The sequence below is a fragment of the Pongo pygmaeus genome, chromosome 1, assembly GCF_028885625.2.
Source record: "Pongo pygmaeus isolate AG05252 chromosome 1, NHGRI_mPonPyg2-v2.0_pri, whole genome shotgun sequence".
Taxonomy (NCBI): Eukaryota; Metazoa; Chordata; class Mammalia; order Primates; family Hominidae; genus Pongo; species Pongo pygmaeus.
Window position 1 is genome coordinate 23,198,994 of NC_072373.2, and position 144,179 is coordinate 23,343,172.

Below are 144,179 nucleotides of genomic sequence, written 5' to 3' on the forward strand. Positions count from 1 at the left end.
CCCATCTCTACAAAAAATTAAAAATTAGCCAGGCATAGTGGCATGCACCTGTGATCCCAGCACTTAGGGAGGCTGAGGCAGTGGATCACTTGAGCCCAGGAGTTCAAGACCAGCCAGGGCAACATGATGAAACCCCATCTCTACAAAAAATAGTCAGTGTGGTGGCAGTTGCCTGTAGTCCCAGCTACTTGGGATGCTGAAGAGGGAGGATCACTCGAGCCCAGGAGGTTGAGGCTGCAGTGAGCCATGATTGCGTCACTGCACTCCAGCCTGGGTGACAGAACAAGACCCTGTCTCAAAAAAAAAAAAAAAAAAGCCAGGCGTGGTGGTGTGAGCACTCTTGGAGGCTGAGGCAGGTGGATCACTTGAGGTCAGGAGTTCAAGACCAGCCTGGCCAACATGGTGAAACCCCGTCTCTACTAAAAATACAAAATTTAGCCAGACATGGTGGCATGCACCTGTAATCCCAGCTATTCAAGAGGCTGAGGCACAAGAATCACTTGAGCCTGGGAGGCAGAGGTTGCAGTGAGCCTAGATCATCCCACTGCACTCCAGCCTGGGTGACAGAGCAAGACTCTGTCTCAAAAAAAAAGGGCCAAGCAAGGTGGCTCACGCCTGTAATCCCAGCACTTTGGGAGGCCAACGTGGGCGGATCATGAGGTCAGGAGATCAAGACCATCCTGGCCAACATGGTGAAACCCATCTCTACTAAAAATACAAAAATTAGCTGGGCATGGTGAGGCGTGCCTGTAATCCCAGCTACTCAGGAGGCTGAGGCAGGACAATTGCTTGAACCCGGGAGATGGAGGTTGCAGTGAGCCGAGATCACACCACTGCACTCCAGCCTGGGTGACAGAGCAAGACTCTGTCTCAGAAGAAAAAAAAAAAGAATTCCCTACTGGAGGGAGGCCTCAGTGAGTGTGTATGTGTGTCAGTTTTCTCCCTAAAGGAACAGGAGCGGGAATGTATGAGGAGCAAATGAAGCAAAACGTGAGGGGAAGGGAGGGGGAGGGGATTAGAAAAACCAAGAGCTAAATATAGAGAAAAATCCATATAGTTTGAGAGGAAATTACGCTTTAGAAGTGGAATGAGAATGATACAGGAACAAATTAAGAGGAGGTACTAAATAACTGAGAACTTAAGGGCACTGATGGTTAATGGAGATGTAATATGGTTTCCTCAACACAGAGGCCGAGGGGAAGGATTAGAATTAAAGAACTAAGGTAGCAGGAGAAAGAACAAGTTCCAGGACTAGGGGTGGGAGTCAGTGAATGCACAGATAGTTACTAAATACCTAGTCTGTGTTTGCTCATGCAGGTGACACAATAAATTTAAGAACACTTGCAACCAAAGTACAAGATTTGCTTTCAAAACAGAAAAAAAAAACAACAAAAACCAACAACCGGAGAGTACTTATTCTGCATGCAAGATGCATGCAATAAATATTTCTTGAATCAACTAGGGACAGAGGATTTATCTGGGCATATGAAATGCAATGAGACTTAAAGACAACATAGTGGGTGAATTCCTAATTGTAGATCCCTGGCAGCCGTGGCAGGCCAAATAATTCCTAGTATTATGCTCGTGAGACATGTGTATTAGTGATGCAGTAGAATTTGATGTGTGACTAATTGTTTTCCATTTCAAAAAATGCAAATTATTCCATTCAAACAGAAAAATGTATGAAAAAGCTCGAGAGTGACTAATACAATTCTTATATCACTCATTTCAATGTTAGGGACTTTTACATTTTTTAATTAATAAACGGGCACCATGTAGAAGCTTCGCTGAAGGAGAGAGCCTTTGTAAAGCTTGGTGCCCATGTTGTAGAGACAGTGGAGCTGTCACAGCCATGCCGTGGTGAGGAACATGAGCCACCTGACTGCTGCTTGCTGGCCGTATGACCCTGGAAAGTTGTTTCAACTCTTGGTACATTTGTAAAATGGAGATAATAAGGCTGGCCCTCTCAAAAGGTTGTGAGGATAACTGAGAAACATGTAGGTAAAGTGTTAACTAGTGACTGGTGTGTGGTGGGTAGTCTGTAAATGTTAACTACTACTATTATCGTCTTCATCCGTCTGGACTGCTATAACAGAATACCGTGGACTTGGTAGCTGATAAACAACAGACCTTTATTTCTCACAGTTCTGGAGCTGGGAAGACCAAGATTAAGATGCAGCGGGTTCAGTATCTAGTGAGGGCCTGTCTCCTGGTTCATAGACGCCACCTTCTTGTTATGTCCTCAAACGGTGGAAGGGGATGGGGTCTATCTCAATCTTAAGTCTGTCTTTTATTTTATTTTATTTTTTTGAGACAGGCTGTAGCTGTCACCCAGCCTGGAGTGCAGTGGCATGATCATGGCTCAACGCAGCCCCCACCTCCTGGGCTCAAGTGATCTTCCCAGTTCAGCGTCCCAAGCAGCTGGGACTACAGGTACAAACATCACCCCTGGCTAATTTTTGTAGAGACAAAGTCTCACTTTGTTGCCCAGGCTGGTCTCAAACTCCTGGATGCGAGTGATCCTCTTGCCTCAGCCTCCTAAAGTGCTGGGATTACAGGCAAGAGCCATCACACCTGGCTAATCATTTTCCTGCCCATCATTTTCCCATATAAATGAACAGAGGACCATTCTGCTTACCTCTAATTTGAAATGCAAGTGTATCTGCCTTGGGTACAGCGAATAATGGATATGGTCAGTATTTACCCAAGGATGAATGTGATTGCCCAAAAGCAAAATAGAGATCTGACGTATTTTAGAAAAGGTAATCTCAAAGAAAACAAAGTAGCATTTACTCGAAATGTCTTTCTTGGCCTACTCAGTAATTATGTGTTTAGAAAAGACAAGTAGTAAAGAGTGACAGGAAGGAAGACCAACATCAACAGGGCATGTTTGTAGATGAAATGTTTAAAAATGTGATTATTGAGGGAGACTTCTGTTTCCAGCCCTGACAGAGTAACAAGTACCAAACATGCCCTCCTGATATAAGGAAACTGGGCAAAGTATATGAAACAAATGTTCATACACGTACTATAAATGTTCATACATGTACTATAGGCAATTCAAGACTGTGAGAAGGAAAATAAATGGAATGAGTCCAAAAATGACCTAGCCTGTCTGCCTGGAGATACTTCCCAGACTGCTGTGGTGCAAGAAGAGGGAACCTAAACAGAATATAGTCGTTTCACCAAGTTGAAGGACAGAGATTGGTTTCAGGAGGCTAAGGTGGCTGGAATTTGCAAGGAAAAGTAACACAGAGAAAAGAGTCCAGAGAAAGAGCCCAGGAAATCTGCATAACAGTGCCCTGGAGTCTTGTGCTAAATATTAAGCTGTATCTCTAACAGGAAACTCCACAAAGCCAAGCAAAAAATCACCATGGGGAAATGTAAGTTGGACAGTTCCCAGAGCCCACACACTACTGGGGTATGTTTGAGTTTCAACTGAGTGAAGAGACCTGATTCAACACTCAGGATATGTGGTAAAGATCCATGAAGGGTTACACCTTAGGAGTAGAACTAAAATAGACCTAGAACAGCAGTTCTCAACCAGGGGTGAGTTTACTCCCCAGAGGATATTTTGCTATATCTGGAGACAATTTATATTGTCATGACTGGGAAGATGCTACCATTGTCTAGAAGGTAGAGGCCAGGTGTCTTAGTCCATTTGTGTGGCTATAACAAAACACTGGGTGGTTTATAAATAACAGAAATGTATTTCTCACAGTTCTGGAGGCTGGGAGGACCTAGATCAAGGCACTGGCAGATTTGGTGTCTGATGAGAGCCCGCTTCCTGATTTAGAGAATGTGTCCTCACTGCTTTCTCACATGGCGAAAGGGGACAAGGCAGCTCTCTGGGGCCTCTTTCATAAGGACACCAATCCCAAATGCCCCACCTCCTCTAATCCTATTAGGGTTAGACTTCAACATATTAATTTGGGAGAGACACAAACATTCAGACCATAGCAGCAGGGATGCTGTTAAACATCCTACAGTGCACAGGAAAGGCCTCCACAACAAAGACATGTCAACAAGTGCAAAGTGCCAAGTGCCAAGCCTTTGTCACTCCAAATGTCAAAAGTTGTGACCTGAATGTGAAGAAAAAAAAAATGACAAATATCAAAAGTACCAATGTTGTGGCCAGGTGCAGTGGCTCACGCCTGTAATCCCAGCACTTTGGGAGGCCAAGGTGGGCGGATTGCTTGAAGTCAGGAGTTTGAGACCAGCCTGGCCAACAATGGTGAAACCCGGTCTCTACTAAAAATACAAAAATTAGCCAGGCATGGTGGCATGCGCCTGTAATCCCAGCTACTGGGGAGGCTGAGGCAGGAGAATAGAATCATTTGAACCTGAGAGGCAGAGGTTGCGGTGAGTCGAGATCATGCCTCTGCACTCCAGCCTGGATGACAGAGCAAGACTCCATCTCAAAAAAAAAAAAAAAAAAAAAAGAAGAAAAGAAAAGAAAGACCTTTTCAGATAAATAAAAGCTGTGAGGTCATTTCCAGAGAACTGCATTATAAGAAATATTTTTTTGGCTGGGCATGGTGGCTCATGCATGTAATCCCAGCACTTTGGGCTTTTTGTTGTTGCCTTGTTTTTTCAATATTTTTTATATTAATAGAGATGGGGTTTCACCATGTTGGCCAGGCTGGTCTTGAACTCCTGACCTCAAGTGATCTGCCCCCGTCGGCCTTCCAAAGTGCTGGGATTACAGGCGTGAGCCACTGCGCCCCGCCAATCCCAGCATTTTGGGAGGCAGTAGGGAGAGGACTGCCTCAGGCCAAAAGTTCAAGACAAGCCTGGGCAACTAGCGAGACACAATCTCTACCAAAAATACAGAAAAATTAGCTGGGTATGGTGGCACACACCTTTAGTCCCAGCTACTCAGGAGGCTAAAGATAGAGGGATTGCTTGAGCCCAGGAGTTTGGGGTTTCAGTGAGCCATGATTGTGTCACTGCACTCCAGCCTGGGTGACATATAGAAAAATGAGATCTACACAAAGAAATAACAAGATGTGGCCTGGCGCGGTGGCTCACGACTGTAATCCCAGCACTTTGGGAGGCCAAAGCAGGCGGATCATGAGATCAGGAGATCGAGACCATCCTGGCTAACACGGTGAAACCCCGTCTCTACTAAAAATACAAAAAATTAGCCGGGTGTGGTGGCAGGCGCCTGTAGTCCCAGCTACCCGGGAGGCTGAGGCAGGAGAATGGCATGAACCCAGGAGGCAGAGCTTGCAGTGAGCCGAGACTGTGCCACTGCACCCCAGCCTGGGTGACAGAGCAAGACTCCATCTCAAAAAAAAAAAGAAAGAAAGAAAGAAAGAGATGTAAACACATGGTAAATATAAAATACTTTCTTCATTTAAAAAAATTTCTCTAAAAAGATAATTGACCATTTAAAGCAAATATAAAAATATATTTTGGACTTTCTAATGGAAATGGAAATGAAATGTCTTAAAACAATAGCACAAAGGTTCCAAAGGGAAAATGGAGTTGCATTATTAGAAGGTTCTCACATGATATGTAAAGTAGCATAACAATATTTAAAGATACGTGATACACTCCTGAAACAGGAGCCCAAGCGTGCATGTGGACACAGGGTCGTGGGAGATGAACGCGGTGGTGTCGCAGGTGAACTCTCTGCCGCTTCTCAGCCTGATGGTGGCGCTCATATTTAGCTGCTTTCACCATCACCACTGCCTTCAAAGACGGAAGCATCCCGGTGTGGGGATGCTTTCAGCCTATCAAGCTGAAAAATGTAGATGACTTCAACGGACCGAGAGAAAGAAGTGGTTTGGGATTCATTACATTTGATGTAACTGCTGATTAACTCAGCTCGTTTCCCAGTAGTGGCACCAGTCTTGTAGTTAATTGTGAGAATACATTTGATTGGAATGTTAAGCAGTTGTTTATTTATCAGCAGAATATTCAACAAAAGATAATCTATGATTAGAGACCTAATGGCAATATATTTGCAACAAAATTTGAGACCTGTGATTAAAATTATCATTATGAAGATACGTAATCAAAAGCTGTAAAGATTATTAATAATTTTTCTATTTTCTGAGATTATTTTAAAATCTATCTCAGTACAACTTTTCTTTCTCATATTTTTTTTTCTGTTTTTAAGAGATAGTGTCTCACTCTGTCACCCAGGCTGGGGCAATCACAGCTCACTGCAGCCTCAATCTCCTTGCCTCAGGCATGTTTTGGTTTTGTTTTTGTTTTTGTTTCTAAATACATGGCATGAGCTGTTTTAGTAGTCTTAGTAAGCCATGTATCTGCAATTAATTATATCTCTGCCTATTGAAAGTAATTTTCCTTTGTTTTGGCGTTGTATGGGATTCATCAACCTAAGTACTTGAACTAGTCTTTTTAATTGTAAATTACATGCCAGGTGCGGTGGCTAATGCCCATAACACCAGCACTTTGGGAGACTGAGGTGTGAGGATCACTTGAGCCCAGAAGTTCAAGGCCACCCTGGGCAACATAGTGAGACCTTGTCTCTACAAAAAAATTTTAAAAATTAGTCAGGTATGATGACATACAGTTGTAGTCTCAGCTACTGGCGAGGCTGAGGTAGGAGAATTGATTGAGCCCAGGAGGTTGAGGCTGCAGTAAGTTGTGATGGTGCCATTGCACTCCAACCTGGGTGACAGAGCAAGACCCTGTCTCAAAAAAAAAATTAAAAAAATTATAAATTATAATTGAGAATAAGTTTTATAATTAAAAGCTGTTAAACTATTAGATTAAAAATCTATTAAAGTTATCAGTTATTATAATTGAAAGCGAATTAATCTAGTCTGATTGCAAGTAGGGTAGAGGTAGAGATATTTATATAGAACGTTGCTCAAACAGAAATCTTCTTAGGTTCTATTTTAATGTTGATACTGAAGGTATAAAGTGATAGACTTAAAATATGAAAGTGAAATCCGTGGAACTGAAATGTGCCTGTATGTTTTTTACCTGTGTTACCCTTATGTTGGTTGTCAGTGTCGCCTGGAAATTATTTGCAGTTAAAGGCTTTAAACCAAGTTGGCCTTTAGGACAAGATTGTTCTGAGAGGTATTAGTCTGAAGCTACTCTTGAAATATATGAAAACAAAATTTTTTTTGACAATGGAAATGGTTGCAAGAGGAACGTCATTTTGACTCCATCTGGGAACCATGTACCAGTTGCTGGAATGCTGCCTCAGGACAGGATGAGAACATGTATCTATTCTATTTCCAGATACATATGAAATAATAAAGAGAATATTAAATTATTCTAAGTTTGAAACAATGTATTTTTATTGATTATTATTATTTTTTTTTATTGGGACAGAATCTCGCTCTGTCTCCCAGGCTGGATGCAGTGCCCTCTTGGCTCTCTGCAGCCTCTACTTCCCAGGTTGGAGCAATTCTCCTGCCTCAGCCTCTCGAGTAGCTGGGATTACAGGCACAGGCCACCACACTGGCTAATTTTTTTTTTTTTTTTTTTTTTTGAAACAGAGTCTTGCTGTGTCACCCAGGCTGGAGTGCAGTGGCGCAATCTCGACTCACTGCAACCTCCGCCTCCCAGGCTTAAGCGATTCTCGTGCCTCAGCCTCCCAAGTAGCTGGGACTACAGGCATGCACCACCACACCCAGCTAATTTTTGTATTTTTAGTAGAGATGGGGTTTCCCCATGTTGGGCAGGCTGGTCTCAAACTCCTGGATTCAAATGATGCACCACCTCGGCCTCCCAAAGTGCCAAGATTACAGGCATGAGCCACTGCACCTGGCGAAACAATATATTTTTATTCTTAACGAATTGTATCTCATTGACCTTTAAAAAAAAAAAATGAGGCCGGGCACGGTGGCTAACGCCTGTAATCCCACCACTTTGGGAGGCTGAGGCAGGCGTATCACGAGGTCAAGAGATTGAGACCATCCTGACCAACACGGTGAAACCCATCTCTACTAAAAATACAAAAATTAGTTGGGTGTGGTGGCACATGCCTGTAATCCCAGCTACTCGGGAGGCTGAGGCATGAGAATCACTTGAACCTGGGAGGCGGAGGGTGCAGTGAGCAAAAATCACATCACTGCACTCCAGCCTGGGTGACAGAGGAAGACCCTAAAAAAAAAAAAAAAAAAGAGTGAAACCAAACTATATACTCTATAAAGAAATCTAATTTGAATATAAAGACAATGGATTAAGAATAAATGGGCCAGGCAAGGTGACTCACGCCTGTAATCCCAGCACTTTGGGAGGCCGAGGCAGGCGGATCACCAGAAGTCGGGAGTTCGAGACCAGCCTGACCAACATGGAGAAACCCCATCTCTACTAAAAATACAAAATTAGCCGGACATGGTGGCGCATGCCTGTTATCTCAGCTACTTAGGATGCTTAGGCAGGAGCATTGCTTAAACCCAGGAGGCAGAGGTTGCGGTGAGCCGAGGTGGCACCATTGCACTCCAGCCTGGGCAACAAGAGCAAAACTCCTTCTCAAAAAAAAAAAAAAAAAAAAGAATAAATGGATGGAAGCCTGGGCAACATGGAGAAACCCCATCTCTACAAAACAAAACAAAAACAAAAAATTAGCCAAGTGTGGCAGCACATGCCGTAGTCCCAGCTACTCAGGAAGCTGAGGCACGAGAATCACTTGAACCTGGGAGGCAGAGGTTGCATTGAGCCGAGATCGTGCCACTGCACTCCAGCCTGGGCGACAGAGTGAGAATCCGTCTCAAAAAAAAAATCAAAAACACGTTTTTTTTTCAGGTGCAAATGTAACATTCACCAAGACAGTCCATGTCCTGGGTATGAAACAAATCTTACAGTGAAAAAGACTGTCACAATATAGAGTTTTGTTTTGTTTTGGTTTTGGTTTTTGAGACGGAGTCTTGCTCTGTTGCCTAGGCTGGAATGCAGTGGCGCGATCTCAGCTCACTGCAACCTTAGCCTCCCGGCTCAAGCAATTCTCCCGCCTCAGACTCCCAAGTAGTTGGGACTACAGGCATGCACCACGACCCCCGGCTAATTTCTTTGTATTTTCAGTAGAGAGGAAGTTTCACCATGTTGGTCAGGCTGGTCTCAAACTCCTGACCTCAAATCATCTGCCCGCCTCAGCCTCGCAAAGTGCTGGGATTATAGGCGTGAGCCACTCCTCCTGGCCCACAATATAGAATATTTTATTTGACCACAAAAGAATCTAGAAATCAATATCATTACATACCTATCAGAAGGGCGCACACATTTAAAAAAGTCAAAAATCTGACATTACCAACTGCTGAAGAGAATATAGAGCGGCCAGAATTGATAGGGATGTCAAATGGCACAGCCACCTTGGAAATCCATTTGGCAGATTCTTATAAAGTTAAATATGTACCCACCATATGACCCAACCATTCCATTCCTAGGTACTTACCCAAGAGAATGAAATCCCATGAGCCCCAAAAGACTTGTACATGCATATTCATGGCAGCTTTGTTAATAATAGTTTTATTAATAATAGCTGCCATGAATATTTGTGGATGAGTATTAAAATCAAATACACATCTAGCCGGGCAAGGTGGCTCATGCTTGTAATTCCAGCACTTTGGGAAGCTAAGGTGGGTGGATCACCTGAGGTTGGGAGTTTGAGACCAGACTGGCCAACATGGTGAAACCCCATCTCTACTAAAAGTACAAAAATTAGCTGGGCGTGGTGGTGGGCACCTGTAATGTCAGCTACTTGGGAGGCTGAGGCAGGAGAATCCCTTGAACCTTGGAGGCAGAGGTTGCAGTGAGCCAAGATCATGCCAATGCACTCCAGCCTGGGCGACAAGAATGAAACTCCATCTCAAAAAATATATATCCATATAGGCAAATAGATAAGCAAATTGGTTTGTCCATACAAGGAATACTACTCAGCAATAAAAAGGAGCAAATTTCTGACAGACACCGCACACAACAACATGAATGGATCTTGAAAACTTTATTGATGAGCTAAAGAATCCAGATCCAAAAAAGTGTGTGTGTGTGTGTGTGTGTGTGTGTGTGTGTATAATACATATGTATATAGTAGGAGTTTTTTATATAAAGTCCTAGAAAAGGAAAAACTACTATATAGTGACAAAAAGCAGACCAGTGTTTGCCTAGTACTGGGAGGGGTAGGACTGACTACAAAGGAGTATGAGGGAAATTTTGTTGGTGATGGAAATGTTATATATCTTAATTATGATGATATATACATAGATGTCAAAATTCATCAAACCATACACTAAAAATAGGTACATTTTATTATATATAACCTTTATCTCAATAATAGTTGATTTTAAAAAGAAACAAGTTGTCAAGATGTTATACACTAAAGACTTGTGCACTTTACTCAATGTATGTTTCAATTTTTTTGTTTGTTTGTTTGTTTTTGAGACCGAGTCTCTGTCTCCCAGGCTGGAGTGCAGTGGCGCAATCTCGGCTCACTTCAAGCTCCGCCTCCCGGGTTCACGCCATTCTCCTGCCTCAGCCTCCCGAATAGCTGGGACTACAGCCGCCCACCCCCACACCTGGCTAATTTTTTGTATTTTTGGTAGAGATGGGGTTTCACCGTGATAGCCAGGATGGTCTCGATCTCCTGACCTCATGATCTGCCCGCCTCGGCCTCCCAAAGTGCTGGGATTACAGGCGTGAGCCACCGCGCCCAGCCTCAATTTTTAAAAATTAGGTTTTTTGTTTTTTTATTTGAGATGGAGTCCCGCTTTGTTGCCCAGGCTGGAGTGCAATGGCGGGGTCTCAGCTCACTGCAAACTCCGCCTTCCGGGTTCAAGTGATTCTCCTGTCTCAGCCCCCTGAGTAGCTGGAATTACAGGCGCCCACCACTACACCTGGCTAATTTTTGTATTTTTAGTAGAGACCGGGTTTAACCGTGTTAGTCAGGCTGGTCTTGAACTGCTGACGTCAGGTGATCTGCCCGCCTTGGCCTCCCAAAGTGCTGGGATTACAGGTGTGAGCCACCGTGTCAGGCCTAAAAATTAGTTTTAGTGCAAACTATTTTTAGATATAAAAAGAATATCCGGCCGAGCCGAGATTGTGCCACTGCCCTCCAGCCTGGGCAATGGAAGAAAAATCCGTCTCAAAAAAAAAAAAAAAAGAATATGCCTCCCCTGGTAGGAGCATGCCTGTAATCTCGGCTACTCAGGAGGCTGGTGTGGGTGGATCCCTTGAACCTAAGGAGTTTGAGACTAGCCTGGGGAACATAGCAAGATCCTGTCTCTAAAAAACTAACAATAATAATAATAATAAAGACAAATATTCATCCATGATCACACTCCCTAAGAAGTTAAGCTGTTTTCATTTTTCTACTTTACTTGCCATCCTTTGCACATATGCATAGTTTAGTTTGATGTCAGCATAGAAATATAGGTTAGTGAGGCCTTGGGTTGCAAATAACCCCAGGGTGAGGGTGCAGCCAGGCTTAAGGAAAGAGAGATGGAACCAGGGCAGAAAGCACTGCTGCAGCTTTTCCCTCTTCGCTCTTGGAGGCTCCTGAGAGCTCACTACCTATTCTTTGTGGACTGGCATTTTCTGCTGCTTCTAGCCACTTGGTGAAAAATATAGCCAAACGAAAGGACAGGTTTGTGTGTTTTGGTGTAGCCACTTGGAAAGTGATTAAATCCACTTTTCTGGATCCATTTCCCAGTCCCTATTCAACAGACTCATTGATTTAGGTTCCTATCCTTGAATCAGCAAGTGTGGCAAGGCATAGGAAAGAAAATCTTTGGTAGGAGTTGCTTATGAACCATTCTACTGCGGGCCTGAAGGAGACACATTTAAGCCTTCGGGAATGTATTTGGTTCTTGCTGTCTGATTCAGCCATGGGACCCTCTGCTGTAGCTGGAGCAAGGATACTGAGGACAGAACAGACATATTTTAATCATGTCTGAAATAAATATTGACAATTTTGATGAGCAAAATTTTCCAATTCTGGAAGTGATGTATATTCTTTTTTTTTTTTTTTTGAGACAGCGTCTCGTTCTGTTGCCCAGGCTGGAGTGTAGGGGCATGATCTCAGCTCACTGTAACCTCTGCCTCTCAGGTTCAAGCGATTCCTTCCTCAGCCTCCTGAGTAGCTGGGATTACAGATGCATGCCACCACGGCCAGCTAATGTCTCTAATTTTTAGTAGAAATGGGGTTTCACCATGTTGGCCAGGCTGGTTTCGAACTCCTGACCTCAAATAATCCACCCGCCTTGGCCTCCCAAAGTGCTGGGATTACAGGCGTGAGCCACTGTACCCAGCCTAGTCGTGTATATTTTGAGTGATGCCAATGACAATAAAACTGGACATGGAACCAAAACAAATTGTTTCATTCACCTGAATGAAAACATTGAAAAAGGACTATTGCATTGCACCTTAAGTGACTTTTTTTTCATTTTTATTTTATTTTATTTTTTTTTTTGAGACAGGGTCTCACTCTGTCACTCAGGCTGGAATCCAGTGTCTCAATCACAGTTCACTGCAGCCTCAGCCTCCCTGGGCTCAGGTGATCCTCCTACTTCAGCCTCCGGAGTAACTGGGACCACAGGTGCGAATTCTATGTAGAGATGGGTTTTTGCCATATTCCCCAGACTGCTCTCAAACTCCTGGACTCAAGCAATCTTCCCACCTCAGCCTCCCAAAATGCTGGCATTACCAGCATGAGCCATCTCACCTGGCCTCTTATTAAACACAGAAAATAAGCTACTACTACAGCGAGATCATACACTAAAATGACCTTTCCAGGTTGTTTATCAATACTTGTAGTCATCCATCCAAGAGCCCTTGAAAAAAATGATGCAATCAGAGCAAAAAGGGCAGCACAGGGGCCTCTAAAAGCTGAATTAGGAATTCCAATGGAACAAGTTTCCCCAGAAGATGTTAATTATTTAAGATAAATTCACAAGGCTCAGTATGATGATATATGGGTGAACACAAAATTGATTACATTTTGTGAGGAAGAATGTGAGTTTGGATCCAGATCCCAGTGAGATTAAGAGGTATTGCTATCTTAATGATGAAATTAAGATAACTTCAAGGTTTAAAGTGATTGCACAGACTTTTCTCTTTAAGTGGTGGAATAACTTCATTTAAATCTGTTGAACATGGGAAAATATTTAGAACATGCAAGTGTGGCTGAATGATTTTACAAATGCTAAAAAAACTTATCTATATTAAATTTAGGATGATTTTTTTAAAAAGTCAAACAGCAGACCTGACATCCTTTAGATCTTTCTTGAGACAGGGTCTTGCTCTGTCGCCCAGGCTACAGTGCAATGGCACGCCACCATGCCTAGTTAATTTTTTTATTTTTTGTAGAGATGGAGTCTTGCTATGTTGTCCAGGCTGGTCCCAAACTCCTGGGCTCAAGTGATCCTCCCACCTCATCCTCCCAAAGTGCTGAGATTACAGGCATGAGCCACTGCACCCAGTCCCTTTAGATCTTTGATGGTGCATCTTGATCTTCACCATCCTCACCCCAGGATTTAATTCTTTTTTTTGAGATGGAGTCTCACTCTGTTGCCCAGGATCTCCGCTCACTGCAACCTCTGCCTCCTAGGTTCAAGTGATTCTCCTGCCTCAGCCTCTCAACTACCTGGGATTACAGGCACACGCCACCATGCCCAGCTGATTTTTGTATTTTTAGTAGAGACGGGGTTTTACCACGTTAGCCAGGCTGGTCTCGAACTCCGGAGCTCAAGTGATCCACCCACCTCGGCCTCTGAAAGTGCTGAGATTACAGGCGTGAGCCACCATGCCTGGCCTAATTTTTTTTTTTTTGAGACGGAGTCTTGCTCTGTCACCCAGGCTGGAGTGCAGTGGCATGATCTCGGCTCACTGCAAGCTCCGCCTGCCAGGTTCACACCATTCTCCTGCCTTAGCCTCCTGAGTAGCTGGGACTACAGGTGCCCGCCACTACGCCTGGCTAATTTTTTGTATTTTTCATAGAGCCGGGGCTTCACCGTGTTAGCCAGGATGGTCTCGATCTCCTGACCTTGTGATCCACCTGCCTCGGCCTCCCGAAGTGCTGGGATTACAGCTGTGAGCCACTGCACCGGGCCGGGAAGTGTTATCTTTTAATGGAGGAGGTTGAATACCTCTGTAACCTTTGAGTCTGCAGAGCCAAATCCTTTAGGGCACATCCCCAGATGTCCCCATCCTGTGTGTCAGGGTCCCAGGTTTTCTCAACCAGGGCTCTGAGGTTGTGTAAACAACTTGTCTTGGCTAAGCATTTATTTTTTATTCTTATTTACTTATTTTTTTGAGATGGAATCTCGCTCTGTTGCCCAGGCTGGAGTGCAGTGGTGTGATCTCAGCTCAGTGCAACTTCTGCCTCCCTGGTTTAAGTGATTCTCGTGCCTCAGCCTCCCAGGAGCTAGGATTACAGGCACACACCACCACGCCCAGCTAATTTTTGTATTTTTTGTAGAGACTGGGTTTTACCATGTTGGCCAGGCTGGTCTCAAACTCGTGACCTCAAGTGATCTGCCTGCCTTGGCCTCCCAAAGTGCTGGGATTACAGGCATGAGCCACCGTGCCCAGCCTTGGCTGACCATTTAAATGCCTCTGGAACTCAATGACTTTATTAATGAGAGGGAGCAGGGACCCCCCCCCCCTTTTTGAGCCTTCAGGCACCCCGAGCATGGAAATAAAGGAAAATCCTGAATTCCTTCAAGGGAAATTCCAGGCTCCTAGCTACTCCTGAGAAGTAAATAAGCAACTTGATAAGCAAGAAGGTAATGGTAGTTTAAAACAGTAGTTAGAATCACAGGATGTTTGGTTCCCCTACAGAAACTAAAGATAACATCTTAACATATGTCACTGAGTGATTTTTCAGGAACTCAAACCCCTGTCAAATGGATCTGCTGGCACTTTAGACCTCAGAGAACAGGGAGCTGAGGACTGGACTTCTTTGTTCTCAATTTCTTCCTGAGGGGCCTGGAGGAGGTCATGCCCAAAGCCAGAGCTAACATTGTTTGCTGCTGACCCCAAATTTTTAAACAAAACTTCTCTTCCTCAACCAACTGCAAATCAGAAAATCTTGAGTCTATCAGTGACCTATAAGCCCCCACACTTCAAGATATCCCACCCTTTTAGGCCAAAACAGTATATAATCTCCATGTATTGATTTATGATTTTGCCTGTAACTTCTGCTTTCCTAAAATCTACCCCTGCCTTTAAAAATTCTTTCTTTCAGGCCAGGCGCAGTGGCTCATGTCTGTAATCCCAGCACCTTGGGAGGCTGAGGCAGGAGGATTTCTTGAGGCCAAGTGTTCGAGACCAGCCTGGGCAAAATAGCAAGACCCCACCCCCCTACACACCTGCCCCAGATCTCCACAAAAAATTTTAAACTAGCCAGGTATGGTGGCACATGCCTATAGCCCTAGCTACTTGGGAAGCTGAGATGGGAGGATCGCTTGACCCCAGGAGTTTGAGGTTGCAGTGAGCTATGATTGCACCACCACACTCCAGCGTGGGTGACAGAGCGAGATCCTGTCTCAAAGAACAAAACAAAACGTCCTTACTTTCAAGCCATCGGGGAGGTCAAAATTTAAGCAAGAGCTGCTTGATTCTCACTTGGCACCCTGCAAATAAACTCCCTCCTTTCTCCTGCTGCAAACCTCCGTGTGGTTGTTTTGGCCTTATTGCACCAGGCAAGCGGACCCCAATTCTGTTCAGTAACATTAAGACCTGAGTTTGCTCCTCAGCTGTGTTCACTCTTCGTAAAGGCAATGATGGCCTTTTTGTAAGCTACCAATGAGGGCTCTGGCTCTCCACTTAGCTGGTATGTGTTTAACTCTTGCTTTTCATTATTCCTATACAGGGCACTAATAACCAGCCAACTCCACTGTGTTTTTAAGCAGTGTCTTTCCCCTGTCTTTCAATGCCTGAATCATCTCACCAGCAAAGGTGTTCCCCTCCACTCAGATATTTTGGGCCACCTTGAATCAGGCATTATCCATGCCCCACATTCCTCTTGGGATGGGATACTCCTTGCCAGCCAGGTGAGAAATTAGTCAATCCTAAACTGTGTGCTTTTTCAGCCACTCTTGATACCCTGTTCCTGTTCAAGTTTTCTGAGAAACAGAGGCTAGGACACAATCAGATATGCAGATTCATTTATTTATTTGGGGAAATGCTTTTGAGGGATAAAGCAGAGAGACAGCTAGGCCAATGGGAGGCTGTGTTCCTCATGCTCTGATTACCTTCCATGTTTGCTTGCTGAAAGGACTCACAGGACTCCAACAGTTCCTATACTCATACAGACCAGTTTTGTTTTGTTTTGTTTTTTGAGACAGTCTCGCTCTGTCACCCGGGCTGGAGTGCAGTGACAGATGTCTACTCACCCCAACCTCTACCTCTCAGGTTCAAGCAATTCTCCCACCTTAGCCTCTCGAGTAGCTGGGATTACAGGTGTGCACCACTATGCCCAGCTAATTTTTGTATTTTTAGTAGAGACAGTGTTTCACCATCTTGGCCAGGCTGGTCTTGAACTCCAGACTTCACATGATCCACCTTCCTCAGCCTCCCAAAGTGCTGGGATTACAGGCGTGAGCCACCCAGCCTGGCCCTCACATATCAGTTTTTAACAGGCAAAGGATACAGTATGGTAACAGCAGGCAACGTTATGCAAAGAAGGGGCTAGAGATCTCAGGCACAGGCTTCTTTGTTCTGTCTCTGCTGACTCCCACTGCATGTGCTACATGTTCAGGTCTTGAACCATCATGTGTGTACATACCAGGAAGTCCAAAGCTCACTCATGGTGGGATCTCTTAGAGTGAACTGGTCACGTAGGCATGTTTTAGCTCCCTGACCAGCCTTAATATTGAAATTCTGCAGGCTCCATCAAAGAAACAATTATTAAACAGTGCTGAAGGCTGGTATGTCCTGTTCCCCAAACAATCCACAGACCGATGGTTACAGAACATCATTTGATATATTCCATAGTGTTGGCCAAGGGTCACCATCAGGCTCCAGGCAGCTCTACAGGTAAGTGTGCAGCCTATCCTGACCAGACCACGCAGGAGCCCCCACAGCCAAGACAGCCCATTAGAGGAGGCATGGAATGGCCTGGTTTGAGCAGCTCTGCCATGTGCAGTTATTGGCTAGGAGCAGCCTGGGGAGAGCATGGTGCTGATATGAATACTGTGGCAGAGCTTAGGGGCAGCAGTTGGAGGCTGGAGATCTCAGTGGCTGTGATGGTTAAGGTTAGGTGTCAGCTGGACTGCATTAAGGAACACCTAGAGAGATGGTAAAACATTCCTTCTGGGTGTTTCTGTCCGGGTTTCCAGAGCAGACTGGCGTGTGAGTCAGTGGACTAAGAGGGGAAGATCTTCCCTCAATGTGGCTGGGCATCAACCAATTGGCTGGGGGCCAAGATAGAACAAAAAAAGGAGAGAAAAGGATTTCCTCTCTCTCCTGGAGCTGGGACGTACTCTTCTCCTCCTGTCCTTGGATATCAGGACCCCAGGCTCTCCAGCCTTGAGACTCTAGGGCTTACATGAGCATCACCCACCCCGCCAGGTTCTCAGGCTTTGGGGCTTGGACTGAGAATTACACCATTGGCATCCCTGGTTCTAAGACTTTTTGACTTGGATTGAGCCACAATACCAGCATCCCAGGGTCTCCAGCTTGCAGATGGCCTGTCATGGGACTTCTCAGCTTCCAGAATCATGTGAGCCAGTTCCCTAATAAATCCCTTCTCCTCTGTCTGTATATGTATCTATCTAGGTATCTATCTATCTATCTATCTATCTATCTATCTAATCATCCCCTATTTGTTCTCTCTCTCTAGAGAACCCTAACAGTGGTGCACCTCCATAGGTATCAAAACCCACTTCAGGAAAGGTTTCAAAAGCCCTCTATACTTGTGAGGCCCCTGTTTATCTCTTGAGTCTTACCTTTTGCCACATCTAATTTTAAACTCTTCAACTATCCTCAAATACTTAAAGTTCCTGGGATAAAAGCTATGTTCTTTCTTTCCCCTGGGCCTTTGCACATGACTTTCTGCCAGTCATAGTACTTTCTTTTTCCACTTCCTCTCTCTAACTTCTACTCAGCCTTCAGGTCTCAGTTCAAAGACTGGGAAACATTTCTTACCTCACCCCCTACCAATCTCTGATTAAGTTCAGGACATGCTACCCACAAATACGGCACTTTGGTATTTGAGAAAACAGCAGAAGCAAGTAGGTCATTCTCATCTTCCTCTCAATCTTCTCCCTTGAAGCAGGTCATGAGACCTCATTGGAGAGGTCCTTCCCTATACCTAGAGGAAAGGGACATCCTTATCTCTGAATACACAGAGACACAAAGAAAAATCTGAACAAATAGGTCTTGCTAAGTGGTCCCCTCACACTTTATTAACATTATATCATACTTTTTATCCAATTATATTTTTCCATGACCATCCATTTCTCCATCAAACCTAGTATAAAATATACACAGATTTACCTGTTTCTTTGGTCCATTTCCTTTTTTTATTTTTTTTGAGATGGAGGTTTGCTCTGTCGCCTGGGCTGGAGTGCAGTGGCTTGATCTTGAATCACTGCAAGCTCTGCCTCCCGGGTTCAAGCGATTCTCCTGCCTCAGCCTCCCAAGTAGCTGGGATTACAGGTGCACGCCACCACACCCGGCTAATTTTTGTATTTTTAGTAGAGACTGGGTTTTGCCATCTTGGCCAGGCTGGTCTCAAACTCCTGGCCTCAGGTGATCAGCCCGCCTCGGTCTCCCGAGGTATTACAGGTGCGAACCACTGCACCGGCCCGTTTCCTTTTAAGGTCTTCCGTGTCACATGAAACTTAAATAAATAAATGTGTATACTTTTCTTGTTAAACTATCTTTTGTTATAGGGGCTTCAGCCACAAACCCAGTGATGATCAAGGAAAAAATATTTCTTTTCCTCCCCTACATCCTGCACTCCACTATGCTCCTACAGTATCTTGACCTCAGCCCTAGGGTAGCTCTTGTCAAACTATTGCAATTGCTTATGGAATGTATCTGTATCTTCCCTTAGACTGAAAGCTCTGCAAGGCACTATGTCACATTGAATTTTGCAACCTTAGTTTCTGCCACATAGTAGGTGCTTAATAAGTATTTGCTGGCTAATTACTGGATAATTGTACACTATTAAATTGCCTAGAATACTAGGGGTTATGAAGATAAAGCAGAATTGATGACTATAAACCTTTTTTTTTTTTTTTTTTGAGACAGGGTCTTGCTCTGTTTCCCAGGCTGGACTGCAGTGGTGCAATCATAGCTCACCGCAGCTTCAACCTCCCCAGCCCAAATGATTGTCACACGTAAGCCTCCTGCATAGCTGGGACTACAGGCACACACCACCTCGCCCAGCTAATTTTTGTGGAGACAGAGTTTGACTATGTTGCCCCAGCTATTAAACTCTTAATGTTTCCTTGGACACATGGAAATGTGTCCATTTCCTTGGACATGTTTCCAGGACACATGTCCTGAAGGGGTAATCTTTCTGGGTTAGAATTCACAAATCTGCACTGGGTTGAGTCATCCAATCTTTCTGGTTTGGGCAGTTCTGATGACAAGGTATTCCTCCTTGGGTAGCCTAGGCTGGTGGGCTCCTCTAGCTTATATGTGCTAATTCATTTAAGAAATTCTGAACAGGCCAAGCGCCTGTAATCCCATCACTTTGGTACACTGAGGGCGGATTGCTTGAGCTCAGGAGTTCTAGACCAGCCTGAGCAACATGGCAAAACCCTATCTCTACAAAAAATAATAGTGTGCCCCTGTAGTAGCATGCCCCTGTAGTCCCAGCTATTTGGCAGTCTGAGGTGGGAGGATATGGCTTGAGCCTGGGAGGTTGAGGCTGCAGGAGCTGTGATTGCGCCACTGCAGTCCAGCCTGAGCAACAGAATGAGACTCCGTCTCAATAAAGAAAGAAAGAAAGAAAGAAAATTGCCTAGTAGAGTGCCTCTTTGACTTCACATCTTCATTAAGTGCCTAGGAATGGGTCTAGCACAAAACGACTACCAAAGATTTTAAGATTGGGATAAAACCTAGTCTGAAAACAAGATTTTCCTTGTAACACATTTATTGAGTTATACTTCACAGACCACAATTCACCTATTTAAAATACACAATTCAATAGTTTTTAGTATATACTAGTTCACACTTAACCCTGGGGGATACATTCCAGGACCCCCATTGGATGCCTGAAACTGACGATAGTACTGAATCCTATATATACTGTTTTCTCTATACATACATACGATAAAGTTTAATTTGTAAATTAGCAGAGTAACAGATTAACAACAATAATAATAAAATAGAACAGGCTGGGCACAGTGGCTCACGCATGTAACCCCAGCACTTTGGGAGGCCAGGGCATGCGGACTGCTTGAGCCCAGGAGCTCAAGACCAGCCTCAGCAAGATGGCAAAATCCCATCTCTATAAAATATACAAAAATTGCTGGGTGTGGTGATGCAAGCCTGTGGTCCCAGCTACTATGGAGGCTGAGGTAGCAAAATCACCCGAGCCTGGGGAGGTCCAGGCTATGGTGAGCCGTGATTGCACCCCTGCACTCCAGCCTGGATGACAGACCTTGTCTCAAAAATAATAAAACAGAACAATCACAGCAATACACTGTAACAAATGTATACTGTAATAAAAGTTTATTGTAACTGTGTCTCTAAATATCTTATACTGTACTCACCTCTTTTCAGACCTCAGTTGTTCATGGTTAACTGAAACCATGGCAAAACAAACTCTGGAGAAGTGGGGACTACTGTATGCACAGAGTTGTGCAACCACCACGGTTGATTTCAGGACCTTTTTTTTTTGAAACGGAGTCTTGCTGTCACCCAGGCTGGAATGCAGTGGCACGATCTCAACTCACTGAGCCTCTGCCTCCCAGGTTCAAGTTATTCTCCAGCCTCAGCCTTCCGAGTATCTGAATTACAGCTGCCCACCACCACGCCCAGTTAATTTTTGTATTTTTAAAAGAGAGTTTCACCATATTGGCCAGGCTGGTCTTTAACTCCTCTCCCCAAGTGATCTACCTCCTCAGCCTCCCAGAGTGCTTGGATAACATGCGTGAGCCACCGCACCCGGTCAGTGTCAGGACATTTTCATCACCCCAAAATGAAACCCTCTACAGTGGACTGAACACAGCGGCTCCAGCACTTTGGGAGACTGTGGCAGGAGGATCGCTTGAGACCAGTGGGTCCGGAGTCAGTTCTTTCCGGTGGGTTCTTGGTCTCACTGACTTCAAGAATGAAGCTGCGGACCTTGGTGTTGAGTGTTAAGATGTCTTAAAAATGGTGTGTCCAGAGTTTGTTCCTTTAGATATATCCGCAGTGTCTTCCTTCTGGTGGGTTCGTGGTCTTGCCAACTTCAAGAATGAACCCACAGACCTCTGTAGCGAATGTTACAGCGCTTAAAAGTAGCACAGACCCAAGGAGTAATCAGCAACAAGAATCATTGTGAAGAGCAAAATCACAAGGCAGAAAAGCAACCAAACATGTTCCCACTGCTGACTCGGGTGGCTAGCTTTTATTCCCTTATTTGGCCCCGCCCATGTCCCGTTGATTGGTCTATTTCACAGAGTGCTGATTGGTCCATTTTACAGAGTGCTGATTGGTCCATTTTACAGAGTGCTGATTGGTCAATTTTTATGGAATGTTGATTGGTGCATTTACAATCCTCTAGCTAGACACAGAGTGCTGATTGGTGCATTTACAATCCCCTAGCTAGATAGAAAAGTTCTCCAAGTGCCCACCCCATCCAGAAGCCGCACTGGCTTCACCTCTCGCCAGGAGTTTAAGACCAGCATAAGCAACATGATGAGATCCCTGTCGCTACAAAAAAAAAATTTAGCCAGGCATGGTGGCACACACTAGTCCCAGCCACTCCAGAGGCTGAGGCAGGAGGATTTCTTGAGCCCCAAGAGTTTTAGGCTGCAGTGAGCTATGATAAGGCCACTATACTTAGCTTGGGCAACAGCAAGGAAGACCTTGTCTCTAAAAAAGAAAGAAGAAGAGAGAAAGAAACCCTGTACTCATTAGTAGTCACTCCCCATCCCCCACCGCTGCCCCTGTTCCCATCAGCCCTAAGCAATCACTAATCTGTCCTTTATCTCCATGGATTTGCCTATTCTGCACATTTCACATGAGTGGAATCCTACTATATGTGATCTTCTATGACTGGCTTCTTTCACTTAGCATATGATGTTTTCAAGGTTCATTCATGTTGTAACATTTACCAGTACTTCATTCCTTTTTATGGCTGAATAATATTTCATTGTATGGTATACCACTTTTTTCTTTTTGTTTAACTTTTATTTTAGGTTCAGGGGTACACGTGCAGGTTGTTATATAGGTAAACTCATGTCATGGGGGTTTGTTGCACGGATTATTTCATCACCCTGTTACTAAGCCTAATAGCCAACAGTTATTTTTTCTGATCTGCTCCCTCCTCCCACTCTCCACCCTCAAATGTCTGTTGTTTCCCTCTTCTACCACATTTTTCAATGCCTGCTTTTATTATAAAAGTAATACAAGGCTAGGCACGGTGGCTCACACCTGTAATACCAGTACTTTGGGAGGCCAAGGTGAGCGGATCACCTGAGGTCAGGAGTTGGAGACCAGCCTGGACAACATGGCGAAACCCTATCTCTACCAAAAATATAAAAATTAGCCAGTGTGGTGGCGGGTGCCTATAATCCCAGCTACTCGGGAGGCTGAGGTGAAATTGCTTGAACCTTGAATCTGGGAGGCAGAGGTTGCAGTGAGCCAAGATCGTGCCATTGCAATACAGCCTGGGTGACAAGACAGAAACTCTGTCTCAAAAAAAAAAAAGATAATACAAAATATTTTGGACTTGCAGTACTAGCAAAAGTAATAAAAAAATTTTACTGCTCATAATTTTATATAATTTACTACTTATAATTTCTCTATTATAAATACAGATTCAGAGAAAATTAAAAGCACCCATAACCCTATCACTCAGAGATAGCCACCATAAACATTGGATATCTTTTGTTCTGAGCTTAATCTATGCAAATATATTTAGTAATTGGAATCATACTTATAATGTTTGTGTAATATGAATTTTTTTCTTGTAAAATGCACATAATATAATATTTACCATTTTAGCCATTTTAAAGCATACAGTTCAGTGGCACTAAGTACATTCATGTTGTTGTGAAACCATCACCACCATCCACCTCCAGAACTTTTTTATCATCCAAAACTGAAACTCTGTACCCATTAAACAATAACTCCTCACTCCTCTCCCCCTCAACCCCTGGCAAGCACCATTCTGCTTTTTCTCCATGAATTTGAGAACTCCAGGTTCTTCACATAAGTGGAATCCTACAGTATTTCTCCTTATGTGTTATTTCACTGGCTTATTCGGCTGAGCATAAAGTCTTCAAATTGATCTATGCTGTAGTACAAGAGGACTTCAAGAAGTTAGTGGAAAAATTGAATTAAATGATTTTTTTTTAAGGCTGTGTGCAGTGACTTACACCTGTAATCGCAGCACTTTGGGAGGCCAAGGTAGGAGGATCACTTGAGCTCAGGAGTTTGAGAACAGCCTGGCCAACATGGTGAAACCCCGTCTCTACTAAAAATACAAAAATTAGCTGGGTGTGGTGGCATGTGCCTGTAATTCCAGCTACTCGGGAGGCTGAGGCAGGAGAATCGCTTGAACCTGGTAAGTGGAGGTTGCAGTGAGCCAAAATTGTGCCATTGCTCTCCAGCCTGGGCATCACAGCAAGACTTTGTCTCAAAAAATAAAAAATTAGCTGGGTGTGGTGGTGCGCATCTGTATTCCCAGCTACTTGGGAGGCTGAAGTGGGAGGATTCCTCGAGCCAGGGAGGTTGAGGCTGCAGTAAGCTATGATTGTACCACTGAACTTCAGCTTAAGCAACAGAGTGAGACCCTGTCTCAAAAAATAAAAATAAAAAAATAAAGTTTGATCAGGAGCTGAGAGCAGACCCCAGAAAGCCCTGAAAGTAGCCACACCTCTACCACCAGCCTTGGCTGCCCAGGGAGTACTGGCCTCGGCAGCCTCACATCCATGGTTCTGTGGGTAGGGACAAGAAGGTCATGGCAAAGATTTTTGGAAAAAGGAAAATGATTCAATGTAAGAAACAGATCTGCCATTAAAAAAGAACCCCAGGAAGTACCTTGGCAGTGTAGGAACTGGAGAGACTGTGGAGTCTGACACTGAAGGAGAAAAGGGTGTGGAGGCAGCCGATGTCACAGCCCTGGTGGAATTCCACCGCAAGGCAGTAAACGTGGAGCAGGCCGTAACCATTATGGAAGCAATCCACGTCCTGGGGGTCCTCCACACAATTACCAGCGGAATTACCAGAATAGTGAGTATGGGGAAAAGAAGGAAGGATGGTGGAGTGCTCCCAAAGGCCAGGCCCAACAAGACCAGCCCTTCCTCAGGAGAAGGTTCCTGGAGAAGGTTCCTGCTACCTAAAGAGACCCTATGGGCATGGACCACAGTGTTGCAGCCCTCCAGTGCAGGGAGCAGAGATGGAGGGTGCTGACAACCAGGGTGCAGGAGCACCAGGTAGACCAGTGAGGCAAGATATGTATGTGACTATAGGCCACGATTCCGCTGGGGCCCTCCTAGCCAAAGACAGCCTAGAGGGGATGGTGATGGAGAGGATAAAAATAAATCAAGGAGATGAGACCCCAGGGCAGCAGCAATGTCGGTGCCCAGGTGGAGACCCAGAAAATATGGCAAAGAGACAAAAGCAGCTGAAAATTTGCCCATGGCCAAGGCTGAGCAAGGTAGGGCTGAGTAAATACCAGCTTACCATCTCTACCATCATCCCCTTTAGTCGTACAACAAGAATAAATGAATGTGAAACTACAGCAATAAGAAATGAACAAAAGATTGGCACTGAAGACATTGTTTGCTTTTTGCTGCTGACCAATTACTAGAACTATCTGCATTATCTGTGCAGCATGGGTTTTTTAAATCACTTTTTTCCTAAAGACAACTCTTTTTGGTGATAACAAATGTGGTTTTCTTAAAAAAAAAAAAAAAAAAAAAAAAAAAAGTCTGGCTTTTCTCAATATGCCTCTAAAGATTTTTAAATTGTTTCATATCTGGTCAAGTTGAGACTTAAGAACTTCATTTTAAATTGTAATAAAAGTTTACAACTTGGTGTTTTTTCAAAATAGTCAATGAACTGCAAGCACTTGTCAATAAAGATCTTAAATAATTGTCAAAAAAGTTAAAATAAAAAATATAAACTTTATTTCTCAACATAGACTTCACCAAGTTCGGGACACTTTCTTTTGTAAGCAATGATACAAGCCATTTAGTCCATCCCTAAAGAACTGAGGGTCCTGGGAATGTAACCATGTCAGTGCAGTCTCTTTTACGATACTAACTGAAGAAAAATAGGCGTACTTTTATGGTTTTTTTAAAGATTAGGAAATGAAAAGAAGGCAGAAGGAGGCAAATCAGGACTGTAAGGTGGAGGCCTAATGATTTCCTTTTGAAACTCTATTTATTTATTTATTTGTTTGTTTGTTTGTTTGTTTTTTGAGGCAGGGCCTCACTCAGTAGCCCAGGCTGGAGTGGACTGACACAATCACGGCTCACCACAATCTCTACCTCCTGGGCCCAAGCAATTCTCCCACCTCAGCCTTCCGAGCAGCTGGGACTACAGGCATGCGCCACCACGCCTGGCTAATTTTTGTATTTCTTGTAGAGATGGGGTTTCACCATGTTGCCCAGGCTGGTCTCTAATTCCTGGGCTCAAGCAATTCACCCGCCTTGGCCTCCCAAAGTGCTGGATTACAGGCATGAGCCACCGTGTCCAGCCTGTTGAAACTCTTGCTTGCACGCATTTTGATGAGAGGAATGAACAGGAGCATTGGCGTGGCGGAAGACTCCCTAGTGAAGATTTCTCAGGGATTTTCTGCTAAAGCTTTGACGTTCTCAAAACACTCCTGTAATAAGCAGATGTTATCATTCTTTGGCCCTCCAGAGAGTTAACAAGTAAAATACCTCAAGCATCCCAAAAAACTATTGCCATGACCTTTGCTCTTGACTGGTCCACTTTTGCTGTGACTGGACCACTTCCACCTTTTGGTTGCCATTGTTTTGATTGTGCTTTGTCTTCAGGATCATACTGGTAAAGCCACGTCTCATCTCCTGTTATAATTCTTCAAGGAAGTGCTTCAGGATCCTGACCCCACTCGTTTAAAATTTCCATTGAAAGCTCTGCTCAAATCCTTTTGTAGCTCCTGAGCATGATGATTGTGTGTCCACGCTCATGTGTGAGATGTCCCACCCTTGAACCTTGTTACAACATCGGCACATTACCTGTCTGACATGGAAGGAAAAAAAAATGCTGTGCTCTCTGCTTTTGTCTGCAGCTGATCTGAATGCAACTGTTTTGGCATCCATCAAATGAAAAGTTTGCTCACCTTTAATTTTTCTGTTAGAATTGTGTAAACTGAGCCAATTGAGATATCTATGGTGTTGGGTATTCTTTCTGCTGTTAATAATCGGTCTTCTTCAATTAGGGCGCAAATAAGGTTAACTTTTTCCTTGAAAATTGAAGTGGATGCTCTGTTGCTTCAGGTTTCATCTTCAATATCGTCTTGTCCTCTCTTAAAATGAGTTATCTGTTTATAAACTGCTGAATTCTTTGGCGCATCATCCTCATAAACTTTTTGCAAAGCATTGTTAAAAGAAAAACTTCAGCCTAATTAAAGGAGTTGAATTGAGCAATGGACAATTCACAAATTGGGCAGCCCCTAGAATTACAGCAGATTCAGAGAGACTCCAGGGGTGCCTCATGGTCAGAACAAATTTATAGGCAAAAAAAGTAAAGTGACATACAGAAATCAGAAGTGAGGTACAGAAACAGCTGGATTGGTTACAGGTTGTTTCCCTTATTTGAACACAGTTCGAACATTCAGCAGTCTAAGAGTGGTTGAAGTATGGCTGCTGGGATTGGCCAAGACTCAGCGATTTAGTTATAGGCACATACCCCTAAGTTAAGTTTTTAATCTTGTCTGCCTATTACACTAGGTTACAGTTAGTCCACAAGGACTCAAATACAGAAGTATGGACTTCTTCTCAGGCTATATTTAGTTTGCTTTAAGAGCATCAATAATTTCATCATTCTTCCACCCAAGCTTCACCGTAAAGCTTCCATTTGTCCACCATCAAGCTTCACCATTGATGTTTGTTCTTGCTTCAATTTTAGCAGAATTTATGTTGCTCTGAAAGGTACTCTGTTCAAACTGATGTCTTACCCTTCTTAGTGTTTCAGACTAGATCCCATTCAGGCATGTTATAACAAGTAAGTACAAGTTTATTTTGGTGCAAAAAAATTTTGAAATCCATGCATACTTTTTTTCTTTTTTCTGTTTTTTTGAGACGGAATCTCACTCTCTTGCCCAGGCTGGAGTGCAGTGGTGTGATCTCGGCTCACAGCAACTCCACCACCCAGGTTCAAGCAATTTTCCTGCCTCAGCCTCCCGAATAGCTGGGATTACAGGTGCCCGCCACCACACCCGGCTAATTTTTGTATTTTTAGTAGAGACGGGGTTTTGCCATTTTGGCCAGTCTGGTCTCGAACTCCCGACCTCAGGTGATCTGCTTGCCTTGGCCTCCCAAAGTGCTGGGATTACAGACGTGAGCCACCATGCATGGCCAGTTTTTTCATAATATGCATTTTCCATGAACTTTCTTAAGACCCCTCATATATGGCAGAATTTTCTTCCTTTTTTAGACTAAATAATTTTCTATTGTATTTATGTACCACATTTTCTTTTTCCATTCATCCATCCATCAATACTTAGGTTGCGTCCAACTCTTGGCTATTGTGAAGTAATACTGCTAAGAACATGGGTGTACAAATATTTGTTTGAGTCCTTGCTTTTCATTATTTTGGGCATTTATATTCAGAGTAGAATTGCTGGATCATATAGCATAGTACTTTTATGTATAAATCTTTGAAGAACCACCATATTGTTTTCCATAGCAGCTGCACCATTTTACATTCCCAATAGCAGTACACAGTGTTCTGATTTCTTCACATCTTTGCTAACACTTGTTATTATCTGTCTTTTTTATCATAGCTATCCCAGTGGGTGTGAATTGGTATCTCATTGTGGTTTTGATTTGTAGCTCCCCAATGATAATGATCTTGAACAGCCTTTTGTGTGCTTACTGACTTATCTACTGTGGAGAAATGTCTATTTAGATCCTTTGCACATTTTTGAATTGGGTTGTCTTTTTATTACCAAGTTATAAGAGTTTTAAATGTGTTTAAATGTTTTGGATACAAGTGCTTTATCAGATATAAGATTTGCAAATATTTTCTCCCATTCTAAGGGTTGTCTTTTCACTTTCTTGATAGTGCCCTTTGAAACACACAAATTTTTAATTTTGATGAGGTCCAATTTATACCTTCTTTGGTTGATTGTGCTTTTGTGTCATGGCTGAGAAACTGTTGCTTAATCTAAGGTCATGAAGATTTACACCTATGTTTTCTTTTAGGAATTTTTATGGTTTAGCTTTTACATTTAGGTCTTTGGTTCATTATGAGTTTCACATTTGTATTGTATATGATTTTTTAAAGAGCTTTGTTATAGTTTTCATTAGAGTAGTGTAACATACTAAACTCCACTAAACTTGGATGTTATCCATAATATCTAACACATGTAGAGAATTTTATCTTTTATTATCTCAATTTTATGGACATGCATCCTCACATTGTGATCTAGGTAGGGCAGTGTAGTTATATTCACTCCCCAAATGGGAAAGACAAAGGCAGAAAGGTTCAATGACTTGTCCAAGATCATGGTGCTCACAAGAGGTAAAGCAAGGCTTACAACCCATGTCTTCTGCTCTCACTCCTCATGCCTGTTTTCACTGCTCTGAACATGTTCAGGGAGAGGATTCTGAAGGGAATTACCAGGATGGCCACTGGGCACCTTTTTGAGAATATTTATGTTCTAAAAGAGGGATTCTCATCAAGGAAGGATACCAACAGTCACTGGAGATCTTGATAGGCACTTAATTTACAATATGTAATTTAATCTTCATGATAACCCTTCAAGTAAGGGAGAAGAAAACTAAAAACTACTACTGAGAGTAATTTGTTCAAGAATACACACAAGGGAAGTAGGTGAACTGCAATTTGAACCTAGATCCTGGGGCCATCAGTACTCCTGGTGTACTTGGATGCTGGAAGAGGAAATGCTGAGTGTGGAGTCCTACCAGCAACATAACTTAAAAATATATATATGTATAGGCTGGAGAGCCTTTTTACCTCATTATGGCTGAGATACTCAAGCAAGGCAAACTGAATTGTCTTTGTTTTTTCATTACTAACTCAAATTCCCAACTTTATCAAAAGTATTTATAAAAACATGCACATACATACTATACACACACACCCTTTTTTTTTTTTTTTGAGACGGAGTCTCACCCTGTCACCCAGGCTGCAGTGCAGTGGTGTGATCTCAGCAGACTGCACTCTCCACCTCCTGGGTTCAAGCAATTCTCCTGCCTTAGCCTTCCAAGTAGCTTGAATTACAGGTGCAAGCCACCACGCCTGGCTAATTTTGTATTTTTACTAGAGACTGGGTTTCACCATGTTGGTCAGGCTAGTCTCAAACCCCTGATCTCGGGTGCTCAGGCTATCCACCTGCCTCAGCCTCCCAAAGTGCTGGGATTACAGGTGTGAGCCACTGCACCAGGCCCCCAACACACACATTTTATCTTTAGTTATTGCAACTGTTTTCACAAAAATAATCCAACCCAATAATTGATAAATAGGCCACAGGACTAGAAATGGTCAAACCTGACATTTCTAAAATGTGGCCATGTTTATTTTTCTTATGGTTTTTTAAATTTTTTAGAATTTTTGTGGGTACATAGTAAGTGGATATATTTATGAGGTACATGAGATGTTTCTTATGGTGTATTTTTATTTAGGTTTTTCATGACTTAATGACCTTATCCATACTGTGGTTTGTTTTTTTAAAAAAGCAAACACCACACACAGTCATGTCATTTTAAATTGGAATAAGTGATTGCAGGAAATTTAATACCCCTGCGTTGTATGTTGCTATGGTTTGAATGATGGTATTCCCCCCAAAATTCAGTTGTAACATAATCCCCAATGCAACAGTATTAAGTAGAGTGGCCTCTGGGAGGTGATTAAGTCATGAGGGTTCTGCTCTCGTTAATGGGGTTAGTACCCTTATGAAAGGGCTCAAGGCTGAAGGGGGTGTTCTCTTGCCTTTCTGTCCCTTCTACCATGTGAGGACACAGCATGCATCCCCTCCAGAGGATGGAGCAATGAGCCACCATCTTGGAAACAGAGAGCTGCCCTCACCAGACACCAACGTTGGCACCTTGATCTTGGACTTCCCAGCGTTTGAAACTGTGAGAAATAAATTCTTGTTGTCAGCTGGGCATGGTGGCTCATGTCTGTAATCCCAGCACTTTGGGAGGCTGAGGCAGGTAGATCACTTGAGATCAGGAGTTCAAGACCAGCCTGGCCAACCTGGTGAAACCCTGTCTCTACTAAGAATACAAAAATTAGCCAGGAGTAGTGGCAGGCGCCTGTAATCCCAGCTACTCTGGAGGCAGAGGCAGGAGAATCACTTGAACCCAGGAGGCAGAGGTTGCAGTGAGCCGAGATCACACCATTGTACTCCAGCATGGGTGACAAGAGCAAAACTCCGTCTCAAAAAAAAAAAAAAAAAAAAAAAAAAATTGTTGTCTATAAATTACCCAGTCTCAGATGTTTTGTTATAGCAGCACAAATGGATAAAGACATACGTGTAATCCTCCCATCACAGAGGGAGTCACTGAGGCACCGAAAAGTGGGCTAGATTCCTGATTCTAGCACTTGCTTGCCATTGTCTTTGGACAAATTACCAGGTTGTTGGGAGAATCAAGTAAGCCAATCATTGTAAAACCTGTCATAAATATTCAATAACGAAACTTATTGAAGAGCTAAGTGTACCTTGGCTTCGATCACACAGCTGAGCGCTAGATCTGGGGCTAGGATACAGCTTCAGGCTTTGGATTTATAAGAGTCACTTAGAGTTTTTGTTTAAAAAGATTATCACGGGAGGGCCTAAAAACATTGATTTAAACAGTAGTTGTGTTGTTGCGTGTACATGAAAACTGCCTCAGAATAAAACCAGGTTTGCCTTGGTCTAATGACACCTTGACCATCATGACATTCACAAAGCTTTTGCTTCTCCCACTCCGATAACCTCTCATGTTTTTTTAATTTCTATTCTTTCATTCTTAAAGGGCTGACCTTTTCTTGATCTCATCTCCAAACTGATACTGAAGTGCAAGCTGCTGAAGTCCCCCCCAGGTGCTGACAACAAGGACCAGTGTTTTAATCTTCTTAGGGAGCAGATCAGAGTGTGTTTAGAAGGCAAAGGAGAGGTTAAGCTAGCTCTGAAGGAAGGATTACTTTGTAAAATTGAACTTTCACCCTCCCTGCTCACTCCCTGCTCTCCCTCCTACCTTAGCATGGCAGCACCCAGTTACCCAAGGCACAAAGCTGGCATCAGCAATGAGACTTCCTTCTCCTCACACCCAGTGACTCACCCAATCCTTTATTTTCCACGTCTTGAAAGGTGGAGTGCATGCTGCCACCTCTCTCTCATACTGCCTGTGCTGTGGTTATGGTAGTAATAGTGGCTAGGTGATGGGTGCTAGCAGCTAGTACAAGGTCCTTACATCTATCAAATCATTTAGCCCTCTAAACAACCCTGTTATTTGCATTTTACAGATAAGAAACTGAGGCACAGAGAATTCGGTTAAGAAACCAACGTGCCTGAGATTAGACAACTAGCAGCCCATCTGGATTCTTCCCATGGAGGCCGTGGGGCTCCAGAGTCCACCCGCTGCACCTCTCCAGCTACCTCTCTCTTCTGTCCTTTGCAGAAGGCATCTCTCTTCTGTCCTTTGCATGCCCCAAATAAGCTTCTTCCTGACTGGTTTCTAGGCTCTCATCTTGTCCCCCACCAATCCATTTCCCATATTTTTGTTCTAAAACACAAATAGAAACATGCCCCTCTTACACCCGACTTTTCCACTGCTCCAGTGGACTAAGCAAGTTCAACTCCTTAGCCTGGGTGGGCCTCTGTGTACCACTCTGTCATCTTAGTCTACCGCCTTTTAACTTTGTAGTTCCTGGAATTCACCCATGTTGTCTTTTGACTGCTTAACGGTCTCATTCCTCCAATCCCCATAAATTCCTGGAGAAAAGGATTGGAGCTCAATGACATTTGTTAAATGAATTTTTGAAAAGCAACAGTGTTTTATAACTGGAAAGTGTTACAGACAGATATTGTGAAATTTTTCCTTGGCCTTCTTTCAATTTCGTTGAATTCTCGTCCAGTATTCTGATAACATTTGGATCAGGTACTTTATCACCTTGTAGTGTCACTGTTCCTTTCTGTATCCTCTCGAAGCCTCCTGTTACTCGTTTTCTAATTCTCTTCCAGCCCACTGCACGATCTAGTGTCGAATGGATGAAACAGCTGAGCAGAACAGTTCTTTAGCTGTCGGCCTAAATGACCAACTTCATGACCTCTCAAGGTCTCGCTCCCCGGCTGCACGCAGCTCAACTTCCAACATTCGGGAAAGGCGTGCCCGGATCGCGAGGGGCCGCTGGGACCGAGTCCCGGACGTCGCGACGCGCAGGGGGCTGCTGCGGCCGGCGCTCTCGGGAAAAGCGAGGGGACGGAGGCGCCCGAGCAACGTGGGTTTCGGGAACTGTGAATATTTCACTTTGCGTAGAACCCCCTCGGTCAATGCGACCCAGAACCGAGGGCTTCTTTCCCCCCGCCGGGGCCTCCCTCCCGTTCTCCACTCGGAACAAACAGCCTGCAGTTCCCGCAGCTGCAGCGCGGGCCGCGGAACATGCGCCGGGAGCGGGACCCGGGCGGGACTCCGGAGCTGGTACTGCTCCCCCCGCGCTCCGGCGCCGGGGCTCGCCGCGCGGCCTCCTTCCTCCCTTCCTCCCGCCAGGCTCGGCCGGAGGCGGCGGCAGAGGGGCGAGGCGCGGCCCCCCCTCGGCGGCACCTCCTCCCCGGGCAGGCGCGGGCGGAGCCGGGCCCGCCTCAGCCAGCCGCGGCGGGAGCAGCGCAGCGCGGCGCCGCGGGCAGCGAGCTCCGCATTCGAACCTCCCTCGCAAAGACAGTCTCCGCCCCACAATGCACCGCGGCGGGCAGCCTTTGAAAAAGCGGCGCGGCTCGTTCAAGATGGCGGAGCTCGACCAGTTGCCTGACGAGAGTGAGTAGCACCTCAAAGCACCCCCCCCTTTTCCCGCCTGCCGCCTGCCCAGCGGCTGCACCGGCCGGGACGGACGCCCGTGCCCTCCGCTGGGCAGGTGGGCTGACTGCCAGCCCCACCGTGGTCTCCTAGTCCTCCCACTCCGGTGTTGCCGCCGCGTCGCCGCCTTTGTTATGGTGTCTGTGTGTTGGTTTCTGGGGTTGTGTGAGCGCCAGGGCCGGAAACCGAGAGCCCGGGAGTCCAGCCTGTGCCAGGCGGAGGCGGTGGCTGCTCCCCTGGCCCGACTCCGGCCCCCAGCCGAGGTGGGGGGAAGAGCGGCCCCCGGGCGCGGGGGCTGTCCTCGCCGCCTGCACCACTCGCCCGGCGCCGAGAGACGCCCGCCAGGGTTATGTAACTCGCCTGTCCCGGGGCCAGGGGAGGGCTTGGGCTGGGCACGGGGTGGTCCACGGCCACTTCTTCTTGCCCCAGCCTCTGATCTTGTCCTGTCACAGCTCCTGCCCCTACAGGCACTTGTGATCTTCACTGTGCTCCCCACCCCCCCCACCGGTGTGTCCACCCCTGGAAGTGTTTCCGTGTCAGAGGGTTGGCCCCTTCCCCTGGGACCACAGGTGGCTGTGGACCTTTCCTGAGATCATCCAGCCCCGATACTCAGTGTTCAGGTAGACCCCGTCCCGCAGACTTTATTCTATATGTGTCTTAAGAGCCATAAAGGTACCTTTATGCATGGATGTGACCAACACAGCGTACATATGCAGTACCCTGCCTGACACCCACCCTAGGGCATTGCCTCCCCTAACCATGTTTACTCACCCTGACATCTAAGACATGTATGCTCACTTGTGTTGAATAAGTAAAAGCACCAATTCCATAGTTTAAGGGCAATGGAACTTAATTTTGTAATTTACAATATTGCATAAATTATATGAAAAGGCAAATATGTTAGTTAATTACAAAAAAAGTCCTGAATCCACATTCACTATTCAGTTTATACGTATTTGTGAAAGGCTCAATTACTATTGAATCTATCTATGCACAAGGCAAATGGACTTAAAAATGAGAACTCAACATACTACCGATTCCATTTTCTTTGTGAGGTCATGTATTCTTAGTAAGTTATAAAGTTAAAATAAAAATTCAACTTGCCAAGCTGGCGAAAAGTCGTATTAAAAGTGTTTGTGTTTTAAATTTGATAGAGACCAGCACTAAGTCCCCAAGGAACTTTGTCCATGATGGAACTGTTCTCTTTTGTGATGTCCAGTAGGGTAGCCAAGCTACTAGCCATATGTGGCCATGGAACATTTCAAACGTGATTAGAGTGATGGAGGAACTGAATTTTGAATTTTATTTAATTTTAACTTACATAGTCACATGTAGGTAATAGTCACTGTATTGGGTAGGGCACAGCTATTGACCAGTCGTGAGTTGTATTGTTTATTTGTAGAATACAATTGATTGTGATTTATTTTATTTATTTATTTATTTATTTTGAGACGGGGTTTCACTCTTATTGCCCAGGCTGGAGTGCAATGGTACTATCTCGGCTCACTGCAACCTCTGCCTCCCGGGTTCAAGCGATTCTCCTACCTCAGCCTCCCGAGTAGCTGGGGTTACAGGCATGTGCCACCACGTCTGCCTAATTTTTTTGTATTTTTAGTAGAGACAGGGTTTCTCCATGTTGGTCAGGCTGGTCTCCAACTCCCGACCTCAGGTGATCCACCTGCCTCGGCCTCCCAAAGTGCTGGGATTACAGGTGTGAGCCACCGCGGCTGGCCTTGATTGTGACTTAGAATGCTCCCAAATGAGTGTGGACCTACTAAGCACAGTGTACTTGTCATCCGAAAATGTTTTTCATCATCCTTGGTATCTTTATCATAAACATGTCTTATCACCTCTTGGATGTCACAATCACTAGAGCCACTGTTTTGGTTACTGTAGTCATTCTGTTGTAATGAGAGGCGTTTTAAGTGGCTTTCTTACAACTGCCATTAGGAATATTTGCTTCATATCATCCAGCATTTATTGAGAATTTACTGTGGTTCTTTGTAGGGACTTGGGATTTATATTAGGGTTCAAATTCCAGCTCCACTTTCAAATTATATAACCTAATCATTTATATTACTTTGTGACATCTCTGGTGCATTGGTGTGTATTTGTGAAGCGTATGTCTTGTTTAGGCAGACTTCAGCTTTGTTGAAACCAGGGATTTTCTTTCTTTCTTTGTCATACAGTGCCACAAATCAAGTATACATAAATAATTTATATGGAATTAATGCAAAGTAACAGGTATTATTAATGAAACTAGAGCAGGGTCTTGAAAAGGAAAAGCGATTTCAATTTGATACTGGAAATAGCAGTATGTTTTTTGGCCACATTTAGTCAAGGAGGCTAGCTAATATATTATTCAGGAGTCGATATAACATTATCAATAATGAAAGCTACCATTTATTGAGTATTTACTATGAACCAGATGCCACGCAAAGGATATTATATGTATTTGCTCATTTAATCTTCATTTCAGTTGATGTAAGTACTCACATTTTATATAAGGAAACTAAGGTTATCTTCAGCCCAGATCTTTCCTGAGCTCCCTTTCTTGATATCTCTTGCCTGTTTCACATTTCTTCTTAGATGCTTCAAAGGCCCCTCAAACTGCACAGGTTTAAAATCCACCTCAGTCCTACCCTATGACAGATACTTCTAGTGGTTCGAATGGTTCCACTGTGCATTCAGCTGGCAGGGCAGAAACCTAGAGATTTTCTTTGGCGCTTCCCTCTCTTTCTTTTTTTTTTTTTTTTTTTTTTTTTTTGAGACAGAGTCTTGCTGTGTCACCTAGGCTGGAGTGCAGTGTGTGATCTCCGCTCACTGCAGCCTCCGCCTACCGGGTTCAAGTGATTCTCCTGCCTCGGCCTCCTAAGTAGCTGGGTTTACAGGCGCCCGCCACCACACCTGGCTAATTTTTGTATTTTTAGTAGAGGCAGGGTTTCACCATGTTGGCTAGGCTGGTCTCAAACTCCTGACCTCAGGTGATCCACCCACCTCAGCCTCCCAAAGTGCTGGGATTACAGGCGTGAGCCACCGTGCCCCCAGCCACTTTCTTCTCTTTCACTTCCCATATTTAAGCCTTTACTAAGTCTGTAAATTTTACCTTCTAAATATCTATCAATTCTACCCATTTCTTACCATCACCATAGCCCAAACTGTTACCATTTCTTCTCTTTACCTCAGCCTCTCATTAATTCAGCCCCCTTCCCACAAACACACAGCGAGAGGGATCGTTTCAAAATGAATGTATGTCATCCTCCTGTTACAAACCTTTTAGTAGCTATAAGACCCTTTGTGGTCTGGCTGCTCCCTACCTCTCAGCTTTATGTTTTACCACTTGTCCCCTCATTCTATCCCTTGGGGTAAATTGGACCTTTTTCATTCCCTATACTCGCCAGTCTCCCCTTTTCTCCAGGGTCTTTGCACATGCTGTTCTCTCAACCTGGAATGCTACACCCCCACACCCCCCTTACTTTCAGTTAACTTCGAATTATCTTTTAGATCCCATTTTATGCTTCTTCAGAGAGCCATTTCCCATCCTCCCTGACTAAATTATGTCTTCTTTAAATCTGTTTTTTGTTTTTTGAAGAGACAGGGTCTCCCTCTGTTGCGTAGACTGGAGTGCAGAGGCATGATCATGGCTCACTGCAGCCTTGATCTTCTGGGCTAAGGAGATCCTCCGGCATCAGTCTCCCCAGTAGCTAGGACCACAGGCATGTACCACCATGCCCAATTAAGGTTTTTTTGTTTTTTGTTTTGTTTTGTTTTGTTTTTTTCTATTTTTTGTAGAGACGAGGTCTCCCTATGTTGCTCAGGCTGGTCTCCAACTCCTGGCCTCAAGTGATCCTCCTGCCTTAGCCTTCCAAAGTGCTGGGATTACAGGCTTCAGCCACCAAGCAGGGCCTATCTTCTTTATTTTTTTTTTTAAAGATGGAGTCTTGCTCTGTCACCCAGGCTGGAGTGCAGCGGTGCAATCTTTGCTCACTGCAACCTCCACCTCTAGAGTTCAAGCAATTCTCCTGCCTCAGCTTCTTGAGTAGCTGGGATTACAGGTGTGAGCCACTGTGCCAGGCCAGGGCCCATATTCTTTAAATCTTTTTGTATTACTATGTAACTTCCTAGTGGCAGCTATTACAGTTGCAGTTTTGTGTTTGTTTATGTGATTGGTTAGTAGCCCCATCAGAGCAGGTACTGTTTCTGTCTTCCTAATTGCATTCCCAGTTCCATGCATAACACCTGGCTTACCTCTGCCCATTCATACCATTCTTCCCTATGCAAGCACAGTCACCCCTCCTCCCTTCTTAGGACTTAACCTGTTTCTTCTGCCCAGACTCATTGCTTTGATTTCCTGCTCTCTCACAGCTAGTTTTTTAGATGTTACCACCTCAGAGAAACCGTCTGTACTCAAAAGTAAGGTAGCTAGTACTTAGAGTAATTCACCCATCTCCACCAATATCACTCTGTTTATTTCCTTTATCATGAGCTATAATTATTATGTACGTGTTTTATATATATGTCTCTTTCCACTAGAGTTTAAGCTTCCTGAGAGCAGAGGCTTTGTTTGTCTTGTTTTTTGGGGTAACCCTCGCCCCAACAGTGCTTATGGTAGGCATTCAATAAAATTTTTTTTCCACATCAGATGGGTCATGTGCTGACTTTTCACAAAGTTTGAGAGAGACACATCTCACATATGAGTATGAAAACCCCATCATCATGCTTATGAACTACAAAGGGTAGAATCTTTGGATTAATGTAGAGCAAGATTCTAATTTAATCAGATTCGCCTGACTGAAAAATCCATGTTCTTAACCTATTATTTTTTGCTTGCTCAAAATAATACTAACAGCATTATATCAAAATTAACTGTGTAATATATGCATTGTTCTATGCACTTTTACATGTATTAACTCATTTAATCCTCATTTTACACATGAAGAAACAATAGCACAGAGAGGCAAAGTAACTTGCTTAAGGTAACATGCAAGAAAGTGTCAGGACCAAGATTCAAACATAGCTAGTCTCAATCTAGAACCTGTTTTCTTAACCACTATGCTATCCTGCATCTAGAAAAAGGAGAAAAGGACCTGTTGCGGTGGCTCACGCCTGTAATCCCAGCACTTTGGGAGGCCGAGCCGGGTGGTCACCTGAGGTCAGGAGTTCGAGACCAGCCTGGCCAACATGGTGAAACCCTGTCTCTACTAAAAATACAAAAATTAGCTGCGTATGGTGGCATGCACCTGTAATCCTAGCTACCTGGAGGGCTGAGGTGGGGAGAATTGCTTGAACCCGGGAGGTGGAGGTTGCAGTGAGCTGAGATTGCGCCACCGCACTCCAACCTGGGTGACACAGTGAGATTCCATCTCAAAAAAAAAAAAGAAAAAAGAAAAAAAGAAAAGGTTAAAGGTGATTGGTCAGAATCCCCAAGATATGGTTCCTGCCTTCATGGAGCAGGAGTGGATATTCTTATGGCATATACCTCTTCCTTCAGATCTCTGCTTAAGCATCACCTTTCATAGAAGCTCATCATGAACACTTTATATACAAATAGTTTTCCTTCCCCCCATCCCCACCCTGCATATTCTTCTTCTTCTGCTTTATTTTTTCCAGAGTGCGTATCATGACTCGATAGCTGTTTTTGTTTGTCTCCCATCACTAGAATGTACATTCCATGAGAGCAGGGACTTTGACTATTTTGCTTGCTGTTGTATTCCCATTGCCTAGAGCAGGTAGGGACTGGCATGCCGTCAGCACTCTACATATTCAGTGAGTGAATGGTTACTACTTTTTCTCAAATGCACTACGTATCTCTTGGCACAGAGATGTGTGTATTATCTACTATTGCTGCTTTACAGTTGTGTTGCATTGTTTGAGACTTTTTAGCAAGATTTTATGTCATTCACCCCCATGACTTTACTGCCTTTTGTCATTAAGCTTCATTTGCCATGCAGAAGCTTTTATGGTGTCCTGTTAACGATTCTTCACATCTAGGCAAGAGAGTAGAGTGAAAGTAAGTGTCTTTAATGCTAATAGGTGTCTGTTTCACAAGTCTCTTATACAGACCTGTGGAGGAAAAAGTCAGTTGAGGTTTAGTGATCAGAGATGCATAGTGTTTAAGGATCTGAGATGAAGTGTTTCATAACTGCCATACTTTATCTGTTGCTTCTCATTTTAAGTCTGTTATCCATTTATATGAGATGTAAATCATGGCTGCTTTTGTTAAATAGCAAGGAGGATGAATCCGTCCTCTCTAATTTTTGTTCCTAGTTCATGTTCTTTTTTATTTAATCCCCTGAGATCATCCTTAATTATTATTTTTCAGATGACTTGGACTTTGCAATGTATACATCCAATTCTGAGATTTTTAAATTTAGTGCTTTCTCACTCTCAAAAAGCTTCTTTCTCTATTGATTTTTTTTTTTTTTTTTTTTGACATGGAGTCTCACTCTGTCACCCAGGCTGGATGGAGTGCAGTGGCGCGATCTTTGCTCACTGCAAGCTCCGCCTCGCGGGCTCACGTCATTCTCCCACCTCAGCCTCCCGAGTAGCTGGGACTACAGGTGCTCACCACCACACCCAGTTAATTTTTTGTGTTTTTAGTAAAGACGGGTTTTCACCGTGTTAGCCAGGATGGTCTTGATCTCCTGACCTCATGATCTGCCCACCTCGGCCTCCCAAAGTGCTGAGATTACAGGCATGAGCCACCGCACCCAGCCTCTCTATTGATTTTTCTACTTTCCCTACCCATAGATCCTATCATTCATTCACACCAGAACCTGTAGCCTGATGTTTCTCAAAGTGGGTTACCTGCAACAGATTCCCCTGTTGTTTATTAATAATATAGATTCAGTCTAGATTCTGCATGTATGAGGAGCTTCCTTGTTATTCTAATGTCTTTTTTATTTTTTTGAGGCAGAGTCTTACCCTGTCTGTCAGGCTGAAGTGCAGTGGCGTGGTCACAGCTCATTGCTGCCTCAACCTCCCAGGCTCCAGCAGGCCTCTCCTGTCACATCAGCCCCCTGAGTAGCTGAGACTGGAGGCACGTGCCCCCATACCCAGTGAATTAAAAAAATTTTTTTAGAGACAGGATCTCCCTGTGTTGCCCAGGCTGGTCTCAGACTCCTGGCCTCAAGCTATCCTTCCCACCTTGGCCTTCCAAAGCACTGGGATTACAGGTGTCAGCCATCATACCTGGCCTCTAATGTACACTGGAGTTTGTTTTATCCAGTGGACCCCTCCAACTTTATTCTAGCCCCTCTTGGCCATTCTGTATTCCCTTTTCCAGCTTAGATCTTGAAGTATCACATATACCTGCATTCTAGACTTTCAAGGGACTTATTGCTTGCTCTGACAGTCCCTGAATCATTTCCATTGTCTGTTTTTTCCACTCCATTACTACATCAGTCTTTGCCTTAATAGATGTCGGTTCCCTTTCTCTTTTCTTCCAGCACCACAGCACGCCTGGATGAGGATCCAAAATTACCTCTGTCCCCACTCTTCCTCTTTCTTCTCTTTCTTCACTTTCTTCTCCTGGAATGGTCTCCAGTTCTCACAACTTCAGCAAGACTCTCATATGTCTCTCTCCAGTTCTTTCTTTATCTGAATTCTGGTTTATAGTTTGAATTGTCTGCTAGATATTTCTAGTTGCACATTCCACCATCTCTTCAAACTCAACATTACTAAAACTAAATGGATCACTTTTACCCCCAAACCAAGGTCTTTTTCTCTCACTTTGATTATGAAATAATTATTGATTTGTTTTATTTTTAATTGCAGGCTCTTCAGCAAAAGCCCTCGTCAGTTTAAAAGGTAAGAAGTATAGCATTTTTAGGTATACCATAGCTAAAAGTCTAATTCATTAAATTAATCTGGTTATAGTGTTTCCCTTTTCCTTCTAAGTTATGATTCATCGTAGCTTTTCAGTATTGGTTTTCATTGATAACCTTAAATTAATATGCTTTTATAGGAGAATTGATCCTCAGTTGTTAGAAATTATTTTTAAAAATTTCTAAAATTATTGATTAAAAACCTTTCTAATTAAACATTCCATAAATATTTAGATTAAAAGCATTTGTTAAACGACTGTGCTGAGCAATATGTTAGCATAATTGTTTGCTTGTTTGTTTTTGAGACAGTCTCTCTCTGTTGCCCAGGCTGGAGTACAACGGTGCAATCTTGGCTCACTGCAACCTCTGCCTCCCAGGCTCAAGCGATTCTCCTGCCTCAGCCCCCTGAGTAGCTGGGATTACAGGCATGTGCCACCATGCCTGGCTAATTTTTGTATTTTTAGTAGAGATGGGATTTCACCATGTTGGCCAGGCTGGCCTCAAACTCCTGGCCTCAAGTGATCTGCCCACCTTGGCCTCCCAAAGTGCTGGGATTACAGGCGTGAGCCACTGTGCCCAGCAGATTTTTTGTTTATTTATTTTTTGAGACAGGGTCTCGCTTTGTCACACAGGCTAGAGTGTGGTGACATGATTACAGTTCACTGCAGCCTCGACCTCCTGGGCTCAAGTGATCCTCTTGCCTCAGCCTCCCATGTAGCTGGGACCACAGGCACATGCTACCATGCCCAGCTAATTTCTTTATTTTTTGTAGAGAGGAGGACTCACTTTGTTGCCTAGGCTGGTCTCGAACTCCTGGGCTCAAGGGATCCTGCTGCCTCAGCTTTGCAAAGTGCTGAGATTACAGGCATGAGCCACCACACCTGGCCCATAATAGCTTATTTTTAAGAGTCTTGCTTTCACTGGGCACGGTGGCTCACGCCTGTAATCCCGGCACCTTGGGAGGCTGAGGCAGGCGGACCACTTGAGCTCAGGAGTTCGTGATCAGCCTGGCTAACATGGTGAAACCCCATTTCTACTAAAAATACAAAACTAGCCGGGAGTGGTGGCAGGCGCCTATAATCCCAGCTACTTGAGAGGCTGAGGCAGGAGAATTGTTTGAACCTGGGAGGCGGAGATTGCCGTAAGCCGAGATCGCGCCACCGCACTCCAGTCTGGGAGTCTGGGTGACAGAGTAAGACTCTGTCTCAAATTAAAAAAAAAAAAAGAATCTTGCTTTCTAAGTAATAATGCCCTGAAATAAAAATAAAAGAATGATAGTACTTTTCTCATTCTAAGAAAAAGTTAGACATGTTCCTTGGTCTCACTATTTCTTTTGGCAGGTACATTAGACTAACCTTTTTAACATAGTTTCTTTAAAATTTTACCTCTTGATTAAGATTCTGGTAGGTCAATAAATTTGGAACCAAGCTAAATATTCTCAAAGATTCATTAGTACTTTTAGTCTTTAAAGCTACTATATTGTGTTTTGGATTGGTGATTTACCAAATTAAATCCTTCTAGCTTAAGAAGACAATTTGTCTTCCAGAACACCCCAGTTTGTTTGCCTAGCAGGATCAACTCCATCCCATCTCTGTTCTTTTGTGATTCTTAAAAATTATTCCATTATTCTTTTTCTCCCAATATTAAACTCATTTCTCTCCCCTTTTTTTTTTTTTTTTTTTTTGAGACTGAGTCTCGCTTTGTCGCCCAGGCTGGAGTGCAGTGGCACAATATCTTGGCTCACTGCAACCTCTGCCTCCTGGGTCAAGTGATTCTTGTGCCTCAGCCTCCTGAGTAGCTGGGACTGCAGGCATGCGTCACCACACCTGGCTAATTTTTGTATTTTTAATAGAGATGGGTTTTCATCATGTTGGCCAGGCTGGTCTTGAACTCCTGACCTCAGGTGATCCTCCCACTTTGGCCTCCCAATGTGCTGGGATTACAGATGTGAGCCACTGCACCCGGGACTCATTCGTCTTGATAAATCATTTGTATAAGTAATGTACATTTCTTATGGAAAAAATGAGAAAATGCTGATGAGCCACTAGAAGAAAATAAAAATAACCAGCTTGTATATTCATCCCAGTTTTCTATGCTTCTATATAAACATCTTTTTTATAAAAATTAAACTTACCCCTCTTTATTTTCACAATATGTCTAATCATTATAATATGTGTAATCATAATATGTCTATTCGATAGAATTTTTTTCTGGTTGTGTACAACTCTGAAGACATTTCTCTGAATTAAGGAAAACAGAAATAACCACGCTGATTTACTTCTTCTTTTTTTGTGAGGGGACAGAGACTCACCGTATTGTCCAGACTGAAGTGCAGTAGTGCTATCTCGGCTTGCTTCGACCCTGGCTCACTTCGACCCTGGCTCACTTCGACCCTGGCTCGCTTCGACCTTCGCCTCCCAGGTTCCAGCGATTCTCTGCCTCAGCCTCCTGAATAGCTGGGACTACAGGTGCGTGCCACCATGCCCGGCTAATTTTTGTATTTTTTGTAGAGGTGGCGTTTCACCACGTTGGGCAGGTTGGTCTCGAACTCATGGCCTCAAATGATCCACCCGCCTCGGCCTCCCAAAGTCCTGGAATTATAGGCATGAGCCATTGCACCTGGCCTAATTTCCTTTTTATATATCAAGTGATTCACATATTAAAGCAGAAAACATTTGGAAATGTGCTCTAAATACAGGCTGGCGTGGTGGCTCATGCCTATAATCTCAACACTTCGAGACACTGAGTCAGGTAGATCACCTGAAGTCAGGAGTTTGAGACCAGCCTGGCCAACATGGAGAAACCCTGTCTCTACTGAAAATACAAAAATTAGCTAGGCGTGGTGGCACACACCTGTAATCCCACTACTGGGGAGGCTGAGGCAGGAGAACCACTTTAACCCGGGAGGCAGAGGTTGCAGTGAGCCAAGATTGTGCCACTGCACTCCAGCCTGGGTGATGGAGCAAGTACTCTGTCTCACACACAAAGAAAAAGTAAAAAAAGAAATGTGCTCTAAATTCAAGGTTAGAAAAGGCTTTTTCCATTTTTGATTCCCCTGCTTTCAGAATTGTACCAAAAGTTATGAGATAGTTCTTGGCAAGTTGGAATGGAGAAATTATTAAAAATCCAAAAACAAAGAAAAAGAAGCACATGTTTCAGTATGGACATTTAATACTTTCAAGATGCATTGCTTTATCAAATTATTTAGAGAGTCTGACAGAAAAATACAGAAGAGCTTTTTCATTTATAATAACCTAAAATTATTATAGCCAGTGTATTTTTTCCATATTGGTAAATATTTTAGATATATGGCTGTTATGAAAAAGGTAGTATTCATGGTAGAAAATCCGTTGAACTAAGCCAAAATTTTATTAGTATTAATTATTTATTACAGAAGGAAGCTTATCTAACACGTGGAATGAAAAGTACAGTTCTTTACAGAAAACACCTGTTTGGAAAGGCAGGAATACAAGCCCTGCTGTGGAAATGGTAAGGAGTGAGTTTTTCTTACATTTTAGAATAATTCTAGCTAAGTTGTCTGTATTATTGTCATGTGTAAATTCTTGCAGCACAGTAAAAAATTTACGAATTTGTAGTTTACAAATTTGTACAAATTACGAATTTACAAATTTTCCCAACCTCAAGTGTCATTAAGCACTATTTGATCTTATTTAGGTAAATTAATCTGTACCCAGTGATAATCTGGTCATCAGTAAGCATTTGTTCAGTAATTGTGTAATAGTTTCTTTAAATAGGAAAAACAAAAAAACTACAACTTATACTTTCATTAGGTACGCAAAAAATTTTACATGGCTTTGGTACCTGCAAAAATATATATATGTGGTAAGGTATTAAAATCTTGTATAGACAAAAAGAAAAAAAAAGAAATCATTGTGTAGCTCAAAGGTAAGTGCATTTAGAGGTGGGAAGTAGAAATGAGCATATAATTGACATGACTAACAATTTTAGGAACTCTCTTTCTCTCCTGCCCTGCCAGGTAGCCAGGAGGTTTTAAGGGTCTGTCATGAAACAATCCTGGAGTTGGGATAGACAGCAGCAGTCACAGTAGCCTGGGCAGCTGACCACAGTGAATGTGAGGGGCTTTCCTCACTATGTCAATTCCATCATCTTTATTCCCTTCCTCTTCTCTGCTTGTGGTCAGGGAAGGGAGGCAGTGTAGAATGGAATTCCTGTCAGGGCTATAGAGTATCAAGACTCTGAGTGGGTTTAATTTCTTTTTGTTTTTCTTGTTTTGAGACAAGGTCTCGCTCTGTCGCCCAGGCTGGTCAGGAACTCCCAGGCTCAAGCGATCCTCCCCACTCAGCCTCCCGAGTAGCTGGGACTACAGGTGTGTGCCACCATGCCCAGCTAATTAAAAAAAAAATCTTTTGTAGAGATGGGGTCTCCTTGTGTTGCCCAGGCTGGTTTCCAGTTCCTGGGCTCAAGTGATCCTCCTGCCTCGGCCTTCCAAAGTGCTGGGATTATAGGCATGAGCCACTGTGCCCAGCCAGAGTGGGTTTAATTTCAAGGGTTCATAGACCCGAGTGGTTGTTGCCCATATGTTGTTAGCCCTCTGCACCTGTTTCTCTTCCAAATAGCCATGAGGGGTGGGAGAAGGCTTTGACAAGGTTGTAGGTCTTATTGGGATATTATTTCTTTTTCTTTCTGTTAATGAAACCTCTGAACCTAGGGTGAACTGTAAAATCTTTCCTATTACAGACCCTTAAGTGTATGATGTACTTTTGGTACTTAAACAATTTTTTTAGTTCTATGGGTAATTATCAGATATCTATCATGTGTATCTTGTATTCTTATTTACAAATGAAAATTCGATTAACAATTTTTGACAGCAGATCTAGTATAATAGTATACACATTTAGGCTTACTCTTCTAGAATGATTTAGAAACTTTGGCCCAGCCCAGCCCTATGCAGCAGACATATCATGTCACACACCCAATTGGTATTAACCCAAGCACCAACATAATTTGAACTGGAATTTCCGGAACTTATTTTCCTATCATCACTGTTCAAGGCTGCCAGTGTACTAAGGAGACTTGGGGTTCAAGTTTTACTTTATTCATCAGCTAGGTATTTCATTCATAAGCAACTTGCATAAATACATCTTACTGCTTTCCAAAATTGAGATTATTTATATTTGGCTTTGTGTGCTTTGTGTTGCCCATACTTTATCCTTCCATACTGCTGATAATCCAGAGTTAGCTCAGTTTTCCAAGTATAGAATTGTATTTTGGAACAAAAATGGGAGGGTTCAGCTTTTTCATTAAATGAAAACATTTCTATCATAGCCTTTCAGAAATTCAAAACGAAGTCGACTTTTTTCTGATGAAGATGATAGGCAAATAAATACAAGGTCACCTAAAAGAAACCAGAGGGTTGCAATGGTTCCACAGGTATGTGTGTGCTAAAATTTTGTTTCATTGGAAAGGAAGTAAGCAAATGCTCAACCTAATAAAGTTTATATTTCTGTTACATTTTGAGTAACAAGTTCTTTTCTTTAAATTCATACCGCTACTCTGGTCCTGTTTTAGTTACCTAGAAAACGTTATTTTTTTGATCAACTTTAAAACGGGATAGGAAGCCAGTCATTAGTCCTACAAATGCACACTTTTAAGCATGGAGATAGTGGAAGAATTTGGCAACATGGAATCAATTTGTAGGTTTGCACAGAAATAAGAGGGAAAAAATGTTTTACTTGATCACCAAGAGAAGTACATTGAAGACTTCCTTTATCCAAGAGAGGAAAAAAAAACATATATATATGTTTTTATATATATATATATTTTTTTTTTGAGACGGAGTCTCACTCTGTCACCCAGGCTGGAGTACAGTGGCGTGATCTCGGCTTATTGCTGCCTTTGCCTCCTGGGTTCAAGTGATTCTCCTATCTCAGCCTCCCGAGTAGCTGGGATTACAGGCTCACACCACCACGCCCAGCTGATTTTTTTTTTTTTTTTTTTTTTTTTTTTTTTAAACTGATAAAATTCTAAACAGATAATTTACTAAAAAAAGGTAATCCAGATGATTAATAGACATGAGTAGATGTTTGAACTTGCTGGGATTTTTATATTTTAGTAGAGACAGGGTTTCACCATGTTGGCCAGGCTGATCTTGAACTCCTGACCTCAAGTGATCTGCCTGCCTCGGCCTCCCAAAGTGCTGGGATTACAGTCATGAGCCACTGCGCCCTGCTGAGAGGAAAATATTTAGCATGAAATCGTGTCTCCTTATTTATTTTTGGCATTTAAAAACTCATAGTGGGCTGGGCACGGTGGCTCATGACTATAATCACAGCACTTTGGGAAGCCAAGGTGAGTGCATCACTTGAGGCCAGGAGTTCGAGACCAGCCTGACCAATGTGGCGAAACCCTGTCTCTACTAAACATACAAAAAAACTAGCTAGCATGGTGGCACACGCCTGTAATCTGAGCTACTTGAGAGGCTGAGGCATGAGAATCATTTGAACCCATGAGACTGAGGTTGCAGTGAGCCGAGATCACACCAGCCACGCACTCCAGCCTGGGCAACAGAGCAAGACTCTCTCAAAAAAAAAGTAGACATGTAAAAATCAAAGGAATGAAAATTGGATAGGGAAATATTAACTTTAAGGGTAATGTAATTTGTCTTATTCAATTTATAACTTCTGATATAATCATTCCCTATTTCTCTTTCATTATTTTCCAAAGCCTTATAAAACAAGATTTTCTAGTATAATGGATGGTAGAGGTGATATTCTCAACCAAGAATTTAGCATTAGGTTTTTTTTTTTTTTTTTGAGACAGAGTTTTGCTCTTGTTGCCCAGGTGGAGTGCAGTGGTGTGATCTCAGCCTACTGCAATCTCCAGCTCTTTGGTTCAAGTGATTCTCCTGCCTTAGCCTCCCGAGTAGCTGGGATTACAGGCATGCGTCACCACGCCTGGCTAATTTTGTATTTTTAGTAGAGACGGGGTTTCTGCATGTTAGTCAGATCAATCTTGAACTCCCGACCGCAGGTGATCTGCCCACCTCGGCCTCCCAAAGTGCTGGGATTACAGGCGTGAGCCACTGCACCCAGCCAGGTTTTTTTTTTTTTTTTTTTTTTTTTTTGGACTGCATTGGCATGATCTTGGCTCACTGCAATCTCTGCCTCCCATACTGAAGTGATTCTTGTCCCTCAGCCTCCCAAGTAGCTGGGACTATAGGCACGCACCACCACACCTGGCTAATTTTTGTATTTTCAGTAGAGACAGGGTTTTGCCACGTTGGCCAGGCTGGTCTCAAACTCCTGACCTCAAGCGATCCACTCACCTCAGCCTCCTAAACTGCTGGGATTACAGGCGTGAGCCACCACACCTGACCCAAGGATTTAGCATTAAATAAATTAAAAGCATGACCAGCAATCTACCCTACCAATAAAAACTCTTAAATGACTTATGATAATTTTAAACAGGAAAATATGTTCATGTTCTGTAGAATGAACAAAAATGTATCTTGAACTTCAAAAAAAAAAGTTATCAAGGACAAGTGCACATAAGCATCTAATAATTTGATCTTGTAATCCCAGCACTTTGGGAGGCCAAGTAAGGCAGATCACTTGATGTCAAGAGTTTGAGAAGAGTCTGGCCAACATGGCAAAATGCGATCTCTACAGTAAATACAAAAATTACTTGGGCGTGGTGGCACACACCTGTAGTCCCAGCTACTTACGTGAACCTGGGAGGCAGAGGTTGCAGTGAGCCGAGATCACAGCTGTACACTCCAGCAAGGGTGACAGAACAAGAGTCTGTCTCAAAAAATAAATTAACTGAAATAAATTTAAAAATAATAATAGTTTGATCTTGTTGAAACTAAAATGCAGTGTGCATTTCTTGGCTAAGTTAGCTGTTGTATACAAGGTTGAATGAACAAGAAATAGTTAAATAACAATTTTGTTACCTAGAGTTTGGAATAGCTATGTTACTAGGATAATCTAGATGGTTCACAAACATACAGAAAACTGATCTTTATGACTGTGACACTGTCCTGTCGCAACTCTATCCACTGCCTTCCTTCCTGAGCACATCACTCCTTCTGGGACTATTTTACAGAGCCCTTTTTAGCAATACAGAGAATTCTGAGCAATACAGAACAAATATAATGTAGGATAAACATGATATGAGACTTCTTCAAATATGTGAAAAGTTTTTATATCCTCTGAGTTTTCTCTTTACTAGTTGTAGCATCGCTAGTTCTTTCCAACTTCATTTACCTGACATGGCTTGTTCCCTTACCCTCCTTAGTCATATATTCTAAATCTCTTGTATTTTGTCTGTATGTTTATTTAAAGAACACCACCCAGAGCTGAAAAATTATGAAAACTAACTTTTACTAATTACTTATGTGTTGAGTCCTGTTCTAAGCACTTCATAGGTATTACTTTGATTTAATCTTCAACAACTCCTATGAGATAGGTTACTGTTATATTATTTCCCATTTTGTAGATGAGAAAACAGACACAGATAAGTATCTTGCCCAAGAATTCAGAGCTAGGAAGTAAAGGCTAGTAACAGTCAGGCAGCCTGTCTCCAGCATCCTACTTTAAAAAGAAAAAAAAAACCAGCTTTGTTGAGATAGACTTTACATATACAAATCATATATTTAAAGCATTCAGTTTGGCTGAGCAATGGCTCATTTTGAGAGGCCAAGGTGGGAGGATCGCTTGAGCTCAGGAGTTTGAGACCAGCTTGGGCAACAGAGTGAGACCCTGTCTCTACAAAAAAATTTTCTTAAAAAATTAGCCAGGCATGGTGGTGGGCACCTGTGGTACCAGCTGTTTGGGAGGCCAAAGTAGGAGGATCACTTCAGCCCAGGAGATTGAGGCTGTAGTGAGCTATGATCAGACCACTGCAGTCCAGCCTGGGCAATAGAACAGAGACCCTGTCAGTTTTAATAATTTATATTTCTGGTCTGGTGCAGTGGTGCCCGCCTGTAGCACTTTGGGAGGCTAAGGCAGGTGGATGGCTTAAGCTCAGGAGTTCCAGACCAGCCTGGGCAACATGGCGAAACCCCGTCTCTACCAAAAATACAAAAATTAGCTGGGTGTGGTGCACACGCCTGTAGTCCCAGCTACTCAGGAGGCTGAGACAGGAGAATCACTTGAATCTGGGAGGTGGAAGGTGCAGTGAGCTGAAATTGCGCCACTACACTCCAGCCTGGGTGACAGAGTGAGACCCTGTCTCAATCAATCAATAACAGATTCCCTCTAACAATTTGAATCTGTTTTCCCATACCCAACAGGTGGGTCCTTAATATAGTTTTATATTCGATGAGCTGCTAATACCCTGTATACCCTATTTAAAAATCTGGGTCAATAATGTAGTAGAAAGAAATAACACTTTTTGTGATAAGAATATTATATAGTAATTTGGTTAGTTATGCTAAACATCTCACTTACAAAATTTTTTCTTTTTTCTTCTTTCTACATTTAAATTTTTCTCCTGAGAATGGTCACTGAGAGAAAACAAAGAAAAACAAAGTTATTTTTCTAAATGCAGTGTGATATCCTGAACAGAAAAAGGATGTTAGTGAAAAAACTGGTAAAATCCAAATAAAGCCTGTAGTTTAGTTAATAGTATTGCACTAGTTTTGACAAATATACCAAAGTTACTATCAGATATTAATGTTAGGGAAAGCTAGGTGAAGGGCATGTGGGAATATGTACTATCTTTGCAACTTGCCTGTAAATATACAACTTTTCCAAAATACAAAGTTTATAATAAAAATTTTAAAATTTTGACCCTAATTTACCATCCCAATATGTACTTCCCTCATACAGTGGTAGCCACTATAATTAGTTTGATTATCCTTTTGAGACCTTTTAAATATACTTTTAATGTATTCATAGAAAATATATAATATTGTTAAATGTATATATATTTTTTCTTTTTCTAAATGTATGTATTCTAAAAATTACATTTGTAGTATCATTTTCGTGGTATTGTGCCATGTGTCATTCTGTAATTTTTTCACTGTCTTTTTTTGAGATCTGGCCATGTTGACTGATTGAGATAGATAGATCGGATTCAGTGTTTCATTTCTTTTTACTGTTGAATAGTATTCAATTTTATATCATTATTTATAAATTCTCCCATTTGGGAGCATTTAAATTGTTTGTAAATTTTTACTTTGACAAATAATGCTGCAGTGAACATCCTGAGCATGTTTATATAAATTTGCAAGTTTTTTTCTAGGACAGATGCCTAAGATGTGGAATTGCTGGATCGTAGAATATGTACATTTAAAGTTTTTAAAGCAGTACCAAATACTCTCTGAATAAATTGAATTGGGACCATGCACAGTGGCTCACACCTGTAATAGCAGCACTTTGGGAGGCCGAGGTGGGCGGATCACCTGAGGTCAGGAGTTGAAGACCAGCCTGGCCAACATGACGAAACCCCATCTCTACTAAAAATAGAAAAATTAGCCAGGTGTGGTGGCACGTGCCTGTAGTCCCAGCCACTCGGGAGGCTGAGGCACGAGAATAGGTTGAACCTGGGAGGCGAAGGCTGCAGTGAGCTGCGATCGTGTCAGTACGCTGCAGCCTAGGTGACAGAGCAAGACACCGTGTTAAAAATTTTTTTTTAAAAAAGGAAAGAAATCGTACTGGTTTATATATATTAGAGTTCCTGTTTTCCAAATGCCTCCAACTCAGTACAGAACCAAGCATCTAGATTTTTGCTAATCTGATATATAGAAATAGCCTCAGCTGGGCGCGGTGGCTCACGCCTGTAATCCCAGCACTTTGGGAGGCCGAGGTAGGCGGATCACGAGGTCAGGAGATCAAGACCACCCTGGCTAACACGGTGAAACCCCGTCTCTATGAAAAATACAAAAAATTAGCCGGGCGTGGTGGCGGGCGCCTATAGTCCCAGCTACTTGGGAGGCTGAGACAGGAGAATGGCATAAACCTGGGAGGTGGAGCTTGCAGTGAGCCGAGATCGTGCCACTGCACTTCAGCCTGGGCAACAGAGCGAGACTCCATCTCAAAAAAAAGAAATAGCCTCTCACTTGTTTTAGTTGGCATTTTATATAAGAGCAAAGTTGAGACACTTTTCATATGTTTAAAAATGATTCCTTTCCTTTCCTGTAAACTGTTTATGCCTTTTTCCCATTTTTCTATTGGATTGTGGGTCATTTTGTTACTAGTTTATAAGAATTTTGTATATATTAAAAATATTGGCCCTTTGGATGTTTATAATGGCTGTAATTTTTTTCATGCCTATTGAAGATTTTTTTTTTTTTTTAGTATTTATTGATCATTCTTGGGTGTTTCTCGGAGAGGGGGATATGGGAGGGTCATAGGATAATAGTGGAGAGAAGGTCAGCAGATAAACACATGAACAAAGGTCTCTGGTTTTCCTAGGCAGAGGTCCCTGCGGCCTTCTGCAGTGTTTGTGTCCCTGGGTACTTGAGATTAGGGAGTGGTAATGACTCTTAAAGAGCATGCTGCCTTCAAGCATCTGTTTAACAAGGCACATCTTGCACCGCCCTTAATCCATTTAACCCTGAGTTGACACAGCACATGTTTCAGAGAGCACGGGGCTGGGGGAAAGGCCATAGATCAACAGCATCCCAAGGCAGAAGAATTTCTCCTAGTCAGAACAAAATGGAGTCTCCTATGCCCACCTCTTTCTACACAGACACAGCAACAATCTGATCTTCCTTTCCCCACACTTCCCCTCTTCTCTTCAACAAAACCGCCATCGTCCTCATGGCCCGCTCCCGATGGTCGCTGTCTCTTTGGAGCTGTTGGGTACACCTCCCAGACAGGGTGGCCGGGCAGAGGCGCTCCTCACCTCCCAGACAGGGTGGCCGGGCAGAGGCGCTCCTCGCTTCCCAGACGGGGTGGCGGCCGGGCAGAGGCGCTCCTCACCTCCCAGACGGGGTGGCCGCCAGAGGCGCTCCTCACTTCCCAAACGGGGTGGCCGGGCAGAGGCACTCCTCACATCCCAGACGGGGCGGCCGGGCAGAGGCGCTCCTCACATCCCAGACGATGGGCGGCCGGGTAGAGGCGCTCCTCACCTCCCAGACGGGGCGGCCGGGCAGAGGCGCTCCTCACCTCCCAGACGGGGCGGCCGGGCAGAGGCGCTCCTCACTTCCTCCGAGACGGGGTGGCAGCCGGGCAGAGGCGCTCCTCACCTCCCAGACGGGGCGGCCGGGCAGAGGCGTTCCTCACCTCCCAGATGGGGCGGCTGGGCAGAGGCGCTCCTCACTTCCCAGACGGGGCGGCCAGGCAGAGGCGCTCCTCACATCCCAGATGGGGCAGAATGGCTGTAATTTTTTTTAGAGTTTATAGTTTGTCTTTTGACTTTATTTCTGTATTTTTTAACATATGGGATTTTAAAATATTTTAAGGATCAAATGTAACTTTCTTACCTTTTAATGACTTCTTGAGTTTGTCATGCTCAGAAACACCTTTTCTACACTAAAATTTATCGTTTTAGAATTCTCTCATATTTCTTATTTCATTTTTTTGGTTTAAATCTTCAGTACATCTGGAATTTATTTTGCAGTAAGGGATGAAGTAAAATTGCAACCTAGCTTTTTTTTTCCCCCCCGGAGGACTACTTAGTTATCCTAGTAACATTTATTGGGTAATCCATCTTTTTAAACATTGATTTAAAATGCTGCCTTCATCAAAGCTAAATTCGTATAAGTATTTGGGATTACTTCTAGGCTTTCTATCTCTACGTCTAGCATATCTCTATATGTGCTAGTATCAAATTATTTTGGCTGGGCATGGCAGCTCATACCTGTAATCCTAGCTCTTTGGGAGGCTGAGGCAGGAAGATCGCTTGAGCCCAGGAGTTTGGGACCAACCTGGTAACATAGCGAGAGCCCGTCTCCACAAAAAATGCATGAATTAGCCCAGTGTGATGGCACATGCCTGCGGTCCCAGCTACTTGGGAGGTTCAGGTGGGAGGATGGCTTGAGCCCAGGAGGTCAAGGCTGTAGTGAGCAATGTTTGCACCACTGCACTTCAGCCTAAGTGGTGACAGAGAGACCCTGTCTCAAAAGAACAAACAAAACCAAAACACACACACACACACACACAAAATCGGTTTAACATGACTTTATACTGTGTTTTAATGCCTGGCAAGATATTATCACATATTCTTTTTTTAAGATTTTTTTCCTTTTCTTTTTTTTTTTGACACGGAGTCTCACTCTATCGCCCAGGCTGGAGTGCAGTAGTGCGATCTCTGCTCACTGCAACCTCCGCCTCCCAGGTTCAAGCTATTCTTCTGCCTCAGCCTCCCGAGTAGCTGGGACTACAGGCACAGCCACCACACCTGGCTAATTTTTGTATTTTTAGTAGAGATGGGGTTTCACTGTATTGGCCAGGCTGTCTGGAACTCCTGACCTTGTGATCCGCCCGTCTCGGTCTCCCAAAGTGCTGGGATTACAGGCGTGAGCCACTGCGCCCAGCCTAAGATTTTTTCCTAAATATTTTTGTGCATTTATTTTTCCATGTAGACTTTAGAATCAACTTGACTAGGAAAAAAAAATCCTATTGGCATTTTGACTGGGATAGGACTAATGTTATAAATTAATTTATGGGAAATGATATATATAGGTAACATTGAGACTACCTAAGAACTGATTGTAGTTCCACTTAGTTCTTAGTATTCCACAGTAGACTTAAACATTTTTTCCATATCAGTCTTGCATGTTTCTTAAGTATATTCCTACGTATTTAATATTTTTTTGTTTACGTCCATTTTTTCGCTGTTATAAACAGGATATAAATTCTTATGGCCTGTCCAGTTATTATTTACATACAGTGATTTTTTTGAATCGTGGTCTTTGTATATCAACTTTGTGTTTACCCAGTTCATTAAATTTTCTTACTGTTTTTAATTGTTACAGTTGATTTTCTTGAGTTTTCACCTACAAGGAAATGGTAATTTTATCTTCTTTCTAAATTTTATTCTTCTTACCTGATTGGCCAACTCCTTCAGAACAGTTTTGTGAAATAGCGGTGGTAGTTGAAATCTTTGTCATACTAGGTTAGTGGTGGTAGTTGAAATATTTGTCGTTCTCATCGTCTTTTAATATTACGATACTGGTTTTTGGGTTGGAGTGGGGAGAAATGTTTTATTAGGTTAAAAAGTATCCATCTAAGCTGGGTGCTGTGGCTCACACCTGTAATCCCAGCACTTTGGGAGGCTGAGGCAGGCGGATTACCTGAGGTCAGGAGTTCGAGACCAGCCTGGCCAACATGGTGAAACCCCATCTCTACTAAAAATACAAAAATTAGCTGGGTGTGGTGGCGTGCACCTGTAGTCCCAGCTCCTTGGGAGGCTGAGGCAGGAGAATAGCTTGAACCCAGGAGGCAGAGTTTGCAGTGAGCTGAGATTGTGCCACTGCATTCCAGCCTGAGCAACAGAGCAAGACTGCCAAAAAAAAAAAAAAAAAAGCAATAATCAAAAATAATCAGAGTGTTTAAAACAGCAACAAAATTCCATGTTGAATATCGGTGAATCTTTTTGAGTACTTAAACATAATTTACCTTTTGCAAATTTATTCAGGGTTATAAATGTTCATTTTTACTTAATGGAGCCATAAATTAATCTCTTTTTTTTTTATTGTATAGAAATTTACAGCAACAATGTCAACACCAGATAAGAAAGCTTCACAGAAGATTGGTTTTCGATTACGTAATCTGCTCAAGCTTCCTAAAGCACATAAATGGTGTATATACGAGTGGTTCTATTCAAATATAGATAAGTATGTATCATGGCTTATATTATGAATATTACTTGAATCAGAAATTTAAGTTTTTTGAAGGTTTTAAGCTACAACATTTTCTATGGGTCTACTTTGATCTTATTTTTCCCTGAGTTCATTTTTCTATTCCACATTCCAGTTGGATCTATTCTATTTGTCATAGTTTTCTTCCCTGTTATCTTTTTTGGGGAAGAAAACTGTACATTTTTGTGAAGAATTGATTAGAGTATAATTTCTGTGTTATAATTCTTAAAGACTATGGAGTAGAGATACCTTAAAACACCATTATTTGCAGTGAATGAGATTCATTTTATAATTGAGATGTTAAGTGCTGGTATAATCATAGAGAAACCATTACTAATGGTAAAAATGGCTTAAGATTTTTAGGAGGGTAGTCTTTCTAGTTTGGATATGGTACTTAAGCATGCTAGGTATACACATAGGCTTAAGTATGACGTAGTATGAGATTTGGCTAAAATACAATTATTCAACAATGGAATTTACTGAGGAAAAGTTCTTATTTATAATCCTTCCTCATATGCCAGTCATTGCTGCTTGCTCTGCTGGATATTTATATTTACTTCCCTTCTCTGTTTTCTATACCATTTGCCTACTCTGGAGCTTGTGAATCTCATGAATGTTCATATTTGAGCCCAAGGCATTTATGTATCATTGCCAAGACTGGTTCCTGGTTTCCCAGACTCATGAATAGAATTGTTTTCTTTTTGTCCGTAGGCTTAAGAGAGTTTTCAGGGTGTCTCAGTGTGATCTGAGTTCTTCTGGGATCCCCCAAGCTAATCTGACCCTCTGGAGTCCTCCAGTGTCCCAAGACTGGTTTAATTCCAAAGAGGACTCCTTGGTGATGGTATTCCTTTGGGACAAAGATACTTTGTAGCTAACTTGGTTTATCTTCACCTGATATAAGGCCAGGGCCAGGATAGCCTCCCAAAGGATATACCTGTATAAGAGATTGAACAAAAATCAGTGTCTCTTGGAATCACAACACAAGTAATATTTCCTGAGCAACTTTTACACGACATTAGATGTTTCACAAATGCCAAGGATTTAGTTTTAGCCCTTTGAATTTGTGCCATATATATATGGGGTAGAAGTGAAAGTTTAGCATTTTGTGATTTTATGTGTTTTAAGAAAGTAACACATTGTATGTAACCATTAAAATACTATTTCTGTTTTACAGACCGCTTTTTGAAGGTGATAATGACTTCTGTGTATGTCTAAAGGAATCTTTTCCTAATTTGAAAACAAGAAAGTTAACAAGAGTAGAATGGGGAAAAATTCGCCGGCTTATGGGAAAACCACGGAGGTAAAAATAATGTTTTTGTTTTTGTTTAAAATAAAATCAAGCCAAGAGCAGTGCATGTACTTATAATCCCAGTTACTTGGAAAGCTAAGATGGGGTATTTGCTTAAGGCCAGGGGTTCAGGGCTGTAGTATGCTGTGATTACACCTGTGAATAGTCACTGCACTCTAGCCTGGGCAACACAGTGAGACCGTTCCTCTAAAAAAGAATTAAAAAATAAAATCAATAAATAATAGTTGTTAGTATCATTACTACGCTGATTTTTTTAATCTTTAAAATGACTAGTACCAAAACATAACTTTTCAGAATAATTGATTATATGTTAAATATATCCTGTTAACCAACTTTAATGTAGGTGCTGTTTATACGTATGCATCTTATACTTAAATGCACAATTTCATTTTTGTTAGGATCACAGATTTTCAACATAATTTTTTAGTTTTACATTATCTGTGTCCCTCTGTGTTCCAAAAAATATTTAAGAATGTCCTAAAAAGTATTTAAGGATGCTGTAAAGTTCTGTGTACATTTTTGTTATCTTTTGTGAAATCCTTTATAATCTCAGGAGCCTTCCCAGAAGTGCCTATTTTACTTTATATAAAAGTAGAAAACAAATTAATCTATCTAATATGTTACTTCCTGAGAATTGCTCTTCATGTGAAATGATTTTTTCTTTTCCAGTGTTATCCTGGTAACACATTGGAAAACCTTATATTACTTTTGAGTGAAAATTGGAAATATATTAGAAGAAGAATTAGTTCATTAGTTCTCACATTATGTCTATCTGCCTGGTAAAAAGTATGTGCAAGACTTTTTCATTAAATGGTGGGAAAGTTCAAGGAAGGTCTGTAAATATAAAGTGATTTGGACAAATAGCAATGGAATTTAGATTTAATGATTTCTTTAGATGATGATGAAATACAGAGAGAACTTTTAATTAAACTGCCAATTTTTTTGTATTAAAAGATGACCTTGATGATGATGTTTTTAATATTTCTTATAACAAAATTAAAATTTGGTATGTTAGTGTGTTTCATACTCATAATTTATGGCCTTTGGTAATTACAGTAGCCATTTGGTGACTTTTTGCTATCATTTTGCGTGTTTGAGCAAATTGAGTTACACTATTTCTAATTATTGTCCATCAGAGTGGGATATTGGTCACTGTTTACTGTTTTGTCATAATTCTGTAGTTTGAGTGTCATATTTCTCATTAATTTATCTTCTGTTCTCTTACCATAACATTATTTAATCTTATAGTCCTTTAATTCATCAAGGTTAATTAATAGTTGAAGTATTTTTTCAATAAAATGTGTAGTTTTTCTTTCTTTGAGGAAGTCCAGGTATAATACAAATTATTGATACAATAAACCTTAAAATATCTTAATTTCAAAAATCAATTGGTGAAACTCCATCCAGTTGGAAGATAAAAAGGAAGAAACAAAGAAAGATAACTACCAGGAAGGAACTTAAGAGGAAATATGCAAGATACATATGAAGAAATGTTAAGACATACAGGATCTTGGAAAAGAAGACTCAACATCCTAAATTAGTCTATAAGTTAAAATCAGTCCCAATAAAAATATTAACAGGCCTTTTTTGTTGTTGTTGTTGAGACAGAGTCTTGTTCTGTCACCCAGGCTGGAGTGCAGTGGCGTGATCTCGGCTCACTGCAGCCTCCGCTTTCTGGGTTCAAGTGATTCTCCTGCCTCAGCCTCCTGAGTAGCTGGGATTATAGGTGCTCGCCACCACGCCCAGCTAATTTTTGTATTTTTAGTAGAGACAAGGTTTTGCCATGTTGGCCAGGCTGGTTTTGAACTCCTGACCTCAGGTGATCCACCCGCCTCAGCCTCCCAAAGTGCTAGGATTACAGGTGTGAGCCACTACACCTGGCCTCTTTTTTTAATTAGATGAGTTAATTCTAAAATTCACATTTAAGAGGGGAGAAATCAAGCAGGAAAATTCTGAAAAAGCAAAGTAATGAAGAGAGACTGCACTTTAAAGAGCACTTTAAAATAGATTATAAAGTGATCATAATTAAAGCAGAGTGGTAGTGGTGCATAAATAGAAAAATGAATGAAAAAGAAAAAATCCAGATACAGTCACAGATGTCTATGGGAGTTTAGTATAATAGTTGCAATGGTTGACTCTCAAGTACATGGTGAAGAAGAGGATGGATTGTTTGTTTAATGGAAACCGAGACTACTGTTTATTAGTCTATAGAAAAAAACAAGTTGTTCTCATGCCTTACAACTAGGAAATATTTGAAAAGGATTGAAGATTTAAATTTTTTTTAAATGAAAGAATAAAACCACAAGAGGAAAACATAGGAGAGTTTTACTTAATCTTGAACTGGAAAAGGCCTTTCTCTCTCTTTTTTTTTTTTTTTTTTTTTTTGTTCGAGATGGGAGTCTTGCTCTGTCACCCAGGCTGGCATATGGTTGTGCAATCTCGGCTCACTGCAACCTCTGCCTCCTAAGCTCCTACCTCAGCCTCCTGAGTAGAGTAGCTCGGACTACAGGCACCCGCCACCATGCCTGGGTAACTTTTGTATTTTTAGTAGAGACGGGGTTTCGCCATGTTGGTCAGGCTGGTCTCAAACATCTGACCTCAGGCAATCCGCCTGCCCTCGCCTCCCAGAGGGCTGGGATTATGGGTATGAGCTACCATGCCTGGCCTGGAAAAGCAGGCTTCAAACCTAGGAGCCATAAAAGAAAACATTAATAAATTTGACTATACAAAAATAAGAACATTTTACATGGCCAAAAACAAAAGCCCGTAAACAGAGTTGAAAGATAGTACAGAAATATCCATCACATCTTATTACAGAAAGCTAATTCCCTACTATATAAAGAACTATCAATAAGAAAATGTCAGGTAACGCATAATAAAAATGATTATAAATAGATGATTCAGGCTGGGTGTGGTGGCTCACACCTGTAATCCCAGCACTTTGGGAGGCTGAGGCAGGAGGATCGCTTGAGCTCAGGAACTCAAGACCAGCCTGGGCACCATGGTGAGACCCCATCTCCACCAAAAAAAAAAAAAAAAAAAAAAATCAAAAATTACCCAGGCATGGTGGCATCCACGTGTAGTCCCAGCTACTCAGGAGGCTGAGGTGGGAATATCGCTTGAGCTCTGGATGTTGAGGCTGCAGTGAGCCATGATCATGCCACTGCACTCAAGCCTGGGCAACAGAACAAGACCCTGCCTCAAAAATAAGTAAATAAAATAAACTTAGCCAGTTGGGTGATACATGACTGTGATCCTAGCTACTCACTAGGCCAAGGTGGGATGATCACTTGAACCCAGGACTTTGAGACTGCAGTGAGCTGTGATTGCCCCATTGCACTCCAGCCTGGGCAACAAAGGGAGACCCTGTCTGTTTAAAAGCAAGAACAACAACAGATAATTGATAGGAAAGGAAAAAGAAATGGCTCTTGTAAACATGAAAAAAATTCCATTTTACTCATAATGGGAAATGCAAAATCAAAGTATGCTGAGATACAGTTTTTTTGGGGTTTTTTTTTTTTTTTGAGACAGAGTCTCACTCTGTTGCCCAGGCTGGAGTGCAGTGGCACAATCTTGGCTCACTGCAACCTCTGCCTCCCAGGTTCAAGTGATTCTCCTGCCTCAGGCTCCTGAGTAGCTGGGATTACAGGCGCCTGCCACCACGCCTGGCTAATTTTTGTACTTTTAGTAGAGACGGGGTTTCACCCCGTTGGCCAGGCTGGTCTTGAACTCCTGACCTCAGGTGATCTGCCCTCCTCGGCCTCCCAAAGTGCTGGGATCACAGGCGTGAGCCACCGTGCCCGGCCGAGATACTGCTTTTAACTATCAGATGGGCAGAGTTCATAAAGGTTTTAATGTGTTAGGTTAGTAATGGCATAGTTAGTCAATCATACGTATTACTGGTGAGAGACTAATTTTATATAATCTCTGTGGAGGACAATTTGGTAATATCTATAAAATTTACAAATTTCCATTCCCTTGATGTAGCACTTTTAAGAATGTACAACACAGAGCTACTTGTACACAGATGAAATTACATGTACAAAGGTATTTATTGCAGTATTGTTTGTAGTAGCAAAAGATTGGCAACAGCCTAAAAGTCCATAAATGGGGGAATGATTATAGTATGGCACTCCATATAATAGAAAACCCTGAAACCATTTAACATAAAACAAAAACAGAAGATGGTTTCTATGTACTAATATGGAAATGATTGCTATGCTGTGTCAAGAAAAGAAATCAAAATATACAACAGTGCATATTGTAGCTATTTGAGAAAAATAGAGGAACATATGCATTTTTTTGATTGTATATGTCTAAGGTGTCAACAAAGGATCTGTAAGAAAAGTATAATGGCTGGGCGCCTGTGGCTAACACCTATAATCCCAGCACTTTGGGAGGCCAGGGCAGGTGAATCATGAGGTCAGGAGTTTGAGAGCAGCCTGGCCAATATGGTGAAACCCCATCTCTACTAAAAACACAAAAATTAGCCGGGCGTGGTGGCGCATACCTGTAGCTACTCAGGGGGCTGAGGCAGGAGAATTGCTTGAGCCTGGGTAGTGGAGGTTGCAGTGAATCGAGATCACACCACTGCACTCCAGCCTGGGCGACAGAGCGAGACTCCATCTCAAAAAAAAAAAAAAAAAAGTAAAAGAAAAAAAATTGTCAACTATAGGGAAATAGTATGGGTCCTGGGTTCTTATGTCAAGAAGACTTTTTTTGGTATATTTTGTAAATTGATATATAATAGTTGTACATATTTTGGGAGTAGATGTATATAGTGTGTAATGATCAAATCAGGGTAATTGGGATATCCATTACCTCAAACATTTTTCTTTGTGTTGGGAACATTATAATTTTTCTCCTCTAACTATGTGGAAATAGTCAATAAAAAACAAAGTAAAAGAAAAAAACAAAAAAAGAAATAGTCAATAAATTGTTAACTATAATTTTCCTACTATACTGTCAAATACTGGAACTTATTCCTTCTATCTCCCTGTATTTTTGTACCCCTTAGCTAACTTCTCTTCATCCTCCCCTCCCTTTTCCCTTCCCAGCCTCTGGTAACCACCGTTCTATTAATAATTTCTACCTCCATGAGATCCACATTTTTAGTTTCCATGTATGAATGAGAACATCTGATACTTGTTTTTCTGTGCCTGGCTTATTACACTTAGCATAATGACTTCCAGTATCATCTATGTTGCTGCAAATGACAGGATTTCATTATATTTTGTGGCTGAATAAGATTCCATTGTGCATATATACCATATTTTAAAATTCCATTCATCTGTTGATGGACGCTTAGGGTGATTCCATATCTTGGCTATTGTAAATAGTGCTACAATAAACATGGGAGTACAGATGTCTCTTTGATATACTGATTTCCTTTTTTTCAATATACACCTAACCATGGGATTGCTGGATTTTTAGTTTTTTGAGGAACCTCCATACTAATTTCCATAATGGTTATATACCAGGAAGATTTCTAAAAGATGTTGTTTACACCAGAAGCAAGTCTGGTTTTTTGGTTTATGTGTTTGTTTTTGAGACGGAGTCTCGCTCTGTTGCCATGCTGGAGTACAGTGGCGTGATTTCGGCTCACTGCAATCTCCGTCTCCCAGGTTCAAGCGATTCTCCTGCCTCAGCCTCCCAAGTAGCTGGGATTACAGGCACACACCGCCACGCCTAGCTAATTTTTGTGTTTTTGGTAGAGATGGGTTTCACCATATTGGCCAGGATGGTCTCAATCTCCTGACCTCATGATCCGCCCACCTCGGCCTCCCAAAGTGCTGGGATTACAGGTGTGAGCCACCGTGCCTGGCCACAAGTCTGTTTTTATGATACTACTTAGCTTACTAGTAACTCATTATCCTTTGCTTTATCTTCTCATATTCTTCCCATATATACTGCTTGAATCAATATTCAACAAGTTCAGAAATCATACAAAAAATTATTATTATCAGCTAAGATCTTTCTGTGTATTTCCAGTCCTTATTCATCATTGCTTACAACAATTCACTTTATACATTGCTGGTCTTTATATCCTTTTTTCTCATTGTTTTTATTTAGTTTTTGAGACAACTTAAATGACAATAGAGCTCATAATGTACCTTTGAAAGTGAAAGCCATAACATGGCATGAAAGTGATGTTTAAATACTTTGCTTCATCCTAGGATTTGAAAACGGAAGGAAGATAGGCTCTAGAAATAAGAGGGAATTCAGCATTTATACTTTTAAGGCAGAAAGTATGATTAAAAGTTTACATAGTAGGAAGTCTCATCTTTAACTGCTATATTGGTGTGTTTACTGGGTCACAGAGAAAATGTCATGTTCTTTTGGGTAGAATATTGAAATTGAACTTGGTCCCTATGAGATCTAGATTCCAGGCACAATTTCGTCAAAGGATGGTGAAAAAATTATTTTGCTTTGTAGGAAGGAATAACCTGCAAAATCTATAACTTGCAAGGTCCTGTTTTTTAAAAATTGAAAGGTAGTTTACTGTGAAAAGAAACAGTTCCTTTTTCTTTCCTTTCTTTTTTTTGAGACTGGGTCTTGCTTTGTTGCCCAGGCTGGAGTGGTGCCATCTCGGCTCACTACAACTTCTGTCCCCCAGGCTCAAACAATCCTCCCACTTCAGCCTCCCGAGTAGCTGGGACTACAGGCTTATTCCACCACACCCAGCTTTTTTTTTTTGTATTTTTGGCAGAAATGGGGTTTCACCATGTTGCCCAGGGTGGTCTCAAACTCCTGAGCTCAGGCAATCCATCCACCTCAGCCTCCAAAGTGCTGAGATTACAAGTATGAGCCACTGTGCCCAGCTCTTTTTTTTTCTTTTTTTTTTTTTTTTGGGGGGGGAACAGTCTCCCTCTGTTGTGCAGGCTGGAGTGCAGTGGTACAATCACAGCTTAGCTCATTGCAGCCTCAACTTCCTGGGCTCAAATGATCCTCTGGCCTCAGCCTCCCAGGTAGCTGGATGCACACCATTATGCCTAGCTAATTTTTTTATTTTTAGCAGAAACAAAGTCTCACTATGTTGCCCAGGCTGGTCTCAAACTCCTGAGCTCAAGCAATTCTTCCACCTCGGACTACAAAGTGCCAGGATTAAAACATGAGCCACCATGCTTGGCCAAAAAGAAACAACTCCCCCCCGACCCGAGACGGAGTCTCACTCTGTTGCCCAGGCTGGAGTGCAGTGGCATGATCTCGGCTCACTGCCAGCTCCACCTCCCGGGTTCACGCCAGTCTCCTACCTCAGCCTCCCGAGTACCTGGGACTACAGGCGCCTGCCGCCATGCCCGGCTAATTTTTTGTTTTTTGTTTGTTTGTTTTGTTTTTTGTTTTTTGTTTTTTAGTAGAGACGGGGTTTCACCGTGTTAGCCAGGATGGTCTGGATCTCCTGACCTCAGTATCTACCCGCCTCGGCCTCTCAAAGTGCTGGGATTACAGGCGTGAGCCACTGCGCCCGGCCTTTCTTTTCTTTTTTTTTTTTTTTTTGAGACGGAGTTTCACTCTGTCACCCAGGCTGGAGTGAAGTGGCTCAATCTTGGCTCACTGTAGCCTCTGCCCTCTGGGTTCAAGCGATTCCCCTGCCTCAGCCTCCTGAGTAGCTGGGATTATAGGTGCCTGCCACCATGCCTGTCTAATTTTTGCATTTTTAGTAGAGACAGGGTTTTGCCATGTTGGCCAGGTTAGTCTCGAACTCCTGACCTCAGGTGATCCACCCGCCTTGGCCTCCCATACTGCTAGGATTACAGGCATGAGCCACCACGCCCAGCCAGAAACAATCTAAGAACCTATTTTTGAATACGGTGTACTTAATGAGAAGAAAAAAAGGAGTGGTGAGATGGATAGACTTTAAGGTTTTTTTTGTTTTTGTTTTTGTTTTTGTTTTTTTTGAGATGGAGTCTCACTCTTGTCGCCCAGGCTGGAGTGCAGTGGCGCAATAGCGGCTCACTGCAACCTCCGCCTCCCGGATTCAAGCAATTCTCCTGCCTCAAGCCCCCTGAGTAGCTGGGATTACAGGCGCCTGCCACCACGCCCGGCTAATTTTTGTACTTTTAGTAGAGAGGGGGTTTCGCTATGTTGGCCAGGCTGGTCTCAAACTCCTGACCTCAATTGATCTGCCCGCCTCGGCCTCCCAGAGTGCTGGGATAACAGGTGTGAGCCACCGCGTCCGGCTGATTTTAAGTTTTTAATCTCAGCACTTGAGTCCAGGAGGTGGAGCCCAGAATCGCTTGAGCTGGAGATAGAGGTTGCAGTGAGCCAAGATTGTGCCACTGCACTCCAGCCTGGGTGACAGAGCCAGACTCTATCTCAAAAAAAGAAAAAAAAAAGATTTTAAGTTTTTATATGGGGTAGTTATCATTCGTATGTTTTTTATAATTTATCCTAGATGTTCTTCTGCATTTTTTGAGGAAGAGAGATCAGCATTAAAACAGAAACGGCAGAAAATAAGGCTCTTACAACAAAGGAAAGTTGCAGATGTTTCACAGTTCAAAGATCTCCCAGATGAAATTCCTTTGCCTCTGGTTATTGGAACGAAAGTTACAGGTAAGTGAAAACAAGTTAATTACTCTTTTGACTTGTAATTTTTAATCAAGGTAATCTTTTTTGTTTCTTTGGTTCTTATTTTATTTCATTTTTAATTACCAAGAAATATTTACAATAGACATCGTTAACCCTCACCCTATCCCTATCCCTCAACTCTCTCTGTGCCTGGTTGATGCTCAGGGATGGAGTAGGGGTTCTGTAGTGCACATCACTTGATCTTTTTTTTCCTTAGTTACTTTGATTTTTCACTAGAATGTGTTTACACGTACACATGGGACAAAATTCTGATGGTGTAAATAACCCGTACGGGACAAAATTCTGATGGTGTAAATAACCCGGATAATCTCTATTCGAGAAATGACTTTTAAATTTAGAAAGCTTAAACTATAGCTCTGTGCAGTTTACTATAGAAGTTACTCTTTCTTCATGCATGAAATCGATTTTTTAAAGTAATTGGGAAAAAGTGTATTCGTTCAAAGTAACATCTACTACAACATAAACTAAAGCCAACTGCCACAAAGATGAAATTTAATAATCTATTGGAGTAAGTATAGCTATGTATTATTTTAAAGTTTTTTATTTTTTTTTTCTTTTTGAGACTGAGTCTCCCTCTGTCACCTAGGCTGGAGTGCACCTAGGCTGGATCTTGGCTCAGCTCACTGTGGCCTCGACCTCCCGGGCTCAAGCAATCCTCCTGCCTCAGTCTCCCAAAGTGTGGGATTACAGGCATGAATCACCACAACTGGCCGTAAATTTTTTTTATTTTAAATTATTCTATATTTTCCTTCTACATTATTTGTTTTCCTTTCCTAACTAGCCTTGTCTGGTTAGTTCACAAATACCATTGTTCTCGTGGACTTTGGGTCTAGAAATAGTCCATTTCTAATGATTGAATAAAACTAAATTATTCACTAGTCTGCTTAACATTTTATAGGGGTGTAAATTTTGTCCATTTTATAGATGTGATTCTGTGTACTCAGGGAGAGAAAGTGCAAAATCTCAGGTTTAAGTTAATCCTTAATTACTTGGTGAAGGCAAATTACAATATATGTAATACAAGAAATAAGGTGTTAGGTGGATAGAATAGTAATTGTACTGAGTAATTGTAATTGTACTTCAACCATTGAAAAATGGTTGGAGTAATTCGAGAATAGTTTTTGGAGGGAAGGGAACCTGGAGTTACATATTTATATCATTTTTCCTGGCTCTAGAAGTGGTACTTGTTTCCATTATATTGTAAAAATGATTAAGAGGAAAGGTAGAAAATAGAGAAGAGACTGGATCATGCATATGAAATGCAAGCACAGTTTATCTAGGAGAGACTAGATTTGGTAATAAATGAGTGTATATTGACAACTCACTGTGTAATCAACAGATTATAGATGATATGATCTCTGTCTTAACAAAACTAGTCTGGAAGTAGAGATGGAAATGGGATGAGATGGGTAGACAGCGTATTTGAAAAATGTTTAGTTGTAAAAACTCCATATAAATAACTACAGCAATAAAGTCTAGTATAAGTACTAATGCTGACATACTGATTTATGCCAGAGAAATGCTGACATGAAGAGTGACTCTCAGACTCATTAGGAAATCCTTAGAAATTCATTGTTTTAGAATTTTAAGAACTGGTGATATTATTTGACAAGACTGAAAATCTTAGGTAGTGTTTTTATATAAGTACTCTTGTTACAGTGGAGAATAGGTTAGACAGGCTATAGCAAAATGTGAGAAAACTACTAGAGCTGTTTTGTGTGTTGTGTTTTTTATTTTTGTTTTTGTTTTTTGAGACAAAGTCTTGCTCTGTTGCCCAGGCTGGAGTGCAGTGGTGTGATCTCGGCTCACTACAACCTTCACCTCCAGGGTTCAAGCAATTCTCCTGCCTCAGCTTCCTGAGTAACGGGGATTACCGGCACCCGCCACCATGCCTGGCTAATTTTTGTAATTTTTTTTAGTAGAGATGAGATTTCACGAAGTTGGCCAGACTGGTTGGTCTCAAACTCCCAACCTCAAGTGATCTTCTGTCCACCTCAGCCTCCCAAAGTGTTGGGATTACAGGCGTGAGCCACTGCACCCAGCCTAGAGCTATTTTTTCTTTTTTTTTCTTTTTTTCTTTTTTTTGAGATGGAGTCTTGCTCTGTCGCCAGGCTGGAGTGCAGTGGCTCAATCTCGGCTCACTGCAACCTCCACCTCCCAGGTTCAAGCGATTTTCCTGCCTCAGCCTCCCGAGTAGCTGGGACTGCAGGTGCGCGCCACCACACCCGACATATTTTGTATTTTTAGTAGAGACAAGGTTTCACCATATTGGTCATGCCGGTCTCGAACTCCTGACCTCATAATCTGCCCGCCTCGGCCTCCCAAAGTGCTGGGATTACAGGTGTGAGCCACCGCACCCAGCCTAGCCTAGAGCTTTTTTAAAGCAATGTTTTACATTTTCTCTTTGGGCTAGTGCAGGGGTCAGCAAACCTATGGCCTATAGGCCAAATCTAGGCTGCCACCTATTTATGCATAGTTTGTGAGCTAAGAATACTTTTTATATTTGTAAGTGGTTGAAAAAAATCAAAAGAATAATGATATGTTGTGACTTATGGAAATTGTATCAAGTTCACAGGGCCTCCTTAAGGAGTAAACATGTTCTAAATAAGTTCATAACTGAAACAGACCAGCCCCTACAAAACATAAAAGCAAGTGTGACGAGATCAAAAAGATCTGCCAGTAATCTTTTTTGTCTACAAGAAAAAAATTCAATACCCTGTGTAGCATACAATAAAAAATTGCTGTACTTGTGGGAAAAAAAGACTATTCCATAGTCAATAAAAAAGCCATCAATAGAGATAGACTCTGAGATGACTCAGATGTTGGGATTAGCAGACAGTGACTTCAAAATAGCTATCATAAGACATGTTCATGAACTTAAATGTAAATATAAATATAATGAACAGAGGAAATCTGAGTGAATAAATGGACATTTTTTCAGATAAAGAAAATGAATTTAGAACTGAAAAGTATAATATTGAAAAGAAAAACTTCTGAATGAGCTTAAAAGCAAATTGGAAACACTAAAGAATGGGTCGGTGAACTTGAGAATGTATCAGTAGAAATTATCCAAGTATGAAAACAGGTAGGAAAAAAATGAAAAAAAATAAATAGACCCTCAGATCCCTCTGAGACAATATTAAGCAAGATAACATATGTGTAATTGTAGTCCCCGTAAAGACAGGAGAGAGGCATTGGCACATAAAAAATATTAGACAAAAGCTGAAATTTTTCCAAAAGTGTAGATCTAAGGTACTCTGAACCCCAAGCAGGATACCCACATATACACAAAACCCATCATTAGACGCAACACAGAAAATCTTCAGAGAAACTCTTAAAAGCAGTCACAGAAAAACAGCATATTATGTAAGAGGAGCACTGATATGGATGGCAGCCAACTTCATATCAGAAAAAATGCTAGAAGTAATGCCAAAAAAGTTCTTCAGACTGAAAGGAACTTTTTTACATTACATGGTATCATATGTAAACTGGAATCTACAGAAAGGACCATAGAGCACCAGAAATGAATGAATGAATAAAATGAAATTATTGTGTTGCCAAGTTCTTAAATTTTATGTAAGAACACACAGTATTAATTTAGTAGAAAGTAATGTTAAGGCCAGGCGTAGTGGGTCACACCTGTAATCCCAGCATTTTGGGAGGCCAAGGCAAGTGGATCACTTGAGGCCAGGAGTTGCAGCCTGACCAACATGGTGAAACCCTGTCTCTACTAAAAATACTAAAATTAGCTGGGAATAGTGATGTACGCCTGTAATCCTAGCTACTTGGGAGGCTGAGGCGTGAGAATCACTTGAACCCAGGAGGCGGAAGTTGTAGTGAGCTGAGATTGCGCCACTGCACTCCAGCCTGGGTGACAGAGTGAGACTCCGTCTCAAAAAAAAAAAAAAAAAAGGTAATGTTGAAAGGGAGCATTATAATTCCTAGCCCATTGTGGCTCAAAAACTTTAGTATGCATCAGAATCACCTGGAGGGCTTGATGAAACATATTGCTGGGCTCTACCTCTGAGTTTCTGATTCAGAAGGTCTGGGATAGGGCCTGGGAATTTGCATGTCTGACAAGTTTCAAAGTAATGCTGCTGGTTTGGGAACTGCCTTTTTTTTTGGAAAACAAAAACAAAAACAAAACAAATGCAAAGAGGTATAGTTAAAAAGTCAAAAGAGAATTTGATTTTTTAAATACTGAATTTGGCCAGATGCAGTGGCTCATGCCTATAATCCCAGCAGTTTGGGAGGCTGAGGCAAGCCACTCACTTGAGCCCAGGAGTTTGAGACCAGCCTGGCAACATGGTGAAACCCTGTTTCTACAAAAAATACAAAAATTGGTCAGGTGTGGTGGTGTGCTCCTGTAGTTCCAGTTCCTTGGAAGGCTGAGGTGGGAGGATTCCCTTAGTCTCAACTGCAGTGAGCAGTGATTATACCACAGCACCCCAGCCTGGACAAAGTGAGACCTTGTCTCACACACACATACACAAAAAAATTATCTAATTAAAAAAAAAAGATGGCAGGAAAGAAGGGACAGGGAACAACAACAAAAAACCCAAATGGGATAAATAGAAAATAGCAAGGTGGTAGACTTAAGTCTGGCCATCCTATTGTTATATTAAATGCCAATGAACTATAAACACTTCTGCCAAGCACACTGGCTCACAACTCTAATCCCAGCACTTTGGAGAGGCCAAGGCACGAGGATCACTTAAGCACAGGAGTTTGAGACTAGCCTGGGCTACATAGTGTGTTGGGGTAATCAGACCCAACACCAGGTCGTGGGGGCGATGAAGTCCGGCTGAATCAAAGGATTGAGAAAAAGACCAGGGGCCCATCGCGATTGTGGAGGCTGTGAAGGCCCCAAGCTCTGGGACCCCACGCTGTTTATTGGTAATCCAACAAAGAAACAGGTGGTGAGAATGTGGGGGGTCAAAAAGGCAGGCGCATGATCTACAGCTGTGACGGCTTAGCATTTATATAGAACACGTTCTGCTACTTGAGATAATGGAATACAATCAATCTAGGAGCCTAGGAGGGCTAGAAGCAAGGAGCCAGCAAGTCTAGACACATTCCAGGGGACATTATGTCAGACATGCAAGCCCTGCCTCAGCTTTTTTCCTAACACTCAGCTTTTTCCCAACATACTGAGACCCTGTCTCTACAAAAATTTAAAAAAAAAAAAAAAAAAAAGGTCAAGCATGGTAGTGGGCACCTGTAGTCCCAGCTACTCAGGAGGCTGAGAGGATCGCTTGAGCACAGGAGTTCAAGGCTACAGTGAGCTATGATCATGCCAGTGCACTCCAGTTTGGGTGACACAGCTAGACTCTGTCTCAAAAAAAAAAAAAAGCCACTTCAATTAAAAAGTAATGATTGGCTGGGCGTGGTGGCTCATGCCTGTAATCCCAGCACTTTGGGAGGCTGAGGCAGGCAGATCACTTGAGGTCAGGAGTTCGAGACCAGCCTGGCCAACATGGTGAAACCCCATCTCCACTAAAAACACAAAACTAGCCGGGCATGGTGGCACACGCCTGTAATCCCAGCTACTCAGGAGGCTGAGGCAGGAGAATCACTTGAACGTGGGAGGCAGAAGTTGCAGCAAGCCAAGATCTCACCCACTGCACTCTGCACTCTAGTCTGTGCGACAGTGAGACTGTCTCAAAAAAAAAAAAGGTTAAGATTATGAGACCGGATTAAAAAAAAGTAAGACTCATCTATATACTGTCTTCAAGAGTTATACTGAAATATAAAATCATAGACAGGTTGAAAGCAAAAAGACAAAAAAGATATGCAGTGCAAATAGTAACTGTAAGAAAGCTAAAGTGGCTATTTTAACATTAGAGAAAAATAGGCATCAAGACAGTATTGTCAGAGAGAAGTATTTCATAATGATAAAAATGGCCAGTTCAGAAAGATATACCAATCCTATGTATGTATATTACTATATACCTAACAATAGAGCTTCAAAATACATGAAAGCAACAGTTGAGATAACTAAAGAAAGAAATAAACAAATCCACAATCATAGTTGTAGATTTTAACACCTCACTTCCAGTAATTAATAGGGAGAAGAAGCCAAAAAATGTCAGTACACATATAGAGGATTTCAACAACACTATCAATCATCTTGATCTAAATAATATTTTTAGAACAATACACTCAACTGCAGAATACATATTATTTACATATGCAAATGGATTGTTGATCAACATGTACCATATACTGGCCCATTAAAAAATGTCAATAAATTTTGAAAGATTGAAATCATATAGAGAATTTCTCTGACCACAATAGAATTTAATTAAACATATTCCTTCTTTAGAAAATATTTTAGTAAACAAAGAGTAGTAGATTATTCCTCAAAAACGAGCAAAAATAATAAAAAAGTCACTCTATTAGGGATTTTGCTGTAGGAACAAAGAATCTGGCAGGTAAAAAGTGACTGGACTTTGTGATTGTCATATACAGAGTTAGAAGCACAAGAGTTTTGACAGATGCACTGGGTACTGAAAGTAATGGAAAATTTGAATAGTAGAGAAGTTTGGAAAAATGTCTAGACATGATACTTTAGCTACAGTATATAGAAAGTTGTTTGAGACGTGATACTTAAGCCACAGTTGTCTACCCCTGGAGAAATGAGAGTGTTAAAAAAGATATTAAAATCATTGATTTGTTAAGAAATTGTAAGAATCTGAACTATCCTAAAAGTAATCTTCATAAAATGAACAATAATTCCAGGTTATCTGGGATTTTCTGTAGGTTATCTAAAGGAGTAAATGGAAAAGAAATAAAAAAGATTTTATTTATCAAATAAATTTTTCAAAAAATAGAAATGAAGAGAATAGGAAAAAAGTACGTACATACACAAACTTTTTTTTTTTTTTTTTTTGAGACGGAGTCTTGCTCTGTCTTCCAGGCTGGAGTGCAGTGGTACTATCTTGGCTCACTGCAATCTCTACCTCTTGGGCTCAAGCAATCCTCCCACCTCAGCCTCCAGGGACTACAGGCACATGCCACCATGCCTGGCTAATTTTTTTGTATGTTTTTGTAGAGATGGGGTTTCACCATGTTGCACAGACTGGTCTTGAACTCCTGAGCTCCAGTGATCCACCCTCTTGGGCCTCCCAAAGTGAGCCACTGTGCCCAGCCTCCTTTAATTCTTTGAACGTATTTATAACAGCTGCTTTTTTAAGTCTTTGCTAAATATATTATCTCTGTCAATTTCTTACTGTACTTTTCTTGATTAAGAGCCATGCTTTCCTACTTCTTTATATGTCTAGTAATTTTTGGTGGAAAACTTGATATTTCAGATAATATATTGTAGCAACTATGTATTCTGATTTTTTGGAGAGTTGTTGGATTTGCTTTAATAACTTGGCTATGCAAATACTGATGTCTCTGCTTCATTTTTTTATTCTTATATTTATTATTATTATTAAACTTGGTTTCCAAAGAGTTACCCCTGTGTCTGCATATAATTTAGTGGTCAGGGCTGGGTGCGGTGGCTCACGCCTGTAATCCCAACACTTTGGGAGTCTGAAGCGGGCAGATCACCTGATGTCAGGAGTTTGTGACCAGCCTGGCCAGCATGTGAAGCCCTGTCTTTACTAAAAATACAAAAAAAAAATTAGCCGGGTGTGGTGGCAGGCACTTGTAATCCCAGCTACTCAGGAGGCTGAGGCAGGAGAATCACTTGAACCCGGGAGGCGGAGGTTGCAGTGAGCCGAGATCGTGCCACTGCATTCCATCCTGGGCCACAGAGCAAGACTCCCATCTCAAAATAATAATAATAATTTAGTGGTCACCTAATGATTTGAACAGAGGTTATGCTCTAACATCTTGATCGGGAAAAGCCTCACATTGATTTATATGTGAGTTGGGGAATGTATATACAAAGTTGCTGCTAGTTTTCAAGTCATCCTTAGCTTTTACTTTTTGCCAGACTATTGGATCTTCCCCGTCCATTTGCATAGTAACCCAGTTAGCCAGGGATGGTAGAGAGCTTATTTCCGCCCTTTTATGGCTCTCTAGTTTCCGTGATCTCCCTGTTAAATTTCTGGCTGTCTTTCGTGACCAACCAAAATTCTGGCTGGTTTTCATGAGCAACCCTGAACTAATAAAACCATTCTCGACCACGTTGGTGGTGGTAGTGGGTGTGTGAATAACCTTGTGCAAAGAGGCCACTGACTCCCCCTGCCCTAACCTGAAGCTCTAGCACTTCTTCAACAATAAACGTTTCTTGTTTTCTACATTTGATCCATTTCCAGTACCCTGGAGTGGTGGTTTTTCACAATCTCATTCAGGTTTGTACTTGTTTTTTGTGGAGAGGAATTACCAGCCTCTTCATGCCACCATAACTAGTAGACCTTTTCTATGCTTATATTTGTTTATTCAGCTTCATTATTCACATCTTCGGTATCCATGTTTACTTTTCCCTTAAAGGATCTGTCAGAAACTGAGAGAGATTTTAGTCCTCTACAGTTGTGTTTTTATCAATTGATCCTTTTATTTTAAACAGTCTTGCATTGTGTATTTCTGTGTTCTATTAAAATGTTGTGTATTATGCTTTTTGGTTAGTATAAAATATATTACTTTGCCCAGTTTAAAGCCATCAATGCTGTTGTTCTTAAATTTTTTATTCATGCTGGATGTTTGTTTGGATTTCTCTGATGTTATTTTAGGCTGGATTTAAATAATAGTGACACAGAGTTCATCTGTGTCATCAGTTCCAAGACTACTAGTTTTGGTGATTCACTAGAAAGACTCAGAATACTCAGCACATGTACTCATGGGTAAGATTTGTTACAGTGAAGGACACAAAACAAAATTGGCAAAAGAATAAGGTGCCTGGGGCAAAGTCCAGAGGAAACCACGTGCAAGTTTTCAAAAGTCCTCTCCCAATAGAGTCATGCAAGAGTTTTAATTCCCCCAGAAACAAGTTGTCACAATGCTTATAAGTGTTGTCTACCAGGGAAGCTCATTAGAGACTCAGTGAGCAGAATTTCTACTGGGGGCTGAGTATGTAGGCATCTTTTGCCTAGTACATACTAAAATTCCAGTCTTCCAGAAGGAAAGCAGGTATCCAGCATTAACCACATCGTTTGCACAATCTAGACACAGTAAAACCACCATTATTAATTAGGGAACAGTGGGAACACTTCTGAAATCCAAGTTCCCAGATACCAGACAAAGGCCAACCTTGCAAGGAGGCTTTCCTAAGTATAGCAGCATCAGGCCTGCAGTATTAACTTCTTTAATTATTTTCTACACAACATCTTTGTCTTTTTTTTTTAAGTTGAACTACTCCTGGTGCTTCACTTATGAGTATAATGACCAAAGTTCTTTTGTTGGTTTTTTTGCAGCTAAATGATTTAAAATATTTTTCTCTTAATTTGGGAGTAATATAATTTTATTCATATATGAAATTAGGGATCATCATTTATAGTTTTGGTTTTTGTTTCAAAAAATCTTTGTTGTTTCTCTAAGCCAAAAATAAAGTGTGTGCTTGTTTTGAAACTCTAATAGACAAAATACTGTACTATGATTTAAATTACATGCTTGGAACAGTTTTATATTTGACTATTCTTTGTATCTCCCACACATCATAATGCCTTTGTTCTTTTCTCAGCACGATTACGTGGTGTTCATGATGGTTTGTTCACTGGACAAATAGATGCTGTGGATACTCTTAATGCTACTTATAGAGTAACTTTTGATAGGACAGGGCTTGGAACGCATACCATCCCTGACTATGAAGTTCTCGTAAGTAGTATTTCATAATACTTTTGTGTTTTATGCCTGTTAAATGTGTTATATAGAGTTTTTTTAGAAATAGTATTTTATGATAGAATCCAGACTTTAGCTCACAGAGGAAGAGATCCTTAGGGGACCCCAGCCCTATCTGCTAGACCCCTGGTTTGGATCTATACTTAAGTCTTCCATTTTCCAGGAACTAGAATTTCTCTGTTGGACCTTAACGACACAGCACTTTAGTATAACCAAACTGATGAGTCCTAACTAAATAACCTTGGAGAAGAAGCTACATAACATTTTCACTGCAGCTGTTAGGTTAAAGTATAGTCCTCTTGCAAAATTGTTTTTAAAGTGTGAAGTAACATCTTGTACTTATTTGTTCTCCTGTTTTATCTTCAGAGGTATGCAAGGTGGGTGTTAATTACCTTCACTTTTGCATGATGAAACTCAGACATAAGTACAATTGCATAATTTATTCAAGGCTCTAGATCTGGTTTCCTATTAGGCTGAGACTAGAATTGAGATCTTTTTTTCTTTTTTTTTGAGACGGAGTCTTGCTGTGTCGCCCAGGCTGGAGTGCAGTGGTGTGATCTCGGCTCACTGCAACCTCTGCCTAGAATATACATACATACATACATATATACATATACATATATATACACACACACGTATATGTATGTCTGTCTTTGTAAATATATTTCCTAAAAGAAATATATATATATGTATATCTCCTTAGTGCAGAAATACAATATTGCTTGATATCTCTCCGCAATAGGAGAGAAAGAAAATTAGAACTAAATGTAGAACAGAGTACACTACTCTTAAGTTTTTACATTAAAGGATGAAAGCTTTAAACTCTCCTTTCAAAAAAAGTAAATTGGCCCGGCACAGTTGCTCACGCCTATAATCCCAGCACTTTGGCAAGCCGAGGCGGGTGCATCACCTGAGGTCAGGAGTTCAAGACCAGCCTGGCTAACATGGTGAAACCCCGTTTCTACTAAAAATACAAAAAGTTAGCCGGGCGTGGTGGCGCGCACCTGTAATCCCAGCTGCTTAGGAGGCTGAGGCAGGAGAATTGCTTGAACCCAGGAGGTGGAGGCTGCAGTGAGCCGAGATCGCGCCATTGCACTCCAGTTTGGTCAACAAGAGTGATACTCGGTCTCAAAAAAAAAAAAAAGTAAATTGCTTCTCTGTTTCATTAATTTAACTGTTTTTATGAGATCACCCAAATATTTCTCCCTGGCTAAATAAGAGTTGATTTTTAATTGTAGGTTATATTCAGACAGTCTAAATGCAGATAACCAAATGTGGCCATAGAAAACTTAAATATTAATCTTTGATTCTCTGAACTATTTTGACCCCCCTTTTTTTAATTTCTTTTTTTCTTCTGGAGGTTCATCCTTTTGGCAGCAAAGCAGTGTTTTCATACTCTGTTTTAAGTTCTAGCCTTTTATCTGTATAGACTAATATGCTACTCTATAAATAATTAAATATATAAGTAATAAATTCTATATGAATCATAGAATATGCGTGAATATATCTCAAGCTGAAATACAATGATTATAAATCTTAAATGATTGGTAAATTTCTTTAAGTTTTATGAATTATTCTGTTTTCTCAGAGTAATGAACCTCATGAGACAATGCCAATTGCTGCCTTTGGACAAAAACAGCGGCCTTCTCGATTTTTTATGACCCCACCACGGTTACATTATACTCCTCCTCTCCAGTCACCAATTATAGTAAGTATATTTTAGAAATATCAATAATTTAATTGATTATTGTGAAGGTGAACTATGTTTTTAAGAAATATACATCTATTACAGCAACTTCAAAGTATGCACACTATTTTGAATTGAAAATATTAAATAAAATAAATAGTTGCTTCATCTCCAGAAATAATTTCCTTTTTATTGGATTTTAATATAATATTAATTATAACAGAATTTTCTCTTTTTCTAAAAATAAAATACTTCCTGGCTGGGCGCAGTGGCTCACACCTGTAATCCCAGCACTTTGGGAGGCCGAGGCAGGCGGAACACGAGGTCAGGAGTTTGAGACCAGCCTGACCAACATGGTGAAACGCCGTCTCTGCTAAAAATACAAAAATTAGCTGGGCGTGGTGGCACGCGCCTGTAATCCCAGCTGCTCGGGAGGCTGAGGCAGGAGAATCGCTTGAACCCGGGAGTCAGAGATTGCAGTGAGCCGAGATCACACGTGGCAACAGAGCGAGACTCCGTCTAAAAAATAAAAAAATAAAAATAAAGATACTTCCTCTGAATAGTCAATGATTAAATAATTCCTTTTTATTCCCATAGGATAATGATCCTTTATTAGGACAGTCGCCGTGGAGAAGTAAAATTTCTGGCTCTGACACTGAAACATTAGGTGGTTTTCCAGTAGAATTTCTTATCCAAGTGGTAAGAATTGTTCTGAATATCTTGGCTGTTTGTTTAAAAACTCAATGCCTTTTATGTTATTAAAGTTGGAAATTTTTCTAGGGCCGTGTAGGTTTATCACCGTGTAGGTTTTAAGAGCTGCTATTTCCAATAAAGCCTGAAAATAAAAGTTATAAAAACCAAAAAAGACTTAAAGATCTTTCTTCTTGAGCTTTGTCTTGTGTCTGAGTTCTTATTATTCTGCTATTTTAAGGGCTCAAACATTCTTGCATATGTTCTGTGAAATTCTGAATGTTTGGCTGTTAATAACTTGGGTAACTATGAAGGCTTTTATTTAGTAACCTCAGCATATTCTGCCATCATCAGTCAGTTCAACAGTTATGATGTCCTGGCTAGCTTATATGGTTAGAAGAAATTTTATTTCTTTTCAGAGACTAGAAACAGGTATTCACTTGCTAAGTACTTAGTGATTAGACACTAAGAAATCTAAGCCTAAACTGAAATAATTGTAGAAGTATTACATTGGAAAATTTTCCTTATAGCTGGACTCTTACAAATGTAGGGAGTTTGAAAATCAGATTAAATAAATTTTTTAGTTTGAATCATAGTCTAATAATGTTTCATTTCCTTTTTGGAAAATGAAAACTACTTTGGCTTTGGATCTTTATTTTTCATTTGTTTATTTATTTATCCATTTTGAGACTGAGTCTTGCTCTGTTGCCCAGGCCGGAGTGCAGTGGGTCAGTCTCGGCTCGCTGCAGCCTCCACCTCCCGGATTCAAGCTTTTCTCCTGCTTCAGCCTCCTGAGTAGCTGGGATTACAGGCATGCACCACTATGCCCGGCTAATTTTTTTTGTAATTTTAATAGAGATGGGGTTTCACTGTGCTGGCCAGGCTGGTCTCCAGTTCCTAACTTCAGGTGATCCCCCCACCTTGGCCTCCCAAAGTGCTGGGATTACAGGCGTGAGCTACCGCACCTGGCCGATATGATCTTTATAAATAAAAATGTTTATAACATAATCCATGAAAATATTCACAGTGTTCTTTTGCAGTTGATGTTATTTTGAGGAAAAGTCTTGTCAGTTGTGTGTCTGTATATAGCATTCTGTGTTCCTCAATCACATTTTTTTATTTAATATTTATTTATTTATTTATTTATTTATTTATTTATTTATTTATTTTATTTGAGACAGAGTCTCACTCTGTCTCCCAGGCTGGAGTGCAGTGGCACGATCTCAGCTCACTGTAGCCTCTACCTCCCGGGTTCCAGTGGAATCACCTCAGCCTCCCAAGTAGCTGGGATTACAGGCGCACGCCACCACACCCAGCTAATTTTCTGTATTTTTAGTAGAGATGGGGTTTCACCATATTGGCCAGGCTGGTCTCGAACTCCTGACCTCACGTGATCCACTCGTGGCCTCCCAAAGTGCTGGGATTACAGGCATGAGCCACTACGCCTGGCCTATTTATTTATTTGTTTGAGACAAAGTCTCGTTCTGTTGTCCAGGCTGGAGTACAGTGGTGCCATTATGGCTCACTGCAGCCTTAACCTCCAGTCTCAGGCAGTCCCCCCACCTCAGCCTCCCAAGTAGCTGAGACTGCAGGCACATACCACCACTCCCAGCTAATATATTTTTTATTAGTTTTGTAGAGATGGAGTCTCACTATGTTACCTAGGCTGGTCTCGAACTCCTGGGCTCAAATGATCCTTCCACCTTGGCTTTCCAAAGTGCTAAGATTACAGGCTTGAGTCACTATGCCCAGCCAATGATGTATTGTTAGTTATCCTTGCAATATAAAATTTCTTATACCTTTGGCTTCTCAAGGCAGATGGATATTTTATATGAAAGATTGAAAATGTGATAAGAGCAAAGACTTATTCTTTTCACAAAGAAGACACTTGTTTTTAATTCTTTCTTTTAAATAGTAGAAGTAAAAACAAAGCTAATATGTTATATTTGAACAGGTGTTGTGTGTGTGAGAGAGTTTGAGAGAGATCAATAAGCAAAGGGAGCCAGAAGCTAAGTACTACTATACTATGTCTAAATAGTGATATTTTTATTGATCCTTGTTATATTTGATTTTTAATTCAATACACTTTTTTTAGACCAATTTTAGGTTCATAGCAAAATTAAGAAGATACAGATATTTCCCATATACTTCCTGACCCCACACCTGTGTAGTCTCCCCCTGTTATCTCCCACCAGATGGTACATTTGTTACAGTCAGTGAACTTTCATTAACACATCATTTCACCTAGACCATAGTTCACATTAATGTATTTAAAGATGTGGAACATTTTAAGAGTTTTGACAAATGTATAATATAATGTATCCACCATTATGTATCATATAGGGTAGTTTTGCTGCCCTAAAAATCTTCTGTGTTTCACCTTTTTATCTCTTCCCCGAGCCCCTGGAAATCACTGATCTTTTTACTGTTTCCATAGTTTTATCTTTTGCAGACTGTCATATATTTGAAGTCATACAGTATATAGCCTTTTTATATTGGTTTCTTTCACTTACTAGTATACATTTAAGTTTCTTTCATGTCTTTTCGTGGCTTGATAGCTCATTTCTTTTTAGCATTGAATAATACTACATTATCGGGATGTACCACAGTTTATTTACTCATTGACAAACTGAAAGACATCTTGGTTGCTTTCAGATTTTGGCAATTATGAATAAAGGTGCCATAAACATCTGTGTGCAGGTTTTTGTGTAGCCATAAGTTTTCAGCTCCTTTGGGTAAATACCAAGGAGTGTAATTGCTGGTTCATATGGTAAGTGTATGCTTAGTTATATAAGAAACTGACAAGCTGTGTTCTAAAGTGGCTGTACCATTTTGCATTCCCAGCAGCAGTGAATGGGATTTCCTGTTGCTCCACATCCTCGTCCCCATTTGGTGTTGTCAGTGTTCTGGATTTTGGCCATTCTAATAGGTTTGTTGTGGCATCTTATTATTTAAATTTGCATTTCCCTGATGACATATACATTTCCTCATTGAGCATCTTTTCATATGCTTATCTGCCATCTGTATATCTTCTTTGGTGAGGTGTCTGTTAAGGTCTTTGGCTCATTTTTTAATCCAATTGTTTGTTTTCTTATTGTTGGGTTTTAAGAGTTCTTTGTATATTTTGGAAAGCAGTTCCTTATCAGATGTATATTTTACAAATATTTTCTCCCAGTCTGTAGCTTGTCTTTTCATTCTCTTTACAATGTCTTTAACCAAACAGAAGTTTTTAATTGTAATGAAGTTCAGCTCATCATTTCATTCTTACATGGATCATGCCTTTGGTGTCATATCTAAAGTTGGTTGTCACAAAACCAAAGTCATCTAGATTTTTTTTCCTGTGTTACTTTCTAGGAGTTTTATAGTTTTGGATTTTACATCTATGTTTGTGATTCCCTTTGTGAAAGGTGTAAGGTTTTTGTCTAGATTCTTTTTCTGTTTGTTTGTTTGTTTGTGGATGTCTAGTTGTTGCAGCACCATTTGTTGAAGACTGACTTTTCTCCACTGTTGCCCATTTGTTGGGCAACTGCCTTTGCCCATTTGTTGAAGATAATTGACTATGTGGATTTATTTCTGGGCTCTCTATTCTGTTCCATTGATCTATTTTATTTTATTCTTTGCCACTGCCATACTGTCTTGATTACTGTAGGTTTATAGTATGTTTTGAAGTTGAATAGTGTCAGTCCTTCAACTTTGTTCTTCTACTTCAATATTGTGTTGGCTATAGTAGGTCTTTTGCCTTTCAATATAGACTTTAGAATCATTTTGTCAATATCCATAAAACAACTTGATGGGATTTTGACTTGTATTGCGTTGAATTTATAGATCAAGTTGAGAAGAACTGGTATCTTGACAGTGTTGTGTCTTCTTATCCATGAACATGAAATATCTCTTATTTATTTAGTTATTTGATTTCTTTCATCAGAGTTTTGCTCACATAGGTCTTGTACATATTTGTTGCATTTATACTTAAGTATTTCATTTTGGGGGGTGTTAAGGTAAATGATACTGTGTTTTTAATTTCACATCATAATTGTTTATTGTTTGACAAAGCAATTGACTTTTGTATGTTAACTTTGTATCCTGCAGCTTTGCTGTAGTCACTTATTAGTTCCAGGGATTTTTTTTTGTCAGTTCTTCCAGATTGTCTACATAGACAGTCATGTCACCCGCCTAAAACAGATAGTTGTTTTTTTCCTTCCCAATTCTACCTTTTATTTCTCTTTCTTGTCTTATTGCATTAGCTAGGACTTCCAGTATGATGTTGAAAAGAGTGATAAGAGAGGACATTGTTGCCTTCTTCCTGATCTTAGTGGGAAAACTTCTAGTTTCTCACCATTAAGTATGATATTAGACATGGGGTTTTTTTGTAGATTTTTTTTATCAGGTTGGGGACGTTGTCTATTCCTAGTTTACTGAGAGTTTTTATCATGAATGAGTGTTGAATTTTGTCAAATACTTTGCCTCTATCAATCTGATCATATTTTTCTTCTTTAGCCTACTGATGTGATGGATTATATTAATTAATTTTCAAACATTGAATCAGCCTTGCATCCTTCAGGTAAATCTCACTTGGGGCCGGGTGCAGTGGCTCACGCCTGTAATCCCAGCACTTTGGGAGGCCGAGGCAGGTGGATCACGAGGTCAGGAGATTGAGACCGTCCTGGCTAGCATGGTGAAACCCCATTTCTACTAAAAATACAAAAAAAATAGCCAGGCGTGGTGGCGAGCGCCTGTGGTCCCAGTTACTCGGGAGGCTGAGACAGGAGACTGGCGTGAACCTGGGAGGCGGAGCTTGCAGTGAGCCGAGTTCGCGCCACTGCACTCCAGCCTGGGTGACAGAGCAAGACTCTGTCTCAAAAAAAAAAAACAAAACAAAACAAAAAAAAAACTCACTTGGCTGTGATCTTAAATCCTTTTATACATCATTGGATTCAATTTGCTAATATCTTATTGAGGATTTTTGCATCTGTGTTTATGAAAGATACTGATCTATAGTTTTTTTCTTTTCATGTTTGGACAGGGGATCTATGTTGCCCAGGCTGGGTGCAGACTCCTGGGTTCAAGTGATCCTCCCACTTCAGCCTCCCAGTAGCTAGGACTATGAGTACATTCCATTGTGCCTGGCTTATAGTTTTCTTTCACAGTGTCTTTGTCAGATTTTGGTATTAAGGTAATGCTAACCTTGGAGAATGAGTTAGGAAGTATTTCCTCTGCTTCTATCCTCTAAAACATAACAGAGGTTGGGTATAATTTCTTCCTCAAATGTGTAGTAGAATTCCTTAGTGAACCCATCTGGGCCTGGTGCTATCTGTTTTGGAAGGTTAATTATTGACTCAATTTATTTAATAGATATAAGCCTATTCAGAGCCTTACATTTTTCTCTTGTGCGAATTTAGAAATTTCAAGGAGTTTATCTTTTTAAAGTCCATAGGATCTGTAGTGATGCCCCTTTTTCATTTCTGATATTAATAATTTGTGTCCTCTCTCTTTTTTCTTAGCCTAGCTAGAGGCTTATCAGTATCATTGATCTTTTTAAAGAACCAGCTTTTGGTTTTGTTGATTTTTTTCTATTAATTTCCTGTTTTCAATTTTATTGATTTCTGCTCTAGTTTATATTATTCTGCTTACTTTGTATTTAATTTGCTATTTTTTTTTTTTTAGTTTCCTATGGTGGAAGCTTAAATTACTGATTTTAAGTCTTCTTTACTAATATATGCATTCGATACTACAAGTTTCCCACTAAGCACTGCTTTGGCTGCATCACACAAATTTTGACAAGTTGTCTTTTTATTTTTAACTAGTTCAGAATATTTTTTCATTTCTTCTTTTAGATTGCTTTTTTGACTCATGTATTATTTAGACATATCTTCAGATTTTACAGCTTTCTTTGTTATTGATTTCTAGTAGAAGTTCATTGTGGTGTAAGAGCATACATTGTATGATTTCTATTCTTTTAATTTTGTTAAAGTATGTTTTGTGGCCCAGAATGAGATCTTCATGAATTTTCCGCATGACCTTGAGTAGAAAGTATATTCTGTGGTTGTTGGATGAAGTAATCTATAGATACCAATTATATCCAGTTAATTGATCTGTTCATTTAAATGGATCTGTTCATTTCTGATAGAGGGGTATCAAAATCTCCAACTATAATGGTGGATTGATCTATTTGTCAATAGTTAATCATTTTGCCTCATGTTTTGATATTCTGTTATTAGGCACATAAATATTAAGTATTGTTGGCCAGGTGTGGTGGCTCACGCCTGTAATCCCAGCCCTTTGGGAAGCTTAGGCAGGCAGATCACTTGAGGTCAGGAGTTCGAGACCAGCCTGGCCAACGTGGTGAAACCCCGTCTCTACTAAAAATACAAAATTAGCTAGGTGTGGTGGCAGACACCTGTAATCCCAGCTACTCAGGAGGCTGAGACAGGAGAATTGCTTGAACCCAGGAGGCGTGGGCTGACATTGCACCACTGCACTCTGGCCTGGGTGACAGAGCAAAAAAAAAAAAAAAAAAATTATTATGTCTTCTTGGAACATTGACCCCTTTCTCATTATGTAATGCCTTTTATTTATTTATTTATTTTTTTTTTTTTGAGACAGAGTCTTGCTCTGTCACCCTTGGCTGGAGTGCAGTGGCGTGACCTCGGCTCACTGCAAGCTCCGCCTCCCAGGTTCACGCCATTCTCCTGCCTCAGTCTCCTGAGTAGCTGGGACTACAGGCGCCCGCCACCATGCCCGGCTAATTTTTTTGTATTTTTAGTAGAGACAGGGTTTCACCGTGTTAGCCAGGACAGTCTCGATCTCCTGACCTTGTGATCCGCCCACCTGGGCCTCCCAAAGTGCTGGGATTAGAGGCTTGAGCCACCGTGCCCGGCCGTAATGCCCCTTTTTATTCCTGACACCTTTTCTTGCTCTGGAGTCAGCTTTGTCTGAAATTGATATAACTGCTCCTGCTTTCTTTCGATTAGTGTTAGCATGGCATATTCTTTATCCATTTACTTTTTTTTTTTTTTTTTTTTTTTTTTTGAGACAAAGTCTTGCTCTGTCGCCCAGGCAGCCTCTGCCTCCTGGGTTCAAACGATTCTCATGCCTCAGCCTCCCAAGTAACTAGGATTACATGCGCGCTCCACCACATCTGGCTAATATTTGTATTTTTAGTAGAGACAGGTAGGTTTTCACCATGTTGGCCAGGCTGGTCTGGAACTCCTGACCACAAGAAATCTGCCTGCCTCAGCCTCCCAAAGTGCTGGAATTACAAGTGTCAGCCACTGAGACTAGCCCTGTTTTTTTTGTTGTTGGTTTTTTGTTTTTTTGGGTTTTTTTTGAGAACAGGGTCTCCCTCTGTAGCCTAGGCTGGAGTGCGGTGGCTCACTACAGCCTCAACCTCCTGGGCTTAAGCAATCCTCCCACCTCAGCCTCCCAAGTAGCTGGGACTACAGGCACAAGACACCACACCTGCTAATTTTTGTATTTTTTGTATAGACATGGGGTGTCAGTGTACCCCAGGCTGGTCTTGAACTCCTTGGCTCAAGCGATGGGACCCACCTCGGCCTCCCAAAGTACTGGGATTATAGGCATGAGCCACCACACCTGGCCTTCATCCATTTACTTTTAATCTATCTGTGTCTTTATGTTTAAAGTAGATTTCAAAGTGATTATTGATATAGTTGGATTATCATATAGTAATGTCTACCATATTTATTACTATGTTCTATTTGTTGCTCATATTCTCTATTTCTATTTTTATATTCCACTCTTTTTTTGCGTTTTATGGTTTACTTTATATAATTCCATTTATCTCTGCTTTCTTAGCATATAGGTTATACTTTTTTTCTTTTAGCTTTCTTTAATGGTTGCCCTAGAGTTTACATTATATACTTTTACAACTAATCCATATCCACTTTCAAATAACACTGTACAGCTTCATGGGTAGTACTAGTACCTGATAAAATAATCCTAATTCATCCCTCCTTTCCTTTGTATCATTGCTGTCATTATTTTATTTATACGTAAGCATGCATAAGCATATATACACATAATCATATATAATCAAATATGCTGTTGCTGTTATTATTTTGAACAAACTGTTATCTGTTGAAACAATTAGGAATAAGGAAAATAAAAGTTTGTATTTTACCTTCAACATATTCTTTCTTTGATACATTTCCTTTATTTATATCTGAGTTTCTGACATGTATCATTTTCTTTTTCTTTAAAGAACATCATTTAACATTTCTGGCCAGGTGTGATGGCTCACGCCTGTGATCCTAGCACTTTGGGAGGCTGAAGTGGGTAGATCACTTGAGGTCAGGAGTTCGAGACCAGCCTGGCCAACATGGTGAAACCCCGTCTCTACTAAAAATACAAAAATTAGCCGGGCATGGTGGCGCTTATAGTCCCAGCTACTTGGGAGGCTGAGGCACGAGAATCGCTTGGACCTGGGAGGTGGAGGTTGCAGGGAGCCAAAATCGCTCCGTTGCACTCCAGCCTGGGCAACAGAGCAAGATTCCATCTCAAAAAAAAGAGAAAGAAATTATTTCTTACAAGGCAATCCTACTGGCGACAGATTTTCTCAGGTTTTTTTCTCTGAGAAAGTATTTTTCTTTCACTTAAAAAAAATTTTATTTTATTGGCCAGGAATGGTGGCTCGTGCCTGTAATCCCAGCACTTTGGGAGGCCAGGCGGGCGGATCACGAGGTCAGGAGATCCAGACCATCCTGGCTAACATGGTGAAACCCTGTCTCTACTAAAAATACAAAAAATTAGCTGGATGTGGTGGCGGGCGCCTGTAGTCCCAGCTACTCGGGAGGCTGAGGCAGGAGACTGGTGTGAACCCAGGAGGTGGAGCTTGCAGTGAGCCAAGATCGCACCCCTGCACTCCAGCCTGGGTGACAGAGCGAGACTCTGTCTCAAAAAAAAAAAAAAAAAGATATTTTATTTATTATTGTAGAGATAAGGTCTAGCTGTGTTTCTCAGGCTGCTCCACAACTCCTGGGCTTAAGCAGTTCTGCCTCTTGGCCTTCCAAAGTGCTGAGATTACAGGCATGAGCTATGATGCCCAGTCCTGTTTTACTTTTGAATGATAATTTCATAGGGTGCAGAGGTTTAGATTGCCAGATTTTTTTTCTCAACACAAGATATTTCACTCCAGTCTCCTCTTGCTTGCCTGGTTTCTAAGAAGAAGTCAGATGAAATTCTTATCTTTGCTCCTCTATCGGTAAAGTGTTTTCTTTCAGGATTTTTTTTTTCCTTTTTTTTAGTATGTAGAGATGGGGTTTTGCCGTGTTGTCCAGGCTGGTCTCGAACTGCTAGGCTCAAGCAGTCTGCCCGCCTCAGCCTTCCAAAGTGCTGGGATTAGAGATGTGAGCCACCATAGCTGGACCAGAATTTTTCTTTATCTTGGATTTTCTGTAGTTTGAATATGATATGTGTAAATCTAGAGGTTTTTGTGGTGTTTTTTCTGCTTGGTATTCTCTGAGATTCTTAGATCTTTGGTTTGGTATTTGACATTAAATTGGGGAAATTCTCATTCATTATATTTCAGATCTTCCTTTTTTTCTCTCTTTCCTCTCCTCCTTGTATTTCCATTAATGCACAAGTCATACCTTTTGTAGTTGTCCCACAATCCTTGCACATTCTGTGCTGATTTTTTTAGTCTTTGTTCTCTTTGTTTTTTAGTTTTGGAAGTTCCTATTAATATATCCTCTTCTGAGATAACTGTTGTGGAAGAAAAAAAAGAAAAATAAATAATATATCCTCAAGCTCGAGAAATTTTCATCTCTCTGCTTGCATTGCCCATCTGTTCTTGCATGCTATTTTATCCATTAGAGGCCTTAGCTTATTACTCATAGTTCTTTCACATCCCTGCCATATCTAAGGCTGGTTTTTATGCTTGCTTTGTCTCTTCAAACTATGGGTTTTTTTTGCCTCCTGGCGTACCTTGTAATTTTTTCTTAATTGCCAAACATGATGTACTATGTAAAAGGAACTGTGTCAGCCTGAGCCTCTGGACTGTGAACTTCACAAATGCACCTCAGTTTTTCCTCCTCTTATGTGGTACAGGGTGGCTAGAGTGGGCTGGGGTTGGGTTTTTCTCTTCCCCCAGGTCAGTTAGCCTCTGATAAAACCCTAGCATGTTCGCTTCTGGTTAAATAGTTTTTCCTGAGGGCAGGCCTTGCTAAGAACAGAATGCTCCATCTTAATTCAAAATTGTTAGTTTTCCTTCCCCTTGCAGGAAGCAAGAGGGAGTATTTCTGCAGTATTCACTAAGAACCAGATTAAGCCCCTGGAAGTAAAACTCACAAAGTATGCTTTTCAAAAAACCCTCCTTACTGGGTCCCATAGAGTAAATGCTTAATGGTCAGACTTGCCCGCACCTACCACATAAATTACAGTTCAGTTTTTCCTACCCCAGCACTGGTTCCTAGAGGTTTTTGCTCATGGGTTTCTGCTCCAGTAAATTGTGATTCTGCATACTTGCCTTTCATTCTTTCCAATTTTGTGGACAGTTTGCCTTGGCCCTCAACTTAGAGATCTAAGAAGTGTCGTTGATTATTTTTTTTATTTTTATTTTTTTTGAGACGGAGTCTCGCTCTGTTGCCCAGGCAAGAGTGTAGTGGCACGATCTCAGCTCACTGCAAGCTCCGCCTCCCGGGTTCACGCCATTCTTCTGCCTCAGCCTCCCGAGTAGCTGGGACTACAGGCACGCTCCACTACGCCTGGCTAATTTTTTGTATTTTTAGTAGAGACGGGGTTTCACCGTGTTAGCCAGGATGGTCTCGATCTCCTGACCTCATGATCCGCTCATCTCGGCCTCCCAAAGTGCTGGGATTACAGGCGTGAGCCACCGCGCCTGGTCAAGTGTTGTTGATTTTTTTAAGTATGTTCAGCTTTTGACCTGGTGTTAGTTAGGATGGAGTAGCACCTTCCAAGCTTCTTATATCCCAGACTGTAAACTGAAAGTCTATGTATTTGATTTTAGTATTTAATTTAAAATTTATAATCTATATGTAAAGCCTAGTTAAAATACTATTTCCACTATTATTTTAAGATATTTAAGAGGTAAAAATAAAAGTTATTTTATGTCCTTACCTTTTATAGTACGTGAGGTTTTATAAAACTCTGTTTTGCTCTTAAGTGAAGTTGATATTTTGATTTTTTTGCTGTTCCAAATGTATTTTTTCTTATGACAAAATAAACATTAAAAATGTTTTGCCACCAGGCACAGTGGTTCACACCTACAATCCCAGCACTTTAGGTGGCCAAGTTGGGAGGATTGGAAGTCTAGGAGTTCAAGACAAGCCTGGGCAACATAGACAAGGATTGAGTCTAGGAGTTGAAGACAAGTCTGGGCAACATAGTGAGACCCCATCTGTACAAAAAATACAAAAATTAGCCAGGTGTGGTGGTACGCCCCTGTAGTCCCAACTACTCAGGAGTCTGAGGTGGGAAGATCACTTGAGCCCAGGAGGTTGAGGCTGCAGTGAGCCATGATCACGCTACTGCACTCAGCCTGGGTAGCTATAAGCTACCACACCCGGCCTTATTATTTCTTTCTTTTTTTCTTTTTCTTTTTTGAAACAGAATCTTACTCTGTTGCCCAGTGCAGTGGTGTGATCTCGGCTCATTGCAGACTCTGCTTCCCGGGTTCATGCGATTCTCCTGCCTCAGCCTTCTGAGTAGCCAGGATTACAGGCGCCTGCCATCATGCCGGCTAAATTTTGTATTTTTAGTAGAGATGGGGTTTCACCATGTTGGTCAGGCTGGTCTCAAACTCCTGACCTCAGGTGATCCACCCACCTTGGCCTCCCAAAGTTCTGGAATTACAGGCGTGAGCCACCGTGCCTGGCCCTTTTTATTTATTTCTAAGAGATAACCCTTTTTTTGGCCAGGCATGGTGGCTTATGCCTGTATGTAATCCAATCCCACCACTTTGGGAGGCTGAGGCTAATGGATCACCTGAGGTCAGGAAGTTCAAGACCAGCCTGGCCAAGATGGAAAAACGTCATCTCTACTAAAAATGCAAAAATTATCCAGGCGTGGTGGTGCGAGCCTGTAGTCCCAGCTACTCGGGAACCTGAGGCATGAGGATTGCTTGAACCTGGGAGGTGAAGCCAAGATCATGCAGCTGCGTTCAAGCCTGGGTGACAGAGCAAGATTCCATCTCCAAAAAAAAGAGAGAGATTTTTTTCTTTCTTTCTCTTTTTTTTTTTTTTTTTTTTTGAGACAGGGTTTCAGTCACTTTGTCACCCAGGCTGAATGCAGTGGCATGATCACAGATCACTACAGCCTCAAACCCCTGGGCTCAAGCAATCCTCCCGCTTAAGCCTCCTGAGTAGCTGGGACTACAGGTGGGCGCCACCACACCTGGCTAATTTTTTACTTTTTCATAGAGATGGGGTCTTGCTGTGTTGCCCAAGCTGGTCTCAAACTCCTGGACTCAAGTGATCCTCCCACCTCTGCCTCCCAAAGTCCTGGAATTATAGGTGTGAGCCACTGTGCCCAGCTGGGATTTCTTTTTTGAGAGGGTGTTTCGCTCTTGTCCCCCAGGATGGAGTTCAGTGGCACCATCTTGCTCACTGCAACCTCTGCCTCCTGGGTTCAAGCGATTCTCCTGCCTCAGCCTCCCAAGTAGTTGGAACTACAGGTGTCCACCACCAGGCACTGCTAATTTTTGTATTTTTAGTAGAGACGGGGTTTTACCATGTTGGCCAGGTTGATCTCAAACTCCTGACCTCTGGTGATCCACCCGCCTCCCAAAGTGCTGGGATTATAGGCGTGAGCTACCACACCTGGCCTGGATTTCTTTTTTTTAAGAAACATAACTACAATGTCATCATTACATCTGTAAAAATTTAAATGTCAATATCAAATATCCAGTGGCTATTCAGATTTTTCAGTTGTTTTTTAAATGTTGAGTGCCTTTTTTCTCCATGCAACTTATTGAAGAAACTGGATTATTTATCCATACAGTCTCCCACAGTCTCGATTTTTTGACTAAATCCTTGTGGGATTATTTAACATGTTCTTTGTATCTTATGTAAATTGAAAATTATTTCTAGAGGTTTGACTGGATTTAGGTTTTTTGGTTGGCTGATTATTTGTTTTTATGTGACTACTTTTACAGGTGGTTGTCTGTTCTTTTGATAGGAGATATTTATTTATTTATTTATTTATTTATTTATTATGAGATGGGGTCTTGCTCTGTTGCCCAGGCTGGAGGGCAGTGGCATGATTTCAGCTCACTGCATCCTCCACCTCCCAGGCTCGAAGTTCTCCCACCTCAGCCTCCTGAGTAACTGGGACTACAGATGCAAGCCACCAAACCCAGCTAATTTTGTTTATTTTTTGTGGAGATGAGGTCTCAAACTCCTAGACTCACGATCCCAGCTACTTGGGAAGCTGAGGCTGGTCACAAACTCTTGAGTTCAAGTGATCTTCCCACCTTGGCCTCCCAAAGTACTGGGATTACAGGTGTGAGCCACTGCATCTCTGACCTAATTATTTTTTAATGTTAGCTGCCATTGATTATCAATGCTTAGATCCATTCATTCAATAAGATTTCAGAATTGCTCTCACTCTGTCATTTCTTCTTCCTAAGTATCATTGTAAACTCATGGATTTTAACGTTTGGCTTTAGTTCATTTCAGTTATTGTTCTTACTGGTCTGCAAATTGCCCTATTTTGGACCAGTGAAAGCTTGTTCAGATTGACTCCTTGGTCCTTTTGACATGTCCTAGTTACAATGGATTTTTTAAAATAATATTTGCTTGTCGGTTTAATCAGATATATAAAATACAGTGCTATGACGCTGTGTGTGGTGACTCATGTCTAATGCCAGCACTTTGGGAGGCCAAGGTGGGCAGATCACTTGAGGTCAGGAGCTTGAGACCAGCCTGGCCAGCATGGTGAAACCCCGTCTCTACTAAAAATACAAAAATGGCCGGGTGCCCTGGCTCACGCCTGTAATCCCAGCACTTTGGGAGGCCAAGGTGAGTGGATCATCTGAGGTCAGGAGTTCAAGACCAGCCTGGCCAACATGGCAAAACCCCATCTCTACTAAAGATACAAAAATTAGTCGGGCATGGTGGCGGGTGCCTGTAATCTCAGCTACTCGGGAGGCTGAGGCAGGAGAATTGCTTGAGCCTGGGGGGCAGAGGTTGTAGTGAGCCAAGATCATGCCATTGCACTCCAGCCTGGGCAGCAGAGCAAGACTCCGTCTCCAAAAAAAAAAAAAATTATGAAAATTAGCCAGGCGTGGTTGCGTTTGCCTGTAATCCCTGCTACTCGGGAGGCTAAGTCTAGAATTGCTTGAACTGGGAGGCAGAGGTTGCAGTGAGCCAAGACTGTGCCACTGCACTCCAGCCTGGGTGACAGAGTGAGACTCTGTCTCAGAAAAAAAAAAAAACAATGCTATGCTATATATATATATATGTTGAAACACTAAAATCTATTGCTGAAATATCTTACTAAAAAATTGGAAATTTAATGTCTAACCAATATACCTAAATGCCTCTGTTTATTCTAAAATATTTCTTCTTTGTCTGTAGACCAGATTATCAAAAATTCTCATGATTAAAAAGGAACATATCAAGAAATTAAGGGAAATGAACACAGAAGCAGAAAAATTGGTAAGAATTTCTCTTTTTTTTTCTTCATTTGCTTGTCTAATTTTAAAATGGTGAGACCATCTATATCTAATGATTTAAAAATATCTGTGGGAGGAAACCTTCAGATAAATATTATTTTTAAATCCTCATTTGCATGAGGTCCACACCTGTAGTCCACCTTCTTGGGAGGCTGAAGCAAAAGGATTGCTTGAGTCTAGAGTCAGAGACTGCAGTGAGCTATGATTCTACCACTACAGTCTAGCCTGGGTGATAGCGAGACCCTCTCTCAGTAAATGAATGAATACAGGAATAAATACATACATACATACATACAAAAGTAAATCTTCATTGCTATCACTATCTCTTGTTATACAGAACATATGCTAAGTAAATTGGCAATGCATTGCCCCAGACCTCATTATGCCATTGACTGTACAGTTGAATAGGATTAATGGATATATTAGGTTCTTTCAACAGTTTGCATGAGTCTAGAATTGCTCAGACAGATACCTGTGACCAAGGAAGTTGTAATGGCAGGTTATAAAAAATGTTTCAGAATAAGTAAGTCAGGAAATATCTATGTTGTCATCTTTAGGTTATCTTGACAACGTTTATATCCTAATTTATTAATCTAATGAGTTCAAAAAATGAGAGCCAATTTTATTCATAAGATAATTACCAGAAGTCTTTTTTTTTTTTTTTCTGAGACGGAGTTTTGCTCGTCGCCCAGGCTGGAGTGCAGTGGTGCAATCTCGGCTCACTGCAACCTCCGCCTCCCGGGTTCAAGTGATTCGCCTGCCTCATCCTCCCAAGTAGCTAGGATTACAGGTGCACACCACCACGACCAGCTAATTTTTGTATTTTTAGTAGAGACGGGGTTTCACCATGTTGGCCAGGCTGCTCTGGAACTCCTGACCTCAGGTGATCCACCCACCTCGGGATTACAGGTGTGAGCCACGGCACCCAGCCAGCCACAGCACCTGGCACAGAGTTTTTTAAAAAGCTGTTTATGTAGACACTATTCACTAAGAAAGTCTTTAAATTGTAATGAAATTCACATCTTACTTAAGGATATGTAGGATGGCAAATAGGTTTTATCTCATGTACTATCTCTAGTTTATTGAAAATGACTGTATAGAAGTCTGAAAGGGAGGACTCAGTGGCTGTGCTCAGGGGGCAAAGTGCTGTGACTGATGATCAGTGTCTGTTTTAAGTGCAGGAATGGGAGTAGTAGCACTGGGAATCTCTGGAATGAAATGTTGTAAGGGTATAGGTGTGGATACAGTTAGGTATCTACAGCTGCAAAAGTAGATACCTAAGTGAATAAAGAACAATCCTCTTTTAGGATTATAGAATTTTTTTTATCTGAAAATTACTGAATTTTTAAGACCAAAAATGTCAGGTGATTTCAGCGTAAGATCATACTGCTCTCTTTAGCAGTACAGGTATTAAAACTTGGGTTTATTTCCCAGTTTAACTCATTTAAGCATAACATGAAATTAGTATTATCAGATACACAAGCCATCCGAAAATGAAAAGGATTAGCTATAGCATATTGCGGTTACATATCTTAAACATAGAAATGTATGTGCATGCTTCTTTCCTACTGGACTCTAATTCTTGGTTTCCATCAGTTCTACTGCTGCGCTTTATATTCTGTGCCTTTTCAGTGCTCCTCCACCCCACTTCTGTTTTTCTCTGGTCACTTTATCATCTCTTCTATCTTTATGTATAAATGAATTATTTCCCTTTAATATCACTAGTTAGGACTGTTTTCTTCTAAGTTCCATGCTTTAAAGCACTGGGCTTGCCTTTGCCCAGTTAATCTTATCTACTTTCAAATAGAGACCTATTTTGGGTTGTTTCACAAACCAAGGAGATGCAGCCTTCAGTGTAAAACGAATTTGTATTCCCAGAGACCGTTTTGATGTTGGCTTGGCTTCTTAGCATATGAGAACTCTGTAGAAGTAATCTAGTTGGCTTGATATGTTTTATTATTTGTTTTATTTATGTAAAAATAGTTTTCCTATAAAAATTCAAATATTATGAAATGATTTAATGAGTCAAACTGTAGTTCTTTATAATGCCTTCTCCATAAATATTATTAAGTTAGCATATGTTATAAATATGTTTATTTATATGTTTACCATATGGATTTCTTTTTCTGTGCATATACTAAAAATTATTTTCATGCAAAATGGAATTAAATTATGATATATTGGCTTATCTTTTAAAATGATTGTATTGTACCATAATTTAAACAACTTCCTGTTAACAGATATTTATTTCCATCATTTTATTAATATAGTGCTAATATTTTTGTGCATTTGTTTGTGTCTATCTGTAGGATAAATTTTAGAAAGTAAAATGAAAGATTTAATGAAAGTTAGTTTAAAGATGGTAGGCTGAACATATTTTTTTCATATCCTTTATTATTGCACATAGAATATGAAGTACAAAAAGAAGTAAACAGAAAAAATGAAGCAGTCTGCTTAACAATGTCTGTGAGATTTCGAAATTTTTTCTGGCATGTTTTTAGATGAAACAGAAACCATGGCTACAAGAGGCCCTAGATCCAGAGTTGGCAAATATGATGAAGTGCAGAAGTGAGATTAGTATTTTAAAAGGCAATTAATTCAAGGTCTTTCTCCTTGTTCCCCTTCTTCATCTCAGTGACAGAACTCAAACGTGGCATTTACTCAAGTTAAATGGAGAGAAAGAAGCACTTCTCTAAAGAATTTGAATGTACTATTTGGGGAAAGTTAAGGTTTTTTTTCTGCTTTTGGTAAGAGTAGACTAGGTAATTTGGATTAACCTTCCTGCTGTAAATAACTGTTTCCTCTGGAATAAAATATTAAAATAACCTGCTTGAAGAACACTGGAGCATTAACAAGGCATTAAGGAGGCCGGGCACAGTGGCTCATACCTGTAATCCCAGCACTTTGGGAGGCCAAGGCGAGTGGATCACTTGAGGTCACGAGTTCAAGACAAGCCTGGCCAACGTGGCAAAACCCTGTCTCTACTGAAAATAAAAAAATTGGCTGGGTGTGATAGGCGTGCATCTGTAATCCCAGCTACTTGGGGGGCTGAGGCAGGAGAGTCACTTGAACCCACGAAGTAGACGTTGCAGTGAGCCAAGATCGTGCCACTGCACTCTAGCCTGGGCAACAGAGTGAGACTCTGTCTCAAAAAAAAAAAAAAGAAAGAAAATAAACAACAAGGCATCAAGGAATTATAGGATCTGGGAAAAGAAGGAAAGAAGTAAGGGGGAACCTGATGTTCAGGGTTGCTTTTTCCTTGGGGGCTTCTGCAAATTCCAGAAAAGGTAGCTGAGAAGCTAAGTGGCATTCTTGAAAGGCTTAAATGGGTTGGAGGCCAAAACTAGAGTCCAGAGACCCACCAAGGGTTGGGGGATGTTGGCAAACTTTAAGTCCTCTTTGGAGGAATATAGCATTTTTATAGGCCTCAAATTATTTCTATAAATTTTTATATATAGTATCTAAAACTCAATTTAAATTCAAGACACAATAGGGGAGACACAATAACCCTAAGGAAAAAAGAAGATCAACTGTAGACAGTAGGTAGACCAGACAATGGAGTTTTTAGAAATATATTTTAAATGCTTAATTTGTTAAAAGAGATGAGACAAAATTGAGAATTTTAGAAGAGAACTGGAAACAACAATAAAAAAGACCAAATGAAAACTATAAACTCTAGCAATCAAAGTTAAGAACTCAGTTGGTGGATACAACCACAGCAGATTAGAAACAGCTAAAGAGAGAGCTAGTAATTTAAAATAGATCAGAAGAAAATATCCTGAATGAAACGTGAAGATAAAAACGAGTGGAAAATATAGAAGAGAAGAGATGATAAATAGGGATAAATACAGTGAGGAAGGTCTAATATGTAATGGAATAGCAGAAGGAAAAAGAAAGAATGGGACAAATGCAGTATTTTAAAAGATAATGACTAAAGGCATTCCAAAACCATCAAAAGGCAACAAGCCACAGATAAATTCCTATCAACCCCAATGAGATAAATAAAATGATAGTGACTTTTAGACACCTTTTTTTTTTTTTTTTTTTTTTTTTTGAGACAGTCTTGCTCTGTCGCCCAGGCTGGAGTGCAGTGGCACAATCTCGGCTCACTGCAAGCCCTGCCTCCCAGATTCACGCCATTCTCCTGCCTTAGCCTCCCAAGTAGCTGGGACTACAGGCGCCTGCCACCACACCCAGCTAATTTTTTGTATTTTTTTTTTTTTAGTAGAGACGGGGTTTCACCATGTTGGCCAGGATGGTCTCGATCTCCTGACCTCGTGATCCACCCACCTCGGCCTCCCAAAGTGCTGGGATTACAGGCATAAGCCACCGCGCCAGACCTAGACACATTGTCTTAAAACTGCTGAAACTAAACACAAAGTGAAAAAATGTTAGAGTACCCAGGGCAGGATGGGAATGGGGAGTATGTACAAACGAGCAGCCAACAATTTGTCTGAGCGCTACCATCTCCACAGAAACAATAGAAGACAGAAGATAATGGAATGACATCTTCACAGAGCTGAAACAAAATAACTACCAACCTAGATTTCCATAACCAGTGAAAATGCCTTCAAGGATAAAGTTAATACAAGGACAGTTGTAGGCAAATTTATGGACTTTCTTACCAGAATACCTACATTAAAGGAAATACTAAAGTTTTTGTTTAAGCAGAAGAAAAAACTTGAAGTTTGTAAAAGAAACATGAAGATTCAGGGAATGAAGAAACAACAAAAAGGGTAAATATGTGGATTAATCTAAGTGACACATTAAATAACTCTTGTGGCACTTATAGAGAGAATTAAAATACACTACAGTTGTCTGTTGGTCAGGGTAGGGGTGTATATACATATAGGCCTAGATAAATCAAAGATGGACGACATTTTAATCTCTAAGGAACCTATTAAAATAATAGTAAAAGGTGAATATTTATGAAGCTAATTAAGGGGAAGTAGGTGGGAAATGGAACAATAAAAATGTTTAATTGGGGCTGGGTATACTGGCTCATGCCATTGGATTGCTTTAGGCCAGGAGTTTGAGACTAGCCTGGCCAACATAGCCAAACCCCGTTTCTAGTAAAAATACAAAAATTAGCCAGGCGTGGCGGCACATACTTATAATCCCAGCTACGCAGGAGGCTGAGGCAGGAGAATCACTTGAACCCAGGAAGCAGATGTTGCAGTAAGAGCCAAGACCAAGCCACTGCACTCCAGCCTGGGCAACAGAGCAAGACTGAGTCTCAAAAAAAAAAAAATTTTTTTTTGTTTTTTAGAAAAATTAGCCAGGCATGGTATAGTTCCAGCTACCCAGGAGGCTGATGGGGGAGGATTGCTTGAGCCCAGAAGTTTGGGGCTGTGGTGAGCTAGGATGGTACCACTGAACTCCAGTCTGGGTGACAGAGTGAGACCCTGTTTCTTGGGGGGAAAAAAAAAGAAGTATGTGACTGGCAGAACTAAGAAACTTTAACAAAACACTGTATTGGTGAGGATGTGGACAAGTAGGCATTCTTACACATAAATTAGTACATCTTTTATGAAGGGTGTACAGGGTCTCAGAAAATGATACCCCGAAATGAAGGCCTCAGAAGCAGCTCTCTCTGACCTTTTTCTGCCCACCTATCTTTGATCTCTCATTTTCTTCTGAGGCTAACCACAGAAACCAGAATCCCTCTTCCCCAAAGCAAGTCGTAGAAACCAGAACTCCTTTTCCCAGAAGCCAGCCTTATATAAAACCTGAGAATTTTACTCCAGCTTGCCCATCACCTTTCTGTGTAAAAATTGGTCATAAAGAAATTATTTGACCTACTTTGACTGTAGGTCATAAGACCCCCCATTCCAGACAGGATTCTGCCTCATACCTGTAGGAAGGATTGCTGCAGAGACAGGCCAAGCGAAATCTAGACAGGCCTTGCTGGATTTCCCTACTTTGTCTGTTAGCATTATATCATACCCTGTTTGTCCAATCATATTTCTTTTTTGTTTTTTCTTTTCTTTTTTGTTTTTTTTTTCTGGAGACAGAGTCTTACTCTGTTGCCTAGGCTGGAGTGCAGTGGTGCAACCTTGGCTCACTGCAACGTCCGCCTCCTGGGCTCAAGCAATTCTTATGCCTCAGCCTCCTGTGTCCAATCATTATTTCTATACCACTGTCCATATGCTTTGTGAACCTAAGCACAAAAATTGACAGTTTATTTTGTATTCTTCATTCTGAAGACTCTGGCGTCACATAAAATTATAACCAAATAAATGTGTATGCCTTTTTTCCTATTAATCTCTCTTTTGTCAGTGATTTTCAGTGAGCCTTCAGAGGGTGAAGGGGAGGTCCCTCTGGCCTCTACAGGTGCTTTGGCAATATCTATCAAGATTTAAAATGCTCAAATCCTTTGATTTAGCAGTTCCACTCCTGGAAACTTCTACACTTATGTTCGCCTTTGTCCAAAATGACTACATGTTCATTGCAGCATGTTTGCAAGATCTGAAGGTTAGAAACAACCTGAATGTTCATCAAGAAGGAGCATGTTTATACACTTTAGGTGGGAATATAAGTTAATTGAAGTCTTTCTGGAAGGCAGCTTGGCCATACTGATGGGCCAGAAATTTTACTTCTAGAGTATCATTTGGAAGATGCGCCTACAAGGATGTTCATCACAGCATTGTTGTAATAGCAAAAAACTGTACATGGTTAAATGAATATCTGTAGAGGACTAGTCAAATAAATCCATACCCTTGATCATGAACTGCTAAATCTGGTATTTTCCATCTTGTCCCTTATAAGCTCATATTTTTACAGACTGTTTGCCTTCAACATGAACCTGTAAAGCCACACAAGAAAATCTTTCATTACTTTGTGATCATACCTGGTTTTTTATCAGAATGTATTAGTTATTTCTAATGGTTCAAATGCCTCACCTTATTCATACAGTCATATGAATGAAACAAGTCATATTTTTGACTTGTTTTTATTTTATTTATTTATTTTTTTTTTGAGACGGAGTCTTGCTTTGTCACCCAGGCTGGAGTGGAGAGGCACGATCTCGGCTCACTGCAACCTCTGCCTCCCAGGTTCAAGCGATTCTCCTGCCTCAGCCTCCCAGTAGCTGGGATTACAGGCATGCGCCACCGCGCCCGGCTAATTTTTTATATTTTTGGTAGAGACGGGGTTTCACCATGTTGGTCAGGTTAGTCTTTAACTCCTGGCCTCAAATGATCTACCCTCCTCGACCTCCTAAAGTAATTTTTAGGCCAGGCACAGTGGCTCACGCCTGTAATCCCAGCACTTTGGGAGGCTGAGGCGGGTGGATCACTTGAGGCCAGGAGTTCGAGATCAGCCTGGCCAACATGGTGAAACCCCACCTCTAGTAAAAATACAAAAATTAACCAGGCGCGGTAGCCCATACCTGTAATCCCAGCTATTCGGGAGGCTGAGGCAGGAGAATCACTTGAACCTTGGAGGTGGAGGTTGCAGTAAGCCGAGATTGTGCCACTGCACTCCAGCCTGGGCGACAGAGCAAGACTCCATCTCAAAAAATAATAATAATAATTTTTAATTGTATGTGTATATGTGTAAAATGAATGTACTTTTCTTAAAAAAATTACCATTCTTATTGAGTTTGATGTGTGTTTTTCTTTCTTTGTATTTATTTTTTAATGTATAAATACCTATAGAATATATGCTATTGGGTTTTTTTGAGGAGGGGACTTTTTTTTTTTTTTGAGACAGAGTCTCACTCTGTTGCCCAGGATGGAGTGCAGTGGTGTAATCTTGGCTTACTGCAACCTCCACCTCCTTGGTTCAAGCAATTCTTCTACCTCAACCTCCCAAGTAGCTGTGATTACAGGCACATACCACCACGCCCAGCTAATTTTGTGTATTTTTAGTAGAGATGGGGTTTCACCATGTTGGCCAGGCTGGTCTTGAACTCCTGACCTCAAGTGATCTGCCCGCCTTGGCCTCCCAAAGTGCAGGGATTACAGGCCTGAACCACCGTGCCCAGCCAAGGGCAGACATTTTTAAATAAATTTTATGCTATGTAACATTCTGCTTTTCACTGTATAGTATCAGTAAATCTAGATCACTCTCTTCAATCCTAGTGTTAGAAGATCTTTAAATTGTTAGCAATCTGATAGGTGAAATATAAATCGCATTGTTTTATTTTGTATTTCTAAGGCTACTAGTGGAATTAAGCATCTTTTTGTATTTTAATTGGCCATTTATATTAACAAAATTATTTGTTTCGCATGTTACCATAGTACAGAAAATTTAAATTTTGATGTAGTCAAATACAGTTGACCCTCAAACAACATGGGGGTTGGGGTGCAACCCCCGCCAGCAGTCAAAAATCTGCATACAGCTTTTGACTCCCCTAAAACTTAACTACTAATAGCCTACTGTTGACCAGGAGCTTTACTGATAACCTAAATAGTAGATGAACACAAACCTTCTATATGCATTATATACTGTATCCTTACATAAAGTAATCTAGAGAAAAGGAAATGTTATTAAGAAAATCATAAGGTAAAGAAAACATATTCATTATTCATTAAGCGGGAGTAGATCATAAAGGTTTTCATCCTTGTCATCTTCACGTTGAGTAGGCTGAGGAGGAGGAGGAAGTGGAGGGGTTGGTTTTGCTGTCTCGGGTGGCAGAGGCAGAAGAGGAAGAGGAGATGGAAGGGAAGGCAGGAGAAGCAGGCACACTGGTGTAACTTTTGAAAAAGTTGCATCTATACGATCTGGTTGGCTGTTACAAAAATTAATTTTAAAAAAATCTGCATATAAGTAATGTAAGTGGACCTGCACCATTCAAACCTGTGTTGTCTAAGGGTCAGCTCTATATCAGCCTGTTCCTTTTTCTGGTATTTGTAACTTGTTTAAAATAGCTTCTTTACCTCTTATTCATAAACATATTCTCCTGTCTTCTCATGATACTTTTATAGTTTCTTTTAATATTTAGACCTTCAGTACATCCTAAAATTTTGTGAACGATTTGAGTACAGAGAGCTAACTTTTTTCCTCAAATAGATAATTGTTCCAATTTATTAATAGTTCATCCTTTCCCACTGATTTGAAAGGCCAGCTTTACTATATACAAAATTTCCAAACAGTATACATATATTCATACACACACAAGCATATGTGCCAGGCATACATATACATATCTGTTGGAATTTAGTATAGACTGGCCACCATTCTCTCCCATTGGTGTATTTGTCTCCCATGTCAATACTATACTGTTTGATAACTACCAGTACAAGTCCCTCCATTTGTCTTTCTCTTTCAAAATTGGTTTGGTCATTCTTGTACATTTATTCTTCTATATTAACCCTTTATTATTTAGATGTTTAAGAAGATAAGGGAAATTTTTTCCATCATTGGGAGATATTCAAAAAGATAAAGACTTTGAGAACAGCTTCAAAAAAGGGGGCTCAAGAAATATTTTTAGAAGTTGGAGCTGTAACCAGATGATAATTTTGATGAGAAGTCTATATCTGTTTAGTTTCGGAGGTTTTTTTTACGGTTCATTAGTTACATCACCCCCCCCCCCTTTTTTTTTTTTTTTTTTTTTGAAACAGAGTCTTGCTCTGTTGCCCAGGCTGGAGTGCAGTGGCGCGATCTTGGCTCACTGCAAGCTCCGCCTCCCGGGTTCACGCCGTTCTCCTACCTCAGCCTCCCGAGTAGCTGGGGCTACAGGCACCTGCCACCACGCCCAGCTAATTTTTTGTATTTTTAGTAGAGACAGGGTTTCACCATGTTAGCCAGGATGGTCTCGATCTCCTGACCTCGTGATCCACCCGCCTCAGCCTCCCAAAGTGCTGGGATTACAGGTGTGAGCCACCGCACCCAGCCTATATCACCCCATTTTGTAATGCATTAGCCATCTCCCAATTTCATACATTTTGATGTATACTGTATATGTAAACCCTTTGTACATCTTTAATTCATTAAAATGTTGAACACAAAAGATGAAGATAGAGATTTTTGACACCCTGAAATTCGCTGTAAGAGATACAGAGCTTTTAATGATTTTGATTTTGATTAACTAGTTCTGAGTCTGCAAAAGTATACACTTATCCCCGAGAAGAGGCTTGATCAAATACTTAGTTATAATTTACGTTACACTATGTCCTCAGTAACCCCCAATTCCCGACAAGGAAATGAAATTAAATTCAGCATGTCCTGCATTATCCCTGCATTCTTATAGAAAATCTTTCGGATGATCCAGTGGTTTTAACTTCACAAAAACTGAGGTTTACGAAGAGGAAGCAATTCAGGAAGCACCAATGGTAAACTAAAAGTAGGATGTCCTGGATATGATTCCAGGCCTGTGTGGAAATTATCCCTTCCCTACTCCCACTGTGGCATTCCCTCCCCTCTTTCTCTTTTACTGCTTCACATCTATAGTAGCAGAGGAATTCTAACTGATGCAAACTAGCTTCAGATCCCACAAGGTTACCACTTACTGGCTGTGGTACATGGGCCTCATATGTAAAATGGAGACAATAAGCAATAATATCTTTCTCATGGGGTTATTGTGAGGATTCAATGAAATCCTTTAAAAACACTTAGAACATTAGCCAGGCATAGTGGCACATGCCTGTAGTCCAAGCTACTTGGGAGGCTGAGACAGGAGGATCCTTTGAGTCCAGGAGTTTGAGACTGCACTGAGTTACGATCGTGCCACTGCAGTCCTGCCTGGGCAACAGAGTGAGACCCTGTCTCTAAAAAACAAAACAGGCCAGGCGTGGTGGCTCACACCTGTAATCCCAGCACTTAGGGAGGCCAAGGCAGGCGGATCACTTGAGGTCAGGAGTTCGAGACCAGCCTGGCCAACATGGTGAAACCCCCATCTCCACTAAAAATACAAAAATTAGCCAGGTGTGATGGCACGCACCTGTAGTCCCACCTACTTGAGAGGCTGAGGCAGAAGGATTGCTTGAGCTCAGGAGGCAGAGGTTGTAGTGAGCGGAGATCACGTCATTGCACTCCAGCCTGGGTGATGGGAGTGAAACCCTGTCTCAAAAAAAAAAAATAAAATACTTAGAACAAGCTGGGTGTGGTGGCACATACTATAGTCACAGCTACTTGGGAGGCTGAGGCAGGAGGATTGCTTCAGGCCAGGAGTTCGAATCTAGCCTGGGCAACACAGCAAGACGCCATCCCAAAAACAACAACAAAACCACTCTTAGTGCATGGCACATTAGTCAGCTCTATTTAGTACATCTGTTGTCATCATTAAGTAATCAGCACATCATTAATAGTGTGTGCTGTTATTTAATTTTTCTAGGCCTCAGTTTTCTCCTCTGTAAAATGGTATGGCTTAACTAGATGACCTCTGAGGTTTCTGTTAGCTCAGTCTATAATTCTGTGATTTGGAACCTATATAAGTAGTTCCTCCCTAGGTCTAGGAAAGTTTTCTTTCCCTACCTATACTTATTAGAAGGAGCAATTTTGCTTCCTTAGTGCATAACAACGTGCTTTCTCAGAAATCCTCTGAAAAAAGAAATGTGGTTAAATTTTCCTTGACTGGAGAGGTTTCATTGCCAGCATTTTTAGCAGGAATGAAATGGAGAGTATAATTTATTGGAAGTACTGTGAAGAGAGGGAAGGAAATGGCATCAAAGTCCATTAACACTTGTTGGTAAGGAGCATATATGGAATGATGACACAATGAAAAGTTAATATCCACTGAGCATCTTCTATGTGGGAAGCACTGTGCTAGCATGTATTATCTCATTTAATCTTTGCAACAACCCCACTAGATAGATATTCTTATAATCCCCATTTTGCAGTTGAAGAACATGAGGCACAGAGAGATTAAGAAACTTCCTTAACATCACACAGCTAGATGGTGATAGAGGTGGAATTTGAACATATATAATCTGATTCTAATACCCACGCTCTTGAACCGTTATGCTATACTGAATTGATTCCAGGTACAGCGTCAATTGGTTTAAATAACCAGAATGCTTCAAATGAGGACATACGGTTTAACAACTAACAATCCTATGAAAAAGTTGAAAGACGAATATAACGAATGTTGCTTACACGTTTATCCATTAACATTTTGCTCCGTTTAGCTCTATAGAAGATCTCCTTTTCAAAAAAGCAAATGGCAGACATCATGATGCTCCAATGAACAAGGACAATCTCCTAAATAACAATGCCATTATCACAGACAAGAACTATAACAATTAAAACAGACAAATTTAATAACCTTCAGTTTGCTTTGTAGATAAGTCAAATTTCCTTTTAGATCATTGAAATTGCATTGCTAAAAAACAAACTCTTACCAAGATCTGATTTTTTTCTCTTCTCAGAAATCATATTCCATGCCCATCAGCATTGAATTTCAGCGGAGATATGCAACAATTGTTCTAGAGCTTGAACAGCTGAACAAGGACCTAAACAAAGTTTTGCATAAAGTTCAACAGTATTGCTATGAGGTAAGTTATATGTATAGATTTCCCTCTATATTTGTATTTGAAGCTTAATCCTTTTACTTTCACTTTAGAAAATCCATACCAAGCCAATATCTTCATAAAGTCCTTTAGCAGAACTGTATTATATAAAGTTTCTTACTCCTCCCAGCATCAGTGTTGAAGAGTGCTTTATACACAGAAAGCTGTCAATTCTGAGTTTTTTGGTTCAAGATACAAATGATAAGGCCCTCCAAAAAATTTTGGAAAAATCCAGAAAACTAATTACTCTTAATTCCACTACCCCAGAGACCAAATTTTGTTGTTGTCATTGTTTTTTCTTCTTCTTTATTTATTTATTTTTTTTGAGACAGGGTCTGGCTCTGTTGACCAGGCTGGAGTACAGTGGTGCAATCTTGCAATCTTGGCGAACTACAGCCTCAACTTCCCAGGCTCAAGCTATCCCCCAACCTCAGCCTCCTGAGTAGCTGGAACCACAGGTGCACGACATGCCCAGTTTATTTTTTATAGAGATGAAGTCTCGCCATGTTGCTCAGGCTGGTCTCAAACTCATGGGCTCAAGTGATCCTCCTACCTTGGCCTTCCAAAGTACTGAGATATAGGCATGAGCCACTGTGCCCAGCCCCAAAGACTAAATTTTGCTTTATTTCTTCTTAGTCTTTTTTGGTTGTTTTTTTGTTTTTGTTTTTGTTTTTTAAACAATACCTGCTTTTTCTCATAAAGTTCTGATCATGCTGGCCATACAATTTTGTTGCCTTCTCTTTTAAACCTTAAATTAGCATTAGAACTATGAATTCTTGAATTTCAAATACATAGATAACAGAGTTATTTGTGAATTTTCATTCACATGTGATTATATGAGAGTGGTTCAACAGTTTCATCCAAAATATGAGTTTCCTACTAAAGGGTAAGAATTAAAATGATTCAGGTGAGTTTAAAATGCTCCTGAATTTGCATACTTTGAGGTTGTGTGTTTCCAGGAAAGCCACCTCTATTTGTGATATCAGATTCTTTTTTTTTTTTTTTGAGTTGGAGTCTTACTCTGTTGCCCAGGCCGGAGTGCAATGGCACAATCTCGGCTCACTGGAACCTCTGCCTCCCAGGTTCAAGCAATTCTCCTGCCTCAGCCTCCTGGGTAGCTGGGACTACAGCTGTGCACCACCATGCCCGGCTAATTTTTTTGTATTTTTAGTAGAGATGGGGTTTCACCATATTATAGGCCAGGCTGGTCTCGAACTCCTGACCTCAAGTGATCCGCCCTCCTCGACCTCCCAAAGTGCTGGGATTAGAGACATGAGTCACTGTGCCCGGCCGTGATATGAGATTTTTTTTTTTTTTTTTTTTTTTGAGACAGAGTTTCGCCCTTGTTGCCCAGGCTGGAGTGCAGTGGTGTCATCTCGGCCCACTGCAACCTCTGCCTCCCAGGTTCAAGTGATTCTCCTGCCTTAGCCTCCCGAGTAGCTGGGATTACAGGCATGCATTACCACGCCCAGCTAATTTTGTATTTTTAGTAGAGACGGGGTTTCTCCATGTTGGTGAGGCTGGTCTCAAACTCCCGACCTCAGGTGATCCGCCTGCCTCAGCCTCCCAAAGTGCTGGGATTACAGGCATCACCGCGCCCAGCAATATCAGATTGTTAAACAGTTGGCTTATTTTCTTGATAGTTGTCAGTCATCCACATAACAATATGCATTGTATTAGTAAATAGATTTTCTCCCCTGGACTAGCAACTATTCACAAGACATGCAGACTATGCAGTCCAGGATGACACATAACAAAGCCAATGGTACATGCAGAAACGGGTTGCTCATCAATCTTTTTGTAGTACCCAAGGCCATTTGTGATAGGCTCCTTTCCTAATGAAGTAAAGTGATTTAATCTTCTGAAAGCTCTTACGGAACTACAATACAGATTTTAAAATAAGAACATATCAGAGAGAACACCATGACTAAGCAATTCTACTTCTCAATATATACCAAAAAGATACATCAACATGTATTTACCAAAATATATATACTAGAATGTTCATAGCATCACTGTTCCTTATAGCCAGAAATCACAAAGTACCCAAATACCCATCAGTACTACAATCAGCTAATAAACATGGTATAATTACACAACGGAAATGCTACCCAGCAATGAGAATAAATGAACTCGACTACAACTCAGTGCCATGGATGGATCTCACAAATACAATGTTGAACAAATAAAGTCAGACAAGCCAGGCGTGGTGGCTCACGCCTGTAATCCCAGCACTTTGGGAGGCCGAGGCAGGCGGATCACGAGGTCAGGAGACCGAGACCATCCTGGCTAACACGGTGAAACCCCGTCTCTACTAAAAATACAAAAAAATTAGCTGGGCGTGGTGGTGGGCGCCTGTAGTCCCAGCTACTTGGGAGGCTGAGGCAGGAGAATGGCGTGAACCCGGGAGGCAGAGCTTGCAGTGAGCCGAGATCGTGCCACTGCACTCCAGCAAGACTCAGTCTCGACAGAGCGAGACTCAGTCTCAAGAAAAAATAAATAAATAAATAAATAAAGTAAGTCAGACACAAGAGAATATATAATGTATGATTACATTTTTATAAAGCTCAAAAGCTAATCTCTGATGCTAGAAGTCAGGATGGTGGTTACCCTGAGGGAGGTGGTACTGGAAGATGGCATTATCAGGGGGTCTGGGGCGTTGGTAATATTCTGGTTCTTAATCTAGTTGCTGACTTCTCAGGCATGTTTGATTTGTGAAAACTCATTAACCTGTACACTTTACGATTTGTGTACTTTTATGTATTTAGGTATGCTTCAATTTAAATTTTAGAAAAGTATTAAAGGATACAGTTATTCATTGAAGCATTATTGGTAATTATAAAATATTAGAAATAAACATAAATGCCCACACATAGGGAACTGACTGTTTATGGTACATCCACACAATTGAATACTATGCTGCTGTAAGAGAGGAAGCTCTCTATTTACTGATATGGAGTGATTTCCAGGATATGTTATTAGATGCAAAAAGCAAATACAAAAATACACATACATATTCCAAAGTATATTACCTTTGGAGTAGGAAATAAGTGGAAATACAATGTATATGTATCAGCTTAATTTTTCAAAAGGAAACAGAAAGGATACATTAGAAACTAATTTGGGAATGGGGTAGGAGTTGGTGAACAAGAAGGAATGACATTTTTCTGAGTGTTTGTTTCCCCAACAAATACAAGTAAATGCAAACAGAAATAAATGAACCTAACTATATTTCAAAAGAGTGACATAAACTTACTGATAAAAACTGATTCAGACAGCTTGAACATAGCATAGGTTGAGCATCCCAAGTCTGAAATGCTCCAAAGTCCAAAATTTTTTGAGTGCCAAAGTGAAACTCAAAGGAAATGCTCACAGGAGCAGTTTGGATTTTGGATTTTTGTATTTGGGATTCTCAACCAGTAAGTATAATGCAAATATTCTAAAATTGTAAAAAATCCTAAATCCAAAACACTTCTGGTCCCAAGCATTTTGGATAAGGGATACTCAACTTGTATTTTGACTGTATACCTTTAGTCTGAACCAAAATTTAAATGAACATTGAACTCTAGTTAGTAGAATTTTTTCTCTTGGTGGCATGCATAGCAGTCCTGACACTCTTTTTTTTTTGAGACGGATTTTCGCTCTTGTCCACCAGGCTGGAGTGCAGTGGCGCAATCTCGGTTCACTGCAACCTCCGCCTCCCAGGTTCAAGCCATTCTTCTGCCTCAGCCTTCCCAGTAGCTATGATTACAGGCATGTACCACCATGCCCAGCTAATTTTTATATTTTTAGTAGAGACATGTTGGCCAGGCTGGTCTTGAACTCCTGACCTCAGGTGATCCACCCACCTTGGCCTCCCAAAGTACTGGGATTACAGGCATGAGCCACCACGCCCGGCAGCAGTTCTGAAACTCTTACTGTATACTCTAGGACTGAGCAAAGAAGCAAATAAGTATATTGAACCTGGGAGGCAGAGGTTGCAGTGAGCTGAGATCGCCCACTGCACTCCAGCCTGGGCAACAGAGTGAGACTGTCTCAAAAAAAAAAAAAAAAAATAGGATAACGCGAGCCAGGTTTCTCACTGTTGAAGAAGGCAGTTACGAAGAATGAAGAGGGGGAAGACTAGAGTGAACCCTGTGGCATTAGATGGGAATAGGGGGAATCAGTATGAATTCATGGTTTATTTTATCTTTATGTTATAGGTATAAGTGAGTGTATATGTCTGCTGAGAGAGCCAAAAGCAAAGACACCCTAATAGCAAAGAACACACTAGACCCAGATCTTGGTCTCTTAACTCTGTTCTCCAATTTTAAAAAGCAGGACTCCTTGAAAAAGAGACTGATTCCCGACCTGGGGCAGAGAAAGAAGATGAGCCTAACCCACCTTATTATGCCAAGGAAGTAAAGTGTGCCCCCAAATTATGGGGACGTGTCAAAAAGAGCCAGCTTGACAGGTGTTCCCACTGGCCAAATCTGGGACAATTTGAGCTTCAGAATAAATAAATATAGTAAGAGATTTTTAACCCATAGAATAAAAGTCATATCAGTATGGGTTCATACTGATACTAATTCATTTTTTAAGAGAAACTACTTTGTAGTAAAATGTCAACTAATAAATATAGAAGCAGTGTTAAGAGTGAGAAAAACACCATTTTGCAACCATCATAGTAATAATTGATATAGACAAGAATCATCATCAACAGATGCTAAAATTGGTAGGTAAAAGTTTGATGACAAATAGGATGTTTACATAGCCTCAAAGTATCTCTTCACAACTACTTAGTACTTACAAAAAGGAAATCCTTTAGTGTAGGGAAATCTGGCAGACACTTAACTTACCAACTGATCAAAGAGAACATCACCAGTAATGGGACAGGTCAACATCACGTGCCTTCTAATAAAGATGCCAGAGAACTCAGCACCACATTTGTAGTATTTCTGCCCAAAAATGCATAACTTCAGTCTAATCATAAGGAAACAGACAAACCCACACTGGGGGATATTGCACAAAATAATTGGCTCGTACTCTTCAAAAATACCAAGGAAATACAAACTTGGAGTGATTAGAGGTAATGAGGCACAGTGTTTGCAACTTATTCTTAAATTAGTAACGGGAAGAATTATACATTCACAGAGATCAAATGGCAGATCAAATGTAGTAAAACATAAACAGTGAATCTGAGTAAATGTTATCAAGAGTTCTGTTTTATTTTTAACTTGTTTTAGAAGTTTGAAATTATGTCAAAATTAAAAGTTACAAAAAATAGAAAATAAATCAGAAACTGTTAAAGGAAAAAAACTTCTAAGGTAAGAGTACCACTTTAGTTTTAAATGCTAGTTTTATAAAAATTAAAATCTGAAAAGAGGGCACAAACATACAGAAATAATCATGGCTTCTCGAACATGCGTCTCATGCTTCAATCATCTATATTCAGCTTGCTCCAGACCAGGGGCTCCAGCCTGCAGATCAGCCAACAGATATGAGACGCAGGTGTGAGGAAGAAGCACAGGAAATTGTTCGGCATGCAAATTCCTCAACAGGACAGCCCTGCGTTGAAAATGAAAATCTGACAGACTTAATTTCCAGGCTTACAGCTATTTTGTTACAAATTAAGGTAAATCTTAGAGAAAATATTTTCTTAATTTGACACAAAGCAACCCATGCTAATTTGTTGCTAAGAAATTAATTTATTGATTATATCAGGTATTTTATGACTATATTTGAGCTATAATGCAATTAAATTTTGAAATTTTTTTCCCTTTAGTGTCTAGCAGAAGGAGGAGACCTGAATTCCTTTGAATTCAAATCACTTACAGACTCATTAAATGATATCAAGAGTACAATAGATGCTTCTAATATCAGGTAATTCATTAGGTACACTCTAATCATTTTAATGTGAAGTTCATAGTGATTTTCAGTCCAAGTTTTAAGAATTATGCATATTTGTGAAGTACTCATATATTATTATCCATTAAATATATTTTTAAGAGCTTTTCACTTATATCCGGCCTATTGACAGAATAGAAATTTCACATGGATTTTGTATATAAAGCAATCAAGAGATATATTTAGGTTTGGGGTCAGCATGGAGGTTGAGCTTAGAGGTAGAGCTTCCCCAGTCAGTGAGAGACTCATCTTCTCCTTCCAGCCCCCTGTGGCTCCTCTGCTTCTTTAAAGCATACTTGTTCAACTACTACTGAAGTAGAATTATGGCTAATATATTAGAGGAGATATATTCCTTCCCTAAGATTTATCATAGCTGTTTCCTAACTAAAATTCAGCTCTTCTTTTTTTAAAAAAATTTTTCTTAATTTTTTAAAATAAAGTAGTTAACCATGTTTCTTCTTTCTTTAGTTGCTTTCAGAATAATGTAGAAATCCATGTTGCACATATTCAGAGTGGCCTGAGCCAGATGGGAAACTTACATGCCTTTGCAGCAAATAACACCAACAGAGACTGAGTAAAGATTTCATTATTCCAACTGCACGGGACATTGTTTTTGAGAAGTTCTTTTCCTTTATATAGGCTTCCAACACCAAATAACCTAACTGCTGGAAAACAAGGGAAATTTAAATCTCCAAATAAGGCATTTTAATAGACTGTACTGCTTCTTAAACCAGCATTGCTGACCAGCATTATATTTATTTTTCTTTTATTATTCAGATGCAGTAGCATTGCTTATGTTACATATGTTTATATTCACAAATATTTTTAAACTGAAATATCTGAACATAATATAATTTCGTGGAAGAATACATTGACCATTTTTTTTAATGTGCATGAATTCACCGCAACACATGCAGACAACTGCTGCAATGGAGAGTATGAAGAAACCTGGTCTTTTTATTCATGTCAGTGGCAGTGTGGAAATTCCATCCAGAAAATTACAACTCTACTTGATTTAGTTGATCACCATCTCAGTCTTCAAAAGATAACATCATGAGGTGTGGGAAGTCCTAGTTTTAAGGAAACCACTGAAATATAGATGGGAAATGTGGACTTTACAAGTATATGTTATATATACTTGCAATGTGACATGGTTCTGTAGATCATTTTATAATAATAAATATTTTAATTTATCATAACTTATATAAAAGAAACCTTTGTTGTTTGTTGAAAGAAAATGAAGGAACAGGGGAAAAAAAGGTGCAAAATGCTAAATTTCTGCAAATGGATTTGGCATGTCTTCCCATCAGTTCAGGTCAAAAGTGCATTGTTATGAGATTTATTTTAAAAAGATAACACACTATTTTCATATTTTTTTGTTTATTTGCACAACTTTTAAACCAGATTACTGGTTAAAATCCAACAGTACACAATTTATAAAGTAAAAAGATTTTATAAGGAAAACAAATACAATAACCAGTGCTGTGAAATGCAGAAGAAAGGCTTGTTTTGGTTGTTTTTCTTTTTTAGGAGAAAACCCTGCCTAAAATGTTAATCTTGTAAAAAGTATGTATTTGGAATTTTCTTCATTTTAATAGAATTATTATAAAGTCAGAATATAAATTTTTTTCAAATTTGGAGTTTAAGATATAGCTGTAGAGGTGGTTTTAATTCCTTTAGATGTCTCATAAAATGAGACTTTTTATATGTTAATGTATAATAAAACTGAAACAAGATTATTTTCCATTTGAAATTTTTGTATAGTTTAAAAAGGCTTCCGTATTCTTTGTTGGTATTGTGCCACTGCAGAACTTTAGTGCAGAGTTTATATTTAGCTAAACTGTTATGTTAATTAAGAAATGCATAAATCTTCTATTCTTAATATTTGTAATTCTAAATAAATTGATCTATGAAAATTATTTTCTATATTTTCATTAATTCAAGTCGATATGCATTCCTTCTGTTTAAAAAGTTTTGAAGAATTGTAATTCCCATTAAGTTATATTTTTAGGGGAAACAGTACAGATTACCGAGTCTCTCTGAAGTACCATACCATCCAATGGTATGGATTTTATTTATTACCATACCATACAGTGGTATGGTATTAAGCAGGTAAGTTATTTGGCCTGGTATAGACCTAGTGAAAGGTTGATTTTAATATATTCTGCCTAGATTTGGGTATTTTGTGCATTTTTTCTTTTACATTTCTTTTTTTTTTTTTTTTTTCTCTGTCGCCCAGGCTGGAGTGCAGTGGTGCAATCTCAGCTCACCACAACCTCCAGGTCTTGGGTTCAAGGGATTCTTCCACCTCAGCCTCCTGAGTAGCTGGGATTACAGGCACGCGCCACCACGCCTGGCTAATTTTTGTATTTTTAGTAGAAACAGTTTCACCGTATTGGTCAGGTTGGTCTCGAACTCCCAACCTCAAGTGATCCACCTGCCTCAGCCTCCCAAAGTGCTGGGATTACAGGTGTGAGCCACCACACCCGGCCTGTCTTACATTTCTTAAGGCTTACTTGTCACACTTAAATAGTACCTCATTTTACACATATTTAATTGAGCATTGTTTGTCTTTCAGTGCCTTCATGTGTTGACAGCAGGGACTGTGCTGAAGAATACAGTTGAATTTTATTTCTGTTTTGGGAGGAAGAAATCTATATTTCAAAGTAGTCATGTTGGGTCAGCCATACATTGATTTGAATGATATGCCACTGCTTAACACACTTTTGGAGCTCTAAAGCAAGCTATCAAAGCCAGATTGAGCAAACATGCCAAGCACATACATGGCTTTTATTTATATAGATTTGGTTCTGAGTTACTTTAAGCTAGTTCCAAAAGTCACATTCACTCATAACCATTGAGAATCTACAAAAATATTTGCCCATTAGCATTTTTGAATCAATGCACCTCTCTCCATCTTCATTATCACCACTACTTGCAACCCAGCTGCCATCATCACTGGCCTGGAACACTGCAGTTGTCTCCTAACTTATCTCCCAGCATCTACTCAGCCCTCTTCAAATGCAGTCAGAGGGATCATCTTAAAATGCAGAATGGATCATGTTATCCCTCTGTCTATAAATGCTTTCAAAGTCTTCATTTGGCTTTCAGGACAAATTCAAAACTCTTTTACAAGACCTATAAAGCCATGCATGATCTGGCCCCCCCACTTCTTTATCTGCTCATTATTTCACAGGGTCTTTGCACATGCAGTACCTACGTTCCCTCTCCTCTCCTTGTAACTCTTCATCATCTTCCAGATCTCACCTTCAGCATGACTTGTTCAAGGAAGCTTTCATTAACCACAGCACATCTCCTATTACAATGTCTCCAGATCATATATCTCTCCTTCCAGCACTTGGCACATTTGCAATTTAACATTAATATTTCTTGGAGGTCTTTTGTCTCCCTACTGGCCTCTGCTCCATGAGGGGAGGGACTGTTTCTGTTTTTGTTCACCATTTATTTCCAGGTCCTGGTAAAGTGTCTGTTCATGGGCAACAAATAAATATTTGTGTAATGAGTGGGCAAATGAGAGTTTCAAAAAAGCTCTAAGCAACATTAATGTCATCAGAGTAACAGTATGGTCTTCCGTGGTGATTTCTTTGAAAGATGAGACAGTAATGACTGGCATGTAGAAATTCTGACTTGGGGATTGCTTTTAAACCTATCACATTACTTTATCATTAGTCCTGACTAACAAGACCACTGCAATATAGGAGGCACTGTATGGTGGTAGACTAATGGGTGGGCTGAGTTTGAGTCCTGGTCGTGCCATTTATAAGCTGTATAATTGTGAAACACTACTTAGATACAGTTTCTTGATCTTTAAAGTAGGAAGATTAGTCCCTGTCTTACATGGTAGGTGTGAGGATAAAATAGATAATGTCTGTAACACATTTAGCAGTTAGGGCCTCTTAGAGTTTGAGAGAGCTGCAGGCTACTTCTTAAAGGATCCCACAATTTAAAATGTGACCACAGGATTTACCTATTTATAGATTTTTACAGTTGTTCACTGGGGAAACAACATGAGACAATATAAAAGCAATAATAAAATAATTACCAGATTTTTTCATAAGTGCGATTCTTAGTGGACCATAATTTAAAGTGTTATATGTCTTTCAGTTTTGTGGATGTATTTGTAGTATCTCATTTGGCCATGTCACAAGTTTAAATGTAAAGCTCTGTGATTGTGAGACCTCCTGAGCACCTCCAGGATGGGCCCTTAGCACAGTGTTAATAGCTAATGTTTATCAGCTCATTTTTGGTTTCAAACAGTTTTCAAAGAATTGATAAGTACACTTTGCTGCTAAGGCCTCAACTATGTTCTCTTGGCTGCTTTTTGCTGGGGGAATGGCAGGGACAAGGTCTCACCCTGTCGCTCAGGCTGAGTGCAGTGGCACGCTCGTAGGTCACTGCAGCCTTGAACTCCTGAACTCAAGCTGTCCTCCCACATCAGCTTCCCGCTTAGCTGGGACCACAGGCACATGCCACCATGCCTGACTTTTTTTTTTTTTTTTTTTTTTTTTTTTTTGAGACAGAGTCTCACTGTCACCCAGGCTGGAATGCAGTGGCCCAATCTCAGCTCACTGCAACCTCTGCCTCCCGAGTTCAAGCAATTCTCCTGCCTCAGTCTCCTGAGTAGCTGGGACTACAGGCACCTGCCACCATGCCCGGCTAATTTTTGTATTTTTAGTAGAGACAGGGTTTCACCATGTTGGCCAGGCTGGTCTTGAACTCCTGACCTCAAGTGATCTGCCCGCCTCAGCCTCCCAAAGTCCTGGGATTACAGCGTGAGCCACCGTGCCTGGCTTTTTTGTTTTTTTGTTTTTGTTTTTCTTTTAAGAGACAGGGTCCTGCTATGTTGTCCAGACTGGTCTCAAACTCCTGGGGTCAGGCAAACCTCCCACTTCAGCCTCCCAAACTGCTGGAATTATAGGCATGAGCTACTGTGCCCAGCCTCCTGGTTGGTTGGTTGCTTTTTTCCTCAACTCCTAAGTGCTTGAAAACTCTTGGTTGGTTTTTGTTGTTTTTGTTTTTTGAGATGGATTCTTGCTCTGTTGCCCAGGCTGGAGTGCAGTGGCGCAATCTTGGCTCACTGCAACCTCCACCTCCCAGGTTCAAGCAGTTCTCCTGCCTCTGCCTCCCGAGTAGCTGGGATTACAGGCATGTGCCACCATGCCCAGCTAATTTTTGTATGTGGTGGTGTTTTTTGACACAGTCTTGCTCTGTTGCCCAGCTCTTGGTTGCTTTAAATGGTGGATTTGCTACCCTGAAAAGTTAAGGCCAGGCGCGGTGGCTCACACCTGTAATCCCAGCACTTTGGGAGGCCAAGGCAGGCAGATCACCTGAGGTCTGGAGCTCGAGACCAGCCTGGCCAACATGGTGAAACCCTGTCTCTACTAAAAATACAAAATTAGCTGGGCGTGGTGACGGGCACCTGTAATCCCAGCTACTCGGGAGGCTGAGGCAGGAGACTCGCTTGAACCCCGGAGGCAGAGGTTGCAGTGAGCCAAGATCATGCCACTACACTCCAGCCTGGGTGACAGAGCAAAACTCCATCTCAAAAAAAGAAAAGTACAAACCACTTGAATAACATCTCTGAAAATTAGGGCATCTGGCATGTATAATCTCATGCTCTTCTAGGAACCATCAAGACATGATGTCCTGGCCCTAGCTAGCTATGGCATCCCATGAACCTACTTTAAAGCACAGTTTACAAAGAAACCTCACCTGTGGTTGCCTCATACACAGACCATTTCCTTTGACTCTAAAGGAGTTTGAAAACTCTCAAAATATCAAAATATTTTAATTGATCTTAAACTGACTTAGAAACGGTTATTTACATACATTTAGAATTATAAATTGCAAAGAGAAATTTCCCAAAACCAAAATACTCATAAAATATTATTAAACATTCAAGCAAAAATATGTTTTTAACCAAATTAAATTTCTCAGCTCAGTGGCCTGCTGATATAATATTGATTACTGGCTATTATATTATATAATATCATATAATATTGATTACTGGCTATATTAAATATAATATTGATTACTGGCTAAAAACTACATTTGCAGAAACTTTTAGAAATCTCTTTCATGGCCACATAGTATGTACTGAGCAATTGTGGAGTGAAGCACTGTACTAGGAGTTATCTAAAAGAATTCATTTAAATAGAAATTACATTGAAACATTTGTGAAAGACATTTAATAATCCACAAAAGTTGCACAGGAAGTACAATAACAAGTGCTAAGGGTAATGGAGTGATCGAAGTAACAGGTGCAAAATCAGGATTACTTAGAGAAAATTTCAGACTTCAGAAGGCAGGCGGGGAGTCCGAGTGTTTTGAAAGCAAAAGGTATGAATTTGGTTCAAAACTGAAAGGAGTGACTTTAAGACCAAAGCATATATTGTGGATAGTTGACCTTCAGATTTGCATAGCTGTCCTGCAGGCTAAGGATGATATCAGTTATCTGGGAGGGTAACTGAAAGCTTTTTATAATTTGGTAGCAACTGGAGGCTACCACAGAACCATGGAGTAATTTTTTTTTTTTTTTTGAGAGTCTCCCTCTGTCTCCCAGGCTGAAGTGCAGTGGCGTGATCTTAGATCACTGCAACATCCACCTCCCAGGCTCAGGTGATTCTCCTGCCTCAGCCTCCTGAGTAGCTGGGACGACAGGCTCCCACCACCGTGCCCAGCTAAGTTTTATATTTTTAGCAGAGATGGGGTTTCGCCATATTGGCCAGGCTGGTCTTGAACTCCTGACTTCAGGTGATCCACCCACTCGGCCTCCCAAAGTGCTGAGACTGCAGGAGTGAGCCACTGCACCTGGCCCACAGAGGGTAATTTTTTTTAAGTAGTTGAGAAGCTAGAGGCAAGGGGGCTGTCGAAATAATCTGCATGCAGAGTCATTGGAGCTATGATTGAACGTGAAGATGACAGGCCCAGTTTTAAAAAGTAATAAACCTAGGATGAGGGTTGAAGAGACGGGGTAGAGTGAGTTTAAGATTATAAGCCTTGGAGGGACCAGGAGAAAATGGCAGCTGTCAAGCACAAGGGGAAACTGAGTCAAGCTGAGGCATTCTTGTGAAGAAAATAATGAGTTCTGAACAACCAGTCCAAAAACTAAAAACAGGCCTGGCAAGAAGGCATAGGGATACAGACCAATGGAATGTGCAGGCTTGGAGAGAATACAGGTAAAAGCGAATGCCGGAACTCTGGGGTGGGAGTGTGGGCTTAAAGTGTCATTGACAAAGTGGCGGGGTACCTTCAAATGTGAGAGGTGCTGTCAAAACCATCATCAAGGTTAACAAGGACATGTCCTTAACATGGAAGTCAGGACAGTATGCTGATGTGTCTCTCCCAGGCTGTGAGTCATGGCTCCTCAGAGCGTATCTCGAATTCTCCCAGAATCCTCAAAAGTTACCAAAAGCAGAAAAGATGTGTTCCTCCCATGAGTCCAGCTTTGAACCAATGTCTTCAGAGAGAGGGGAATAGGTTTCAAAATTCTGACCTTGGGAGCTAGAGTCAGAGATGCCCCCTCCAACCCCGTTTGGTTCGGGCAGGCAGTTCACATCTACCTCAAGAGGCAGCTGGGGCTTCAGACATTTCGTTTCAGTTCCAGGAGCACAGTGGTTGAGGATAATCTCCGGCCTAGCCAAAGGTTGGAAGGATTTCCCACTCTGACGCCGAGACTTGGCACGCCTGTTCTGGAACCATACCTGGAAGAGGGGAGAAAATAAAAGCTGCTTTTGCTTGGAGTTTTTTATGCTAACATTATGTTCACAGTTCATACTAGTAAGTTCCAGTTTAACATCCCCTGGCTTCCTCTCCAGAGCCTTGTCTTCAGAAAGCACTTGGGTTGACGGTTAGAAGTTCAGAGCACCTGGCTTTCTTTGCCTCCCCATTCCCAGATGGAAACATTGGAATAATGCCTAGTTCTGTCTATTCTTTAGTTAGAGAAATTTTCATGAAAAATGGGGTCACAAAAATGGAAGCACTTAGAATTCTTAGAAAAAAACTGCATTAAATTATGAAGAAAACCTGTTTTTGAAGGTCTGCACTCCCTTGTCAAACTAATCAAGGAGGTATTTTGCTCATGCCAGCTGTTGAGACTGACAGCTGTATGACCGCCAGGGGTGCAGAGAAAACAAGTCCACTCTCCCAGTGTTTAAATGAGGGCTGCTACTTAAAACTGCGCTTGGACACCGACCAAGGCGCTACAGACAGACAAAAAGGCAGGCTTCGCCTTACCAACTCTGAGATTCTGATCTAAATTACTTTAGATAATAAACACGGCCAGGCGCGGTGGCTCAGGCCTGTAATCCCAGCACTTTGGGAGGCTGAAGCGGGTGGATCACCTGAGGTCAGGAGTTCGAAACCAGCCTGACCAACATGGTGAAACCCCGTCTCTACTAAAAATACAAAAATTAGCTGGGCGTGGTGGCTGGCGCCTGTAATCTCAGCTACTCGGGAGGCTGAGGCAGGAGAATCGCTTGAACCTGGAAGGCGGAGGTTGCAGTGAGCCCAGATCGCGCCATTGCACTCCAGCCTGGGCAACAAGAGTAAAACTCCGTCTCAAATAAATAATAAATAAAAATAAACACACCTTGCACTAGATTTTTCAAACTGACAACAAGCTCCAGGTGCTTCTCGCTTTACTTCAATTCGCTACATCCTTTCAAATCTAATCCCCAAACGGAACACTTGCCAAGAAAGTAGCATGGGGTAACCTGGCGAGCCAGCCTTCCCCGCTTTCAGCTACCATTCTCACACTCAAAGCCAGAGGAAAACCCCAACTGCCCCTCATCTGTGTCTTCTTCCTGGATAAAGAAAAAGTGTAAAACTTCTTATCTTCCTGCTGGGAATTACTTTCTGGCCATTTCAGGGGACCGGCTAGCCTCCTAGGAGCCCTTATTATATTTAATAATGAGAGAAATCGTTCAGTGCAAGCCTAAGTTATTTCACACAAGCCTCACAACCACCCTGTGCAGCAGGTGCCGATATCACCCCCTATTTCAGTCTAGTATATAGAGCCTCAGGGGAAGCACCGTGCCTGCAACGTCCCGGGTGTGGCCTCAGGGGCCCGGAGTCCAGACCTTGACTCCGCAGCTGCGACCGCAGCGGGCCCTCACCTGGATCCTGGACTCCGGGAGCAGGGTGAGCGCGGCCAGGCGCTCGCGCAAGTGGATGTCGGGGTACCGGGTCCGGCGGAAGACGAGCTCCAGCAGCTGCAACTGTTCGGCGCTGAAAGACGTGCGCTTGCGGCGCTGCGACGCCGACGGGGCGGCCGCGCCTTTTGGGGGCGCAGGCGAGCCCAGGCTGGCGGGGGGCGGCAGGGCCGGCCCGGGGTCCCGGCCGAGGAAGCCCGCGAAGGTCGCTGGGCCGGGGCCCGCGGGCGGCGCGGGGAGCAGGGCTGCCGCAGGGCTCGGGGGCGGCAGGAGCGCCCCGCCGGCGTGGGGGGCCCGGTACGCTGGGAACGCGGCGCCCTCGGCGAACTGGAGCGCACGGGACTCGGCTGCGGCCATCGCTCCGGAGCCCAGCGCGCCGCCCGGAGGGGCGCGGGCCGCACTTATACCCTCCCGGGCCGGGGGCGGGGAAGGCGGAGCGGCGCGATCAAAGGTGGGCGCGGGGAGACCCGTGTCTCCTCCGGGTGCGAGCCCGCCCCCGGCCCCGCCAGACGCCGGGGAATAATCGCTTCCGCCTGCCGCGGGATGCAGGAGGGAGGCGTGAACTTCGGTCCCGGCCCCCTCCGAGTCCTTCCCCGCCCACCCGCCCCGCCGGCGCAATCCACATCCCCGAAGGACTATTTGCCCGGGAGGGGCAGCCCGGAGGGGCCCGCGTGCGCGGGCCGCAGGCGACAGAACTCTCTTCTCGGGGTCAAATCCCCGTTAAGAGCGGCGGAAGGACCTTGCTTGGCCTGTGCCTTACATGGCCGGGGCCTTGAGCCTTGCCCTAGTCCCGTCTGTCCTCATCAAAGCTATTTATTTACCACCCCTGCTATGTGCTAGACCCTGTACCAGGTTGGTCAAACATCCCGGCCCCTGTCTTCTGCAAGCCTCCCTAACACATCCTGAATCCAAGGGGGGAAGGGGGTGAAGATAAAGGGATCCAGGGGGCAGCACATTCCTCCTGATTAAGTGGGTAGGGGGGTGGGGGGGTCTGGCTGGAATGTCCATGGGCCCACCAGTAAAAATACCCTAGGTAGGGCGGGGTTGGCAACGTGCCCCATTAGCAGAGGAGACGGCGCAGTTTGGCCTTTCTGGAGATACTCAACAATGCTCAAGACCCGTCTATTGGATGGGAGGAGATGAAAGCCACTTCATGAAGTTTCCACGCGCCCTGAATCATCATTCTTTCCTCTGCCCCTTGGGGCTCTGAAAGCTCCCATTTTCTCTACTTTGTGCTATGGTTATGGTTTCTCTATCTGCTTCCCCTGCTAGATTATAAAGTCTTAGCAAGCAGGAACCCACCTCTCCCTTTCTGAGTTTATTGAGTGTCTGCTTTGTACACCTATACTGCGTGAGGCGCAGTGCTAGGCCCTTAGTGAATGTCTGTCGAATTGGATGTCACTGAGCTCTCCTTATTGAAAGAGAAACCCATGGTCCACTATGGGAACTGCCCCACCACAGTGCAAGAACTCAAGAGAGGAACATAGAGGCCTAGGTCTTTTTGCTTCCAGCACCTGAGCGCTAATTTCACAGGGATCACTCACTGAGGCCGACTCAAAGGGAGATCTTTACTGGGAGGATCTTTCAGGGCACAATCCCCGTCCCGTCTCTGCATTCTAGAAGGTCAATAGACAGTCTCAGAAGAGCTTGGATCTTTTTATCCTGGGTGGACATTCCAGGTGGCAAAGCGGAAAGTATTCTTGGAGCTGCTGCAGAGAAGAATTTGGGCTTGATTCTCTCCTGGCTGTGGTAAGGGGTGGGGTTGGCAGGGACTGTCCTGTGTAGCCCCTGAGGCTCTTCTGGGCAGCTGATATACTTACCTCCTGCTCTTCCATCTTCCTTCCACCCCTTCTCCTTTCTTTCTTTCCCCCTCTTGTCTTCCTCTTTTATTCCTTTGCAAGGTCATTGAGGTTATCATGCTGGGAACAGGAGTTCAGGAATATTTCTCTATGCTCATTCATTCATTATTTCAAAAAAACATGTGTGAAGTGTCACTGTGCCAGGCCAGGCTTTGTGTGTGTTATTCCTATTCCAACTTCACAGATCAGGAGATATGCCACAATCTACACAGAGGCCCATATACCTCTAAAGCCAGTGTGCCAAGCTGACTTCAAAGCATGACTCCCATGGTTACATGGAGCTCCTCTGTCTCCCTCAGGAGGACGGTGAAGCCCGGCCCCACCCCAGTCTCGGGTTGTCATCTTTCAGGCACATTGGGCTCCTCGGGTTCCTGTTTGCAGGCTGCAGTGATGGATGCGTTACTGTATGTAGCTACAGGGACCAGGAGGCCAGCCCCAGGAGGACACTGGAGGTTTGCTGGCTGCTGGCCGCCAGCTGAAGCTTAAGAGCCAGAGATGGCTTGAGCAGCCCAGAAACTCTGCCCAGGAGCTGGGCATCACAGGAATTCTCCAGCCCACCATGTAGAAATCCACTCCCTTCCCCTGGGTCCTCTGTCCAGGCCTCGGTCCTCTGTCGCCATCTGCTCACTTGTGAGGGGACCCAGAGCCTGCCCGTTTTGTCATAGCCAGGAACATGGACCTGTGGAGACAAATGAAGCATCTGCTCATCACAGAAGCAGGCAGTAGTTTAGTGAAGCATAAACATATAGGTAAAGCAATCTAAACTCATGAGAAGAAATCCCAGCATTCAGGCCAGGCTCAGTGGCTTGCACCTCTAATCCTAGCACTTTGGGAAGCCGAGGTGGCCATTCACCTGAGGTCAGGAGTTTGAGACCAGCCTAGCCAACATGGCAAAAACCCGTCTCTACAAAAAAATACAAAAATTAGCCAGGCATTGTGGCACACACGTGTAACCCCAACTACTTGGGAGGCTGAGGCAGGAGGATCATTTGAACCTGGGAGGCAAAGGTCACAGTGAGCCAAGATTGTGCCACTGCCCTCCATCCTGGGCAATGGAACAAGACTCCGTCTCAAAAGAAAAAAAAAAAGAGAAAAAAAGAAATTCCAGCATTCCGTTTGTGGTTTGATAATCCTCCAAACTGACTAAACAGGCATTATTATCTTATGAATGTTTTCCTGGGAGTTTGTGTTAGATCATAATCTCCAATAAGTGAAATAAGATTTCAGCCTCTCCCATTCTCTCCTCCTTTTGCTCTAAATGAAGTTCTTATGGAGTGTGCTTATATATGTCTAAAAAACAACCTCCGCAAGGATACAGTGGAAAGTCAGGGTTGGAATCAGTTAAAGGATTATGATACTATAAGTTTCTTTATTTTTATTTTTATTTTTTTATTTGTTTTTTTTTTTTGAGATGGAGTCACTCTGTCTCCCAGGCTGGAGTGCAGTGGCACGATCTTGGCTCACTGCAAACTCTGCCTCCGGGGTTCATGCCATTCTCCTGCCTCAGCCTCCCGAGTAGCTGGGACTGCAGGTGCCCACCACCACGCCCAGCTAATTTTTTGTATTTTTTACTAGAGACGGGGTTTCACCGTGTTAGCCAGGATGGTCTCGATCTCCTGACCTGATACTAAAGGTTTCTTTAACATTGTCATTTGACTTAAACCTCATGTACTAATAGTTTTTTGGTTTTTTTTTTTTGAGACGGAGTCTCGCTCTGTTGCCCAGGCTGGAGTGCAGTGGTGCAATCTCAGCTCACTGCAACCTCCGCCTCCTGGGTTCACGCCATTCTCCTGCCTCAGCCTCCCAAGTAGCTGGGACTACAGGCGCCCGTCACCACACCCGGCTAATTTTTTGTATTTTTAGTAGAGACGGGGTTTCACTGTGTTAGCCAGGATGATCTCGATCTCCTGACCTCGTGATCCGCCCACCTCAGCCTCCCAAAAAGCTGGGATTACAGGCATGAGCCACCACGCCCGGCACTAATAGTTATTTTCTAACTAAATGAACAAATAACTCACTTGGTTTTCTGTCCATAGAATGAAACTCTTCTGTAGAAGTTTTCTGACACTCTGTGGGATGTGGTATTGACTTAGCATGTGTCACATATCTTGCATAAAGTCATACTGGACAAGGGTTGGAAAGGGAGACTTTTATACCCTTCAGGACTGCTTTATTATTTTTTAATCATATGCATGTATTACTGCTATAAGTACATTTTCAACCCCTAGTTTTTGATGACTAAATGTAAGTGGTATTCTGGTCTGGATCCTGGAAAAGAAAAAAGACACTATCGGGAAAATTAGTAAAATCTGAATTAAAAAAAAAAAGTAATCCTACAAAACTAAAGCAGAGGATGCAGTCTAATACATCTGGAAAGAGAAATTACTTTTCAGCCGGTGCACCGTGGCTTATGCCTATAATCCCAGCACTTTGGGAGGCCGAGGCGGGCGGATCACCTGAGGTCGGGAGTTTCAGACCAGCCTGGCCAACATGGTGAAACCCCGTCTCTACTAAAAATACAAAATTAGCCGGGCATGGTGGAGCGTGCCTGTAATCTCAGCTATTCGGGAGGCTGAGGCAGAAGAATCACTTGAACCCAGGTGGTAGAGGTTGCAATGAGCCAAGATTGTGCCATTGCACTCCAGCCTGGGCAACAAGAGTGAAACTCTGTCTCAGAAAAAAAAAAGTTAATTCCTGGCATCTTCAAAACAGCCAACATCCGTTGTCCAGGTACAGTGGCTCATGCCTGTAATCCCAGCACTTTGGGAGGCTGAGGCGGGCGGATCACAAGGTCAGGAGATCGAAACCATCCTGGCTAACATGGTGAAACCCTGTCTCTACTAAAAATACAAAAAAAATAAATCAGCTGGGCGTGGTGGTGGGCACCTGTAGTCTCAGCTACTCAGGAGGCTGAGGCAGGAGAATGGCGTGAACCTGGGGGGTGGAGCTTGCAGTGAGCTGAGATCGCGCCACTGCACTCCAGCCTGGGTGACAGAGCGAGACTCCGTCTCAAAAAAAATAAATAAATAAATAAATAAATAAATAAATAAATAATTAGCCGGGCATGGTGGCACACGCCTGTAATCCCAGCTACTCAGGAGGCTGAGGCAGGAGAATCGCTTGAACCCGGGAGGCAGAGGTTGCAGTGAGCCAAGATCGTGCTACTGCACTCCAGCCTGGGTGACTGAGTGAGACTCCATCTCAAAAAAAAAAAAAAAAGAAAAAGAAAAAAGAAATTACTTCTCTATGGGAGTGGATTTCCCATTTCACTTGGGATTTTCATTGACTAGGGTTGGAAAGATAGAAGCCATGTTGAGTTTCTACAAAAGCACTTGAAATTAAAATGATTTGCTACTTCTCTTTTCTTTGACAGACACTTTACAAGTGGTTTTCACTGTATCCAAGTTCTAGATTCCTGCATCAGTTACCCTGCTGCAGCTATACAATGGATATGTATATCACATATCCATTTGCTAATTCTTCTATATTCATTTTTTCAATAGGAAAATGGGAAGAGCCCTATCCTTGGCAATACAATTTTTAAAATAATTATTGCAAGTTATTTTCCCAAAACAGATAACCTGTGATATATAAAGCTCCATAAAGTGCTTTTTTTCTACAGAAGCACATCAGTTGACCAGCTCCAGCATAGCAAACTTAAGTTCAGGGTTAGCTGAAGACAGCAATCACTGAGATTAGGATCTGGATTCCTCCTTCTCCAGCACCTGGGCGAGCTCACCACTTGATTTGCTGAGAGATTTTGGCCATTATTTACATTTAGTCTGTCAGTAACTTGAAATAGACACAAGGGAAGGCAAGGTGAAATAGAAGACAATCCTCAAAGATGCTTCCTGTATAATGGGGGAAGACCAGTAAATACAAGAGGCAGTAGGGAAAAAAAACAAAACAACAACAACAAAAAAAACATTATTATCTGGATCCAGGGCCGGCTCTACAGCAGCCCAGGCTGGGCAGGATGGGGCCACTCGGGGTCACTGTCCCGTTCTGCATCCTCAACATTTCCCACCACGGTTCCTGTCACTGAATCACCCAAATATCACAGAGGCCTGTCTTTCCTCCCCAAGTGCTAAATACTCTCTTCGCCGGGCTCTCTTTGTTGTTCAAGTCAGGCCCTCCACTGCCTAAGACCGGGCCGAGAGCCTGGGTATTTATTAAAGGGAAAACCAGGAAAAGACAGCCGAGGGGAGTCGATGGCTCTGCTTCCACCTTGAGATCCGCAGCGCTGTTTGCCCCTTTGATCCTGGCCTCACTTGGATTTCCTCTCCTCTGGCTGCCCAGGCCTCCACAATTCCTGAAGTTTATTTCAGAACCAGTGGTTACAACAGACTGAAAGACAATACCCCCCAAAAGGTATTAATGTGCCAGGAAAGTGATTAAATCCCCTCGTTAAGAAGCCTTTTTTGTTGTTGTGTATTTGGCACCATATACATTCAAAAACCAAGCACACAATAGATGCTGAACCCAACGTGTATTTTAAAATAGTGATTCCTTTTCTTCCTCCCACTATTTTTGCCTGAAGCCTCTTTTCTCACAGAGGAGTCTTTTGCAGCCCCAATCCACACAGTTAACCAATAAAGTTAAAATAACATTTCAACCTCAGAGAACAGAATCTAGAAGTTTTCCAAACTTATGTCTGCATACTTGAAACGAAGAACTGAAACAACTAGCAGAATATTCTCAAACCTGACATTTGACTGATACTCCTTTCTTCAGTGTACGCACTGAGCACTTGAAATGGGGCTACTGTGACTGAAGAACTGAATTTTTCATTTCATTTTAGCAGATTTGAATTTACCCATAGGTGGCTAGTAGCTTCCATATCTACCAGCACAGCTCTAAACCATCATCCAGCAAATCACCCTTTTTTTTTTTTTGAGATGGAGTCTCACTCTGTCGCCCAGGCTGGAGTGCAGTGGTGCGATCTCAGCTCACTGCAAGCTCCACCTCCCAGGTTCATGCCATTCTCCTGCCTCAGCCTCCTGAGTAGCTGGGACTACAGGCCCCTGCCACCACGCCCGGCTAATTTTTTGTATTTTTAGTAGAGACGGGGTTTCACCACGTTAGCCAGGATGGTCTCGATCTCCTGACCTCGTGATCCACCCGCCTCGGCCTCCCAAAGTGCTGGGATTACAGGCATGAGCCACTATGCCTGGCCAATCACCATTTTTTGATAATTTTATTTTATTTACTTTTTTTGAGACAGGGTCTTGCTCTGTCACCCAGGCTGGAGTGCAGTGGATCACAGCTCACTGCAGCCTCTACCTCCTCAGGCTCAGGTGATTCTCCCACCTCAGCCTCCCAAATAGCTGGGACTACAATTGCACACCACTATGCCCAGCTAATTTTTGTATTTTTTTTAGAGATGAGGGTTTCACCATGTTGCTCAGACTGGTCTGTAACTTCTGGGTTCAAGCGATCCACCCACCTTAGCCTCCCAAAGTGCTGGGATTACAGGTGTGAGCCACCGTGCCCGGCTCTGATAACTTTTTGTGTGTATATACAGGGAGGTATCCAGTTGGTACAAAATAATACACTAGACTTGAATTCTAGACTCTCATTTTTATTGTTAATCACAACTCTGGATCATCAAAGTGGTTATTTTGTTTTATTTTATTATTTTATTTTATTGAGACAGAGACTCACTCTGTCACCCAGGTGGGAATGCAGTGGCATGATCTCGGCTCACTGCAACCTCTGCCTCCCAGGTTCAAGCAATTCTCCTGCCTCAGCCTCCCAAGTAGCTGGGATTACAGACGTGTGCTACCCTGCCCAGCTAATTTTTGTATTTTTAGTAGAGATGGGGTTTCACCATGTTGGCCAGGCTGGTCTTGACCTCCTGATCTCAGGTGACCCTGATGCTACAGTTAGAATAGCCCCATTTTGCAACCTCTGATGAAATAATGGGCCTAAGCAATGACCTTCGTGGCTACTGATAACTACTTCCCTGTAGAAATACACACTACCACCTATGAATCATTCTTGCCAAAATATAAAACCAGAATCGAATCCAGCATTGGAACTCACTGCCCATTCAAAAGAACTGCAGGGAACAAGAACTCGCCCCACATCACTACAGGAAGACAATCAACAAAAACCAGACTGCTGCAGGGTCTACAGGATAAACAGCCAGCTGCTTCATCAGATAATCAAAGCAGTTGCAAAAGAGAGAGATAGAAAAAGAAATAACCTATAGATTCAAAGAGACCTAAAATACATACGAACCAAATGCAATGATTGGATCCTGACTGAAGCAAACTATCTGTAAATATTTATTTCTAGGAAAAGTTGGGACATTTAAGCATTAGATGTGAGATAATGGAATTGTGGTTAATTTTCTTTTAGTTTATATGGTGATTTTGGGGTCATATTTTTAAAAGCCTCCTCATCTTTTAGAGATATATGCAGAAATTTTGGCAGATGAAATAATAAAATGTCTGAGATTTGCTTCAAAATAATCTAGTTTGAGGCTAAGGGAAGGAGAAGGAAATGGAGAAGCAATGTTGGCGGCTGGAAACTGGTAACAGTTGAAGCTAGGTCATGAGGATTCATTCTACGACTCTCTCTACTTTTGTGTATATTTGAGATTTTCCAGAATAAAAAGCTAAAAAAAAAAAAGGCATCTTTGAGAGAGGTAGAAGATAGCATGAGAACAAAAGTACCATTTTGGGAAGGCAAGGCTTCCGGTCTGAGGTGGCTCTCGCTCTGTGAACCCAGAGGAGACTGGACAGTCCCAGTCCCTCCCTGTGGAGCCAGGGGCTGGAGGAGTGCAGTGCCTGATGTGAGCATGACTTTTCCTCTGGGGAATTCGCCCCAGGGCAGGCTGCACAAGCCGCAGCCACCAAGCCCTAGTTCCTACACCCCCCACAGAATACCTGGCTGTGCTCAGTGTCTGGGGGATATGGGCTTGGTGGAGAGGTAGAGGCAGGTTTGAGTGGGGGGAGGAGGCTTTCTGGATGAAGAGGGCCAGGGCCGAGCCTGAAAGGAGGCAGGGTTTAGGTAGGTCGTGAGAAGGACCCTGGGAGCAGAGGTGTGAACAAAAGTACAAATGCAGAATGTGCCAGGCCTGCAGAGAGCCAGGACAGCAGGCAGGCTGGGGCCCAGGCTTGGAAGACCGCACTCTACCCCCAGCACAGGCATGAAGCTGTGGGGCATGGACGCTGAGGACCAGCGGCCCCAGAGGAAGATCTGGGACACACAGACAAGGAAAATCAAGGGGGACACTTTTCCTTCCACCAACAACCCTTTACCCAGGAGGCCCATCTCTTCTCCCCTGTTGTCCTGTGCAAGTTTCTGGGGCCTCTGGGTTGAGTTCTGGATGTCTCCAGGAATTTTTTCTTATCTGTTAAATTTACTCCAAATGAGGCGCTGGAGGCTATATCAGCACAGGCAGCAAGATGGCCACACAGTGGATCAGCTTACAACTGTTCATTTAGAAGTCTGGGAGAAGGGACCCCCTAACCACAGCCCCTAACAGTGACCCTCAGTGAGGCATCAGAAACACACCCACCATCGGGCCACACAGAGGGTGCATCCTTTCTGGTAGCTCTAGCAGGGATGGGGTGCACAGGCCCAGGCCTTACCTTGGGGAAGCAGCTGGGGGTAGAGGGCACACTCTGGAAGGCCACTCCCACCTCCTGCACACTCAGTCCTGGGTTCCTGGGCTGGAGGCACAGACTGGGGCAAGCAGGTACTTGTCTGGGCAGTGCTGAGCCCAAGAGCCCAGCCTGGGAAATTTCCAATTGGGTAGACCACTCTTGGTCCACTGCAGCAGGAGAACCTGCTTTAAATTCTCCACATTGCCGGCCGGGTGCGGTGGCTCACGCCTGTAATCCCAGCACTTTGGGAGGCTGAGTCGGGTGGATCACGAGGTCAGGAGATTGAGATCATCCTGGCTAACACGGTGAAACCCCGTCTCCACTAAAAATACAAAAAAAAATTAGCCGGGCGTGGTGGAGGGTGACTGTAGTCTCAGCTACTCGGGAGGCTGAGGCAGGAGAATGGCGTGAACGCGGGAGGCGGAGCTTGCAGTGAGCCGAGATCGCGCCACTGCACTCCAGCCTGGGCGACAGCGCGAGACTCCGCCTCAAAAAAATAAAAAATAAAAAATAAATAAATAAATAAATTATCTACATTGCCTCCTGCAGGCCTAACGGAGGATTTGCCAGGCGCTGCCCAGCCTGGAAGTCCCTGAGTGGCTCTCAGAGGCACCAAAGACAGGCCTTTTATGTATGATTTCATAGATGTGGCCTTTCCTCCCTGCACCCCATGGGGTGGAGGATGACCCAGGCGGAGGGAACCGGCTCAAGAGGCACCAGGTTGTTGGAAAGAGAACAAGGTGGACCAAATCCAGGGCCTAGCCATCTGGCCCTGCTTTAGGCCATCCTTCCTCACCTCGCAAACCCTACTCTCCACTCCCTGTGCCTTCTCTAGCCTAAGACGGTTCCTCCTCCTGCTGCAAAGTCCCACACACCCACCTTGCTGCACGGCTGGTTCAAGTCCTCCTTCCCTTGGAAACCACAGGATTCTCTGCCCGGAGCTGCCCACATCACAGTTTCTCTGTTAATTGTGTGCTGTTCTCTACCAGCTTATGCTAGTCCTATTTTTTGTAAAATTTTCTCTTATTATTATATATATAATGTATATATAATATATATAATGTATATATAATATATAATGTATATATAATATATATAATGTATATATAATATATAATGTATATATAATATATAATGTATATATAATATATAATGTATATATAATATATATAATGTATATATAATATATAATGTATATATAATATATATAATGTATATATAATATATAATGTATATATAATATATATAATGTATATATAATATATAATGTATATATAATATATATAATGTATATATAATATATAATGTATATATAATATATAATGTATATATAATGTATATATAATATATATAATGTATATATAATATATAATGTATATATTATATAATGTATATATTATATAATGTATATATTATATATAATGTATATATTATATAATGTATATATTATATCTAATGTATATATAATATATAATATATATTTTATATATATTATATATTCGTGTAATATTTTTATATATTATAAGCTAGGCTAGGCTTGATGGCTCACACCTGTGATCCCACACTTTGGGAGGCTGAGGCAAGAGGATCACTCGAGCCCAGGAGTTCAAGACTGCCTGGGCAACAAAGGGAGACCCTGTCTCTACAAAGAACAAAGTGTTCTATGCTTACTACAGAGAAATCAAACATAAACCATAGAAAAAAACCCATAAATAAATCTATCTTGGTGCAGCCACTATCAACCCTTTCAAATAAAGCCTTCTCTGTGTGTATACACATATGTAAATTTATGTAAATTTGTTGTATAGTTTTTATGTAAACTAATCTTGTTCCCCTAGGCAGAATATAATTTCTTTGAAGGCACAAATATTTGGTATTACTGTGTCTGCTGTACACCTACGATGCTACAAAATCTGTAATAATGTCTGCCTTGACCTGGGCCAGGCCTGCTGAGTCTGAGGGTGGGAGAGGAACATAATTACATTTACTCCAGGAGGGCCTTGAGAGAGATCTGTCTTGAGCCAGGAACTTGGGACAGCCTTTGTTTAGACTCAAAGAAGTTTTGAAAGCCATTAAGTCAGAAGATCAGGAACGTGAGCAGGCCTCTGCTTCCTAGAAAGAGAATGAGGCGTGGTGGAGAGCATGGTGTGAGGACAAGCTCGCATCTCTTACTTGGGCCTCCATGAGGCACCCTAAGTCTGAGGGGTAAAGGGGTTGAGCCAGCCAGGGCCTGGGGGAGGAAGGGCTGGCGGAGGTTGTTGGGTGAGCATCCATCTCAGACTCTAAAATTAGTCTCCCTGGTTTAGCCCCACAGTTTTCCTCGCAGCAGGCGTCCATTCAGGCCTAATACTAAACTGTGGCTGGGTGTCATTCTACAGCCAAGATCCAGACAGGGGCACCCTCTCACACATGGGTGCGTCCAAGTGACTCCCCCTTCCACCCACACGGCCATCAAAGTTCCTGACCTGAGCTAGGTAGATGGCTTGAGGTCTGTCCCACATGGAAATGTGGGTGAGGACACCCTAAAAGAGCCCAGACCCCAAGACCAGGTCAAGGTCTTCTGCAGGGCACCATCAGCCCTCCCATGCGTACTCTTCATCTCCGTGGACCTGGATTCCCTGTGTGATGGGCTGCCATCCCTGGGATGCTGTCGGAAGCCGGGTCTGCCTTGTTTGCCACACTTCCAACCCCGGCCCAGAATGCGGTACTGGATAAAGCCCAGTGAACACTTCAGAAATGAATAAATGTGCGGGGGTGAAGGTGCCTCTGTTGCTGGCCTCCTGTATGAGCTCTGACAGGTCCTGCCCTTGCTGGGTCAAGACTCTAACGCTACAAATAGTGCAGGTTCTTGAATTTGTCTTCACCCTATTTTTTATTTTATTATTATTATTATTATTATTATTATTATTTTGAGATGGAGTCTTGCTCTGTTACCCAGGCTGGAGTGCAGTGGCAAGATCTCAGCCTCCCAAGTAGCTGGGACTACAGGTACCTGCCACCACACCCAGCTAATTTTTGTATTTTTAGTAGAGACAGGGTTTTGTCATGTTGCCCAGGCTGGTCTTGAACCCCTAACCTCAGGTGATCCACCTGCCTCGGCCTCCCATAGTGCTGGGATTACAGGCGTGAGCCACCATGCCCGGCTGTCTTCACTTTAGTTCCTCATCAGTTGCTGGCCCTCAGGCAAGTCCCTTAACCTCTCTGAGCATCGGTTTTCTCATCTGCAAAATGTGCCAGCAGTGAACACATGAGCTTACCTAGTTACTTTTTTTTTGAGACACTGTCTCACTCTATTGCCCAGGCTGGAGTGCAGTGGTGTGATCATAGCTCACTGCAGCCTCCAACTCCTGGGTTCAAGCTATCCTCATACCTCAGCCTCCCAAGTAGCTAGGACTATAGGTGGTGCATGCCACCATGCCTGGTTAACTTTGAATTTTTTTTTTTTTAATAGAGATGAGGTCTCACTATATTGCCCAGGCTCGCCTCCAACTTCTGGCCTCAAGCGATCCTCCCAAGTGCTGGGATGACAAGTGTGAGCCACTGCGCCTGGCATATTTACATTTTTTAAGCTGTATAGCCCTACTACCCATACAAGCCAAAACTAACGTGTGCATAGTAATGAACACATTACAAACCACTGCTCATGGAGTATCTTGGTGATTCTTCCTACACTAATGTTGGTGCTGATGTTATTGATGCTGCAGATTTCATGAGGTGGAGACACTCACTTTAGCTCGGTCGACAGCCCCTCCTGCCGTCCATGGCCTCCACCTGGCCAGGCCCCTGGCAGGCACTCACACTGCCAGTCTGTCACATCTCACCACACTGCTCTGCAAAATCAGTGTTTTTTCAGGTGTGCTCATCTTGGATCCCATCTGGTCTGTGAGCTCCTGGTGGGCAGGACTCCATGTTAATGGCAAACTCAGTGACCAGCTCAAACGGTGGTTGCTCAGGCAGTGGTTGTAGGAAAAGCTGGAACCCCAACTCCTGAGGGTGCATAGGCAAGGAACCCATTCAAGTTGCTAAGATTCAAGAGGATAAGGTCAAGGACAAGGGACAGTGTCCACCCAAGAGCAACTGTCTGGTTCACTGTCTCTTTCTGGAAGACTCAGCAGGGGTTCTTTCAGCCCCTACAGGTTTCTCTCAACTGATTTATCTCAAAAAGGAACCAGAGGGCAGAGCTGAAGATTTGCAGCTTTACAGCCTGGAGCAACCGTCAGCTTCTCCCAGAGCCTCAGTTTTACCAGCAGTGAAATGGGGAAGTGGTCCTTGCCTGCTGCCTTCTTCCTGGGGGTTCTTTGATAGTTAAAAGTTTTCACGGCACTTTCAAAGGCTCAGATGAAAGGCAGCCATGGGATGAAAGGGTCTTGGGGCCATATTAAGTTTCTCCTGGGTTTTTCAAGCCTTGGAGGAGCGGCAAGAGGAAATGGTCAGCTGACAGGTAGTTGTGAAGCCCCCCAGAGGGTGATGCCGGTGGGGAATTAGCATGCCAATCAGTCACACCTAGGGCGCGAGGGGGGATGGGATGCGGGAGGAGAGCCCTTATCAGGAATGAGAATCTGTCATTTCCCTGAGGAGGGGACTTGTGACAACATGCTGAGGAAACTGGGCCCAAGGGATGGAGGCCCGCAAGGCCGCCTTGGTAACTTCAGGAGAGGCCTTTCCTCTCTGAGCCTCAGTTTCCAGATATGTCAAAGGAGGAGATGGGGTGGTTCCCAAACTTAGCTGCATATCAGAATCTCCTGGGGACATTTTTAAAATTCGGACACCGGGCTGCATCCCAAATGGAAGAAATCTGGGTCTCTGGGAGGTAGGACCCCAATATTAGGAGTTTTTAAAGCTCCCCGGGTGATTCCAATATGCGACCTGATTCGAAGACTGGAATAGAGGATTTCTAGAATTCTGTGACTCCATAATCATAAGTCACTTTCCTACCGCATGAGCAGGCTCTGGGGGCTTTGGTAGGGGATCTGGAAATTTAACTGCTCTGTCTGAGTCTTTGGAACACCCTATGTGTACAGTACTCAAGTATTAACTTATTTTCAACCATTTCTCAATTGTACATCAGAAGGTAAAATATGGCAGAACTGAAATCAACCTATAATCTTTCCAGTACTCTTTTTGGTCAGGTTTTATTCTCCCGATTGGCCAATTTTTTTTTTTTTAAACTTAGAGTTGCAAGTAGATAATCTCGTTAAATGATTTGGTATTTTTTATCTCTCTTTTCTCCTGGCACTCTTTGGTAGAAACCTCAGTGAACAGTGAAATATGATCTGAAAGCCAGCAGCCGGGAGAGGGAAGCAGCACAAGGATTACCCACCAACCTCAAATGACCAGAAGGAGAAGGGTTTGGAAAGCCTGAGGCCTGGCTCCTCTCCCTCTCTCTGCCTCAGAGACTCCAATCAACTTTCCTCATCCCTGTCCAGAGTGGACCCGGAAGAGCACCAGCTCCAGATTCTCACCAAGTCCCATGATGGGGCTGTGGACCTGTCCTGGGACCCTGGGTGCAGAGAGGGAACCTGCAGTGCCTGAGCATCAAGGACACTCTGAGAACAGAGGTGTCATCTCAGGAGAGGAAATGACTCCAGAGAGGAGATGACCTTGGGAGTCCGACCACTTCCCGCACATAGCGCAGATGCCTCCTGGCTCAGAGGGGCGTTTCAGCCATCTGCCGGAGGCAGCTTCGGAGAACAGAAAAAGAGCGGTGCCGTGCTGAGTTGCAGGAACAGCGGGGACAGACGGAGACGGCAAAATGCCCGGTGGGCTTTTCATTGGTGCCACCTGGACCCTCCTGTGCTGGGATTGGATGTGTGTCCCCTCAATGATCCAGACTCTCCCCACACCCCCAATGTCTGAGGCTCTGTAGAAGGCCCTGGGGCAGGCCCTCACTGTCCATCATATCGCACGAGGCCTGGCAGACAGAAGGTGGCCCCAAACTGCCCAGGCAGCTCCCCTCGTTTCCACGGCTCCGCTGGAGATGGAGTCGTGTGTTCATCTGACCACCGATAAAAACCCTTAGGAATGAATATGTTGGGCTTTTATTACAAGATCTTTTTGTGGACTCTGATCAACAGTGCGCTGCATGGAGGTTCCAGTTGCAAACCTGCTGAGGCTTTGCTCTCAAACACACCCACCTAGAAATGAGCGGTGACTCTACAATCCAGTGAAGCCCTACGGCCCACTGCAGCCTATGGCAAGAAGGAGAAAGCAGTGTCTGTGCTGGGCTCGGCACTTTTCTAGGTGTTCTGCGCATTATTACCTCGACAAATTCCCCGACAATCCACTCTTTATGCACCATTTCTCCCATTTGACAGGTTGGGAAACTGAGGTTCTGAGAATGTAGATGAAGTGCCCAACCTTCCTTAGCTTGTATGTGGTAGAGATGGGTCTGCTCACCCCCTCCAAACCCCACTCCGTTTCTGCCACCACCCTGTGGACTCCTGGCACTCCACTGGAGACCACGGGAAAGCCAGAGTCACCTGCCTCAGAGCTTTCCTGCTCCCTTCCAGCCACTGAGGAGCATCCAGGAATGAAGCTATTTCTTCCACGGGAACTCCAGAGGGACTGGACCTTGAGATGACAACTGTGTACTCAGACAATCCATTTGGGGAAAAACAGTTATGCCCTGGCTCTGCTGGAACCTACCATCTGGTCAGTGTGCCCTCCTTCCCAACCTCTCTCAGAACAATCAGAAAATCAACCAGAAGTTTAGGATTTCTTTTTTTTTTTTTTTTTTTGAGACAGAGTCACTCTGTTGCCCAGGCTGGAGTGCAGTGGCATGATCTCGGCTCACTGCAACCTCTGCCTCCTAGGTTCAAGTGATTGTCCTGCCTCAGCCTCCTGAGTAGCTAGGATTACAGGCAGGTGCCACCAAGCCTGGCTAATTTTTGTATTTTTTGTAGAGACAGGGTTCCTAGCCTCAAGTGATCCGCCCGTCTTGGCCTCCGAAAAAGCTGGGATTACAGGCATGAGCCACCACGCCTGGCCAGAAGTTTAGGATTTCTGAGCCCCTAACGTCCCTCACTCAGCCCCAGACCTTCTCTCTGGCCCTGGCCCCTCCATTCCATGCATCTCCTGGAAGATGTCCTGGCCTCCGGAACTGACACACTCACAAGGTATTCATGGAGCACCTCGGTTGAGCTTACCTGTTCTAGGCCCTGTGAACACAGCAGGGAACAAAACAGCAAAATCTCAGCTATCTTGGGGACAATAAACAAAATAAATACATGATTATACAATAATTTAGTATGGTATAATTATGTTTTTTGTTAGAAGTGGTAGGGTCTTTTCCATCAGCTGGTAGTGACTTGGACCAACACTTAACCCCTGATTTCTTGTCCATATAGTCTGGGAAGGAGGTTAGGGAATAGGGTGGAGATTACACTTTTAAATAGGATGGTTAGAGTTGCACGCAGGGGCTCATGCCTGTAATCCCAGCACTTTGGGAGGCTGACGCGGGAGAATCAATTGAGCCCAGTAATTTGAGGCTGCAGTGAGCTATGATGACACCATTGCACTCCAGCCTGGGTGAGAGAGAGACCCTGTCTCTTTTTTTTTTCTGGAGAGAGGGTCTTGCTCTGTCGCCCAGGCTGGAGTGCAGTGGCATGACCTTGGCTCACTGCAGCCTCCGCCTCCCAGGTTCAAGCGATTCTCATGCCTCAGCCTCCCGAATAGCTGGGACTATAGGCGTGTGCCACCACACCCAGCTAAGTTTTGTATTTTTAGTAGAGACGGGGTTTCACCATGTTGCTCAGGCTGTTCTCCAACTACTGACCTCAAGTGGTCCGCCCACCTCGGCCTCCCAAAGTGCTGGATTACAGGCATGAGCCACCACACCCAGCCGACCCTGTCTCTTAAAAAAATAAAATGGAATCATACAAGATGTGACCTTTTCTGCCTGGTTTCTTTCACTTAGTGTAGTGTTTTTGAGGTTCATCTAATGCTATTGCACGTATCAGAACTGTATTCCTTTTTATGGCTGAATAATATTCCATTGTATAGATACCACAATTTATTTTACAAATGAAGTTGCTGAGGCTTTGGGACAGGACCAAATAACTTACCCAAAACCTGGTTACCCAAGTTGTTTGGCAGCCAAGCCTGGACTCAAACCCAGGTCTGCCTGATACCACAGTCTAACCTCCTCACCATGACAACCCTCCAATGCTCCATCACTCACTTCTTCAGCTCCAGCACATTCATAACCTCCCAACTTAGCAACACAGTCTCGTGTCATTCCTGGAGCTGTGTTTGTGGATGGCTGGCTTCCTGAAGACAGGGCTATGACCCACCCTTCTCTCCTCCCCTCAGCACACACTGAACACAGAAGAGGTGCACAGGGTATACGTGTTGCTTGTCACTTGACCTCTCCACATCTGATCTGATAAACCAGCACCAATAGAGGATTGCTTGGGTAAATTATGGTACATCCATAAGACAGAATGCTGTGCAACTATTAAAAATTGTGTTGTGGCCAAGCACGGTGGTCCATGCCTGTAATCCTAGCACTTTGGGAGGCAAGGTGGGCAGATTGCTTGTGGCCAGGAAGACCGGCCTGGGCAACACGGAGAAACCCCATCTCTATAAAAAATACAAAAACTTAGCCAGGCGTGGTGGTGTGTACCTGTAGTCCCAGCTACTAAGGAGGCTGAGGTGGGAGGATCACTGGAGCCCAGAAAGTCAAGGTTGCAGTGAGCCAAGATCAAGCCACTGTACTCCAGCCTAAACATCAAAGTGAGACCCTGTCTCAAAAAAAATAATAATTAATTAAAATTCTGTTGTGAAATAACACTGATTGTCATGGGATAATGATATATTGCTGAGGGGGGAGCAAGCTACGCAATAAAACAATATGGAAAAGATAGTTTCTTTTCTCTCTCTCTTTTTTTTTTGAGATGGGGTCTTGCTTTGTCACCCAGACTATATTGCAGTGGCATGATCTTGATCTCGGCTCACTGCAACCTCTGCCTCCTGGGTTCAAGTGATTCTCCTGCCTCAGCCTCCCAAATAGCTGGGATTACAGGCATGTGCCACTATGCCCGGCTAATTTTTGTATTTTCAGTAGAGACGGGATTTTGCCATGTTGGCCAGGCTAGTCTGGAACTCCTGAGCTCAGGTGATCCATCTGCCTCAGACTCCCAAAGTGTTGGGATTACAGGTGTGAGCCACCACACCCAGCCAAGATACCATTTTCTTTTTCTTTCTTTTTTTTTTTTTGAGATGGAGTCTTATTCTGTCGCCCAGGCTGGAGTGCAGTGGCTCGATTTCGGCTCACTGCAATCTCCACCTCCTGGGTTCAAGCGATTCTCCTGCCTCCTGAGTAACTGGGATTACAGGCATGTGCCACCACATCTGGCTAATTTTTTTTTTTTTTTTGAGACGGAGTCTCGCTCTTGTCACCCAGGCTGGAGTGCAGTGGTGTGATCTCAGCTCACTGCAACCTCTGCCTCCTGGGTTCAAGCGATTCTGCTGCTCAGCCTCCTGAGTAGCTGGGATGACAGGCACACACCACTGCGCCTGGCTATTTTGTTTGTATTTTTAGTAGAAGACAGGGTTTTACCATGTTGGTCAGGCTGGTCTCAAACTCCTGACCTCGTGATCTGCCCACCTCGGCCTCCTAAAGTGCTGGGATTATAGGCATGAGCCACTGTGCTCGGCCTTTTTTTTTTTTTAAGACAGAAACTTGCTCTGTTGCCCAGGCTGGAGTGCAATGGCACAATCTCAGCTCACTGCAGCCTCTGCCTCCTGGGTTCAAGCGATTCTCCTGCCTCAGCCTCCTGAGTTGCTGGGATTATAGGGACCCGCCACCATGCCTGGCTAGTTTTTGTATTTTTAGTAGAGACTGGGTTTCACCATGTTGGCCAGGCTGGTCTCGAACTCCTGACCTCAGGTGATCCACTTGCCTTGGCTTCCCAAAGTGCTGGGATTATAGGTGTGAGCCACCACGCCCAGCTGACTAATTTTTTTACTTTTCTTTGTAGAGGTGGGTCTCACCGTGTTGCCAGGCTGGTCTCAAATTCCTGGGCCCAAGTGATCCACCCACCTCAGCCTCCCAAAGTGCTGGGATTACAGGCGTGAGCCACTACGCCCAGCCCCGATTTTCTTAAATTAAAAAGATACATGCACATGTACATACTCACAGAAAAATTCTGGGGGTGGGGGGGCATTTTCCAAAATATTAACTCTGCTTATTTTTAGATAATGATATTATAGGTTTTACTCACTTATTAAATTTTGGGAGGAAATACTCCAATAATCCTTTTTTTTTTTTTTTTTTTTGAGACGCAGTTTCGCTCTTGTTGCCCAGGCTAGAGTGCAATGGTGCGATCTCAGCTCACTGCAACCTCCACCTTCTGGGTTCAAGCGATTCTCCTGCCTCAGCCTCCCGAGTAGCTGGGATTACAGGCACCTGCCACCACGCCTGGCAAATTTTTTGTATTGTTAGTAGAGATGGGGTTTCACCATGTTGGCCAGGCTGGTCTTGAACTCCTGACCTCCTGATCCGCAGGCCTCAGCCTCCCAAAGTGCTGGGATTACAGGCGTGAGCCACTGTGCCTGGCCAAGCGTTATTTTAAAAATCCCTTGGTCAGATGAATTCACCCCCTCAAAGAAGCTGCTCAAAGTTAGGGCACTCGCTGCCACATCCCCACTGCCCATGAGGACCCCCTTAATGGTTTTCAAAGCTCTTCCCATGCCTACTTGGATCCTTGGTGTTTGCTGCCCCTGGGGCTCTGACACAGGGTGTAGGACCAGAGAACCCATCTTTCTCTGATGGAGGGCCAGGCTGCCATAGCTTCCAGGTGGGGCATGAGGCTGGGGAAGGACTGATATCCGGAGCAGATCTAGTGGGTCGCCTGGGTGGGTGGGACTTTGGGTCAAGTATGGGCCCTTCCATCAGCTAGGGTGGCTTGGGCCAACACTTAACCCCTGATTTCTCATCCATATAGTGAGGGCACTGGACTGCTAGTTTCCATCTAACTCCGTGACTCAAACCCTTACCTAGCTATCACTGCGGGGAGGAATAATTACAAAGAGTCTTTGCTTGGTCAAACTTTAGTCAGGCTCCTGAAAGACCTTCTAGGCCCATCTGTGCACTTCCTTGTAAAATTCTGTCAATATAGCAAGAACCCCAACTCTTTCTATCTAATCACCCTCAATATCCTATCTGGTTCCTCATCCTCCACCACCCTCCAGGTGATGTCTGTTCACCCTGGCCTGTCTTCAGCAAGAGTCTGTTAGTTAGGTTTAGCCAGAATCACCCTTACTCTTGATGTTTCCTCTTAGTAATTTTCCATCCACTGACCCCATCCTGCTCCTTGACTACAAATGCCTACCTGCCCATGCTGTGTTTGGAGTTGAGCCCAGCATTTCTCTCCTACTACAAGACCTGATGCCATGGGCTCTATACCTAATACAAGGTCCTAGATGAAGTCTTCCTTGCCGTGCTTTAACAGGTATCACTTGGCTGGGCACGGTGGCTCATGCCTGTAATCCCAGCACTTTGGGAGGCCAAGACGGGCAGATCACCTGAGGTCAGGAGTTCAAGGCCAGGCTGACAAACATGGCGAAACCCCATCTCTACTAAAAATACAAAAAATTAGCCAGGCGTGGTGGCGGACGCCTGTAATCCCAGCTACTCCAGAGGCTGGGGCAGGAGAATTGCTTGAACCTGCAGACGGAGGCTGCAGTGAGCTGAGATCGTGGCATTGTACTCCAGCCTGGGCAACAAGAGCGGAATTCCGTCTCAAAAAAAACAAACAACAACAACAATGACAACAAAAACAAGTAATACTGAGTCATTTTTTTCTTTAACATGACCCAGCACAGCCACCTTCTGGGACATGGCCTCTCTGCCCTTTCCGAGGTGTGCCTGGGAGACTCCTGCCTGGGTGAGCGCATCATGTCTGTGTGCTGTGCGCTCAACCACTCAAGGTTCCTGAGGGTGTCTCCTCGCTGGTAAATAAACTGGGGTGCATTGATTCAAAGAAAACCTAGACTCCAACAGAAAAAATCTGTGGCTCTAAATGTAATAGCATAGAAAGAGGTCCCTCATGATGTTGTGAAATGGAAAAAGCAAACTGCCCAACAGGATGTATACTAAAAGCACATCTATATGATTTTAAAAAGGATCTATACTGTCTCTACATGTATATGTTTGCATATGCATAGAAACAGATATCAGAGAAGGACACTTAAGAAACTAAATTCTGGGACGGGCATGATGTCTCATGCCTGTAATCTCAACACCTTGGGAGGCCAAGGTGTGAGGATCCCTTGAGCCCAAAAGTTCAAGACCAGCCTAGGCAACATTGGGAGACCCTGTCTCTACAAAAAAAAAAAATGTTTTTATTAGCCAGGTGTGGTGGCACACCCCTGTAGTCCCAGCTACTGGGGAGGCTGAGGCAGGAGGATTGCTTGAGCCTGGGAGGTTGAGGTGGCAGTGAGCCATGATCATGCCTGGGTGACAGAACAAGACCCTGCCTTGAAAAATAAATAAATACATAAATAAATAAATAAGTAGAAACTCAATCCTGGAAAGTGGGACTGGGAAGTTAGGGTAGGGAAGAGGAATTTTACTTTTCACCCTTATACCCTTCAGTGCTGTGTTAGTCTTTTTTTTCCCACAAATATCTATTATTTTGTGATAATTTAAAAGTAAATGTATTATTAGAAAATAAGTTAATAAGAAATAAAGGATTTTTTTTTTGAGACAGAGTCTCGCTCTGTCACCCAGGCTGGAGTCTCGCTCTGTCACCCAGGCTGGAGTGGAGAGAGGCTCACTGCAACCTCTGCCTCTCAGGCTCAAGCGATCCTCTCACCTCAGCCTCTTGAGTAGCTGGAGCTACAGACATGAGCCACCATAGCTGGCTAATTTTTGTATTTCTGTTTTTTTTTTTTTTTGATAAAGACAAGGTTTCACTATGTTGCCCAAGCTAGTTTCGAACTCCTGAGTTCAAGTGATCCTCCTTCCAACCTTCCAACATGCTGGGATGGATTACAGGCGTGAGCCACCAAGCCTGACTGGATAGTTCTTTATTAATGATTAATATTAATCATTAACATTTATATGATTATATTATTTGATTATAGTTGTAGAATATATTTATATTTTATATTTATTAAAATACATGATATATTAAGTATAAAATATATTAAATATAATTAATATTAAGGATTAATAAATTACATAAGGAATAAAAATTATATAATAAAATATTGCCTTGTCCCCTGCCTGTCTGCCTTTTGACTGATGTGTGCTGTATGTACTATGAGCCTCTCACCTGTTCTGCACCTAATACAACAGCCACCATAACCCTGCTTACCAGACAACTTAAAAAGTTGTTTTGTTTTAAATAAATATAGCCTGGCACACATGCCTGTGTCATGAGGGAGAGCATGGCTGGCCTGCTCTCTTGGTACTTATTATAAGGTCCTTCTTACTGGGAGTTTTATTCGATTATCACCTTTATGTCTGTTCCAGCCAGAATCCTGCTGTGTGACACCTGGGAATCCATCACCCTAGTCCCTGCTCTGGGGTTTGCACACCACATTTTCCTGGGTGTCAGGACTTCCTGGTGCTTGAAGATATGCAGTGAGACAGGACTGCTTCTGACTTTTCAGAGTTCCTACCTCTGACGCCTCGCATAGCAGCCCCTGTACCCAGTGTTCTCAACAGTGGGGGATCTCTCCTCAGAGGAGAAAAGGCTCAGGCCTGGAGAGGATGGGCCTGGTGATTGCTGGGTGGGGCAGGGGATGCCAGATGTCCTGCAGTGCACAGGTCAGTTCACTTAACATCCCTCGTCCCTGGACAGTTATGGCGACAAAAACACAATCTATAATTATCTGAGCCTAGAACCTGCATTTTTACAAATAAACATGGTGAATTTGTGCATGGTTTTAACATATGCTAAATTTTTCAAGAAAGTATGTACTATTGAAACTAATTTGTTTCTCAAGGGTTGTTTGAAATTTAGATCACATCACCCACAGAGAAGCTGGTATACATCTGCATTTGCAGCAGATGTATTCAGGGTGGTTCCATGGATAGGTTCAAACCTCTGATCACTTCATGATCATCCTAGGAGTCATGTACAAACATTCACAGTTTTGTTATTAGTCACTTTCCCTGTATGTCTCCTTTATATTACAATTAGGACATTTACAAATTCATTGGGTAGATATGTTGTTTTATTTATGAATTTCTTTCACATGGTAAAAGGGATATTAAAAACTGTCTGTTTAACAAAGAGGCTTTGGGTCTGATAGGGCTGAGATCCATGGCGCTCAGGCCTCAGGGTACATTAGAACAGAGACCACCCCAATCGTCCTGCGCCAGGAATATATGGTAGGTGCTCAATTAATGTTTGTTAAATGAATAACTTCACTAGGAAAATCTTTCCAAGAAATTAGCACCAGCCCTTTGTTCTGTCCTTTGCAGTAAGTGACCTACATATATATATATATATATATATATTTTTTTTTTTTTTTTTTTTTTTTTTTTTAGACAGAGTCTCTCTCTGTCACCCAAGCTGAAGTGCAGTGGGGTGATCATGGC

At 42.2% G+C, this 144,179-nt stretch overlaps 2 protein-coding genes, 2 non-coding genes and 2 pseudogenes across 10 annotated transcripts; 4 read left to right on the top strand and 2 right to left on the bottom strand.

Annotated features, from left to right (window-relative positions):
- Nucleotides 1–5,607: 5,607 nt before the first annotated feature.
- Nucleotides 5,608–7,238, top strand: LOC129034494 (signal peptidase complex subunit 3-like; annotated as a pseudogene).
- A 9,651-nt stretch (nucleotides 7,239–16,889) lies between these two features.
- On the top strand, nucleotides 16,890–24,907 carry LOC129034595 (Y-box-binding protein 1-like; annotated as a pseudogene).
- A 1,302-nt stretch (nucleotides 24,908–26,209) lies between these two features.
- Nucleotides 26,210–26,313, top strand: LOC129024006 (small nucleolar RNA U13). Its single transcript, XR_008497007.1, has one exon. It is a non-coding gene; the product is annotated as a small nucleolar RNA U13 (small nucleolar RNA).
- A 6,220-nt stretch (nucleotides 26,314–32,533) lies between these two features.
- Nucleotides 32,534–112,894, top strand: LIN9 (lin-9 DREAM MuvB core complex component). 7 transcript variants are annotated; one of them, XM_054449117.2, is made up of 15 exons: nucleotides 32,708–33,269; nucleotides 41,085–41,117; nucleotides 44,529–44,623; nucleotides 46,442–46,546; nucleotides 55,768–55,901; nucleotides 57,100–57,225; nucleotides 65,630–65,787; nucleotides 75,455–75,588; nucleotides 77,201–77,320; nucleotides 77,897–77,998; nucleotides 92,542–92,622; nucleotides 104,951–105,076; nucleotides 110,526–110,705; nucleotides 110,856–110,953; nucleotides 111,446–112,894. In XM_054449117.2, the coding sequence occupies exons 1-15, from the start codon at nucleotides 32,789–32,791 to the stop codon at nucleotides 111,549–111,551; spliced, it is 2,079 nt and encodes a 692-aa protein (XP_054305092.1). In that variant the 5' UTR covers nucleotides 32,708–32,788; the 3' UTR covers nucleotides 111,552–112,894. The 7 variants fall into 7 exon arrangements, with proteins under 7 accessions (XP_063527802.1, XP_054305262.1, XP_054305346.1 ...); XM_054449287.2 differs by lacking the exon at nucleotides 77,897–77,998 and having other exon boundaries at nucleotides 32,707–33,269; XM_054449371.2 differs by lacking the exon at nucleotides 46,442–46,546 and having other exon boundaries at nucleotides 32,707–33,269.
- LOC129024198 (small nucleolar RNA U13) lies at nucleotides 37,945–38,046 on the bottom strand. The gene has a single exon (XR_008497041.1). It is a non-coding gene; the product is annotated as a small nucleolar RNA U13 (small nucleolar RNA).
- Nucleotides 112,895–116,948: 4,054 nt separating the features above from the next.
- On the bottom strand, nucleotides 116,949–120,675 carry MIXL1 (Mix paired-like homeobox). The gene is made up of 2 exons (XM_054449708.2): nucleotides 120,115–120,675; nucleotides 116,949–118,701 (listed from the first exon to the last, which is right to left on the bottom strand). The coding sequence occupies exons 1-2, from the start codon at nucleotides 120,505–120,507 to the stop codon at nucleotides 118,396–118,398; spliced, it is 699 nt and encodes a 232-aa protein (XP_054305683.1). The 5' UTR covers nucleotides 120,508–120,675; the 3' UTR covers nucleotides 116,949–118,395.
- Nucleotides 120,676–144,179: the final 23,504 nt, after the last annotated feature.

Bases quoted from the DNA above. Each gene is read 5' to 3' on its own strand.
- LIN9 (XM_054449117.2), top strand. From the start codon at position 32,789: ATGCGACCCAGAACCGAGGGCTTCTTTCCCCCCGCCGGGGCCTCCCTC. The intron at 46,547-55,767 runs GTATGTGTGTGC...TTTATTGTATAG, and splicing joins GGGTTGCAATGGTTCCACAG to AAATTTACAGCAACAATGTC. The intron at 75,589-77,200 runs GTAAGTAGTATT...CTGTTTTCTCAG, and splicing joins TCCCTGACTATGAAGTTCTC to AGTAATGAACCTCATGAGAC.
- MIXL1 (XM_054449708.2), bottom strand. From the start codon at position 120,507: ATGGCCGCAGCCGAGTCCCGTGCGCTCCAGTTCGCCGAGGGCGCCGCG. The intron at 118,702-120,114 runs GTGAGGGCCCGC...CCCCTCTTCCAG, and splicing joins TCCCGGAGTCCAGGATCCAG to GTATGGTTCCAGAACAGGCG.